The sequence below is a fragment of the Taudactylus pleione genome, unplaced genomic scaffold (assembly GCF_031769625.1).
Source record: "Taudactylus pleione unplaced genomic scaffold, aTauple2 ptg000275l, whole genome shotgun sequence".
Taxonomy (NCBI): domain Eukaryota; kingdom Metazoa; phylum Chordata; class Amphibia; order Anura; family Myobatrachidae; genus Taudactylus; species Taudactylus pleione.
Genome location: NW_028284677.1, coordinates 1,720,265 through 1,864,443, shown reverse-complemented (window position 1 = coordinate 1,864,443; position 144,179 = coordinate 1,720,265). Strand labels below are relative to the sequence as shown.

The 144,179-nt window shown below is 42.4% G+C and overlaps 1 protein-coding gene and 1 pseudogene across 1 annotated transcript; both read right to left on the bottom strand.

Annotated features, from left to right (window-relative positions):
- Nucleotides 1–25,565: 25,565 nt before the first annotated feature.
- On the bottom strand, nucleotides 25,566–26,678 carry LOC148513626 (C-C chemokine receptor type 6 pseudogene; annotated as a pseudogene).
- A 16,622-nt stretch (nucleotides 26,679–43,300) lies between these two features.
- On the bottom strand, nucleotides 43,301–111,956 carry LOC148513625 (C-C chemokine receptor type 6-like). The gene is made up of 2 exons (XM_088481622.1): nucleotides 111,872–111,956; nucleotides 43,301–44,421 (listed from the first exon to the last, which is right to left on the bottom strand). Exon 2 carries the CDS (start codon nucleotides 44,393–44,395, stop codon nucleotides 43,301–43,303), a length of 1,095 nt encoding a protein of 364 aa, XP_088337748.1. The 5' UTR covers nucleotides 44,396–44,421; nucleotides 111,872–111,956.
- Between the last annotated feature and the right edge of the window lie 32,223 nt (nucleotides 111,957–144,179).

The following is a 144,179-nucleotide window of genomic DNA, read 5'->3' as shown; positions in this document are numbered from 1 at the left end:
GTAATGCAGAGTGCATCACAGTGATGACCATATATTGTAGAGTGCATCACAGTGAGGGCCATATAATGCAGAGTGCATCACAGTTAGGGCCACTTAATGTAGAGTGCATCACAGTGAGGGCCATATAATGCAGAATGCGTCACAGTGAGGGCCATATAATACAGAGAGCACAGGTATGAGGGACATATAATGCATAGTACATCACATTTAGGGCCATATAGAGCAGAGAGCATCACAGTGAGGAACATATAATGCAGAGTGCATCACAGTGAGGTCCATATAATGCAAAGTGCATCACAGTGAGGGCTATATAATGCAGAGTGCATCACAGTGAGGGCCATAAAATGCAGAGTGCATCACAGTGAGGGCCATATAATGTAGAGTGCATCACAGCAAGGTCCTTATAATGCACAGTGTGTCAAAGTGAGGTCCATGTTATGCAGAGTGCATCACAGTGATAGCCATATAGTGCAGAGTGCTTCACAGTGAGGTCCATATAATTCAGAGTGCATCACAGTGAGGGCTATATATTGCAGAGTGCGGAACAGTGAGGGCCATATAATACAGAGAGCTCAGATATGAGGGACATATAATGCAGAGTGCATCACAGTGAGGGCCATATAGAGCAGAGAGCATCATAGTGATGCACATATAATGCAGAGTGTGTCACAGTGAGGTCCATATAATGCAGAGTGCATCACAGTGATGGCCATATATTGGAGAGTGCATCAGAGTGAGGGCGATATAACACAGAGTGCATCACAGTGAGGGCCATATAATGCAAAGTGTGTCACAGTGAGGGCCATATAATGTAGAGTGCTTCACAGTGAGGGCAATATAATGCTGTGTGCGTCACAGTGAAGGCCATATAATGCAGAGTGTGTTACAGTGAGGGACATATAATGCAGAGAGTGTCATAGGGAGGGACATATAAGGCAGAGTGTGTCACAGTGAGGGCAATATATTGCTGTGTGCGTCACAGTGATGGCCATATAAAGCAGAGTGTGTTACAGTAAGGGACATATAATGCAGAGAGTGTCATAGGGAGGGACATATAAGGCAGAGTGTGTCACAGTGAGGGCCATAAAATGCAGAGTGCATCACAGTGAGAGCCATATAATGCAGAGTGTATCACAGTGAGGGCCATATATTGCAGAGTGCATCACAGTGAGGGCTATATAATACAGAGTGAATCACAGTGAGGGCCATTTAATGCAGAGTGCATCACAGTGAGGGCCATAAATTGTAGAGTACATCACAGTGAGGGCCATATAATGAAGAGTGCATCACAGTGAGGGCCATATAATGCAGAGTGCATCACAGTGAAAGCGATATAATGCAGAGTGCATCAGACTGCGGGACATATGATGCAGAGTGCGTCACAGAGAGGGCCATATAATGCAGAGTGTGCCAAAGTGAGGGACCTATAATGCAGAGTGCGCCATAATGAGGGCCATATAATGCAGAGTAAATCACATTGAGGGACATATAATGCAGAGAGTTTCATAGTGAGGGACATATAATGCTGAGTTTGCAACGTTAGAGCTATATAATGCAGCGTGCATCACAGTGAGGGCCATATAATGCAGAGTGCTTCACAGTGAGGACTTATAGAGCAGAGTGTGTCACAGTGAAGGCCATGTAATGCAGAGTGCGTCACATTGGGGGCTATATAATGCAGAGTGTGTCATAGAGAGGACATATAATGCAGAATGTCAGAGTGACTGACATATAATGCAGAATGTGTCACAGTGAGGGCAATATAATGTAGAGTGCATCACAGTGAGGGCCATATAATGCAGAGTGTGTCACAGTGAGGGACTTATAATGCAGAGAGCGTCACAGTGAGGGCCATATAGAGGATGGAGGTTCACAGTGAGGGACATTTAATATAGATTGTGTCACAGTGAGGTCCATATAATGTAGAGTGCATCACAGTGATGGCCAAATATTGAAGAGTGCATCACAGTGAGGGCTATATAATGCAGAGTGCATCACAGTGAGGGCCATATAATGCAGAGTGCATCACAGTGATGCCCAAATAATGAAGATTGCATCACAGTGAGGACATATAATGCAGAGAGTGTCATAGAGAGGGACATATAATGCAGAGTGCACACCGTTAGAGCCATATAATGCAGCGTACATCACAGTGAGGGCCATATTATGCAGAATACTTCACAGTGAGGACAGATAATGCAGTGTGTCAAAGTGAGAACATATTTTGAAGAGTGTCACAGTGACTGAAATATAATGCAGAATGTGTCACTGTGAGGGCCATATAATGCAGAGTGAGTCACAGTGAGGGACGTATTATGCAGAGAGCATCACAGTGATGGCCATATAGAGGAGAGAGCATCAGAGTGAGGGACATTTAATACGGAGTGTGTCACAGTGAGGTCCATGTAATGTAGAGTGCATTACAGTGATGACCATATATTGTAGAGTGCATCACAGTGAGGGCCATATAATGCAGAGTGTATTACAGTGAGGGCCATATATTGCAGAGTGCATCACAGTGAGGGCTATATAATACAGAGTGAATCACAGTGAGGGCCATTTAATGCAGAGTGCATCACAGTGAGGGCCATATAATGTAGAGTGCATTACAGTGATGACCATATATTGTAGAGTGCATCACAGTGAGGGCCATATAATGCAGAGTGCATTACAGTGAGGGCCATTTAATGCAGAGTGCATCACAGTGAGGGCCATATAATGCAGAATGCATCACAGTGAGGGCCATATAATACAGAGAGCACAGCTATGAGGGACATATAATGCAGAGTACATCACATTGAGGGCCATATAGAGCAGAGAGCGTCACAGTGAGGGACATATAATGCAGAGTGCATCACAGTGAGGTCTATATAATGCAAAGTACATCACAGTGAGGGGTATATAATGCAGAGTGCATCACAATGAGGACCATAAAATGCAGAGTGCATCACAGTGAGGGCCATATAATGTAGAGTGCATCACAGCGAGGGCCTTATATTGCAAAGTGTTTCAAAGTGATGTCCATGTTATACAGAGTGCATCACAGTGATAGCCATATAGTGCAGAGTGCTTCACAGTGAGGTCCATATAATTCAGAGTGCATCACAGTGAGGGCCATATATTGCAGAGTGCGTAACAGTGAGGGCCATATAATACAGAGAGCGCAGCTATGAGGGATATATAATGCAGAGTGCATCACAGTGAGGGCCATGTAGAGCAGAGAGCATCACAGCGATGCACATATAATGCAGAGTGTGTCACAGTGAGGTCCATATAATGCAGAGTGCTTCACAGTGATGGCCATCTATTGGAGAGTGCATCAGAGTGAGGGCTATATAACACAGAATGTATCACAGTGAGGGACATATAATGCAGAGTGCATCATAGTGAAGACATATAATGCAGAGAGTGTCATAGGGAGGGATATATAATGCAGAGTGTGTCATTGTGAGGGCCATAAAATGCAGAGTGCATCACAGTGAGATCGATATAATGCAGAGTGTGTCACAGTGATGGCCATATAATGCAGATTGCATCACAGTGAGGACATATAGAGCAGAGAGCGTCACAGTGAGGGCTACATAATGCAGAGTGCGTCACAGTGAGGTCTATATAATGCAAAGTGCATCACAGTGAGGGCTATATAATGCAGAGTGCATCACAGTGAGGGCCATAAAATGCAGAGTGCATCACAGTGAGGTCCATATAATGTAGAGTGCATCACAGCGAGGGCCTTATAATGCAGAGTGTGTCAAAGTCAGGTCCATGTTATGCAGAGTGCATCACAGTGATGGCCATATATTGGAGAGTGCATCAGAGTGAGGGCTTTATAACACAGAGTGCATCACAGTGAGGGCCATATAATGCAAAGTGTGTCACAGTGAGGGCCATAAAATGTAGAGTGCGTCACAGTGAGGGCAATATAATGCAGAGTGCGTCACAGTGAAGGCCATATAATGCAGAGTGCATTACAGTGAGGGTCATATAATGCAGAGTGCATCATAGTGAGGGACATATAATGTAGAGAGTGTCATAGGGAGGTACAGATAATGCAGAGTGCGCACAGTGAGAGTAATATAATGCAGAGTTGTCACAGTGAAGGCCATATAATGCAGAGTGCTTCACAGTGAGGGCCATGTAATGCAGAGTGCATCACAGTGAGAGCCATATATCGGAGAGTGTATCAGAATGAGGGCTATGTAACACAGAGTGTGTCACAGTGAGGGCCATATAATGCAGAGTGCATCACAGTGAGGGCAATATAATGCAGAGTGCGTCACAGTGAAGGCCATATAATGCAGAGTGCATCACAGTGAGGGACATATAATGCAGAGTGCGTCACAGTGAGGACATATAGAGCAGAGAGCGTCACAGTGAGGGACACATAATGCAGAGTGCATCCCAGTGAGGTCTATATAATGCAGAGTGCATCAAATTGAGGGCCATATAGTGCAAAGTGCATCACAGTATGGGACTTCTAAAACAGAGAGCGCAGCTGTGAGGGCCATATAATGCTGAGTGCGTCATAGTCTGGGCCATATAGAGCAGAGAGTATGCACAGTGAGGGCCATATAATGCAGAGAGTATCACAGTTAGGAGCGTATAGTACAGAGAGAGCAGCTGTGAGGGACATATAATGCAGAGTGTGTAACAGTGAGGGCCATATAGAGCATAGAGCATCACAGTGAGGGACTCATAATGCAGAGTGTGTCATATTGAGGTCCATATACTGCAGAGTGCATCACAGAGATGGCCATATATTGCAGAGTGCTTTACAGTGACGGTTATATAATGAAGAGTGTGTCAAAGTGTGGGCCATATAATGCAGAGTGCATCATAGTGAGGGTCATATAATGCAGAGTGCATCACAGTGAAGGCCATATAATGCAGAGTGCATCAGACTGAGGGACATATGATGCAAAGTGCGTCACGGAGAGGGCCATATAATGCAGAGTGTGCCACAGTGAGGGACATATAATGCAGAGTGCGCCATAATGAGGGCCATATAATGCAGAGTGCGTCACAGTGAGGGCAATATAATGCAGATTGCATCACAGTGAAGGCCATATAATGCAGAGTGCATCACAGTGAGGGACATATAATGCAGAGTGCGTCACAGTGAGGACATATAGAGCAGAGAGCGTCACAGAGAGGGACACATAATGCAGAGTGCATCCCAGTGAGGTCTATATAATGCAGAGTGCATCACAGTGAGGGCCATATAATGCAAAGTGCATCACAGTATGGGACTTGTAATACAGAGAGCGCAGCTGTGAGGGCCATATAATGCAGAGTGCGTCACAGTCAGGGCCATATAGAGCACAGAGTATGCACAGTGAGGGCCATATAATGCAGATAATATCACAGTTAGGAGCGTATAGTACAGAGAGAGCAGCTGTGAGGGACATATAATGCAGAGTGTGTAACAGTGAGGGCCATATAGAGCATAGAGCATCACAGTGAGGGACTCATAATGCAGAGTGTGTCATATTGAGGTCCATGTACTGCAGAGTGCATCACAGTGATGGCCATATATTGCAGAGTGCATTACAGTGAGGGCTATATAATGAAGAGTGTGTCAAAGTGTGGGCCATATAATGCAGAGTGCATCACAGTGAGGGCCATATAATGTAGAGAGCATCACAGTGAGGGCCATATAGTACAGAGAGTGCCGCTGTGAAGGACATATAATGCAGAGTGCATCACAGTGAGGGTATATAGAGCAGAGAGCATCACAGTGAGGGACATAAAATGCAAAGTGCGTCACAGTGAGGTCTGTATAATGCAGAGTGCATCAGAGGGATGGACATATAGTGCAGAGTGCATCACAGTGAGTGCTATATAATGCAGAGTGCGTCACAGTGAGGGCCATATAATGCAGAGTGTGTCATAGTGAGGGCCATATATTGCAGAGTGCGTAACAGTGAGGGACAAATAGTACAGAGAGTGCAGCTGTAAGGGACATATAATGCAGAGTGCATCACAGTGAGGGTTATATAGTACAGAGAGCGCAGCTGTGATAGACATATAATGCAGAGTGCATCACAGTGAGGGACATATATAGAGCAGAGAGCTCCACAGTGAGGGACATAAAATGCAGAGTGCGTCACAGTGAGGTCCATATAATGCAGAGTGTATCACAGTGATGGCCATATATTGTAGAGTGCATCACAGTGAGGGCTATATTATACAGAGTGCATCACAGTGGGGGCCATTTAATGCAGAGTGCATCACAGTGAGGGCCATATAATGCAGAGGAAGTCACAGTGAGTGCCATATAATGCAGGTTGCATCACAGTGAGGACATATAGAGCAGAGTGCGTCACAGTGAGGGCCATATAATGCAGAGTGCATCTCAATGAGAGACATATAATGCAGAGTGCATCACAGTGAGGGCCATATAATGCAGAGTGCATCACAGTGAGGGCCATATATTGCAGAGTGCATCACAGTAAGGGACTTCTAATACAGAGAGCGCAGCTGTGAGTGCCATATAATGCAGAGTGCGTCACAGTGAGGGCCATATAGAGCAGAGATTGTGCACAGTGAGCGCAATATAATGCCGAGAGTATCGCAGTTAGGACCGTATAGTACAGAGAGAGGAGCTGTGAGGGACATATAATGCAGAGTGCTTCACAGTGAGTGCCATGTAATGCAGAGTGCATCACAGTGAGGGCCATATAATGCAGAATGCGTCACAGTGAGTGCCATATATTGCAGAGTGTGTAACAGTGAGGGACAAATAGTACAGAGAGCGCAGCTGTGAGGGACATATAATGCAGAGTGCGTCACAGTGAGGGCCATATAGTACAGAGAGCGCAGCTGTGAGGGACATATAATGCAGAGTGTATCACAGTGAGGGCCATATATAGAGCAGAGAGCATCACAGAGAGGGACATAACATGCAGAGTGCGTCACAGTGAGGTCCATATAATGCAGAGTTCATCACAGTGATGGCCATATAGTGCAGAGTGCATCACAGTGAGGGCTATATAATGCAGAGTGCATCACAGTGAGGGCCATATAATGCAGAGTGTGTTACAGTGAGAGCTATATATTACAGAGTGTGTCACATTGAGGGCCACATAATGCAGAGTGCATCACAGTGGAGGCCATGTAGAGCATAGAGTGTCAAAGTGAGGGACATATAATGCAGAGTGTGCCACAGTGAGGTCTACATAATGCAGAGTGCATCACAGTGATGGCCATATTTTGCAGAGTGCGTCACAGTGAGAGCTATATAATTCAAATTGCATCACAGTGAGGGCCATATAATGCAGAGTGCATCACAGTGATGGCCATATATTGCAGAGTGCATCACAGTGAGAGCTATATATTACAGAGTGTGTCACATTGAGGGCCACATAACGCAGAGTGCATCACAGTGAGGGCCACATAATGCAGAGTGCGTCACAGTGAGGGACGTATAATGCAGAGTGCATCAGAGTGAGGGCCATATAATGCAGAGTGCATCACAGTGAGGGACAAATAATGCACTGTGCTTCACAGTGAGGGCCATATAATGCAGAGTGCGTCACAGTGAGGGCCATATAATGCAGAGTGCGTCACATTGATGGACATATAAAGCAGAGTGCATCACAGTGAGGGCCATACAGTGTAGAGTGTGCAGCAGTGAGCACCATAAAACTCAGAACAGTGATCAGTGACCCACATATAAGTTATAACACAGATAATATAAACACATTCCTTACACACATACACATAAAGTGAATACACCCCCCACGCACACACACTACATTAATACACCATGACCACCCCCCTAGATGATACTGGCACTTACCTGTCCTGGAAGAAATTGTGTGGTCCCTGCTGGGGCTGGGCTCCATGGCACAGGATAGGAGAGGAAATAGAAGAGCCTGTGAGATGATGACAGAGAATAGACTGGAGACCAAGGGGCAGGGACCCCAGGTTAGGGGGTGTGGTCTTGGGCAGGGAAACGAGTGGGCATGTATGTAGTATAGACAGAAGGGGATGGAGACTCAGGGGGAGGAGATGGTCTCAGGCATAGTGACTGCCTGGTCAGGACAAGGATAAGAAGGAGCCACAGTCCAACTGTCTGAGGCCAGCCGCAGCGCATAGTACTGTAATAATGAGTGTGTGACTCATTATTAGTACTGCCGGCTGCAGGCCCCTAAATTGTTGCAGGACCCAGTGCATTGCACCGCTAAACAGTACTGAGCCTATGGATTCCCCTTAGGCATTCCAAATCCCCTAGGCATTTGCCTAGAATGCCTGTGCCTAGGGTCAGCTCTGAATTCACCCATCAGCAGCCTTTCAGCCCCAACAGCTCCTTTAATAATCAATTTTGTTATAAAAATTTTTCGACTTGACACATAAAGTGACAGATACAGAGACAAGTGTTTGCAAATATTTTACAGACACAGCAAGTGGTACATCTTTGTCAGCCAACAGATATAAATTGGCTTCTGCAAAAAAACTCAGTTCCAAGGGTCTTTGGCAAGTTAGCAGATAAAGAAGGGACATCTGGTGTTGCTACAGACAGACTTTCAACATACATATCTGCAAGTGTGTCCACAGGCTGTTTGGCATCTGATAGGCCCATTCCAAATTTGTGCAGAAAAACATATATATCATGATAGCAGTCAGCCAAAGACTACAAAAGGTAAAAAAAAACAGTTTAGCTAATACAAGACATATGCGTATGCATATGTTACTAAGTTGCCGAAATACACAACAGATGTTTTTAAAACCATGCTTACAAATCAGACCCACTGTCAGTGGGAGCTGCCATGTGTCATGGTCACATTTAAGCCGCACATGCATATGCATGCTCAGGCACTGGGAAATGGCACCTGCTGCGTGTTTTAAAGTAATTACTAATAAAGTTTGGTATTATTAGATTATAATAACTTTAGTATTATGCTGATCAGCCATATTTGTGTGGACAGCCAATCAGATTGCACCATAGTTTATATAAAGTATGCACATTGTAATAATTGTCTTTGCTATTATGAGAGCCACTAGTTTTACCCGCAGGGAGCTGCGGATCATGGCAGAGGTTATGGAGCGGAGTCTAGGGCCCGTGGACCCATTTCTAAGTAATGCACAAAGGCTGCGTGCCTACGCAGGTGTGGTGCAGGCTATGCCGCATTGGATGCTGCTGAAGCTGCTGGAGAGGCACTGGTCTGACCTCTGGTGGCAGACCCCAGACCTCCTGGCCCACTTGCGGGCCATTCATTTGTGATGTAAGTTATTTTGTGGTGTGTATGCCTGTGTGTGTGTGTAAGTATGCATGCATCTGCAATTGCTTAGTGTTTTTTTTATTTTTTTTATTAAGGTCTGCTGCCCTTTTTTTATAATTAAGGCCTACTGCAATTTTATTTTTTTAAGGCCTGCTGCCATTTTGTTGGTTTAAGGTCTGGTGGGTTTTTTCTTTTTTTGGTCTGCCATTTTTTTTTTTTAAATGACTTTTATTTTCCGATGTATCTTAAATTTTTGAGACATTAGGTGTGTGTGGTTTTTTTTACATTCTGCTTGTATTAATAAATATGTAGTCATTTCTTCTAATATTTTGTATTATTAAAATACTCTCTCTCTCTTATATATATAATGTATGTCTATATATATATATATATATATATATATCTATATATATATATACATATACATACATACATCAGGCTTGCCTACCCTCCTGATTTGGCCGGGAACCTCCTGATTTGCGGGTGCCGCTCCCGGCCCCCTGGAAAGCCCTCCCGACATCCCCCCAGAATAAACTTGAAATCCCTGCAGCAGGAACGCCGGTGACACGATTCGTGCTGAATCGCGTCATCGTGGCCCCGTCCCCTGCTTCACAATGCCGAAAATAAAGGCATTGTTGAAGATGGAGCGGGGCCACGATGATGCGATCGCGCGGCCCTGCCCCTGGCTCCGCTCCCAATGTAATGTCAGTGAATGGCCATGCCCCCCCGCTGTTAGCCGACAATCAGCACCCTCCCGGAAGGAGGGAGCAGATTGTCGGCAAGTATGACATATATCTATATATATATACACAGCGAGAGACATATATACACACACACACCTTTTATGGTAAAATATTTCATAAATTGAACTTTGGACAGTAAAAATGTTTAAACATCTTTACTTTTATATAATATCTCATAGGACAACGTCAACAAGCCAGAAGAGGATTCACTCCCCTGCACCTTCTTCCCGCCATTCCTCCCTTAATTTCCATGCACCCTCTTCCCACCATTCCTCCCTTCACTCCCCTGAACCCACTTCCCACCATTCCTCCCCTCACTCCCCTACACCCTCTTCCCAAAATTACTGCCATGCACCCTCTTCTCACCATTCCTCCCATCCATCCCCTTCACCGACTTCAAACCACTCCTCCCCTGGCTCCAACTTATCTGGGAGCTCCAACTGGGCAGCTTCTTCCCAGGTCCCAGTGATGTCCCCAGAAGTACCTGTGGCTGAAGCAGTGTCAGACACGGGCACAGAGGGCCCACAGGGGAATGCAATAGCAGGGGCCTGCTTAAGGGGCATGACCAAAAATTAGGTAGGTGTGGCCATCAATTGAGGAGGAAGTGCAAGCATGGAAGCTGCTGCCTGCACCAGCAAAAGGAGTTATGGCACATGCTGCAACTGTCATGCTGTGCCAGTGAGCCGTTCATGCCGGACAGATACCGCCCCCCCCAATCGCGGCCTGCAAAGCTCTGCCCCCTCACCAAAAGGGGCATGGCCTTTAAGCAGTGAGGACCACCGAGGAATTACCTGAATCCCCGGCAGGCCAGTGCAAGCCTGGACAATTACATTTCCACATGTATGGTGATGGGAGCCATTTCACACTACCTGTTACTGGTAACATTTTATAAAAGGCAGATCAGGCTACAGGTCACTTTGCAAATGTGATTCTTGCCATCAGGTTAAGGGGCCCATTTATCAAAATGTATTTGAAGTAAAATAAGGGAAAACACCCATTTTCGGGGGTTTACCTCAAATACTAAGTATCCCTCGGATGTATTAAGGAGGGACCGCAGGATACCTGCTGTGATCCCACCATTGCCACTGGCAGCTGCCTCCCCCATAGGTTTCTATGGGGGAAGTGATGCTGCCAAATGTACCAATATCTAGAATGCGATGCATTCCAGATATTGGCCCCCGCGGCTAAGGCCATCTAAAGATGACATTAGCCACTGAAGCCTATGGCTTACATCGTGCACTATTAAATGTGCATGTGCAGTCCATGAGACTACGCATGCGCAGCACCTCATTTAGTGGCTGGCCACTCTCCAGAGACATCACAGGGACATGCTCCTTTTGGAGCCCATGTCCCTGCATGTCCCGGATGATACATCCGGCTGAAGAGATCGTTTTTTGCAAAGTGATCAGGGGCGTTACTGGTATGCCCTTATCGCTTTGCAAAAGCAAACAATGATAAATGGGCCCCTAATTCTGCAGATGGTGTATGAAAATACCAGCTGCATTTACAAAAGCAGCACTGTCACATAGCTTGCAGTGCTGGGTTTATCATAGTGACCATGGGTGGGTGATGGTTTCAACAGCTCCGATTGCGTTAGAAAAATTATTATTTTAAAACTCTTTTTATTGTATACATTTCAGATGTGCTGCAGAATAGTTTGGACAGTGCACAGGGGAAGGAGCTCGAAATCCTCAGCACATGCGTGCATATGATGGCCGAATCACTAAGCCACATCAGAAGGACGCTTTAAGGTTCTTTTTTCATTTTTTGTTTTTCAAATTTCAAAATTTGATTAAAAAAAAATAAAAAAAACTTAGAATCAAAACATGTGTTGTGTTTTTATTATATGTTAGCATATTCGAATTTGAAAAAAAATATACACATTGATACATACACTGTAAAAATAACTAACAACAACACATACTGTACATTAGAAAACATTGATGGAGGGAACCTTCCAAACAATCTTCTCCTACCTGTCATTTTTCAAACACAGATATATGTAGTGGCAAATACTGTAGGAGCAGATTCTTTATATATATATATATATATATATATATATATATATATATATTGTGGCAGTATCACCAGAGGTGGCACTGGTGAGCAGCAGATTCTGTGTGAGGCCGGAGAGATCCGCCCACACAGAGAAGAAAAGATTCTCGGAAGTTGTGTAAGGATTACCTTGTGGACTGGTGAGGCAGACCAGTCAGAGAGCCCAGTGAAGCTGAGCAAGCCATTGGGAGGCCAGAAGGCTTGTGTCTGAATCTTGCAGGAGGCAAGGGGGGACCACAAACTCTCTGACTGTGATGAGAAGGCAGTGGAGCTGCAGGCTGAGGAAGCCAAGGCCTAACCTGGAGGATACAGGGAAGGCATAGACACAGACAATGTGTGTGTAGTTGTGTCAGCCAACTAAAGACCAGGCCGGAGCCTGTGTCTAATAGAGCAGGAAGTCCACCTACTGACAACATGAGTGATGTCAGTAGGGCCGCCCACAAATGGCAGGCATTCCTGCAGAAACACCTCCGTTTGCCCAGCCACCCCCCTCCCCGCCTACAAAATGGGGCGAGCTGTCGATCAACATCAACAGCCGCCCCATTTGTTGTGAGCACCGAAGCAAGTGGTTTTTGTGCTCGATCCGGGGCTCGCACACGCCGCGCATGCACACTGGCCCACCATCGACCCACTTGCGAGTGCTATGCACTTGCGAGCGGGCCTGAATATAATGTGTCCATTAGAGGGTTAAAATCTTTTTATTTTATTTTATTTTTGTTTTATACTTTCCTTGATTATATGATTAAACCATATTTATATATTTTTCCTCCTTTAATGCAGAGAATAACAATAGAGTATTATGATGTTACATATAGATGTGCAATAATTCTACATCAAAAACTACTACTTTGCATTCTTAAGAGGTGCCTGTGATTTAATAGGTGATTTAGCAAGTCAGGAGAATTCGTCCCCAGGACAATAGGGGATTCCCAATGATGCAAGGGGTAAACAGGAACTGTCTCCTTGACAACCCTTCCTTACTCCTCCCACCTCGCGATTGTAAGTGAGGGGAGGAGGTTATAGTAACATGCAGCCTATAAAGGCGCAGCAATCAGATAGCTTTTACACTTGGCCCCCTGTTGGAGAAAGCCTGCACGGCGAAACGCACGTCACAGGACACGTGAGTATCAGCAATGTTCAGCTGATCTCCCGGCCGGCTCCTGTATAGCCCTGTTATACCTCGCGGTGACACTGCAATGGATATGTGAGTATCCGCTGTTCCCAGCTGACCCCTGGCTTCCGATACATCTCTGGAGCAATTGCGGTTATACCAACAGATAATACACACGCTTCCCTCTGTCATTTATTAATATGCTTCCTCTGTTCAAACTGCGGTTACTCCGCACAGACAATGCATATATTTTCCCCTGTTGTTGAACTAATCTGCTTCTCCTGTGTTCCCTGTCTCATGAGGGAACGAGCCAGAATTGGTCTGGCTAACATATAGACATAATCTTCTGTCATTCGAGGGGTATTTTTCCCTCCAGTTATACATCTGAGTGTATATATATTTGTCAATTACCCCATGTGTGTGCATTGGGGAAAATTGTATATGCAGGGTCCGGGGCTACAACAATCTGTGGTTAATTTATAAATCTTAAGCAACGGAGGATTAACAAATGAGGAAATCAATGTTAATTACAATTTGTTTGGTATACTAAGCTTGGTAACTTACATCCAGGTATTAATACTATAAACCATGTTATTATAGATATTAATTAATGATGTAAACAAATATCCAAAAAAAAAGGATTATGTATTAATAATCAAGGGTTATGATATCAGACGCCGGTTACTGGACATAGGCCCTGATTCAGAGCCGGACGCTCTGACCAGAGCGCTCGCTCTGAATCAGGGCTCACCTCCATAATTATGGAGCGTCCTCCTGGACGCTCGTATAGCTGTGGGTCACCACCCACAGCCTATACGAGCGTGCAGGATGATGGTCGCGATGGTCTTGACCATCGCGACCATCGCCACTGCGAGCCGAAGCCTGTGGTTGAGTTTCTCAACCGCAAGGCCCGGAGTGACATTTAACAAGAGTGCCCCCACAAAGGAGTGTCTTTCTGTTACCCTACTATATAGGATAACTCTTTCTGAATATATTCAGGCCCAGAGCTGGCAGAAATATCATTGCAAGCTGCCCATACATTGATTGTACAAGAATTATATACCAAATATGATTTTAGACATAAGCCAATCAAACAATAGTCCTTATCATTCTCCCCTAAAGGCATATGACCAATCAAATAATTATTTTACTCCCTAATTGTAAGAAATCCAATCTTATCATTATAGTCATGTAGCAATAAATCATGGGTTTATGAGCTAGACATTAAAAATAAAATTTAACCATTTTACAGACTTCATTGTTCCTTATATTTCTGGTAAATGGCTCACCACATCTTGGCATCTGAGCCAGACAGAGACAGATATAGCCTGCAGCTGGATTTACTTTCTTAAATCTTGCAAAGTAGTATTAAGATAACATTTTAGCAAATTCATTTTATTAAAGGCATAGTTATAAAAATAAATAGCAATGGTTCATTCAGCCTCCATGTTGTTTTCAGCAGCCATATTATGAATACCGTATTGTCGTACCTCTAAATAATCACAAGACGCTATTTTGCGTTACCTGTCACACAATAAATAATTGCATTCCAGCCCAACTGTGTTTCCAAAGCACAAAAAGTTCTTATTGCAACAAAAAGTAAGTTACACGCTTTGATCTATCACAATTAGCGCAAAGACAATTAAATACTAAAGGTACAGCTTGATACATACGCATGCGCCCCGGTCCCAGTAAACAGTCCTCACTCCAGAAGCCTGTGGTCATCCAAGAAGAATGGCTACTGACTGGGCCCAGGACACAGGTTATATACCCTAACAGATCATGATAACAACAATGAAGACAGACAAACATAATTCCATTGGTTCCTATTTTGGTCATTGTAGTACGCTGTAGTTCACTAGGGGTATGTCCCAATTCTCCACAGCCTCTTGAGATTACATTGTCTTTCTTTAATTGGTTTAAACTAGCTAAAGGCACTACATTACAGAGTATACATTCTAACCAATAATTTCCTATAATCCATAACCATCGAACGCAAGATGCAACTCCATCGCTGATAGATTTGAATATCTGGAAATAAACAGGGTGTCAGTATAGCACCAAACATGCCATGTCTACCATGTTGTATACCTTAAATATCATATACATACATTTCACAACATAATTATATGCTACTAAAACCTTTAATATTATGTTTAATGTGAAGAAATCTTTTATGAGTGCGTGTATATTTATGACTATATGTAAGTATGCGTTGTGCGTCTACACGCAGTGTAAAAGGTGCGCTGTGTGCAGGGGTTGTGTACAGCACAACATGCGCTGTGTGTGTGTTTATATTTACAATAGCAACTGTGTATATGTGTGCATGCATTGTGGATACACATGCGATCGTTTAAGTATATGTATATATATATATATATATATGTGTGCAAATGTGCATCAGTGTCATGGATTTATATATATTTATATATTCATATATATGAATATATATGAATATATGAATATATATATGAATATATAAATATATGAATATATTTATATATTCATATATTTATATATTCATATATGTATGAAAAAGGGGGTTAAAGAGACATGCGCCTGATAGTGTAGTAGATTAGTTAAAGTGATAATTGGTGCTCAAAATTAATGTGCGTACCAAAAAAAAAGAACTTTATAGCTTATCTGGTTTCCAATGGTATATGACTCATATAGGGTGAAATGTACGGGATGTCATCTACTGGAACACCTTAAGAGGGGCTCATTCAAGCCCAGAAGAGAAAAGGTGATATAGTGTAGTTTGTTTTTACAGAAGTAGCAAGACAGGACTACAATTAGCTGCGTACCATATTTTGCTGTATATCAAGCATATAGTACGTATATCCAAGATATCTCCCAGTATTCCTCTCTCCTCAGTACTCCTTGGAGGAGTATGCAATACGCATAAGAAATAAAAGAAGAAAAAAATGCTTATCTTTCAAAATGGTACCCAGTTCTCTTAGATATGAGTGTCCAATGTCTAGAGAGCCTGGGTCAAGTGGCCTCTTGATAATCTATTTAGGATAAAACTGCCATAGCACTCATTGGGGGGCATTTTAGTCCTTAGATGCTTTTTCTGTTATCTATAATCTGTATTGAGTGCTGACAATCATTTTCGCCAAGATATTGCCACCAGACTATTACATCTTTGTAGATTATTTAGCAACATATGTTAATTTAAACAACAGAGAGACTCACCACTGTGTTGTATTTTCTTGAGTCTTTCAAATATCCCTTTTCTTTTTCAATAATACAGCAATAAAGGTATACATTTATTCAAGATTGCCACACAAAGGGAATTTCTTATCTTTCTCTAGTCTAGAGGCTTTTTGTTTTATTTTTGTGTCAATCAAATCTAGCTGTGACCCAGGAAATAGTGGATACATGATATTTGTTAAAAGCAGGTCTGAGAGCCTGACTGAGAAAAGCCACCACTTTGTATGTATAGCCCTTGGTGTTAATTACATTTGATGCAAAAAATATCATCTGGAGAGAAAAGAGACCTCAATATTTTTTTAAATTCTTGTGATCATAAAAGTCGCAGCAAATGATTTTTTTATTACAAAGTAAAGGATGATCTACCTTCACTAATAAAGACCTCATTTGTCATCCTTGATGTGCAAATGTCAGAGGATAATCTAGAAAGACAGGTTCTAGACCTATAAAGTTTTCACATGCACCAGTAGGGAAGTTGCCCATAGCAACCAATTAGCATTGAGGAAACATTTATCAAGTACATTCTATAATATGATAAGTAGATTGGTTGCTATGGGAATCTTCTCCACTGGGCCACTTCTCCACTCTTTTCACTGCTTGATGAATCAACCCTTATGGCTGAAAAGTCCTGAAAGAGATATAGATGGTGAGACTTCCAGGTTTTTTTTTAAACACCCAGGTATCTTGTTTTTTTGAAAGCCCTCCAGAGCTATACTTTCTGGAAGTAAATGAGGCAGCAAATTATTACTGCTCTTGGGTCTTCCCTGGTGGGGTTCAGGAGATGAGATGGATTTTTAAGCTGGGGACCATGGTACCACATGGCCTCAATGAATGCAATATAGTCCATTTCTGACTCACTAGTATTTATCTCTTAGAATAAGAATGGTGATCTGTTCCTGGATCTACTATCCACTTTAATTTTGAATTTTATGTTTATTAATTTGATATCTATTTCTTTCATTATATTTTTATCATTATTCTTAGTTATATTTATTTGAATTTGAATACAATTCAAGGGTCTATTAGACATTTTTATTATATAATAGTTTGATATTCTATTCAATACAACACCTTGCACCACACAGTATCATTTATACAGGCACTTCTTTTTCACTGTATCATTTATACAGGCACTTCTTTTTCACATTATCCCTCTACTGGCACATTTACTAACAAACCGAAACATTTTATCTTAGTCTATTCTCTTCTATATGCATTATCTTAACACTCACACCACTAGAACCACTTTTCATGTATGAGCATTTAGAATCACACATATATATTGGATATTATGATCATCACTGGCATAGACACATTCTTATATCCCTTATTCTTTACTACTTAACACTTTTGTTATAATTTTCTAACTCTAAACTTCAACACTTACCAGTCTGTATTTCAACACTTAGTGCACATTTAGTTATCTGTTTTTCTGTAACTGTAATTAATTTTTATTTTATTTTTTCTATGAATTTTTTTTCTTTCTTTATTTAACTAATCAATACTGGTACAGCCTGCCACTTTGGTGTAATTTTTTACGATCACCCAAATATATAATCTTTCTAATCACTATACCTATACTTTAGAACAATCTAAGTCCGCTATTTCTGATAATTATTCTATGTACATGCTACGTGAAGCCAAATTATCAATGACAATGATCTTAATTTTTAATATGGCTTTAGCACACTACTAGCTTCTTCCGTTTTCTCCCTACCTAGACCTATACCATATAGGGATATTGATTCCTGTATATATTATTCTATTTGCAGTGTTTTATCTTTTTATATATTTCTTTATTTATTTTTTTCTATGAACTTTCACTTGTTAAGGCAGGTACTGTTTTGGATTCTGTACCCTTGTTATTATATTCTTCCCCACTCTTCCTCCCCTCATTCATTCATTTATTTGGGATATGTACTGTGTTGGCATACAGCACAGACAACATATGCACTACTGTAGCTCCACGGAGCACAACTTGCAATTGGCTGCAAGGTGATATCAATTACCTAATCCCTCACGTTCAGTGTCAGATCTCCTCACTAGCAGTTTGTACATCTGCACGAGCCTCCGTCCTTAACCCCGCCCCCGCTACTTGATTGGGACACATTGCTCATTGCTGAGCTTGAGGTGATTCCCTGATCCCTGTGCCAATCTAACATCACAGCTTTCTGATTGGATTATCCACCCTAGTAATACTAACAGAGTCAGTGAATCCTTTAGTAGCTGATAGGGATGGGCAGATCAATTCACTGTACTGAGTTGAGCCTCATGGCTCAACTCAGTGAAATGTCTCGAGACAGTGTCTCGAGACACGGCTCTTTAGATAGAGCAGCGCTGGAGCCAGCAGGGGAGCCGGTGACTCAGAGTGAGTCAGGGTTCTCACTGACTCTCTTGAGTCAGTGCACTCCCCAAGCCCTGGCTGTAGCTGCGCGACTCAGTGAGTCGCTGACAGCTCCGCCTCCCGCAGCCCAGCTCAAGCCTCTGCACTGACTCAGGAGAGTCAGTGCACTGCCATGAGCCCTGGCAGTAGCTGCACGACTCAGAGTGAGTCGCTGACAGCTCCGCCACCCACACTGGTGATCTGACACAGTGGAGAAGTATAATCAGGTCAGATCAGCAGTGTAAGGGGGCGGAGCTGTCACTCACTCTGGCTCCCACTGACAGAGAGGCTAGGGGAGGTGACAGAGAGGCTAGGTGGAGCTGGGTGTCTCGACTCACCAAACACTGAGTGACTCGAATCATTCACTCATCTGAATGATTCGAGTCAGTGTGTTGAGACACTCACTCACTAGCTATCTCTAGTAGCTGATTTTTCCGTGATCAAGCCACGTAGGTGAAATGTGAGTCTGTTCCCAGGGTGCCCTGCATGTGTGCAATGTAGGACACCCCTCCACCCAGGTTGTATATGGATTAATTGAACAACTTATTTTGGGATATTTATTGCACTTACCACATGCATTGTTTCTTATGCAGAAAGCGCAGCACTTAACATTCCTCACTGCTCTGCCTTGACTGCATGATTATTTTCTGTTTATCACTGGTAACTGCTTTTTCTACATAATATCAGGAACACTCATAGCTTTAATTTTGCTGTCATTTACTAATAAGAGTGTTGCACTGTATAGCAATTGTTAGGTTTCAGCTTTTCAATAGATAGGAATTATGCTATTTATTATCCCATTCCATATTTTATATATATGTATTGTTCTGTGATGTCAAACCAATATTCATTTATCTCAAATGTACTGTTTCTTGTTGCCATTTTACTGTTGTAGCATGTGTCTCATAAAACTGCCGCCTTTCACAATATAGATACTATGTACTGGATGGATAAATAATATCATCATTTGAAAATATATATATAATATATATATATAAAGCATTACCATAGATACTATGCACTTGATGGATAAGCATTAAAGGTACATGCCTTTCTATACACTCCTATCAGCCTACAGCCCAGTAATTTCCTTCTTTCTTTTGTCCTATGCTATTTAGCAAGACAATAAAGGAGTAGAAACGAATGCCTGTTATTGTTGCTTGATACTATCTGTATTTTCTTGGGGTTACTGTGAAGCACGGGTATCTCACTTACCAGACTCTGCCTGGTGCAAGATGGGAAGCAGCAGAACTCGATGACAGAACGGGTCTCTCACACTCCGAACTTTTCATCCTTCTATTCTATATGGTCTAAATGCTGCTTTAACTATCCTATCCTGAGGATTGATAAGATATTCCGTTGGTCAGTAATGACCTTATCTTCACACTCCTATCACTTCCCACCTGCAGTCCAGTAATTTCCTCTTTTCTTGTCCTATGCTATTTCAGTATGACCACTAAGGAATTGAAATGAATGCCTGCTATAGGGTTGTGGTCTTGACTTTTATTTCAAGGGGTTACTGTGATACACAGGTCTCTCACTTTCCATCCTCTGCCCAAAGGCATAATGGCAAGGAGCAGAACTCTGTGATAGATCGGATTCTCTCACACCCCGGACTTTCATCCTTCTATACTACCTGGTATATATCTATATCAACTGGTCTATCTAAAGGACTGATTCGGGTTACCATTATATATGGAGACATTTTTCCATGTTATCTTATTTAGGCAACATTTCAGTATTTTCCTATAATCCATGAATATTTGATGACCATCCTGTAACTACCTGCGACCTGGGTATATTTTATACATTGTTACGTGTATATTAGTATTGTCTATTTTTGTTTTGTATTGTTTCCCCTATATTTCGCCATCCTTAGGGAATTCCTTCCCCCATACTTTTACTTTACACGTATATCTTTACTTCTCCCACATGATATTTAGTGTTTGTTAGTCCATTTTTTACTTTGATCTAATAAAAGTTATATTTTATATCTGATGATATTCAGCTATTAGAGTGCTCCAGTATAGAGTCTTTGGTTTGGTCTCCCCCCTTTTTGCAACTATTGTCATTTACTCTGAGTAGCACTCTGAGTAGCACCAGCACAATCCCTATATATATATACATACTAGCTTTTAATCCATTCTAACTATAGATTATCTTCTTTCCTTGAATTAAATAGTGATGTTTTGACCTGTGCAGTGAATCTCCCCCTCTCCCCCCTCTTATTTCCCTTGATATGCACTGCTCTTGGGTCTTCCCTGGTGGTGCTCAGGAGATGAGCGTGCTCTACCGCAAGGGGGCCGGAATTGACTAGGAAGTTTACAACCATAGGTAATGTCTCTGATATGCATTGAAAGAGATTATTAGACTTGCTAGACTCTGGTAGGCCTATAGGGCCTAGGTTATACATGAATGATTCTATTGATCATCCACTCATTCTAAAGTTGCTGATAGAATTTAGAATTGCACTCAATATGTTGCTTAAGATGGGCTATATCATAGAATGCTTCACCCAAACTGTGTTTGTTAGCTTGAAACCGAGTAGAGTTGTGGGCCAGTTGGACTTTTATTTCTTGGATGGTTGCAACAAACTTTTCTGCTTGTAATGTTAACAGTGGTTCCATTGTATTCTTGATCACTTTGACAATGTCTGCATTGGAAACAGTTCTTGACATCTGACATTCATGGGTGCCGAGAGGGGGGGGAAAGTGGGTATAGTTTGCTAGAGGGGCTCCCCTCTCTCACAGCAGCTCAGCACAAAGCTTGTGCTGGGCTGCAATGACTGCTCATGGCTGCAGCAGCAGCCGGAGAAGTCTCCTATGGCTGTAGGGGGGAGCGATCACACTGATCGCACCCCCCGCTTAGCACCAGGCTGGAGAGCTTACAGCGCCCTCCTCCCCAGCGTGCAGCGCTGCATAAGTGGGTTTTTATTTGTCAAGGGGGTGTGGCCACGCCTCCCGAGATTAGGCCATGCACCCTCCTTTGCCCAGGCCCGGCTGGGATTTCTACGGCAATACTGACATTCAGGGTCACTTGCAATGGTGTCATCATTCCTGTGGTCATCAGCTGATGATATGTCAGTCTTTTCCTATACCCTCCAGAGAGCAGTGACTTCGGAGTGACACATTTTTTCATTATGACGTTCAAGGAGACAGTAGGTCTGCAAGGATGTCTGACCATTATAAGGTTAGCAATGAACCAATGTGTACAGAGAAAGTGGTTGTAGAGAGATAAGCAATTGTTTGGATTGGATTCCATGGGCACCACCAGGATCTTTCATATTTAATTTGAGTGTAATTACATCCAAATCAGGTGAACGGTGTAGGAATTACAACAGTGTCTATATGTGCCTCCCACTTTTTAAGGGGCCAAAAGTAATGGGACAAACTAAACAATCCTAAATCTAACTTTCACTTTTTAATACTTTGTTGCAAATCCTATGCAGGCAATTACAGCCTGAAGTCTGGAATGCATAGACCTCACCAGACGCTGGGTTTCATCCCTGGTGAAGCTCTGCCAGGCCTCCTCTGCAAATGTCTTCAGTTCCTGCTTGTTCTTGGGGCATTTTCCCTCCAGTTTTGTCTTTATCAAGTGAAATGCATGCTCAATCGGATTCAGGTCAGGGGATTGACTTGGCCATTGCATAACATTCCACTTTTTAACCTTAAAAAACTCTTTGGTTGCTTTTGCAGTATGCTTCGGGTCATTGTTCATCTGCACTGTGAAGCGCCATCCAATGAGTTCTGAAGCATTTGACTGAATATGAGCATATAATTTTGCCTGAAACACTTCAGAATTCATTCTGCTGCTTTTGTCAGCAGTCACATCATCAATAAATACAAGGGAACCAGTTCCATTGGCAGCCATACATGCCTACGCCATGACACTACCAACACCAAGCTTCACTGATGAGGTGGTATGTTTTGGATCATGAGCAGTTCCTTTCCTTCTCCATACTCTTCTCTTCCCATCACTCTGGAACAAGTTGATCTTTGTCTCATCTGTCCATAGGATGTTGTTCCAGAACTGTAATGGCTTTTTAAGATGTTGTTTTGCAAACTCTAACCTGGTCTTCCTGTTTTTGAGGCTCACCAATGGTTTACATCTTCTGGTGAACCCTCTATATTCACTCTTGTGAAGTCTTCTCTTGATTGTTGACTTTGACACATATACACCTACCTCTTGGAGAGTATTCTTGATTTGGCCAACTGTTGTGAAGGGGTTTTTCTTCACCAGGGAAATAATTCTTCTGTCATCCACCACAGTTGTTTTCCGTGGTCTTCCGGGTCTTTTGGTGTTGCTGAGCTCTCCGGTGCATTCTTTATTTTTAAGAATGTTCCAAACAGTTGATTTGGCCACACCTAATGTTTTTGCTATCTCTCGGATGGGTTTGTTTTGATTTTTCAGCCTAATGATGGCTTGCTTCACTGATAGTGACAGCTCCTTGGATCTCATATTGAGAGTCAACAGAAACTGATTCCAAATGCAATGTCACACCTAGAATCAACTCCAGACTTTTTACCTGCTTAATTGATAATGAAATAATGAGGGAATAGCCCACACCTGTCCATGAAATAGCTTTTGAGTTGATAGTCCCATTACTTTTGGCCCACCGTTCACCTGATTTGGATGTAATTACCCTCAAATTAAATCTGAAAGTCTGCAGTTAAAGCACATCTTGTTTGTTTTATTTCAAAGCTATTGTGGTGGTGAATAGAGGCCAAAATATGAAAATTCTGTCAATGTCCCAATATTTATGCACCTGACTGTATATTAGGGTACTTCCTGCAGCAGGAAGTTGCCTGTACAACTTCGCACCTTAGTGGTTTTTCTACTGTGACAGCATCTCAGGCTCTGCTGTGTTCCTTTCCTGGAGTACTCAGTAGGCGACTTCTGGATCCTTTCATGTTCCCTATTGGTAGTGCTATACAGCTTCTCATATCATCTGTGCTGAGTACCATCACTATACAGCATCTCATACCATCTGTGCTGTCTTTCTCCGCTACTAGTATCGCAGTCTCTGGAGTATCATCCTCAGCTCTTTTGCGTCTGGGTGTCCTGTATTTACATCCATCAGATCTCGTAGTCCGTCTTCTCGACTGGATCTTCAGTGACATAATTTCCTACCCAAACCTTATTGCACTGACAGTGTTTTATATAGTCCTCTCAAATGTATCTCTGTGTTTTTTCCAGGTACCTACCCTGAGGGCTGTGACCTGTTCACTTGGTGCAGCGAAACCCACATCCCACTTTGAGGGGTCACTGGTGAATACCATCAGGTGGACTAGACTCCGCGCCTTGAGGTAGAGCTCACCAACAACTGAGAGAGACATATGAAGAGGACATATATATTGCCTTCCCATTTTGTCTCACCCACTCCCCCTAGCCCTCTGGCCGTAGCTCCTGCAGTTGTAGCCAATAGTCTGCTGGGTCTGCCAGGTTCCCAACAGGTAAGAGTGCACAGGCAGCTGGAAGAGAGGACCTGGAAAGTTACAGAACCATGGCAGGAGTCCCAGGTGTCCAGAGAGCAGTTCAGCAGGCTCAGACTAAATCCAAAATGGCTGCCACCTGCAGCCAGAGTACGGCTAGAGGAAAGGCCAGGGCAGCACCAGTAGACCATCCACAGGCAGGAGGATCAGACCCTAAGTCCAGCAGCATGTAAGGAAGTGCCAGGTAGGAGGTGAGTGGAGCTGCAGATAGAGGCAACCAGGTGGCTGCAGTGGGCCAGGGCAATGCAGGTCTCATGGTAAAAATCGAGGCAGCAGCTTCAGGTCAGCTAGAAGGCAGACTCTGAGGGAGTCAGAAATGGCACCAAAGAGGCACTGCAGGTTGGAGGGGAGATGCTGGGCAGCCAGGGAGAGCAGAGAAAGCCCCACCGAAGGTAGATTACAGATGGCTGATTGCAGAGGCACACATCTGCTCCAGTTAGCAGCCCCTCTAATATTGGTGTCTTTCTTTAACTTATGTCATATTGTTTTATATATTTTAAACATTATCAAAAATAGATATTTAATTTAGATTTTTTTTTCTATCAGCAAAAATGTCAGAGCTATCAAGTAAATACATAGCATTTTTATGTAAAACTTTATTTAAGCTTTCAAAAGCAAATTATTGCATATAAAGAAACATTTAAACCAAATATACTAGATATCTTTATAACATGCCATTATAACCACTCTGCAAAACTATCCAGTTCTTTGTTTCAGATATTAAACTAAAAATTTAATTTTAGGTTGCATGTCTGAAAAAAGATTGTTATATTTGCTCAGATGGCCGTAAATGTGCTTGGTAATGTGCTCATTATCAGACATTGTGTCGGATTTCCCCTTGAACTCTCCCCAGCAGCTCCTCGGCAGTCATGTCGTCATGATGTGTTGGAATCGGGCAAATTGTGTAAAATGTCGCTAAGTGTAAGTACCTTTAGAGGATCAACAGCAATGTATACTAAAGGCCAGCCAGGTATGCTGTATCCAAGAACTCAAGTAAGTAATCTTTTCGGACAGGCATGTAATTTGGCTATTTAAGATATATACTTTAAGTTTATTCATGCGCATGTCCAAAGTGAGCAAAACATATTTCGGACTACTTATGTCACAAAGGTCTCCAATCATTCACTGACTGTTTTATTTTTGTTTCAATCTAATCTAGCTATGACCCAGGAAATAGTGGATACATGATATTTGATCTGAGAACCTGACTGAGAAAAGCCACCACTTTGTAAATATAGACCTTGGTGTTATTTACATTTTGAAGCAAAAAATATCATCTGGAGAAAAGGGACCTCAATATTTTTATTTTTGTGATCATAAAAGTCGCAGCAAATGCTTTTTTTATTACATAGTAAAGGATGATCCACCTTCACTAATAAAGACCTCACCTGTCATCATTGATGTGCACATGTCAGAGGAAAATCTAGAAAGATGGGTTCTAGACCTGTAAAGTTTTCGCATGCACCATATATCTTGAATTATTTTCGCAAAATTATTTCGAAATTTGACACCAATAAAAGCATAGATTACTGGATTTAGACAGCAGTGAAAAAAGGCCAGTGCCTTAGTAATAAAAAATGCGTATGAATGTTTCATTTGTTCAGAGCAATTGCCTTTGTCCATCAAATATGCAGCCTTTGTCAAAAGCATCCCAATGTATGGGAGCTGGCAGAACAGAAACACTGCCACAACTGTGACATTCACTAATGTTGCCTTTTTTCTTTTAGAATTTTTGACCTGCAACAGGGTTATAATGATAGATGTATAGCAAAATAGCATAACAAGAAAAGGAATCAGAAACCCTACACAAACCTTAAATATTATAGCTGCAAATTTCCATTTCTGTGCTATTAAACCATCATGGTAACGTGCTTCGCAAGCCATCAGCGCGGATGTATCTTTTCCTACTTTATAACATGCAGTGAATATGTATGCTATGGTAGACAGACAGGCAGATATAATCCATACTGACACACATAACACTCGTTTATAGGCCAGTGCTATGATTCTGAGTCTAAATGACTTAGTAACCTGTACAATGGCAAAATAGCGATCAATGCCTACACATGCTAACAATAACATACTGCAATTGAAATTTATTGCATAGATGCAACTTACCAATTTGCACATAAAATCCTTAAAAATCCAGTTTTGTTTATGATAATATACAGCCCAAAATGGAAGAGTTAAAATTAGTAATATGTCTGCTATTGCCATATTTAATAGATAAACATCTGTCATATTCTTTTCTTTCTTGTAGCGCCTGAAAGTTACAACAACCAGTACGTTTCCAACAAGCCCGAATACAAATATAAAGGAAAATGTAACCGGTCCAAAAATTTTCAAAAATCTTTTGACAGTGTCCATGTTGCAAACTGTTCCTTCATAATCAAGATCAGCTGAATACCCGTAATCTGTTAATGGAGTGGAGCTTTCCATATTTCCTAGTGTGAGTTTACTGAGCCCTAGAATTAAGAAACAGTAGTTAACAATATATACAAATGTGGACACTATTGCATTTATTATCATTCAACGGGAAGGGCTGCAAGTATATTTTAAATGTATCTGTGGGCTAAAACTCAAACATTGCCTTTATATCATCATGCCCACCAAACTGTGCATAGCAAATGTATACTAAACACAGCTTTTTCTCTCTGGTATATCCTAGCATTGTGATTTGTGGGGGCTTCACCAATAAAATTATTAATAACATATTTTATTAAAATGTATAATGTGTAAATATTCCTAGCACCAAAATGTGTTAAACACACTGAAGTGCTCCCAGTTCACATTATGCCACATGGAACCCCCAGTTCACATATGCCACAGTGCCCCTGACACCGGTGAGATAGCTATGTGTGTGGTGGCCTGCAGGGTTTGAGGGCCCACGGGTGACCGATCCAGCTTTAAGCTGGCTCTATAGCGGTCAGTGGGGACTCTCCTCTGTGTAGATAAAATCTCAGTTAAGTCTTGTGTAAATGTGATCATTCAAGAATCACTTTTCAAATCTGGAAGATTTCTTACTGCTGATGTCCTGAAAACTATTTGGACCTATAGATAGCATGCCTATAATTACTCAATTAATTGATACATAATTCAGGCATATAAAAATGGAATAGAATAGAAAAAAATAAAAACTGCAGGGCCATATTCAGAGATGGACGCAGATCACACAGCCGCGGATTCTTTATATGCAGCGTCTGTGCGACAATATAGTAATGCCCCAGGGGGCGTCATGTGTAAATAGGCATTTCCTGCCAGATCATCTGCGAGACCACTGGTCATCTGACTAACCCTCAGGCTACTCAGGATGGATCATTTTCTATAATGCTACCTGTTGCTGTCCCCTAATGCCAGCAGCATGTCAATCAAGCTCTGCTTTTAGTGCATTGCGTGCGATATCACCGCATTTGCACATGCTGCGCAGCTTCCGCGTATGTGCATATCTGAAAACATTGGAGATGTACGTCAACATTGGGTTGACATACATCTCTGAAATAGACATACAGCCAAAAATAACAAAAACTCCCAATATACTGTGCCTACTAATATTGTATTTGTTTTACTCTAAAAGAATGCAAATTATTTTCTAACGTTATATACTAATATTTACAATTTTTGGCTCATGGACCAACTCAGTCCCCACGCCCTCTGGGACATAGACAACTCACCTGGCTGCCTATATATATTATAAGGGCATAGTCATGCCCTTATAAGAAGACTGAATTGAATAAATGGAATTCTCTCATAGGGAATATCTGAGAGGGGTCATGGTATTAAAATATTAAATGTTAATTTAATACAATGACACAATGAGTTGAAAATTTACATGGACTTTTAAAACTAACCCCTGGTGCTGCATGCAAAATTTCAGAACTAAAAAATTGAAAAGTTAGTAATTGGGAGTAATCTAAAGTTTAAACTGCCATTTTTTTCTTCCACTTGCTGTTTCGTCAAAACTAGAGATGAGTGGGTCTGGTTCTCCGAGAACCAGACCCGCCCGAACTTCACGATCTGGGCCGGGATCCAAGTCCGGCTCGGGTTTTTCCTGCCTGACTCTGATCCCAGAGCGAGGCAAAACGTCATCCTCTCGCTGTTGGATTCTCGCAGGTTTTGGAATCTATAAAGGTCCCCAGTGATCAACGCCATTTTCACTCCAACTGTGCAGAGTGTACTGAACAGATGGGTGTATCCTCCAGGGGTGCTCTGTCTGGGATCTGTCCGTCCATCAAGGGCTGCTGTGTCCACCACAGGTGCTCTGTCCATGCTCTGTCTGTCCATCAAGAGCTGCTGTGTCCTCCAGGGGTGATCTAGCCATCTCTAAAGGGGCTGCTGTGTCCTTCAGGGGTGCTCTGTCAGTCTAGAGGTGCTTTGTCTGCCCAAGGGTGCCGAGTGTAAAATAATACAAGCTAATAATATTATTTTAAAAAAAATTGTGCTGTAGCCCAGTGTACTATATTTTTTTCTTTTTTACTGTGATGCTTCCAGTCAGATCGCAGTGTAATAGTCATCATACATGTATTGTGACACTGTAAGTGGTAGTGCAGTGTAATATTCATACATGTATTGTGTGACGCTCTAAGCAGAACCACAGTGTAATATTCAATATTAATAAACATACTGTGACACTGTAAAAAAATTATGACACTTAAGTGGTAGCACAGTGTAATAGTCACAAAAAATATTGTGACACTGTAAGTGGTATCACAGTGTTTTATTCATAAAAAATATTGTGGCACTGTAAGGTGTAGCACAATGTAATATTCATATACATTTTGTGACACTGTAAGTAGAACCACACTGTACTATTCATACACGTAGTGTGACACTGTAAGTGGAACCACAGTGTAATATTACTAAAAGTATTGTGACACTGTAAGTGGTAGTGCAGTGTAATAGTCATACACATATTATGTGACTCTGTAAGTGGAACCACAGTGTAATATTCTTAACCATATTGTGACACTGTAAGTGAAACCGCAGTGTAAAATGCATAAAAAATATTGTGACACTGTAGGTCATTGATACCGCAGTATAATATTTAAATTTGGTACAAATTGACATGTGTGCTGTACCCCACTTTGTTTGTGCTTGATAATATGGATAACGATCATTTGAGAGGAGAGAAGGAACCACATACTAGTGCTAGAGCTGCTGATGATACTAGTCTGTCTACGTCATCTACTAAAGCCGATACCCAAGGGCATTTCAGGAAATCTAAAATCAAAGAAGCAATATTTTATATTGGTAAAGCAAAAACATCAAAGGGAAAGTTAGCTTCAAAAAGACATAAAATTGCCAATATGCCTTTCACCACACATAGTTGTAAGGAAAGGCTAAGGCCTTGGCCTTTATTTATGACTGGTAGTCCAGCCTCTTATGATGATGTAAGCCCTTCTCCCTGTAAACATTTAACATTTTTTTTAAATCTTTAGGGTGCAGGAACCAACTGTGTGCTCAGAAATGTCACAAATCCCTGAGGAGAGTCTAAGTGTGTTGGCAGGTGCCATGTGTGAGCCTGACCTTTCCAATACTGTACTTGAAGAGGAGCCTCCTTCCACCACTTGTGCATCCTCTGCAAATGTGGGGATGAACGGCACAAGTAAACCTGCTGACATGAAAATCATGGATGCTTCTGTGGAAGTGCACCAGAATGAGGATGATGATGTTGATGAAGATATTGTTTGTGTATATCAGGCACCAGTAGAAACAATTGTTATCCATGATAAGGAAAAGCCCATTGTCAAGCCTGGGCATAAGACAAAAAACTCCACTTCTTATGTGTGGAATAATTTCTACCCAAAATAATAGAAATTGAGGATGATAATGTGGAGGAAGGGCAACAGGAGGATGAGGGGGATATTTGTTTCCTATCTTTCGCTAATGTGGATGTTGTTTGTGTAAATCAGCCACCAGTGGCAGCAGTTCTTGCTCAGGATAAAAAGAAAGCCATTGCCATGCATGGGCATAAGACCAGAAAAGCCACGTTTTTGGTGTGGAATTATCTTAACCCAAATCCTGGCAACAGTTGTAAAGGCATCTGTACCATTTGTGAAGCCAAAGTTAGTAGAAGTAGGGATGTTAACCATCTAGGCATCTATTCTTTGTTACATCATTTGCAGCAAGTTCATGCAATCGATTTGACAAAATTATAATCATTTGTAAATTAATAACAAGCAGTTCAGCAGTTTGGACCAGCACATGCAATCTCCACCAATCAACCTCCTCCTTTATGATTGGAGGTAGTCCTTAAAAAAAATTGTTTTGTGGGGGCTCAAACAAACCAAGGACTTCAGCCACAAAAGTGTCAGTTTTGTCGCTAAAGTGTTTGGTTTCTTAAACTGTGCATGTCCTTTTTAATAACACACTTAAGAGTGGGTGGGAGAACCCAAGGACAATTCTATCTTGCACATCTTTTCTTTACATTTTGCACAATTTGGGGCATTTTTATAGTTTTTTTTAACTGCCATCATGTCCGCTGCTGCTGTGTGGTAAAGTTTCATACTGTGTATATATACTATATTTTTTAAACTGCCATGCATTTATGCCACTGCTCTGTTGCTTACTTTAGCCAGCCAGCTTGCTGCAGCCTTTGGCCTATATTGGTGAAAAGTAGTGAAAACAATATTGTGAGCTGTGAGGTGGTTAAAAATGCCTGGAAATGCCTTAAATTATTGCTATTAAGGTTAATGATACTGTATGAACAAAAACAGGTCCACATTATATGATTTTAGCTATTTCTATCATTAAAAAAAATAAAAAATACAGATCCAAAGCCAAAACACGCAAGGGTGGTTTTGCAATACCAAATCCAGATCCAAAATCTTGCAGGATATGTGGATCCAAAACCAAAGCACATTACTAGTCAAAACTGCTTTAGTTTATGAGAGATTTTTGGGAAGGCATAACACAGGGTAGAGGACAAATTAAGACTTGGGGTTTGTTTTGTTAGGTAGCTCTTGTTCCAGTATAAGGCCTTTTGCAGTTACGGTTTTTGAGACAGTTACAGTGTTTTAACTATTAGCCAACTAATGCTCCATTTTAGAGATAGGAATTTTCAATTTGTTGTGCATGTCAAGTTACCATCTATAAGGCGTGTACTTAGAGGCTTCACTTGAAAGCATAAACATGGCCAACCTCTCCTCACACAGAGGATTTGTGCTGTGATTATTAGTGTAATTAGCCCTCTGTAAATTATATAAAATAATTGTGGGGTGTTATGGATCTGTGTGGGGGCACCCTAAGAAGTTTTATAAAACTGGTATAGTTTTTGTAAAAAGTTATTTAGCCATGTGCGCTGTGTGGATTAGGTCTAAAATGAAATGGACGACAGGACTTCTGATGTCACAACCATGTGATCTGCGACAAACGGTGGAGGAGCAAGGATCAGAACCTGGGGCCATAAGTGTACCCTCTCAGGTTAGCTTTACTCATTACGTTTCGAGCACAGTGGTATGCTTTGCTCACCACAGGTTAATATCCCCCCTCTATGTCCACATGGATAGTAAAAGTGGTAGTTGACCGGCCCTGCCGTAGCAGTCACATGGTCATGACGTAAGAAATCCTACTGCTGGAGATTGCTGTGACCGTAAAGGAGAGATCAACACCATCAGGAGAGGTACAGGTCAAGTTATACCGTACACTTACTCGGAATCAGTGTTAGACAAACAATCACGGCTCAGAGTGTGATAAGGTCACAGCTGTGATCTGACTGCTGCTGAAGGAGGTGATTAAAACTCCTGTGTATCAGTGCTTCCCCTTATAATGGCCAATACCAGGCTGCTCTGCAAAGTTATGCATCCTTCCAGTGGCAGGAATGGATGGAGCCAGAACAATAACCCCTTCTCATCTGTAAACAATTTAGCTCTGCTTTACTAATAACTCCTGTCACTGCAACATGCACCTACTATTCACAACATAACCTTCCATCTCACCTGCTGCTCACTGGATCATCCGAACATCACTTGCCTTGTGCTCACTACACCATCCCCACTTCACTTAACTGCTGCTCACTACATCATTTCCACATCACTTACCTGGTGCTCACTACATCATCCCCACATCACTTACCTGCTGCTCACTACAATATCCTCATGTCACTTACCTGCTGCTCACTACATCATCCAGTCACTTACCTGCTGCTCACTACATCACCCAGTCACTTACCTGCTGCTCACTGCATGATCCCCATGACATTTACCTGCTGCTCACAGCATCAAGCCCAAATGTCATTTACTTACTGCACTACAATATCCCCATGTCGCTTACTACATCATCCCTATGTCAATTACCTGCTACTCAATCCATCATCCTCACATCACTTACCTAATACACTACATCATCCCCATGTCAATTATATCACTTACCTACTGTACTAAAAAATACCCCATGTTGCTTACCTTAGCTCATTACATGATCCCCACATCACTTACCTGCTGCTCTCTACATCATCCGCACATAACATATCTGCTGTTCACTACAACATCCTCACAGGGCCGTAGCTAGGGTAGTGCGACCAGTCCATCGTACAGGGCACCACAGGTCAAGGGGGTGCTGTTTGGGCCTGTCAAATTTCTGTTTATTATCATTCTTGCTTGTAGCTTCCTCTTATTTCATCCCCAGCATCTCCTGGCCTCTCCTATCTCTTCCCTGGCCTTTCCTCATGAAGCCATATGGCCCTTTTTTGGGTGCATTATGTACCTTTGAAAAATGAGGGGGGCGCCAATGCTCTTTCTGGCACAGGGCACAAAAAAAGTCTAGTTACGGCTCTGCATCCTCACATCACTTACATGCTGCTCACTAAATCACCCCCATGTCACTTACCTGCTGCTCACTGCATCATCCCCACTTCACTTGCCTGGTGATCACTACATCATTCCTATGTCACTTACCTGCTGCTCACTACATTATCCCCACATCACTTACCTGGTACTCACTACATCATCCCCTCATAACTTACCTACTGCAATACATCTGCCCCAAGTCACTTACCAACTGCTCACTACATACTCCTTATATCAAGTACCCTTGTACCCACTGCCTTGGGCTATGGGAAATGCCCTGGTGCTATTGGTGCCAAGACTGGTTATATATGGGGGCCGCAAGAATTTTTCAGACCTGACTTCCCCAGGAAAACGATCCGTAGTACTATCCCAGGTCTGTCTGGATCTTCTCTATGGTTTCAGCAACCCTGGCTAGCAAGGCAGACCTCACTTTTTTTTTTTCTCTGATTTTGGGAGGCAGGGTGGTCTGTGGGTCTAGCAGGTGGGTGCTAGGCCCGAGGCATAAGAGGGCACTAGACAAACTTAAATCAGGCACTGCTACTAAACCATAGTAACTATAAATATGATATTACTGAAAGTTTTTTCCTATGTCTCACAGCTGCAGAAACTATTATGTGTTTCTGTATCCAAAAAAGACACAGTACAAAAATAAATATATATTTGTTTTTGCACTAACTATTAAAGAGGTCTAGCATGTGAATTAAATACTCAAAATACACTAAATTACAAATGGCATAAAAAAAACACATTAAGACAAAAAAGACAATATAACATCTCTTATGTTTATACTCCAGGGGGTAAATTTACTAAGATTCGAGATTGAAATTTTGGGTGAGTTTAGGCATTTTTTTCAACTTGAAAATTTACTAAAGGCAAACTCAGGTGAGTTTGAGAGAGAGATATCATGAGCAGCCGCTAACTTTAGAGCAGCAGCTGATTGGCTCTAGCTCCTGACTGACTGACCAGCCGACATGGGAACTGTCAGGAGCCGAAGCCAATCAACATCTGCTCCACAGTTAGCTGCTGATGATTGGCTGCTGGCTCCTGACAGTTCACACTGAGCAGTCAGGAGCTGGTTAGCAGTGTATGTGGTCACACACACCACATATTTAATGTATCTGGTCCGGGTTGCATTTTTTTATTTGCCAAGATCCGGAGACCAGCGCCAGGAAGGAGGTATTGTTTTTTTTTTCAGGTACTCCCATTGGATTCTACAAGACAAGGAGACACGACAGCTGGAAGCAGGTATATATGTGTGAGTGAGATAGGTAAGTATTTAATAAAGTTGTACTTTAGACAGTGTATATACTGTTTTTTTAACTATTTATTTTACAGTGAGGGTACAGGTGCTGACCACCTGCTGGCAATTCTAGTTCAACAAGTTCCGAAGGGCAGTCATACTGGCCCCTGTAGTTCCACTGTAAAATACAATAGTTTTGAACTAGTTTCAACATTATTACCCCAGTACCCACAGCCCGGGGGTGTAGGGAAGAGCCCCAGGCTTCAGCCTAAGCCTGGGGTTTTGGGAGAGGGAGGAACCTTTCTTGGGGGGGTCCCCACCTTCCCTGAGATCCCTGGCTTGTGCTGACTGGCTTGGACACACGGTGATAGGGTCTCCTGGCTGTGGCATTATACCATGGTTGGTTAGGGTCTGGTGCTGGTTTTAAATATAGGGGGACCCCTACTTATATTTTCCCCCTATATTTAAAATCAGGACTGGCCTTGCAGCTAGGTGCTGGTTCCTACACATTTTTCCCTGTAATTTTCGGAACTAGGACTGGCTGAGCAGTCCAGGGCTGGTTATGTCTTTTGGGGGACAACCCCATGTCATTTTTTATACAGGTACAACACACAAGCAGCCTTCACATAGCTCACTGATATGTGCAGGCTGCTTGTTCGGGAGAGTTTGGCAGAGAGAAAACACTGCAATCTCTGGTGAGTAATCTCACATAAACCTGCTACTCGGGGGAGAAATCTTGATCTGTTTCACCATCGGAAAACTCACTCTCAGCTAAACTCACTTCTTAGTAAATTTGTGAGTTTCAGGAGTCTCAAATCACTTGAGTTTCGACGATGCTAATCGAGTTTAAAAAAGAAAAAAAAATTGATCAGACTCGAATCTTAGTAAATTTACCCCCTGCGGTCTTTAAATTGGCCCCCTTTAATTGCTATTAGTGTGGAAACTCACCACAGCAGATTTTTTTCTTTTTTAGGTATAATCGATATTGTATTCAAGTAAATATCAACAACAGATTAGATTTTAAAGGACCTAATTTCCAATGTCCTGTTATTGCTGGGTCGGTTAACAGGATCTCCTGGGCTAAATTCGCCTTAGTAAGATCATCAGCACAGGTGCATAAAATGCCATGCCATTTAGCTGTGTACTCAGTTTGTTATGCCACATCCCCAGACAATGAGTGGCTTGCATGTACAACTGTGTTTACTTGTCACCAGTCCGTTGGTTGAAATCTCTCCCTTACACAGAGCCGCTATTCCCAGGTCACCATGCAACATCTGTGTAGGGGCATACCTCGGTGACTAATGGTCAGCAAAAGTGATGTCTCCAGGCAAGTTGTTATCACTGCGGGCACCAAGAAATAGATCCACACTTGCAAAGGAACAAATGGGGTGTCTCTATCCATTTTCACTCCATTTTCTTGGAGTTTTTTCAAATAGTAATTTCAGTCTGGTCCTCCTGACCTATATGTACCCACATTGCTCCATTTTACTGCACAACCATTGGTCCATCATGTCTCACACCCTCAATAGAAGTAATCACTTTCATATGGGTTTATTTTCCTCACCTTTAACCCTTTTATTTTCACACAAATTGCATTGTTCAGCATATATTTCAATATGTATAGATATAAGAAAAATCTCCAGTATTATATTTATAAAATAACATAATATAACAATAATATAAAATGAAAATAAAAACAAAATTCAATAATAATTACATACTAATTCATAATAAAACAAATTCATATATTAGTACAATATAAGAAAAATAAAAAAAATCCCAACCATCTCTCACAGGTTAAGAACCTATGACCTTCCATACCACATTCCATTCCTCTACCCTTACACTATCTTGGTCTGAATGCTTGCTTTTAATCTAAAGGTAAATAAGACAATAAATGTCCTATACATTGTATCATATTACAAAAAGACTTAAGTAAACAGCAGTCTCTCACAGCATTAGAACCTATAACCTTCTATATCACAAATAATCTCTATACCTCTCTACCATCCTGGCTTGAATGTTTACTTTTAATCTAAAATACATCAGCCAATAAATTCCATGCTTAATAATACATATAAAAGTTAATAAAAATACAAATTATATATAATATGGCTCTAATTATGAGTGTTACATGTGTTGGTGATATACTCTCCCTATACAGGTTGAGTCTCCCATATCCAAAATGCTTGGAACCAGAGGTATTTTTGATATAGGAATAGTCCGTATTTTGGAATATTTTCATACCATAATAAAATATCTTGGGAATGGGACCCAGATCTAAACACAGAATGCATTTATGTTCTATATACACACATGGCCTGCTTGTCATTTTATACTATATTTTTAATAATTTTGTGCATCAAATAAAGTTTGTGTACATACATGAAATTAATTTATGTTTCATATACACCTTATGCACAAAGCCTGAAGGTTATTTTATACTGTATTTTAATAATTTTATGCTTTAAACAAAGTTTGTGTAAATTGAACCATCAGAAACCAAAGGTTTCACTTTCTCATTCATGCTAAAAATATTCCATATTTCGGAATATTTGGATATTGGAGATTCAACCTGTATATATATTTTTTTTATATCTCAGTAAACTTTTTTATTTATATTCACCCAAACACAGTGTGCAATTAAATTTAAAGGAGCTTTTTCATTTTTTTTTACTGAAAGTATGTCATAAATACAGAGAAATATAATATAAGCGAAAATGGATAGAGACACCCAGTTTGTTCCTTTACAAGTGTGGATATATTGCTTGGTGCCCCCTGTGGATGACAACTTGCCTGGAGACATCACTTTTGCTGACCGCTAGCCACAGAGGTGAGCCCCTCCACAAATGCTGCATGGTGACACCAGGAATAGCGGCTCTGTGTAAGGGGGAGATTTCAACCACCAGACTGGTGACAAGTAAACACGGTTGTATGTGCAAGCCACTCATTGTCTGGAGATGTGGCATAACAAACTGTGAGTACACAGCTAAACGGCACAGTGTTTTATGCACCTGTGCTAATGATCTTACACAGGTTCAAGGGACTAAGGTGAATTTAAAACTAAACAATAGCTTCAGCACTGTTGGTGGGCTATTAATATAAAACTTAAATATGCAGATTACCCATATACTGTAACTCTAGCTGCAGAATCTCTCTAGGAGCTGGTGAAAGACTCCATATAATTGGACCAATAAGAAACAACAAAGATGGATTCTGCGCTTATTAATTAAAAATTATGTGTGAGATGGCAGAAAAGAATTCAATCAGAAACTCGATCTGAATATATATAAATATATGAATATATATATGAATATATAAATATATGAATATATTTATATATTCATATATTTATATATTCATATATGTATGAAAAAGGGGGTTAAAGAGACATGCGCCTGATAGTGTAGTAGATTAGTTAAAGTGATAATTGGTGCTCAAAATTAATGTGCGTACCAAAAAAAAAGAACTTTATAGCTTATCTGGTTTCCAATGGTATATGACTCATATAGGGTGAAATGTACGGGATGTCATCTACTGGAACACCTTAAGAGGGGCTCATTCAAGCCCAGAAGAGAAAAGGTGATATAGTGTAGTTTGTTTGTACAGAAGTAGCAAGACAGGACTACAATTAGCTGCATACCATATTTTGCTGTATATCAAGCATATAGTACGTATATCCAAGATATCTCCCAGTATTCCTCTCTCCTCAGTACTCCTTGGAGGAGTATGCAATACGCATAAGAAATAAAAGAAGAAAAAAATGCTTATCTTTCAAAATGGTACCCAGTTCTCTTAGATATGAGTGTCCAATGTCTAGAGAGCCTGGGTCAAGTGGCCTCTTGATAATCTATCTAGGATAAAACTGCCATAGCACTCATTGGGGGGCATTTTAGTCCTTAGATGCTTTTTCTGTTATCTATAATCTGTATTGAGTGCTGACAATCATTTTCGCCAAGATATTGCCACCAGACTATTACATCTTTGTAGATTATTTAGCAACATATGTTAATTTAAACAACAGAGAGACTCACCACTGTGTTGTATTTTCTTGAGTCTTTCAAATATCCCTTTTCTTTTTTAATAATACAGCAATAAAGGTATACATTTATTCAAGAGTGCCACACAAAGGGAATTTCTTATCTTTCTCTAGTCTAGAGGCTTTTTGTTTTATTTTTGTGTCAATCAAATCTAGCTGTGACCCAGGAAATAGTGGATACATGATATTTGTTAAAAGCAGGTCTGAGAGCCTGACTGAGAAAAGCCACCACTTTGTATGTATAGCCCTTGGTGTTAATTACATTTGATGCAAAAAATATCATCTGGAGAGAAAAGAGACCTCAATATTTTTTTAAATTCTTGTGATCATAAAAGTCGCAGCAAATGATTTTTTTATTACAAAGTAAAGGATGATCTACCTTCACTAATAAAGACCTCATTTGTCATCCTTGATGTGCAAATGTCAGAGGATAATCTAGAAAGACAGGTTCTAGACCTATAAAGTTTTCACATGCACCAGTAGGGAAGTTGCCCATAGCAACCAATTAGCATTGAGGAAACATTTATCAAGTACATTCTATAATATGATAAGTAGATTGGTTGCTATGGGAATCTTCTCCACTGGGCCACTTCTCCACTCTTTTCACTGCTTGATGAATCAACCCTTATGGCTGAAAAGTCCTGAAAGAGATATAGATGGTGAGACTCCCAGGTTTTTTTTTAAACACCCAGGTATCTTGTTTTTTTGAAAGCCCTCCAGAGCTATACTTTCTGGAAGTAAATGATAGTTATAGTCCATTTCTGACTCACTAGTATTTATCTCTTAGAATAAGAATGGTGATCTGTTCCTGGATCTACTATCCACTTTAATTTTGAATTTTATGTTTATTAATTTGATATCTATTTCTTTCATTATATTTTTATCATTATTCTTAGTTATATTTATTTGAATTCGAATACAATTCAAGGGTCTATTAGACATTTTTATTATATAATAGTTTGATACTCTATTCAATACAACACCTTGCACCACACAGTATCATTTATACAGGCACTTCTTTTTCACTGTATCATTTATACAAGCACTTCTTTTTCACATTATCCCTCTACTGGCACATTTACTAACAAACCGAAACATTTTATCTTAGTCTATTCTCTTCTATATGCATTATCTTAACACTCACACCACTAGAACCACTTTTCATGTATGAGCATTTAGAATCACACATATATATTGGATATTATGATCATCACTGGCATAGACACATTCTTATATACCTTATTCTTTACTACTTAACACTTTTGTTATAATTTTCTAACTCTAAACTTCAACACTTACCAGTCTGTATTTCAACACTTAGTGCACATTTAGTTATCTGTTTTTCTGTAACTGTAATTAATTTTTATTTTATTTTTTCTATGAATTTTTTTTCTTTCTTTATTTAACTAATCAATACTGGTACAGCCTGCCACTTTGGTGTAATTTTTTACGATCACCCAAATATATAATCTTTCTAATCACTATACCTATACTTTAGAACAATCTAAGTCCGCTATTTCTGATAATTATTCTATGTACATGCTACGTGAAGCCAAATTATCAATGACAATGATCTTAATTTTTAATATGGCTTTAGCACACTACTAGCTTCTTCCGTTTTCTCCCTACCTAGACCTATACCATATAGGGATATTGATTCCTGTATATATTATTCTATTTGCAGTGTTTTATCTTTTTATATATTTCTTTATTTATTTTTTTCTATGAACTTTCACTTGTTAAGGCAGGTACTGTTTTGGATTCTGTACCCTTGTTATTATATTCTTCCCCACTCTTCCTCCCCTCATTCATTCATTTATTTGGGATATGTACTGTGTTGGCATACAGCACAGACAACATATGCACTACTGTAGCTCCACGGAGCACAACTTGCAATTGGCTGCAAGGTGATATCAATTACCTAATCCCTCACGTTCAGTGTCAGATCTCCTCACTAGCAGTTTGTACAGCTGCACGAGCCTCCGTCCTTAACCCCGCCCCCGCTACTTGATTGGGACACATTGCTCATTGCTGAGCTTGAGGTGATTCCCTGATCCCTGTGCCAATCTAACATCACAGCTTTCTGATTGGATTATCCACCCTAGTAATACTAACAGAGTCAGTGAATCCTTTAGTAGCTGATAGGGATGGGCAGATCAATTCACTGTACTGAGTTGAGCCTCATGGCTCAACTCAGTGAAATGTCTCGAGACAGTGTCTCGAGACACGGCTCTTTAGATAGAGCAGCGCTGGAGCCAGCAGGGGAGCCGGTGACTCAGAGTGAGTCAGGGTTCTCACTGACTCTCTTGAGTCAGTGCACTCCCCAAGCCCTAGCTGTAGCTGCGCGACTCAGTGAGTCGCTGACAGCTCCGCCTCCCGCAGCCCAGCTCAAGCCTCTGCACTGACTCAGGAGAGTCAGTGCACTGCCATGAGCCCTGGCAGTAGCTGCACGACTCAGAGTGAGTCGCTGACAGCTCCGCCACCCACACTGGTGATCTGACACAGTGGAGAAGTATAATCAGGTCGGATCAGCAGTGTAAGGGGGCGGAGCTGTCACTCACTCTGGCTCCCACTGACAGAGAGGCTAGGGGAGGTGACAGAGATAGTGACAGATAGTGACAGCTCCTTGGATCTCATATTGAGAGTCAACAGAAACTGATTCCAAATGCAATGTCACACCTAGAATCAACTCCAGACCTTTTACCTGCTTAATTGATACTGAAATAATGAGGGAATAGCCCACACCTGTCCATGAAATAGCTTTTGAGTTGATAGTCCCATTACTTTTGGCCCACCGTTCACCTGATTTGGATGTAATTACCCTCAAATTAAATCTGAAAGTCTGCAGTTAAAGCACATCTTGGTTGTTTTATTTCAAAGCTATTGTGGTGGTGAATAGAGGCCAAAATATGAAAATTCTGTCAATGTCCCAATATTTATGCACCTGACTGTATATTAGGGTACTTCCTGCAGCAGGAAGTTGCCTGTACAACTTCGCACCTTAGTGGTTTTTCTACTGTGACAGCGTCTCAGGCTCCGCTGTGTTCCTTTCCTGGAGTACTCAGTAGGTGTCTTCTGGATCCTTTCATGTTCCCTACTGGTAGTGCTATACAGCTTCTCATATCATCTGTGCTGAGTACCATCACTATACAGCATCTCATACCATCTGTGCTGTCTTTCTCCGCTACTAGTATCGCAGTCTCTGGAGTATCATCCTCAGCTCTTTTGCGTCTGGGTGTCCTGTATTTACATCCATCAGATCTCGTAGTCCGTCTTCTCGACTGGATCTTCAGTGACATAATTTCCTACCCAAACCTTATTGCACTGACAGTGTTTTATATAGTCCTCTCAAATGTATCTCTGTGTTTTTTCCAGGTACCTACCCTGAGGGCTGTGACCTGTTCACTTGGTGCAGCGAAACCCACATCCCACTTTGAGGGGTCACTGGTGAATACCATCAGGTGGACTAGACTCCGCGCCTTGAGATAGAGCTCACCAACAACTGAGAGAGACATATGAAGAGGACATATATATTGCCTTCCCATTTTGTCTCACCCACTCCCCCTAGCCCTCTGGCCGTAGCTCCTGCAGTTGTAGCCAATAGTCTGCTGGGTCTGCCTGGTTCCCAACAGGTAAGAGTGCACAGGCAGCTGGAAGAGAGGACCTGGAAAGTTACAGAACCATGGCAGGAGTCCCAGGTGTCCAGAGAGCAGTTCAGCAGGCTCAGACTAAATCCAAAATGGCTGCCACCTGCAGCCAGAGTACGGCTAGAGGAAAGGCCAGGGCAGCACCAGTAGACCATCCACAGGCAGGAGGATCAGACCCTAAGTCCAGCAGCATGTAAGGAAGTGCCAGGTAGGAGGTGAGTGGAGCTGCAGATAGAGGCAACCAGGTGGCTGCAGTGGGCCAGGGCAATGCAGGTCTCATGGTAAAAATCGAGGCAGCAGCTTCAGGTCAGCTAGAAGGCAGACTCTGAGGGAGTCAGAAATGGCACCAAAGAGGCACTGCAGGTTGGAGGGGAGATGCTGGGCAGCCAGGGAGAGCAGAGAAAGCCCCACCGAAGGTAGATTACAGATGGCTGATTGCAGAGGCACACATCTGCTCCAGTTAGCAGCCCCTCTAATATTGGTGTCTTTCTTTAACTTATGTCATATTGTTTTATATATTTTAAACATTATCAAAAATAGATATTTAATTTAGATTTTTTTTTCTATCAGCAAAAATGTCAGAGCTATCAAGTAAATACATAGCATTTTTATGTAAAACTTTATTTAAGCTTTCAAAAGCAAATTATTGCATATAAAGAAACATTTAAACCAAATATACTAGATATCTTTATAACATGCCATTATAACCACTCTGCAAAACTATCCAGTTCTTTGTTTCAGATATTAAACTAAAAATTAAATTTTAGGTTGCATGTCTGAAAAAAGATTGTTATATTTGCTCAGATGGCCGTAAATGTGCTTGGTAATGTGCTCATTATCAGACATTGTGTCGGATTTCCCCTTGAACTCTCCCCAGCAGCTCCTTGGCAGTCATGTCGTCATGATGTGTTGGAATCGGGCAAATTGTGTAAAATGTCGCTAAGTGTAAGTACCTTTAGAGGATCAACAGCAATGTATACTAAAGGCCAGCCAGGTATGCTGTATCCAAGAACTCAAGTAAGTAATCTTTTCGGACAGGCATGTAATTTGGCTATTTAAGATATATACTTTAAGTTTATTCATGCGCATGTCCAAAGTATGAGCAAAACATATTTCGGACTACTTATGTCACAAAGGTCTCCAATCATTCACTGACTGTTTTATTTTTGTTTCAATCTAATCTAGCTATGACCCAGGAAATAGTGGATACATGATATTTGATCTGAGAACCTGACTGAGAAAAGCCACCACTTTGTAAATATAGACCTTGGTGTTATTTACATTTTGAAGCAAAAAATATCATCTGGAGAAAAGGGACCTCAATATTTTTATTTTTGTGATCATAAAAGTCGCAGCAAATGCTTTTTTTATTACATAGTAAAGGATGATCCACCTTCACTAATAAAGACCTCACCTGTCATCCTTGATGTGCACATGTCAGAGGAAAATCTAGAAAGATGGGTTCTAGACCTGTAAAGTTTTCGCATGCACCATATATCTTGAATTATTTTCGCAAAATTATTTCGAAATTTGACACCAATAAAAGCATAGATTACTGGATTTAGACAGCAGTGAAAAAAGGCCAGTGCCTTAGTAATAAAAAATGCGTATGAATGTTTCATTTGTTCAGAGCAATTGCCTTTGTCCATCAAATATGCAGCCTTTGTCAAAAGCATCCCAATGTATGGGAGCTGGCAGAACAGAAACACTGCCACAACTGTGACAATCACTAATGTTGCCTTTTTTCTTTTAGAATTTTTGACCTGCAACAGGGTTATAATGATAGATGTATAGCAAAATAGCATAACAAGAAAAGGAATCAGAAACCCTACACAAACCTCAAATATTATAGCTGCAAATTTCCATTTCTGTGCTATTAAACCATCATGGTAACGTGCTTCGCAAGCCATCAGCGCGGATGTATCTTTTCCTACTTTATAACATGCAGTGAATATGTATGCTATGGTAGACAGACAGGCAGATATAATCCATACTGACACACATAACACTCGTTTATAGGCCAGTGCTATGATTCTGAGTCTAAATGACTTAGTAACCTGTACAATGGCAACATAGCGATCAATGCCTACACATGCTAACAATAACATACTGCAATTGAAATTTATTGCATAGATGCAACTTACCAATTTGCACATAAAATCCTTAAAAATCCAGTTTTGTTTATGATAATATACAGCCCAAAATGGAAGAGTTAAAATTAGTAATATGTCTGCTATTGCCATATTTAATAGATAAACATCTGTCATATTCTTTTCTTTCTTGTAGCGCCTGAAAGTTACAACAACCAGTACGTTTCCAACAAGCCCGAATACAAATATAAAGGAAAATGTAACCGGTCCAAAAATTTTCAAAAATCTTTTGACAGTGTCCATGTTGCAAACTGTTCCTTCATAATCAAGATCAGCTGAATACCCGTAATCTGTTAATGGAGTGGAGCTTTCCATATTTCCTAGTGTGAGTTTACTGAGCCCTAGAATTAAGAAACAGTAGTTAACAATATATACAAATGTGGACACTATTGCATTTATTATCATTCAACGGGAAGGGCTGCAAGTATATTTTAAATGTATCTGTGGGCTAAAACTCAAACATTGCCTTTATATCATCATGCCCACCAAACTGTGCATAGCAAATGTATACTAAACACAGCTTTTCCTCTCTGGTATATCCTAGCATTGTGATTTGTGGGGGCTTCACCAATAAAATTATTAATAACATATTTTATTAAAATGTATAATGTGTAAATATTCATAGCACCAAAATGTGTTAAACACACTGAAGTGCTCCCAGTTCACATTATGCCACATGGAACCCCCAGTTCACATATGCCACAGTGCCCCTGACACCGGTGAGATAGCTATGTGTGTGGTGGCCTGCAGGGTTTGAGGGCCCACGGGTGACCGATCCAGCTTTAAGCTGGCTCTATAGCGGTCAGTGGGGACTCTCCTCTGTGTAGATAAAATCTCAGTTAAGTCTTGTGTAAATGTGATCATTCAAGAATCACTTTTCAAATCTGGAAGATTTCTTACTGCTGATGTCCTGAAAACTATTTGGACCTATAGATAGCATGCCTATAATTACTCAATTAATTGATACATAATTCTGGCATATAAAAATGGAATAGAATAGAAAAAAATTAAAACTGCAGGGCCATATTCAGAGATGGACGCAGATCACACAGCCGCGGATTCTTTATATGCAGCGTCTGTGCGATAATATAGTAATGCCCCAGGGGGCGTCATGTGTAAATAGGCATTTCCTGCCAGATCATCTGCGAGACCACTGGTCATCTGACTAACCCTCAGGCTACTCAGGATGGATCATTTTCTATAATGCTACCTGTTGCTGTCCCCTAATGCCAGCAGCATGTCAATCAAGCTCTGCTTTTAGTGCATTGCGTGCGATATCACCGCATTTGCACATGCTGTGCAGCTTCTGCGTATGTGCATATCTGAAAACATTGGAGATGTACGTCAACATTGGGTTGACATACATCTCTGAAATAGACATACAGCCAAAAATAACAAAAACTCCCAATATACTGTGCCTACTAATATTGTATTTGTTTTACTCTAAAAGAATGCAAATTATTTTCTAACGTTATATACTAATATTTACAATTTTTGGCTCATGGACCAACTCAGTCCCCACGCCCTCTGGGACATAGACAACTCACCTGGCTGCCTATATATATTATAAGGGCATAGTCATGCCCTTATAAGAAGACTGAATTGAATAAATGGAATTCTCTCATAGGGAAATTCTGAGAGGGGTCATGGTATTAAAATATTAAATGTTAATTTAATACAATGACACAATGAGTTGAAAATTTACATGGAATTTCAGAACTAAAAAATTGAAAAGTTAGTAATTGGGAGTAATCTAAAGTTTAAACTACCATTTTTTTCTTCCACTTGCTGTTTCGTCAAAACTAGAGATGAGTGGGTCTGGTTCTCCGAGAACCAGACCCGCCCGAACTTCACGATCTGGGCCGGGATCCAAGTCCGGCTCGGGTTTTCCCTGCCTGACTCTGATCCCAAAGCGAGGCAAAACGTCATCCTCTCGCTGTTGGATTCTCGCAGGTTTTGGAATCTATAAAGGTCCCCAGTGATCAACGCCATTTTCACTCCAACTGTGCAGAGTGTACTGAACAGATGGGTGTATCCTCCAGGGGTGCTCTGTCTGGGATCTGTCCGTCCATCAAGGGCTGCTGTGTCCACCACAGGTGCTCTGTCCATGCTCTGTCTGTCCATCAAGAGCTGCTGTGTCCTCCAGGGGTGATCTAGCCATCTCTAAAGGGGCTGCTGTGTCCTTCAGGGGTGCTCTGTCAGTCTAGAGGTGCTTTGTCTGCCCAAGGGTGCCGAGTGTAAAATAATAAAAGCTAATAATATTATTTTAAAAAAAATTGTGCTGTAGCCCAGTGTACTATATTTTTTTCTTTTTTACTGTGATGCTTCCAGTCAGATCGCAGTGTAATAGTCATCATACATGTATTGTGACACTGTAAGTGGTAGTGCAGTGTAATATTCATACATGTATTGTGTGACGCTCTAAGCGGAACCACAGTGTAATATTCAATATTAATAAACATACTGTGACACTGTAAAAAAAATTATGACACTTAAGTGGTAGCACAGTGTAATAGTCACAAAAAATATTGTGACACTGTAAGTGGTATCACAGTGTTTTATTCATAAAAAATATTGTGGCACTGTAAGGTGTAGCACAATGTAATATTCATATACATTTTGTGACACTGTAAGTGGAACCACACTGTACTATTCATACACGTAGTGTGACACTGTAAGTGGAACCACAGTGTAATATTACTAAAAGTATTGTGACACTGTAAGTGGTAGTGCAGTGTAATATTCATACACATATTATGTGACTCTGTAAGTGGAACCACAGTGTAATATTCTTAACCATATTGTGACACTGTAAGTGAAACCGCAGTGTAAAATGCATAAAAAATATTGTGACACTGTAGGTCATTGATACCGCAGTATAATATTTAAATTTGGTACAAATTGACATGTGTGCTGTACCCCACTTTGTTTGTGCTTGATAATATGGATAACGATCATTTGAGAGGAGAGAAGGAACCACATACTAGTGCTAGAGCTGCTGATGATACTAGTCTGTCTACGTCATCTACTAAAGCCGATACCCAAGGGCATGTCAGGAAATCTAAAATCAAAGAAGCAATCTTTTATATTGGTAAAGCAAAAACATCAAAGGGAAAGTTAGCTTCAAAAAGACATAAAATTGCCAATATGCCTTTCACCACACAAAGTTGTAAGGAAAGGCTAAGGCCTTGGCCTTTATTTATGACTGGTAGTCCAGCCTCTTATGATGATGTAAGCCCTTCTCCCTGTAAACATTTAAATTTTTTTTAAATCTTTAGGGTGCAGGAACCAACTGTGTGCTCAGAAATGTCACAAATCCCTGAGGAGAGTCTAAGTGTGTTGGCAGGTGCCATGTGTGAGCCTGACCTTTCCAATACTGTACTTGAAGAGGAGCCTCCTTCCACCACTTGTGCATCCTCTGCAAATGTGGGGATGAACGGCACAAGTAAACCTGCTGACATGAAAATCATGGATGCTTCTGTGGAAGTGCACCAGAATGAGGATGATGATGTTGATGAAGATATTGTTTGTGTATATCAGGCACCAGTAGAAACAATTGTTATCCATGATAAGGAAAAGCCCATTGTCAAGCCTGGGCATAAGACAAAAAACTCCACTTCTTATGTGTGGAATAATTTCTACCCAAAATAATAGAAATTGAGGATGATAATGTGGAGGAAGGGCAACAGGAGGATGAGGGGGATATTTGTTTCCTATCTTTCGCTAATGTGGATGTTGTTTGTGTAAATCAGCCACCAGTGGCAGCAGTTCTTGCTCAGGATAAAAAGAAAGCCATTGCCATGCATGGGCATAAGACCAGAAAAGCCACGTTTTTGGTGTGGAATTATCTTAACCCAAATCCTGGCAACAGTTGTAAAGGCATCTGTACCATTTGTGAAGCCAAAGTTAGTAGAAGTAGGGATGTTAACCATCTAGGCATCTATTCTTTGTTATATCATTTGCAGCAAGTTCATGCAATCGATTTGACAAAATTATAATCATTTGTAAATTAATAACAAGCAGTTCAGCAGTTTGGACCAGCACATGCAATCTCCACCAATCAACCTCCTCCTTTATGATTGGAGGTAGTCCTTAAAAAAAATTGTTTTGTGGGGGCTCAAACAAACCAAGGACTTCAGCCACAAAAGTGTCAGTTTTGTCGCTAAAGTGTTTGGTTTCTTAAACTGTGCATGTCCTTTTTAATAACACACTTAAGAGTGGGTGGGAGAACCCAAGGACAATTCTATCTTGCACATCTTTTCTTTACATTTTGCACAATTTGGGGCATTTTTATAGTTTTTTTTAACTGCCATCATGTTCGCTGCTGCTGTGTGGTAATGTTTCATACTGTGTATATATACTATATTTTTTAAACTGCCATGCATTTATGCCACTGCTCTGTTGCTTACTTTAGCCAGCCAGCTTGCTGCAGCCTTTGGCCTATATTGGTGAAAAGTAGTGAAAACAATATTGTGAGCTGTGAGGTGGTTAAAAATGCCTGGAAATGCCTTAAATTATTGCTATTAAGGTTAATGATACTGTATGAACAAAAACAGGTCCACATTATATGATTTTAGCTATTTCTATCATTAAAAAAAATAAAAAATACAGATCCAAAGCCAAAACACGCAAGGGTGGTTTTGCAATACCAAATCCAGATCCAAAATCTTGCAGGATATGTGGATCCAAAACCAAAGCACATTACTAGTCAAAACTGCTTTAGTTTATGAGAGATTTTTGGGAAGGCATAACACAGGGTAGAGGACAAATTAAGACTTGGGGTTTGTTTTGTTAGGTAGCTCTTGTTCCAGTATAAGGCCTTTTGCAGTTACGGTTTTTGAGACAGTTACAGTGTTTTAACTATTAGCCAACTAATGCTCCATTTTAGAGATAGGAATTTTCAATTTGTTGTGCATGTCAAGTTACCATCTATAAGGCGTGTACTTAGAGGCTTCACTTGAAAGCATAAACATGGCCAACCTCTCCTCACACAGAGGATTTGTGCTGTGATTATTAGTGTAATTAGCCCTCTGTAAATTATATAAAATAATTGTGGGGTGTTATGGATCTGTGTGGGGGCACCCTAAGAAGTTTTATAAAACTGGTATAGTTTTTGTAAAAAGTTATTTAGCCATGTGCGCTGTGTGGATTAGGTCTAAAATGAAATGGACGACAGGACTTCTGATGTCACAACCATGTGATCTGCGACAAACGGTGGAGGAGCAAGGATCAGAACCTGGGGCCATAAGTGTACCCTCTCAGGTTAGCTTTACTCATCACGTTTCGAGCACAGTGGTATGCTTTGCTCACCACAGGTTAATATCCCCCCTCTATGTCCACATGGATAGTAAAAGTGGTAGTTGACCGGCCCTGCCGTAGCAGTCACATGGTCATGACGTAAGAAATCCTACTGCTGGAGATTGCTGTGACCGTAAAGGAGAGATCAACACCATCAGGAGAGGTACAGGTCAAGTTATACCGTACACTTACTCGGAATCAGTGTTAGACAAACAATCACGGCTCAGAGTGTGATAAGGTCACAGCTGTGATCTGACTGCTGCTGAAGGAGGTGATTAAAACTCCTGTGTATCAGTGCTTCCCCTTATAATGGCCAATACCAGGCTGCTCTGCAAAGTTATGCATCCTTCCAGTGGCAGGAATGGATGGAGCCTGAACAATAACCCCTTCTCATCTGTAAACAATTTAGCTCTGCTTTACTAATAACTCCTGTCACTGCAACATGCACCTACTATTCACAACATAACCTTCCATCTCACCTGCTGCTCACTGCATCATCCGAACATCACTTGCCTTGTGCTCACTACACCATCCCCACTTCACTTAACTGCTGCTCACTACATCATCTCCACATCACTTACCTGGTGCTCACTACATCATCCCCACATCACTTACCTGCTGCTCACTACAATATCCTCATGTCACTTACCTGCTGCTCACTACATCATCCAGTCACTTACCTGCTGCTCACTACATCACCCAGTCACTTACCTGCTGCTCACTGAATGATCCCCATGACATTTACCTGCTGCTCACAGCATCAAGCCCAAATGTCATTTACTTACTGCACTACAATATCCCCATGTCGCTTACTACATCATCCCTATGTCAATTACCTGCTACTCAATCCATCATCCTCACATCACTTACCTAATACACTACATCATCCCCATGTCAATTATATCACTTACCTACTGCACTAAAAAATCCCCCATGTTGCTTACCTTAGCTCATTACATGATCCCCACATCACTTACCTGCTGCTCTCTACATCATCCGCACATAACATATCTGCTGTTCACTACAACATCCTCACAGGGCCGTAGCTAGGGTAGTGCGACCAGTCCATCGTACAGGGCACCACAGGTCAAGGGGGCGCTGTTTGGGCCTGTCAAATTTCTGTTTATTATCATTCTTGCTTGTAGCTTCCTCTTATTTCATCCCCAGCATCTCCTGGCCTCTCCTATCTCTTCCCTGGCCTTTCCTCATGAAGCCATGGCCCTTTTTGGGTGCATTATGTACCTTTGAAAAATGAGGGGGGCGCCAATGCTCTTTCTGGCACAGGGCACAAAAAAAGTCTAGTTACGGCTCTGCATCCTCACATCACTTACATGCTGCTCACTAAATCATCCCCATGTCACTTACCTGCTGCTCACTGCATCATCCCCACTTCACTTGCCTGGTGATCACTACATCATTCCTATGTCACTTACCTGCTGCTCACTACATTATCCCCACATCACTTACCTGGTACTCACTACATCATCCCCTCATAACTTACCTACTGCAATACATCTGCCCCAAGTCACTTACCAACTGCTCACTACATACTCCCTATATCAAGTACCCTTGTACCCACTGCCTTGGGCTATGGGAAATGCCCTGGTGCTATTGGTGCCAAGACTGGTTATATATGGGGGCCGCAAGAATTTTTCAGACCTGACTTCCCCAGGAAAACCATCCGTAGTACTATCCCAGGTCTGTCTGGATCTTCTCTATGGTTTCAGCAACCCTGGCTGGCAAGGCAGACCTCACTTTTTTTTTTTCTCTGATTTTGGGAGGCAGGGTGGTCTGTGGGTCTAGCAGGTGGGTGCTAGGCCCGAGGCATAAGAGGGAACTAGACAAACTTAAATCAGGCACTGCTACTAAACCATAGTAACTATAAATATGATATTACTGAAAGTTTTTTCCTATGTCTCACAGCTGCAGAAACTATTATGTGTTTCTGTATCCAAAAAAGACACAGTACAAAAATAAATATATATTTGTTTTTGCACTAACTATTAAAGAGGTCTAGCATGTGAATTAAATACTCAAAATACACTAAATTACAAATGGCATAAAAAAAACACATTAAGACAAAAAAGACAATATAACATCTCTTATGTTTATACTCCAGGGGGTAAATTTACTAAGATTCGAGATTGAAATTTTGGGTGAGTTTAGGCATTTTTTTCTACTTGAAAATTTACTAAAGGCAAACTCAGGTGAGTTTGAGAGAGAGATATCATGAGCAGCCGCTAACTTTAGAGCAGCAGCTGATTGGCTCTAGCTCCTGACTGACTGACCAGCCGACATGGGAACTGTCAGGAGCCGAAGCCAATCAACATCTGCTCCACAGTTAGCTGCTGATGATTGGCTGCTGGCTCCTGACAGTTCACACTGAGCAGTCAGGAGCTGGTTAGCGGTGTATGTGGTCACACACACCGCATATTTAATGTATCTGGTCCGGGTTGCATTTTTTTATTTGCCAAGATCCGGAGACCAGCGCCAGGAAGGAGGTATTGTTTTTTTTTTCAGGTACTCCCATTGGATTCTACAAGACAAGGAGACACGACAGCTGGAAGCAGGTATATATGTGTGAGTGAGATAGGTAAGTATTTAATAAAGTTGTACTTTAGACAGTGTATATACTGTTTTTTTAACTATTTATTTTACAGTGAGGGTACAGGTGCTGACCACCTGCTGGCAATTCTAGTTCAACAAGTTCCAAAGGGCAGTCATACTGGCCCCTGTAGTTCCACTGTAAAATACAATAGTTTTGGACTAGTTTCAACATTATTACCCCAGTACCCACAGCCCGGGGGTGTAGGGAAGAGCCCCAGGCTTCAGCCTAAGCCTGGGGTTTTGGGAGAGGGAGGAACCTTTCCTGAGATCCCTGGCTTGTGCTGACTGGCTTGGACACACGGTGGAAGGGTCTCCTGGCTGTGGCATTATACCATGGTTGGTTAGGGTCTGGTGCTGGTTTTAAATATAGGGGGACCCCTACTTATATTTTCCCCCTATATTTAAAATCAGGACTGGCCTTGCAGCTAGGTGCTGGTTCCTACACATTTTTCCCTGTAATTTTCGGAACTAGGACTGGCTGAGCAGTCCAGGGCTGGTTATGTCTTTTGGGGGACAACCCTATGTCATTTTTTATACAGGTACAACACACAAGCAGCCTTCACATAGCTCACTGATATGTGCAGGCTGCTTGTTCGGGAGAGTTTGGCAGAGAGAAAACACTGCAATCTCTGGTGAGTAATCTCACATAAACCTGCTACTCGGGGGAGAAATCTTGATCTGTTTCACCATCGGAAAACTCACTCTCAGCTAATCTCACTTCTTAGTAAATTTGTGAGTTTCAGGAGTCTCAAATCTCTTGAGTTTCGACGATGCTAATCGAGTTTAAAAAAGAAAAAAAAATTGATCAGACTCGAATCTTAGTAAATTTACCCCCTGCGGTCTTTAAATTGGCCCCCTTTAATTGCTATTAGTGTGGAAACTCACCACAGCAGATTTTTTTCTTTTTTAGGTATAATCGATATTGTATTCAAGTAAATATCAACAACAGATTAGATTTTAAAGGACCTAATTTCCAATGTCCTGTTATTGCTGGGTCGGTTAACAGGATCTCCTGGGCTAAATTCGCCTTAGTAAGATCATTAGCACAGGTGCATAAAATGCCATGCCATTTAGCTGTGTACTCAGTTTGTTATGCCACATCCCCAGACAATGAGTGGCTTGCATGTACAACTGTGTTTACTTGTCACCAGTCCGTTGGTTGAAATCTCTCCCTTACACAGAGCCGCTATTCCCAGGTCACCATGCAACATCTGTGTAGGGGCATACCTCGGTGACTAATGGTCAGCAAAAGTGATGTCTCCAGGCAAGTTGTTATCACTGCGGGCACCAAGAAATAGATCCACACTTGCAAAGGAACAAATGGGGTGTCTCTATCCATTTTCACTCCATTTTCTTGGAGTTTTTTCAAATAGTAATTTCAGTCTGGTCCTCCTGACCTATATGTACCCACATTGCTCCATTTTACTGCACAACCATTGGTCCATCATGTCTCACACCCTCAATAGAAGTAATCACTTTCATATGGGTTTATTTTCCTCACCTTTAACCCTTTTATTTTCACACAAATTGCATTGTTCAGCATATATTTCAATATGTATAGATATAAGAAAAATCTCCAGTATTATATTTATAAAATAACATAATATAACAATAATATAAAATGAAAATAAAAACAAAATTCAATAATAATTACATACTAATTCATAATAAAACAAATTCATATATTAGTACAATATAAGAAAAATAAAAAAAATCCCAACCATCTCTCACAGGTTAAGAACCTATGACCTTCCATACCACATTCCATTCCTCTACCCTTACACTATCTTGGTCTGAATGCTTGCTTTTAATCTAAAGGTAAATAAGACAATAAATGTCCTATACATTGTATCATATTACAAAAAGACTTAAGTAAACAGCAGTCTCTCACAGCATTAGAACCTATAACCTTCTATATCACAAATAATCTCTATACCTCTCTACCATCCTGGCTTGAATGTTTACTTTTAATCTAAAATACATCAGCCAATAAATTCCATGCTTAATAATACATATAAAAGTTAATAAAAATACAAATTATATATAATATGGCTCTAATTATGAGTGTTACATGTGTTGGTGATATACTCTCCCTATACAGGTTGAGTCTCCCATATCCAAAATGCTTGGAACCAGAGGTATTTTTGATATAGGAATAGTCCGTATTTTGGAATATTTTCATACCATAATAAAATATCTTGGGAATGGGACCCAGATCTAAACACAGAATGCATTTATGTTCTATATACACACATGGCCTGCTTGTCATTTTATACTATATTTTTAATAATTTTGTGCATCAAATAAAGTTTGTGTACATACATGAAATTAATTTATGTTTCATATACACCTTATGCACAAAGCCTGAAGGTTATTTTATACTGTATTTTAATAATTTTATGCTTTAAACAAAGTTTGTGTAAATTGAACCATCAGAAACCAAAGGTTTCACTTTCTCATTCATGCTAAAAATATTCCATATTTCGGAATATTTGGATATTGGAGATTCAACCTGTATATATATTTTTTTTATATCTCAGTAAACTTTTTTATTTATATTCACCCAAACACAGTGTGCAATTAAATTTAAAGGAGCTTTTTCATTTTTTTTTACTGAAAGTATGTCATAAATACAGAGAAATATAATATAAGCGAAAATGGATAGAGACACCCAGTTTGTTCCTTTACAAGTGTGGATATATTGCTTGGTGCCCCCTGTGGATGACAACTAGCCTGGAGACATCACTTTTACTGACCGCTAGCCACAGAGGTGTGCCCCTCCACAAATGCTGCATGGTGACACCAGGAATAGCGGCTCTGTGTAAGGGGGAGATTTCAACCACCAGACTGGTGACAAGTAAACACGGTTGTATGTGCAAGCCACTCATTGTCTGGAGATGTGGCATAACAAACTGTGAGTACACAGCTAAACGGCACAGTGTTTTATGCACCTGTGCTAATGATCTTACACAGGTTCAAGGGACTAAGGTGAATTTAAAACTAAACAATAGCTTCAGCACTGTTGGTGGGCTATTAATATACAACTTAAATATGCAGATTACCCATATACTGTAACTCTAGCTGCAGAATCTCTCTAGGAGCTGGTGAAAGACTCCATATAATTGGACCAATAAGAAACAACAAAGATGGATTCTGCGCTTATTAATTAAAAATTATGTGTGAGATGGCAGAAAAGAATTCAATCAGAAACTCGATCTTGAAAAGGTGAATTTAGCCCAGGGCTAGCTAAACGGCTGTTAACCGGGCTAGCAATAACAGGACTTTGGAAATTTGCTCCTTTAAAAACTAATCTGTTGTTTACAGATCTTTACTTGGATACAATATCGATTACACCCAAAAAATGAAAAATCTGCTGTGGTGAGCTTTCACACTAATAGCCATTAAAGGGGACCAATTTAAAGACCCCTTCAGTATAAACATAAGAGAAGTTATATTTTCCTTTTTGTTTTAATGTTTTTTTATGCCATTTTATTGTGATTTTGTTTTATAGGAATATACCAGGGGTTCCCAAACACAGTCCTCAAGGCACACTAACAGTCCAGGTTTTAAGGATAGCCATACTTGAGCACAGGCACCATAATTAGTACCTCAGTTATTTTGATTAAACCATCTGTGCTTTAGCATGGATATCACCAAAACCAGGACTGTTAGTGTGCCTTGAGGACCGAGGTTGGGAATCACTGGAATATACACTGATATAATATCAACTGGTTGCAACATTTTTACTGTTACATTGTGCAATAAATAACTTTATACTAGTAATATAGAGTATTTGAGTGTTTAATTCACATGCCATACCTTTTTAATAATTAGCGCAAAAACTAATATATGTTTATAAGAGGCTACTAGACCTTTAAACATATCATAAGGGCACAGCCACCTCCCAGGTGAAGACACCAGAAGCCCTGATGGGTTGGCACCCACCAGGTGAAAAAAACACCAAAGCCCTGGCCTGTTGGCATCCGCCAGGTGAACACACCAAAGCCCTGGTGGGTTGGCGCCCATCAGGCAAAGATGTAAGAAGTCCTAGTGGGTGGTGGCCATGGAAAAGAGCTGACACAGGCTGCCACCCACTAGGCGAAGACGCCAAAGCCCTGGCGGGTTGGCACCCACTAGGCAAAGACACCAGAAGTTCTAGTGGGTGGCAGCCTTGAAAAAGAACTGTCACAGGCTGCCACCCACTAGATGAAGAGGCTGAAGCCCTAGCAGGTTGGCACCTACCAGGTGAAAACAACAAAGCCCTGGTGGGTTGGTGCCAGCCAAGTGAAGATGCTGGTAGTCCTAGTGGGGGGCAGCCACGAAAAAGAGCTGACACAGGCTGCCATCCACTAGGTGAAGACACCAAAGCCTGTGGCAGGTTGGTGCTCACCAGGCAAAAACACTGAAGCCCTAGCGGGTTGGCACCCGCCAAGCGAAGATGCCGGAAGTCCCAGTGGGCATCAGCCATGAAAAAGAGCTGACACAGGCTGCCGCCCACTAGGTGAAGATGTCAAAGCCCTGGCAGGTTGGCACCCACCAGGCAAGATCCCCGAAGCCCTGGTGGGTTGGTGCCTGCTACGCGAAGACGCCGGAAGTCATAGTGGGCAGCGGCCATGAAAAAGAGCTGACAGGCTGCCATCCACTAGGTGAAGATGCTGAAGCCCAGGCAAATTTGCCAGAAGTCCTAGCATGGCCCCACCCCCAGTACTGGTGACCCAGTATTGGTTGTGCTAAATACAGGGGACAAACAATGTAGCATATTAAGCACAACCAGCACCAGGCTTTTCAGAACCAGTCCTGGTTGCCAAAATATGGGGGGCAAATGATGTAGGGGTCCCCCGTATTTAGCGCAACCAGCACTGGGCTCTTAACTGGCCCTGGTTCTGGAAATACAGAGGGAAAAATTGTGTAGGACCCCCCTGTATTTACCAGAACCAGCACCAGACCCTTTCTAGTGGGGGGGGGGGTGATGCACAGCCAGGGGAGCATTTTCCCCAGCCCACCAGCCAAAGCATCACCCCTGGGGGCTATCCCCAGCATGCCTTTCTGTCTGCCCCATCCACAATGCCCTGTCTTTTCCCCCCATCCACCATACTCTGATCTCATCACTGGACAGAGCTTTCATATTCTTTTCTCACTGCCTGCATGCTCATATCCAGTCTTCATTGCCTTGTACCCCATAACATTACAGTAAAGTTGATAGGCAGAGGATGTGGTGTGAGGGAAAAGCAAGAGGCCACAGGTTGTGGTGTGAGGGAAAAACAGATACAGTATTTATTAGAGATGTGAACGGAGCCGTGTTTTGGTTTTGGTTTTGGATCACTATCTACCTCGTGTTTGGGCCCCCACAAAACAAGCTTCCAATGTGCAGTGGAAATTGGTGGAAATGATCCAAGCTACCAATGCATAGTGTGCATTGCCGGCAATGATCTCCATACAGAAACTGGCTTTACAATATAGGTAAGATGGATCAGATGTCATCATCATCATCATCCACTTCAGTGTGTACATCCTCTTCACACAATATTAATTCAGCCCCACTGGAATCCACCATTACATGCGCCTCTGTATTGTTGAGTGAATTGCTGGTAAAGGTCTTCCTCGTGGAACTTGAAATTCATTTTAATGAACATCATCTTCTCCACATTTTTGTGAAATGCCAATCGCTGACAAGGTTCCCGACTGTGCTAGTAACTCTTTCAGAGTACACACTGGAGGGTGGGCAACTTAAATAAAGCAAAGCCAGTTTGTATAATGGCCTCCAAATTGCCTCATTTTCCTGCCAGTAGTAAAACAGACATTCTGACATGCCTATTTGGATGTTATCCCTAAAATAGTCATCAACCATCCTCTGAATGGTGACATATCAAAGGAAGTCACAGTAGACATGTCAGTAATTGTAGGCAGTTCTTTCAGACCCGACCAGATGTGATCATGTTTTGCTGAATGATTTGCATGACCACCAGCAGTGGGTCTCTTACTAAAATTTAGTTTTTTCCTAGCAGCCTCAGAAACTGAAGGAGGAGATGATGCCGTGTCACATACTGCTTCAGCTACCAAGTTTTTCACCAACAGCTCTTTGCTGGTTTATGTCCATTGGAAACAATGACACAATGTATGACTTAAACCTAGGATCAAGTATGGTCACTAAAATGTAGTGATCGGATTTCAAGAGATTGACAACCCTTGGGTCCTGGTGAAGTGAATCAAGGGCTTGATCAACAAGTCCGACATACTTAGCAGAATTGCTCCAGTTCAGCTCCTCCTTCAGTTTCTCCAGCTGTTTGTGCAAAAGTCTGATAAAGGGAATGACCTGACTCAAGCTGGCAGTGTCTGAACTAACTTCACATGTGACAAGTTCAAAGGGTTTGAGAACCTTGCACAACATGGAAATTTTTCTCCACTGTGCTTGAATAAGGTCCATTCTCTATGTCATTCCAACTAGTTACTACATTTTGCTTTAGCTGATGGTAGGGCAAATTCAACAGTACTTGCTGATGCTGCAATCTTCGACATGCAGTTGCAGAATGTTGAAAATATACCAAAATTTTTTTGGGCACTGAGAGCACATCCTGTATGCCCATATTACTATTATTTAAAAAAAAATGTTGCACCACCAAATTAATTGTGTGAGTAAAACACAGGATGTGCTGGAATTTGCCCAGATGTAATGCTCTCACAATATTGGTGGCATTGTCAGAAATCACAAATTCCGAGGAGAGTGCAAGCGGGGTAAGCCATTTTGCAATGATATGATTGAGTTTTCTTAAGAGGTTTTCTGCAGTATGCCTCTTAGTGAAACCGGTGATGCACAGAGTAGCTGGCCTCTGACTGTGCTGCCATTGTTAGATGCTGCTGCTACTGTTGCTGTTTGCACCATTGTAGGCAATACACCTATCCAGTGGGCTGTCACAGTCATGTAATATTTAGTCTGCCCTGTCCCACTTGTCCGCATATCAGTAGTCAAGTGGACAGTGGGTACAATGGCATTTTGGAGAACATTAATAAGGTTTTTTTTAATGTCCTTGTAGAGACTGGGAATTGCTGTTCTAGCAAAGTGGAATCTAGAAGGGTCCTGGTAGCAGGGACACAGGACCTCAATTAATTGTCTAAAACCCACTGCATTAATGGCCGATACTGGAAGCACATCTAATACCAGCATAGCTGTTATGGCATCAGTAATCTGCTGTGCAACTGGGTGACTGCTGTCATACTTGCTCCCCCTTGCAAAGGATTGTTTGACAGTCAATTGTTTTGTTAAATTACTATAAGTAGTCTTCCTCCTGGTCCCCTTCTAGGATGAAGATCCACTCACAGCAGCAACAGCAGCAGCAGCAACAGGTGTAGCAGTCAAGGATCCTTCTAAGGAATCATAGATAGGAGATGAGCCAGTCATTCTTCTTCAGAAATTGGATGCAGGACTACTTCTGTTGAAGATTGAGGATGTTGAAGATGCAGGTCATGGTGGTGGAGATCGCAGGCACTTGGATGTAACATAGAGGAGGGAGCAGTTAGTTTACACTGGACTGCTCTTTGTTACATTTTTTAAATCTAAACTGTCTACATTTTGCAAACACTTTTGATGAATGCACTGCAAGTGACGCAAGTGGGAGGAGGTTCCTAGATGGTTAAGGTCCTTACGTCTACTCACGCTTGCTTTGCAAACAGTACATATGGCTTGACAGTTATCTGGATTTGGGTGGAAATAGTTCCACACATGAGAGGTGGATTTTTTGTCTTTTGCCCGGCATGACAATAGGCAACTACTGTTGCCTGATTGCACAAACAACATCCTCCTCAGCATCAACATCCTCATCATCCTTATTAGTGGCAGCACCAATTACTACAGGAATATCATCCTCATCTCCCTGGTGCAATTCCACAGAAGCATCCTTGAGTTCTATGTCAGCAATATGTTGACTGCTCTTCCCCACATTTACAGAGTGCACACAAATGTTGGATGGAGGATCCTCTTTAAGTACACTATTTGAAAGGTCAGGCTCACACATGGCAACCACGGACACACTTGCACTCTCTTCGAGGATTTGCGATTTTTCAGAGCACACAGTTACTTCCGGTATCTTACTCGTCTTAACAATTTTTTTTTTCTATACATGATATTGAAGGCCTTGTATCATCATCATGACTGCTGCCAGCAGCTAGAAGACTGGTATGTGGTTCCTGCTCTCCTGTCATGTGATTGTCCTCCATACTGTCACCAAGCAATTATAGCACAGTTAAGTTGCAGCTAACGCACACGACCACACACAAAGCAACAACTATTTTTAAAACTGGGCAACAGCACCCCTAAATAAGACAGCAGCCCCTTGAGAAATTACACAGGCAGCACCACTGTGCAGCTATGTTGCTGATAAGTGTGGCTAATGCGCACACACACACACAGAAAAAAAACACTTTTAGTAATTTTTTTTGTTGCACTTGTGGGGGGGAGAGCACCCCTGAACAAGGCAGCAGCCTCTTGATTAACAACACAGGCAGCCTTCTTGGTGCAGCTACATTATTGATAAGTGTGGCAAATTGCACATACACACAGAAAAAAAACACTTTTATTATTTTATTTCTTTACACTGGTGGGGAGAGTACCTCTGAATGAGGCAGCAGTCCCTTTATAAACAACACAGGCAGCATGCATGTGCAGCTATGTTGCTGATAAGTTAGGCTAATGTGCACACACACACAGAAAGAAAAACACTTTTATTATTATTATTATTTATTTTTTTTACACTGGGAGGAGAGCAGCCTTAAATAAGGCAGCAGCCCCTTGATAAATGACACAGGCAGCACACCTGCACAGCTGCATTGCTAATAAGTGTAGCTAATATGCACACACACAAGAAAAATAAACACTTTTATTATTTTATTTTTTTTCTTACAAAGGGAGGAGATCACCCCTGAACATGGCAACAGCCCCTTGATAAACAACACAGACAGCATGCCTGCACAGCTATGTTGCTGATAAGTGAGGCTAATGCACACACATGCACAGAAAAAAAAACAATTTTATTATTTTATTTTTACACTGGGGGGAGTGCACTCCTGAACGAGACAGCAGCCCCTTGATAAACAACACAGGCAGCATGTCTGCGCAGCTATGTTGCTGATAAGTGTGGCTAACATACACACACACACAGAAAAAAAACACTTTTATAATTTTTTTGCATATTGGGAGAGTACCCTTGAACAAGGCAGCAGCCCCTTGATTAACAACACAGACAACATGCTTGATGCAGCTACATTGTTGATAAGTGTGGCTAAAGTGCACACACACAGAGAAAAAACACTTTTATTTTTATTTTTTTCACACTGGGGGTGAAGAGCACCCCAGATGGACAGAGCACCCCCTGAATAACACAGCAGCACCTCTTTATGGACTACAGTGACACAGGAGCCACTGAATCCCCCCTCTTCTTCTGTCTGCAGCACAGCTCCTATAGACAACAACACAATCCTTATGGACAACAGTACAGCACAACCCAGCCAGCCCCTATGGACAACAGCAGCCACCCCCTATGGACAACAGCAGCCAGCCCCTATAGACAACAACAGCAGCCAGTACTCTTCCACACAAACTAAAAAAAGCAATGAAACTCCAACCATTAAGGCTGAATCCTTATTGGCCTTGTTCCTGTATGCCATCACACTCTTTTGTTAACTGCAGATTCAGCACACTCTGCTGTCACTCACAAAATGGTGGAACTACTAATTCACAGATTTGTGTGCTCACTGGAATACACACATGTTTTCTATACACTACACTCAGGGCTTAAAGTGGTCGTGGAGAGGTGGTGGATCAATTCTCCCCTGCCTGTGCTAGGCAGAGCTACCCTGAAAGGCCAAAATAACTGTGAAAACTGTTTTTTACTAGCGATGAGTGGGTTCAGATATCAGAGAACTGCACACACCCTAACTTAGCGATCCAAGCCAAGATCCGAGTTGGCTCTGGTTTTCCCGCCAGACTCGTGTCTCAAAGTGAGCCAAAACTTCATCATCCTGCTATCAGATTCTCACGGGTTTTGGATTGTATAAAAGTGCCCCGTGATCACCACCAGTTTTATTCCCACTATGGAGAGTGAAGAGGAAGGAGAGGGCTGTGATTGCTGTGCTGTGCATAGGGGCTGGCTACTGTTGTCACTTATCAGGGACTGGCTGCTTAATGTCCATATAGTCTGGCTGTTGTCCAGTCCATAGTAGCTGGCTGGCTGTTGTCCATAAGGGATAGCTGGCTGTACTGCTGTGTTGTCCAGGGGGTTCTCTTTCCATCAAGGGGTGCTCTTCACCCCCAGTGTGAAAAAAATTAAGTGTTTGTTTTTTCTTTGTGTGTGTGTGTGCGTTAGCCACACATATTATCAGCAATGTAGCTACACAGGGGTGCTTCCTGTGTCATTTATCAAGGGGCTGCTGCCTCATTCAGGGGTGCTCTCCCCCCAAGTCCCTCCCAAAAATAAAATAAATAAATAAAAGTGTCTATTTTTTTCCTTGTGTGTGTGCATTAGCCACATGTATTATCAGCAATGTAGCAGTACAGGGGTGCTGCCTGAGTCATTTATCAAGGGGCTGCTGTCTCATTAAGAGGTGCTGTTCCCCAGTTTTAAAAATATATATATATTTTGTATGGTTGTTTGCATTAGCTGCAACTTAGCTGCGCTATAATTGCTTGGTGACACTGCTGTAAGACTGCAGTGAGTATGGAGGATAGTCACATGAAAGAAGAGCAGGATCTACATACCAGTCTTGTAGCTGCTGACAGTAATCATGATGATGATGATGCAAGGCCGTCAATGTAATCTATGAAGGCCAATACCCCAGGGTTTAAGTCAGGCCATGTAAAATCAACCATTACCCTGTTAAATAAAAAAAAATCTGAAGCTAAATCAGCTTTAAAGAAACAAAAAATTGGTAATATGCCATTCACTACATGAAGTGGCAAGGAAAGGATACGGCCTTGGCCTTTATTTATGATTGGTGGTTCTAGTTGTGATAATTTAAGCCCTTCTGCTTGTAGGAGAGGTAAAAAAAATTTAAATTGTCTCCAAAAAGTCACAGATCCCTGAGGAGAGTCCAAATGTGTCCACAGTTGCCATGTATGAGCCTGACCTTTGTAATACTATACTTGAAGGGGATCCTTCTTCCACTATTTGTGTGATCTCTGCAAATGTGGGGATGAGCAGCACAAGTCAACATGCTGATGTAGAGATCAAGGATGCTTCTGTGGGATTGCACCAGGAGGATGAGGAGGATATTTACATAGTTGGTGATAACAACAAGGATGATGAGGATGTTGATGATGATGAGCATGTTGATGGTGAGGATGTTTGCAAAAACTGTAAATCAGGCAACAGTTGTTGCCCAAGGTGGGAAAAATACCATTGTTGCCATGCCTGGGCAAAAGACCAAAAAATCCACTTCTCGTGTGGAATTATTTCCAACCAAATCCAGACAACCTTTGCCAAGCCATTTGTAACCATTGCCATGTAACAGTAAGTAGAGGTTAGGACCTTAACCATCTAGGAAACTCCAAAAAAACAAACAAACAAACAAACAAACAAAAAACCAAACAACAATCAGTCCAGTGTCACCTAGCTGTTTCCTTCTATCTGGATCCAAGCACTTGCAATCTCTACCACCAACACCTGCATCATCCTCAACATCCTCATTTGTGATCGGAAGTAGTTCTGCATCCAATTTCATAAGAATAACTGACTCCTCTCCTATCCATGATTCCTCAGAAGGATTCTTGAGTGCTATGCCTGCTGCTGCTGTTGCTGTGAGTGGATCTTTATGCCAGAAGGGGACCAGGATGAAGACTACTTATAGTTTAACCAAACAATTGACTGTCAAACAATCCTTTGCAATGGTGAACAAGTATGACAGCAGACACCCATTTGCACAGTGGATTACTGATGCCATAATAGCTATGCTGGTATTATATGTACACCCAGTATCCACCATTATTGCAGTGGGATTTAGACAGTAAATGGAGGTCCTGTGTCCCCACTACCAGGTCTCTTCTAGATTCCACTTCTCTAGAAAAACAAAAACCTTATTAATGTCCTCCAAAATGCCATTGTGCCCACTATCCATTTAACCACAGATATGTGGACAAGTGGGACAGGGCAAACTAAAGATTACATGACTATGACAGCCCATTGGGTAGGTGTATTGCCTCCAACAGTGCAAACAGCAGCAGCAGCAGCAGCATCTAACAAATGCCAGCTCATTCAGAAGCAGGCTACTCTGTGTATCACTGGATTCACTAAGAGGCATACCACTTAGAGCCTTTGCCAAATTGCAAAATGGCTTACCCCACTTGGACTCTCCTCAGGATTTGTGATTTCTTACAATGCCAACAATATTATGCTAGCATTACATGTGGGCAAATTTGAACACTTTTTTAAATGAGAGGGGCATGTAGTATATGCTCTCGTGGGCCGAAAGATTTCTGCCCATTTTTGACATTCAGCAACTGCGTGTCAAAGATTGCAGAACCAACAAGAACTGTTGAATTTACCCTGCTATCAGCTGAAGCAAAAGGTAGTAACTAGGTGGAAATCTACCCTTTATATGCTTAGGCATATAAATGACATAGGGAGAGGAGCAGGAATGCACCCTAGTCAGTGGAGAATCATTTCTGTGTTGTGCAAGGTTCTCAAACCCTTTGAACTTGCCACATGTGAAGTAAGTTCAGACACTGCCAGTCAGACTTTTGCAAAAGCAGCTGGAAAAACTGAAGGAGGAGCTGAAAAGGAGTGATTCTGCTAAGTATGTCAGACTTGTAGATCAAGCACTTTATTCGCTTTGCCAGGATCCTAGAGTTGTCAATCTATTGAAATCAGATCACTATATTTTGGCAACCATACTTGATCCTAGGTTTACGTAATACCTTGTGTCTTTCTTTCCAATGGACATAAATCTGAAAAGATGCAAAGAGCTGTTGGTGAAAAAATTGTCAGCTCAAGCGGCACGTGACATGGCATAATCTACTCCTTCAGTTTCTGCAGCTGCCAGGAAAAATCTACATTTTCCTAAGAGACCCACTGCTGGTGGTGATACAGATCACTCAGCAAAGATTATTGACATCTGGTTTGGTCTGAAAGAACTGCCTACAATGAGTGACAAGTCTATCGTGACTTTGTCTGATACAGTCACCATTTCTGAATGATTATTTTAGGGATAGCATCCAAATACTAGGCATTTCAGTTAGTCAATTTCACTACTGGCAGGAAAAAGAGGCAATTTGGAGTCCCTTACACAAACTGGCTTTGCTTTACTTCAGTTGCGCACCCTCCAGTGTGTACTCTGAAAGAGTTTTCAGTGCAGCTGGGAACCTTGTCAGTGATCGGTGTTGGAGATTATTTCCCTAGAATGTGGAAAAGATGATGTCAATTAAAATTAAAGTTCCACGAGGAAGACCTTTACCAGCAATTATTTAAAAAAAACTACAGAATTGTTTGTAATGGTGAATTCCAGCAGGGATGAATTAATATTGTGTAAAGAAGAGGATGTATACACTGATGGGGATGACGATGATGACATCTGATCATCTTACCTATGTTGTAAAGCCAGTTTGTGTATGTGTTCATTGCCACTGCGCATTGGCAGCTTGTTTTGTGGGAGGTCCAAACAAGCCAATCATCTCAGCCACAATTGGCAGTCCCTGTCGCTGAAGTGATTGGTTTTTTAAACTGTGAATGACCTTTTTCATATATGCAACATAAGGGTGGGTTGGAGGGCCCAAGGACAATTTCATCTTGCACCTCTTTTCTTTGCATTATGTGCTGTTTTTGGCATTGCTGCCTGACATTTTTATTTTTATGGTTTATGAATGTCCAGAAATTGTAATGGCCCCTTTGATTTTTTTTTACATAAAATTCTGAACCACCAAATTGATGGGGTGGCCATCTGGCTGATATCACCTCTGCTAGAACAGGATCAGTGCATCCTCCTTTTTCTACCTTGCTGATGCATTGCTCAGGTGTCGGTGATAGCGTTCACATGTGTTTCCACCAGTTCTGCTGTGAGTCTCCTGTTCAAGTTGAGTATTCAGCTCCCCACTCTGCATTGATTTGCTCCTGCCATTTGTGTCATCCAGGTGGCACGGTGCACACTTCAGTCACTTGTTTTTTGTGTCATCCAGGTGGCACAAGCCGCACCTCAGCACCCAGTGTTTGCAATCCAGTGTGCTTCTGCTTGTGTTACCCTTGTGGTGCAAGCTACACTGCAGTGTCAAGTCTACGCAAGTCAGCATACTGCTGCTTGTGTGAAGCTGGCAGTGCAAGCCACACTGCAGTATCAAGTGTATGCAAGCCAGTGTACAACCTGGTGGCACAAGTTGCACAACAATGACATTCAACCAAGGGTTCTCAGCCCTCAAGGCCGCTACATGGCCCAAAGGCTGCATCCTGCTGCATGGCCCAAAGGCCACCTGTCATCACTCCTCACCAGCCCTCAAGGCTGTAATGGCCACAACTTGCCAGGAGTTCCAGCCCTCAAGGACTGTTGCAGGACTGTTGCATAGCTCTGTATTCCACTACTACTCAGCCAGAAGGTTACATCAACAATTACTGTAACTATCAACTATCAATTCTTACTTCAGCCAGTGGCTGCACCAAGTATCAAGTATCAACTCTTCTTACTTCAGCCAGTGGCTGCACCATTTATCAAGTATCAACTCTTCTTACTTCAGCCAGTGGCTGCACCAATTATCAAGTATCAACTCTTCTTACTTTAGCCAGTAGCTATGCCAATTATCAAGTATCAACTCTTCTTACCTCAGCCAGTGGCTGCACCAATTATCAAGTATCAACTCTAATTACTTTAGCCAGTGGCTGTACCAATTTTCAAGTATTAACTCTTCCTATTTCAGCCAGTGGCTGCACCAAATATCAAGTATCAACTATTCTTACTTCAGCCAGTGGCTGCACCAATTATCAAGTATCAACTATTCTTACTTCAGCCAGTGGCTGCACCAATTATCAAGTATCAACTATTCTTACTTCAGCCAGTGGCTGCACCAATTAGCAACTATCAATTCCTCCTTCAGTCAGTGACTGTATCAATTATGAACCATCAATTCTTCAATCCACAAGGGGTACCCCAACCATCATATTTGCACAGTCCTCAACTCTATTTATCACTCAGTTTTGAGCCAGCTAGCTGAATGCAACCTTTTGGCCCTTAACTAGATGAAAACAATCTATATTGTGAGCTGTGTGGTGGTCAAAATTGACTGGAAATGAGTGGAAATAAATGTTATTGAGGTTAATAAAACTGTAGAAACAAAAACAGGCCCATTTTATTTGATTTGAGCAGTTTTTATGAGTTTTTAAGAAAAAATCCAGGTCCAAAACCAAAAAACAAAACATGGAAGGGAGGTTTTGGTAAAACCAATCCAGATCCAAAGCCAGAGGAGATACAGATCCAAAACCAAAACACCGGGGTCGGCGCACATCTCTATTTTTTACACACACTCACTGTTGTGTATAGGAAACTTTAACATGAATGGCTGGGGCCAACTAGGGGGAGATGTACTAAGCTCTGAAAAGTGATAAAGTGGAGAGTGATAAACTGTCAGCCACTCAGCTCCCAACTGTGAAACCATAGGCTGTGTTTAAAAAATGACAGTTGGGAGCTGATTGGCTGGTGGTTTATCACTCTCCAATTTATCACTTTTCAGAACTTAGTACATCTGGCCCCTAGTGTGAAATACATTTTAGATGATTTTTATCTCTCCTTCCATCTCCTTCCATCAGCTGAGATTACAATGTTAGGTCACTTTCAAAGAAAAACAAAAGTTCTATATCATCAGTGTAACTCTTAAATATTTTTCTGCTACTCATCTGTGCCATCCCCCCTGCATCTCACCAGCTTTATCTCCCCTGTGTCCCTCCTATGCCACCCCCTGCAGTCTCTTCAGAATCATTTTCCTGTGTTTCACAAGCACCATACCTGTGTCTTATCTCCAACACCATCTCCCTTTGTCTCTCCAACTTACAGCCTTGTGTCCTTCCAGAAACTCCCTGCCCTGTGTCCCCCACCATCAGCTCTATGCCCCTGTGTCCCCCACCATCAGCTCCATGCCCCTGTGTCTCCTTCCACCAGCAGCTTATTCCCCCCATATCCCTCTAGTAGCACCTCCCTGCCCCCAAGCAGCATACCCCACCTCCCTGTGTCCCTCTAGCAGTAGACCACCTTCGTGCCTGCCCTGGCCCATGCTCCTCTTCACGGTCCCTCAGTGCACTATGCAGTGGCTGTGATGGCATGATGTTGCATACAGTATGCCACAAAAGGAGCTGGGACCACTCACTTTGTGGACACAGGCCCACAAGATGAGTGGAAGTTGGAGAAGGAGGAGGAACATGGAGCAGGAAACTGAGGAGTGGGAGGCAGCCACCACTAGACAGATTGAAACTCTGTCTGTGGGACCTATGTGGAGACATGGGGGAGGCAGAACTAGTTCCACCTACCATTAGATGTGATAGAATCCAGTTACACCCCATTATAGCCCACTTTAACCCCTGACTACATTACTTTTAACCATGAACCCCCTGCCTGCACACACTACATACACGACCATTACTAACCTTGCACCCACCCCCTGCACACACTAACCACCACACTACACTACCATTGGTAACCCTGCAGCCCCTCCCCACACACACTACCTACATCCTAAAACAGCAAGGAACTACATCTCCAATAAGCCCCCTCCTCCTCCCAGCAATGTCCTCCAAACATGACGAACAGAAGGGGGGCTGAAAGCAAGGTCGAACTGGGCCGCTGGGGAATCGGAAAAAGTTCCCGTTGGGGCCCACTGTTTCAGAGCTTTGCCCTCTAGCACAGGAGATCAGGGCCTAGCCCTGGTCACCAGCCATTATGTACAATGCATCTGTTTGCCGGGCAGTTATCAGAGTCTGGTTCTCCAGCACATGCAGGGGTGGGGGTTTCCAAGTACTTAGAAACCCCCCTGACTGACCAATCCCCTCATTACTGGCTGCATTGGGGCAGAGCCTAATAATGTAATCTGCATGCTCCCATTAACAACCTGCACATGCAGAAGTGTGTATGTGTATTGCTTTACTGTGTATACTGTATATGTGTATGTATGTGTTAGTGTAATGTGTATATATGTTTATGTGTTAGTGTAGTGTGTATATATTTGTATGTTCAGAGGCATCTTAAGAGAGGAGGGGGAACATGTGCATTCCCCATCCGGGGCCCCCTCCTCTCTCCCCGGCAGATGGCCGCATCACTGCAGCAGTAAACTCTGGGCACTGGAGTGTGCCCAAAGTCTACTGTGCATGCGCAGGTCACAGCCGCATCATTTTCCTGCTATTTCACTAGTGCACATGTGCACAATGCCGGAAAAATAGCTGCAGCGGCCATTTTTTAGGTGTTTGTCCAACTCTACAACCCAAGGTGGGACTTTGGAGGGGTAAGCATTAAAACATACAGTATGGGTGCATGGTGTGTGGTGTGGGCCCCCCTGACCCAGGGGGCCCATGTGCACCGCACACCCTGCACATATTATATATACGCCCTTGTGTATGTCTGTATATAAGTGTTTGTGTGTATATACTCTATGTGTAAGTGTTATTGTATATACAGTTAGTGTGTATAATGTGGCATTCCTCAACTCAAAAAGGGGGCGTGGCTTTACTGGCAGGAGGTGTGTCCTCGAGAAAGGGGCAGGGCCTCGTGGGCCGAACCCCGGTCCATGTTTATCACTGGGGTGGTGGGTGGTGCCAGAGGTGTGGAGTGCTGGCTCTCTCACTGTGACAGGAGCCGAGTGCTTGGTGTGAGCCCTCGCACCCCCCTTGTGATGCCAATGTGTGTATATAAAGATATATATATATATATTAGGGATGTGCAGGCTCGGTTCTACTCTGTTCCGTTTGGTTTTTTTTACCGAATCTTATTGGCTATACAAAACTCGTGACAGCTGATACCCAATAAAGATTCGGTAAAAAAAACCAAACGGAACCGAGTAGAACCGAGCCTGCACATCCCTAATATATATATATTTATATATATATATATATGTATATATATATATATATATATATATATTGTGATTGAAGCACTGGAGAAGTGTGGAATTGCTTCTATATATGTCCCAGATTCCTGTCTTATGTCTTTTAAAACCCCCAGGAGAAGTCTGTTAGGAAAGCAGACTAGTAATGTTGGCTTCTCTGAAAAGCCAAAATTGGTCCTGGGGTGTGGATGTGAGGAGAAGGAGGGCTCCATCCACAGGCCACTCCAGGTCTTGGGCCTTTTAGCTTGGTAGCAGGCTCATCAGGGCTTTCACCTGGAAGTGGCTAATATATGCTGGGTCTAGTTAGGGCTGAGTGTCTCACACCTGGGCGAGCAGGACGACTAGCCTTTCAGAGACACTTGGTTAGATACTCCTGTAAGTACTGTGCATGATGTTGATGGTGAGGGCAATAGGTCCTACCATTATTATAGAGAGGGAATCTACTGTGTAGTGAGTGCCCAGACGGGCTAGGACTTATGTTTATGTTTTATTTATGTTTACGAATTTGGCACATTAAAGACTGGCTCCGACTAGCTTGCACAAGAACCCCGGACTGGTGTATTGTTTCCTGGCTGCTGTGTGTGTGAAAGAGGCAGTCCATCTACCCCAGGAGAGGGACCCCTATCCCAACCCTATCACAATTGGTGGAGAATGTGGGCAAATACAAACTGAAGTTGCAGCAAGAGGAAAAATTTTCATTTAAAATTTAAAGGGACAGACACCAATTTGTCAGTGTGGATGTAAAAGTGGGTCCTTTGAAGTCCATAGAGCTGGTGTCCGCAGATGCTTAGGGAAGCCAGATTCTGCTTCCAACCTACACCCCAGGACAAAATGGAGGACATTATTAAAGCCTTGTTCCAAGCTATGGCAGCTCAGCAAGAAGCTACCAGGGCTCAGCAGGAAATGAACAAAATGCAGCAGGAATCCACCAGGATGCAACTGTTGGCCTTGGAGACCACCCAGAGGCAACAACAGGTCACCATCGAGGAAACCCGCCAGGCCTTTGTGGAAAACTGCCAGGCTTTAGTGGAAAACAGCCAGGCCATAAAAGAGGTGGTACAACACCTAGTAGCCCGGTCTGGCGATGCATCCACTGACCATCCAACCACACTCGCTCCATACACGCCAGTCACTTTTTACAGAAGATGACCCCAAGTGATGACGTGGAGGCGTATCTCACGGCATTTGAGAGAACCGCAGACAGAGAGAGTTGGCCCATGGAACAGTAGGCAAGTCTTGTGGCACCCTTCCTGTCTAGGGAATCGCAAAAGGCCTATTATGATCTGTGCCTGGCTGATGCAAAGGACTATGTAAAGTTAAAATGGGAGATCCTAACCCACTTGGGAGTCACCTTATTTGTTCGGGCCCAATTATTCCACCGCTGCAAGTTCCAAGTGGACAAGCCTCCACATTCACAGATGCATGACCTCATCCAAAATGGCTACAGCCCAAGACGCTGACAGGACCACAGATCATGGAAAGAGTCGTGATGGACCCATATCTACGATTGCTACCTGCATCTCTGCACAAATGGGTGAGCCATGCAGACCCTAAATCTGCAGACCAGTTAGTCAAACTGATGGAGAGGTACGTGGTGGCTGAGGAGCTGTTGAGTCTGCCCCACTGAACTCCCTCTGACACTGGTAAGACTGTTCCAGGGGAGAAGGGTGCTGGGCATTGGAATGTACCTGATACTGAGGGTGTAGAACCTGCAGACAGGCCAGCCAGGTCAGGAAGGTTCCTAACCCGCAAAAGACTAGATAATCATGTGATTCAGTGTTTCTGATGTGGTGGCTTTAGTCATATTGCAGCTAATTGTTCACTTACCTCTGAACCTATGCAATGTGATACTGCTCATGTCCACCGCAGGGTGTCTTTCTTTGCACAGTCAGCCTGTACTGCTGACTGGCAAGCTGAGTGTCAGAACCCGAACTGTATGCCAAGTTTCCGTTAATGTCTCTGGAGTATCCTTCCGGGCTGCTGGCCTGTATCACATGGAATATACAGAGAGTTAAAGTGATTCTCTATTCCTTGGGCGTTGACTGCTTGCTGGGGTCTGTGATTACTTGGTTTTCCAAACCTGGTTCTTTCTGGGTCACATGCTTTAACACTTCCAATGGATTTCATGCATCTGGTATAAAAGTCTGTTACTAACTGAGCATTGTTGTCTGTGCAACGTTACCTTCAGGTTTTTCCTTGGACTCCTGCCAGATCCTCGCTGTACCTGATATATGCTGTGGACTCTCTTTGCTCGGTTCTGCTCCGGATTTTAGGCTGCACTACACAGCCCAGCGCTGCTATTGAACTCTGCTGCAATACTAAATCTAACCCTGCTAGTAGTCTCCGCTGTACTACTAGCCCAGCTTTGCTGCCGTTTCATGGTCTCTCCGTATTCATCTTTAACAAACAGTTGTCAACTGCATCATAAAAGCTGACTTCACTCCAGACTTCAGTCTCGTCTCAGGGCTCAACCCTGCACCTTTGCACCCTGGACCTCCGTCACGTCTTGGGGCTCAACCCCATACCGGATTTCCATTGCACCTCAGGGCTCAACCCTGCACCTCTCCCCACCGGACCTCCGTCACGTCTTGGGGCTCAACCCCATACCAGATTTCCATTGCACCTTGGAGCTCAACCCCAGCACCTTTTCTTACCAGATCTCCCTTGCACCTTGGGGCTCAACTCCATACCATATTTTAGTCATGTCTTGGGGCTCAACCCCACACCGCTCCATACAGGATTTTCAGTCATGTCTCGGGGCTCAAACCTGCACTGCTTCATGCCAAATCTCTGTCACATATTGGGGCTCAACCCCATAATGGATCTTCATCACATTATGGAGTTCAACTCCACACCTGTTAGTTTGTATGATATGAACTTTGTGTTATATGAACTTTAGTTCTTGCGTGGCTATCCTGACACCTGCTTGTTGTGATAATCTGAACCTTGCTTTACGGAGACTTTATGTTTGAATATCTAGAACTTTTCAGCAGTCTTGTCTTTGAATAAATCCTGTTTACTTTTAACATTGCGTGCCGGTGCTATTTCATGAGAAGGTCATTCCTTAAACCCCCTCAGTTTGTACTACCTGTTAAGCCTGTTTCTCTTCAGGTGTCCCAAGAGTCTGTAGCTGTTACACTGAGACAGATAAGCACATGTATGTACTCACTGTAGAGGGCAACCGAGTAGAGGCACTGTTAGATTCTGGTAGCCTGGTGACACTTATGAAAGCTGAGCTGGTGAACCCCTTGAAACATAAGGGGAAAACTGTTGGTATGACCTGCATACATGGGGATACTCTGTATTATATTACTGCATAAGTGAACATTGAGACACCATGTGGTCCCGCTATAGTCTCTGTGGGTTTTGTACATGGCTTAATATATGATGCGATATTGGGGAGAGACTTTGCTCACTTCTGGAAGTTGTGGGAAAGCCGAGTTTGCACAGAGGTAAATCACCCTGACCTATTTGATAAGGTTACTGGTGTAGTAGCAAAGGAAGTGTCTTCAGAGTCAGAGATGTTCCCTTTTTCTAGTATGATTGGCGAACTAGAGAATGCAGAGCGTGATGGTGGCTCGCCAAGTGATGTGCCTTCCACTGAGCTGGGAAGTGTTGTTGAGCCAGTTGATCATTTGCCTGATTCAGAGGTCAGAAGAGAGGTCTTTGCCATGGAGCAGTTAAATGACCCTACTCTGGTAAAAGCCAAGGAGAATGTCAAGGTGATCAATGGTAAACCCATAGACCCCGATAGTCCTTTGTAATATCCTCACATGGCAGTATGTCAGGATTTGTTGTATCAGGTGACTAAAAAGGGGGAAGATATTGTGGAACAATTAATAGTTCCCAAAGCTTACAGAAGAACAGTGTTGGATCTGGCCCATGGCCATATAACGGCAGGCCACCCCTGTTCCTCACAAGAGCGGTAACACACCGGATGTGATGCAATCACTAAGGGCAGAAGTCACAGGGAATGAGGCAGATGAAAATGAAAAGCTTATCTTATTTCATATATATGGAGGATAAGGTCAGGTGGGGTGCATATATATGAAATAAGATAAGCTTTTCATTTTTACAAAACTTTGTATTTATCTCTACTTTTTATTATTTTTATAGTATATATTTTTTTTTTAACTAGTGTCATTCATGTCTTTCCATTCATGTTTTTATGTTGGTTGTTTCTATTAAATTTGTATTTTTATAATTACTGTTTTATGGTCTAGATCTATTTGTTAGACGTATTTATTGCTCTGTTTATTTAATCAGTGATTTTTGCACATTCTCTGCACCTCAAAGCACTTTAAGCTGTTCTGACCTAACCACACACATATATTGTGATAAGGCCGGGATAAGGGTCCCTCTCCTGGGGTCAACGGACTCCCTCTCTACACACCCAGCAGCCAGGAAAACAATACACCAGTGCAAGGTTCTCGTGTAAGCTGGTTGGTGCCAGACTTTATTGTGCCAGAAAAATATAACAAACATAAACAAAAGTCCTAGCCCGTCTGGCCACTAACTAAAGCGTAGGTACCCTCACTACCAGAACGGTAGGGCCTACTGCCCTCACCGTCAATAACAGCACAAGCACAGTACTTACTGGGTTATCATACAGTCTCTCTGGACATGCTAGCCTGCATGCCTACTTCCCCAGGTGTGAGACACCCAGCCACAAACAAACCTATATTATATTAGCCACTTCCAGGTGCAAGCCGTGATGAGCCTGCTACCAGGCCGAAAGTCCGAAGACCTGGAGTGGCCTGTGGATGGAGCCCTCCCTCTCCTCACATCCACACCCCCAGGACCCAATCCAGCTTTTATCGAAAGCCGACACTCAAACCTGTTTGTAAAACAGACTTCTCCTGGGGGCTAAAACACATAGGACAGGAACCTGGGACACAGACAGAAGCCATTCCACACTTCTCCAGTGCCTCTATTACATATTCCCCCCTTTGTTTCGACCTGTGGGGTGGAACAACTGCAGCCCCCAAACACGTGACAAAGCATCTGCATTGGCCAGCTGGCTACCTCGCCTGTGTTCTACTGTGAACTTAAAGGTTTGTAATGCCAGGAACCACCTCGTTATTGCTTTCCTTGTTCTCTGACATCCACTTTAAAGGGACATGGTCAGTGATCAATCTGAACTTCCTTCCCACCAAGTAGTACCTGAGAGTTTCTAACGCCGACTTTATGGCCAACGCTTCTTTCTCGACTGTAGCATAGTTTCTTTCATGTACATTTAATTTTCGGCTTATGAAAAAAATTGGGTGTTCTTCACCCTCTTTGCTTTGGGACAGGATTGCTCCTGTGCCTACCTCTGACGCATCAGTTTGCACAACAAACTCTCTGTCAAAATCAGGGGTCACCAGAACTGGTTGGGTACACAATGCTGTTTTTAATGCCTGAAAAGCCTTCTCAGCTTCAGGACTCCACTCTACCATGACTTTCTGTTTGCCTTTGGTAAGGTCAGTCAGTGGGACTGCAATGGTGGCAAAATTGGGTATAAACCTCCTATAATACCCAGTAATCCCTAAGAAGGATCTCACCTGCTTCTTATCCAGGGGTCTTGGCCAGTTTTGTATTGCCTCAATTTTATTAAGCTGTGGCTTTATCAAACCTCTGCCAATGGTGTATACAAGATATTTTACCTCTTCCATCCCTAGACAACATTTTTTGGGGATGGCTGTCAGACCTGCCTTATAGATGTAGTCTAATACTGCTTGTACTCTGGGCAAGTGAGACTGCCAATCAGGACTATGAATAATGATATCATCTAGGTAAGCAGCAGCATACTGTCTATGGGGCCTTAGAATCCTATCCATCATTCTTTGAAAAATAGCAGGTGCCCCATGTAACCAAAAGGGCAACATCTTGTATTGAAACAACCCTTCTGGTGCAGAAAAAGCTGTCTTTTCTTTGGCATTCTCCATTAATGGCACTTGCCAATACCCTTTGGTTAAGTCAAGAGTGGTTAAATATCTGGCTGTTCCTAGCCTTTCAATTAGTTCATCCACCCTAGGCATTGGTTAGGCATCAAACTTTGACACACTGTTCAGTTTCCAGAAGTTATTGCAGAAATGCACACTCCCGTCGAGCTTTGGAATAAGCACGATGGGGCTTGACCACTCACTATATGACTCTTCAATTACACCCAATTCTAACATTTTGTTTTAATTCTTTAGATACCGACACCCTTTGGGCTTCTGGTAATCTATAGGGCTTTAGGTTAACCTTAACCCCTGTGTCAGTGATTATGTCATGTTTACTGACAATGGTTTTTCCTGGTATGTCAGAAAACGACACCCTATTTCTGATAAGAAATTACTTAACTTCCTGCTGTTGAACTGCTGACAGGGTTTTTGTTACTGTCACTTCAGGAACCAAGGGCCCTGGGTTTACTGGTGGGGTTCGGATGGCTGACAGAGCTGCTCTATCCTTCCATGGTTTTATAAGATTTACTTGGTATATCTGTTCTGACTTTCTTTTCCCTGGCTGGTAAACTGTATAATTAACCTGCCCCACTTTTTCTAAAATTTCAAAGGGCCCTTGCCACTTAGCCAGAAGTTTACTTTCTATTGTGGGAACCAATACCAACACTCTGTCCCCTGGAGCAAAGACGCGTAACCAAGCATTGTGGTTGTATACCCTCTGCTATGCCTGTTGGGCCTGTTCCAATTGCTCTCTCACTATCGGCACCACAGTAGGAATTATTTCTTGCATTTGAGAAACATGTTCAATAATGGTTTTATATGGACTGGGCTGCCCCTCCCATGTCTCTTTGGCAATGTCTAGTAACCACCTTGGGTGTCTCCCATACAACAAGTCGAAAGGTAAAAACCCGGTGGAGGATTGAGGAACTTCTCTTATGGCTAACAACAAATAAGGCAGCAAATAATCCCAAGCTCTACCATCTTTGTCGACTACTTTCCTTATCATATGTTTTAATGTCTTGTTAAATCTCTCCACCAATGCATTGGTTTGGGGGTGATAGACAAAGGTTCTTAACTGTTCAATTTTGAACAGGTGGCATAACTCTTTCATGACTTTAGACATAAATGGGGTGCCTTGGTCAGTCAAAATTTCCTTAGGTATTCCCAACCTTCTAAAGACATGGACTAACTCTCTAGCAATGGACTTGGTTGACGTATTGTGCAACGGTATTGTTTCCGGGTACCTGGCAGCATAGTCCAGTATCACCAGAATATATTGATGGCCCCGGGCAGACTTCATTAAGGGTCCGACCAAGTCCATAGCTATTCTTCCAAATGGCACCTCAATAATGGGTAACGGGACTAGTGGACTTTTAAAATGTGGTCTAGGAGCATGATACTGACATTCAGGGCAGGACGCACAATAGTCAGATACCTCTTTATGGACCCCGGGCCAGAAAAAATGCTGCAAAATTAGCTCAGTGGTTTTCTCTACCCCTAGGTGGCCTGCCGTTATATGACCATGGGCCAGATCTAACACTGTCCTTCTATATGCTTTGGGAACTATTAATTGTTCCACAATATCATCCCCTTTCTTAGTCATCTGATACAAAAAATCCTGACATACTGCCATGTGAGGATATGACAAAGGACTATCGGGGTCTATGGGTTTACCATTGATCACTTTGACATTTTCCTTGGCTTTTACTATGATCATTTAACTGCTTCACGGCAAAGACCTCTCTTCTGACTTCTAAATCAGGCAGATGATCAACTAGCTCAACAACACTTCCCACCTCAGTGGGAGGCACATCACTTATCGAGCCACCATAATACTCTGCATTCTCTAGTTTGCCAATCATACTAGAAAAAGGGAACATCTCCGGGTCTGAAGAAACTTCCTTTGCTACTACATCAGTAACTTTCTCAAATGGGTCAGGGTGATTTACCTCTGTGCAAAATCGGCTTACCCACAACTTCCAGAAGTGAGCAAAGTCTCTCCCCAAATATTGCATCATATATTAAGCCATGTACCAAACCCATGTATACTATCACGGAACCACATGGTGTTTCGATGTTCACTTCTGCAGTAACATAATACAGAGTATCCCAATGTATGCAGGTCACACCAACCGTTTTCCCCTTACACTTCAAGGGATTCACCGTTCAGCTTTCATAAGTGTATCCAGACTACCAGAATCTAGCAGAGCCTCTACTCGGTTGCCTTCTACAGTGAGTACACACATGTGATTATCTGTCTCAGCCTGCCGATCAGCAGTACAGGCTGGCTGTGCAAAGAAAGACACCCTGCAGTTGACATGAGCAGTATCACATTGCATAGGTTCAGTGGTAAGTGAACAATTAGCCGCAATATGACTTAAGCCTTAATATCTAGTCTTTTATGGGGTAGGAACCTTCCTGACCTGGCTGGCCCATCTCCAGGTTCCACACCCCAGTCTTGCATACATTCCACCGCCCATCACCCTTCTACCCTGGAACAGTCTTACCAGTATCAATGGGAGTTCACCAATGTGCCATTGGGGCTTGGTGGGGCACACTCATCATCTTCTCAGCCACCACGTACCTCTCCACCAGTTCAACTAACTGGTCTGCGGTGTTAGGGTCTGCATGGCTCACCCACTTGCGTAGAGTTGCAGGTAGCAATCACAAATACCGGTCCATCATGACTCTTTCCACGATCTTTGGTCCTGTCAGTGTCTCGGCTGTAGCCATTTGGTGGTTAGATGGACGAGGTAATGCTTCTGTGATCGTGGAGGCTTTTTCATTTGGAACTTGCAGCGGTGGACTCTTTGGGCATGAACAAATATGGTGAAATCCAAGCGAGTTTGGATCTCCCGTTTTAACTTTACATAGTTCTTTGCATCAGCCAGGCACAGATCATAGTAGGCCTTTTGCAGTTCTCCAGACAGGAAGGGTGCCACAAGACTTGCCCACTGTTCCTTGGGCCAACTCTCCCTTCCTGCAGTTCTCTCAAATGCCATGAGATACGCCTCCACGTCATCACCCGGGGTCATCTTCTGTAGAAAGTGACTGACGCGGATGGAGCGAGTATGGGTTGGAGGGTCAGTGCAAGCATCTCCAGACCGGGCTATTAGGTGTTGTACTACCTCTTTTAAGGCCCGGTGGGTATCCTCGAGGGTTACTTGTTGTTGTCTCTGGGCTGACTCCAAGGCCTACAGTTGCACATTGGTGGATTCCTGCTGAGCTCTGGTAGCTTCCTGCTGAAGTCTGTTCATTTCCTGCTGAGCAGCCATAGCTTGGAGCAAGGCCTTAACAATGTCCTCCATGTTGTCCTTAGGTGCGGGTTGGAAGCTGAATCTGGCTTTTCTAAGCATCTGCTGATGCCACCTTCATGGATTTCACAGAACACAAGTTGATACAACACACAACAAATTGGTGTCTGTCACTTTAAATTTTAAACGTAGGGCTTTTCCTCTTGCTGCAATTTTCGGTGCGCATTGCCCGCATTCTCCACCAAATGTGATAAGGATGAGAAAGTGGTCCCTCTCCTGGGGCAAGCAGACTCCCTCTCTACACACCCATCAACCAGGAAAACAGTATACCAGTCCGAGGTTCTCATGTAAGCTGGTTGGAACCAGACTTTATTGTGCCAGAAAAATATAACAAAACATAAACAAATGGGGGGCGTGGCCTGACTGAGGACAGGAGTGGACACGTTCTCTGTGAACTCCCGATGTTAAGGAGTTTTAGTGCCTCATCCTCCACTAACTTCAGCCTCGGAACACCCTGAGGCAGCTCCTACTACACCCCAGCCTACCTGACCCTGCTCCTGTGAGGTGAGCTCCGAAGGTGATTGTGATCTGGTGCTGAGGCCTATTCCCAGAGCTGAAGCCATGGCCTCACAAGGCAGCTGTTGGAGGTTGCCGTCACCTATGCTCTGCTTGTGCCCACTATGCTGTCCCTCTGCTGCCTCTCTCTAATGGCAGATGAACCGCTTGTGTCCCTGCACCTGCTCACCCCACTGTACTCTGCACTCTGGAGATGGCCGTTCAGTGGGTGGTGCACATGTAGCAGTCGCCACTGTGGGACCTTGCGGATTTCCAGGAGGTATCTCCCCTGCAACTTGTGCCCCTTGAACACTTGGGAAGGACCTAGCCCTATCCCTCTGAGGGTGCTGCGGCCTTCCCATCCTCATAAGACCCTGGTCTAGATTTCAGTGCTGGGCCCGCTGGTACCAAGGCTGCCACCGGCCGGAGCTGGACGCTTCCACGGTCACAGCCTCAACACTGCTTGACTGGAGAGGAGGGCTGATTGAATAGCCTGCATTATCAGATGACCCCAGGATAACACAGCAAAAGGAGTATCACAGGAGAATGCCATGTTAACTCCTCTTCTATCCCTGTATCAACCCATCACTTTATACTGCTGGGGAGAGCTTGACCCTGGGAGTGGGTCAATATCAATATCAGATATATGATTTGTGCTGTAATACCTGTGATTGTTATCTGGGTCTGTGGCTCCTGAATCCTGGCTTTACTAAATCTATATCTTGTGCACATATCAAGATACCGCAGCTGTAGGAGGCCGTAACAAGTGACCTGTCAGCTGGTCCAGGGTTGCTACTCTGCCTCTGATATCCTTATTAATGTGGTGGTCTTCACAGTGAGTAACAGAGCTCCAACAGACGCCATTTTGGTTCATTTGTGCAAACATATAATCATACAAATCAGTTGCTTATATAGTTCTTGCTCTCTATATCTGACTGTTCTCCAGAAACTCTGTCCGGCTACTGACGAGTCGCCGCAAGTTGTAGCTCATTATGTCTCCTTGATAAAAATTTTCGTGAATTTTTTTACATGCAGATCTAATTATTCCTTCTCATATGTAACCACTGATTACAATCTGAACCTCGCAAGTACCAGTATACATTCGAAACTCCAAGTTTGGTGGCACCACTTTATTGAATCAAGTCATCATGGCTCCGAAAAAAGTAAAGGCGACCAAATCGACTCCTCCCATTCACTTTTTTGGATCCTCTTCTACCTCTACCAAAAGCCGTCCTCAACAATCACCACCTGAGCCAATTACTTCTCCAAAACCCCTGGCTAAACAAGTAGGTAGCCCTCCTGTGTCTTCCCAGGACGATCTGGACACTTTGGATGGTCTGGTTACCCTATGATCTATCCATACTATGTTAACATCATTTAAGGTGGACTTAACTTCAGAATTAAAATCTACTCTACAATCACTAAGAGCTGATATAAATGAAATTGGAGACCGTACCGACCATTTGGAATCTAAAATGGAAGAATTGGTGGCTTCACATAACCCCTACAAGAAGAATTAGCTTCTGTGCAAGACAAAGTAACTGATCTGGAAGACCATTCCAGACACAACAACATTAAGATAAGAGGCATTCCGGATTCTGTTACAAATGCTGATTTATACGAATATGCTACGGACCTTTTCCAGAAACTTGTTCCTAACGCCACACACTCTGATCTTTTGATCGACAGAATCCATAGACTACCAAAATCCAAAAAAGCTCCAGCCCAATCACCTAAAGACACCCTCCTTAGAGTACATTTGTTCCATATTAAGGAACGTATACTTAAGGCTGCTCTCCCTTCCTCTTCCACAGTCGAATGTCTGGACAATCTCCAACTCCAGCGACTCTTGCAAAAAGACCCCTTTTTCTCCCGATCACACTAGCATTGCATAAAGAAAATATTCAGTATAGATGGGGATTCCCGACTAAACTGATTGTAACAAGGAATGGTTCTTATACAGTAATACATTCCCCAGAAGAGGGGCCAGCTATCCTTCAAAATTGGGGTGTTACTGTCAATAATCCTGCTAACTCAACTCTCAAGAATGGTCCACAGTGCCGGGGTGATCCTTTGAGGTGTAGTATGACTACTGTTACTGGATGTCGTTCTATCATCCTACGATACATTTAGAAATCTGCCATTAGATATGTTTTTTTCTGTTTGCTATATTTTTCTTACCTATACTTCATATGTGTATCAGGTTTACGGTTATCTGATGACCTATATTTAGAGTTTATCACTCAATTTATTTACATTTGATTATGTATTTAATATTTTTGTGGTTATTATGCAAATCGAGCAGATATTGTAGTAATTTTATTGTGTTATTAGTAGGCTGATAAATAGTTCATTGGATGGGAGGTAGGGGATGTCCAGATAGGCTTCCCTTTATATTGGGAGTTGATCTCTTCTCTACCGCCTTATGTTATTTTAGTGGTTACATTATATTGTTTTTTCTATATACTATTTGATAAGTGGTATTAAAGTTAATTATTTTATTAATATTATAATAGAAGGAATTATTTGTAATGAGGGGCACTGGGAGGTCCTCTCTTTGAGCCTTCTCCCTCATACTTCCAATTTTTTTGTCATGTTCTATTTTAATGACAGAAACTTTAGCTCCTCTATGGATGCTATTTCGGTTTGTTATTCTTTGTTGTTTTTGTGATTATTATTTTATTTTTATTATGCATACAATCTATGTATTACCTATTGTTGTGTAGGTCTATCTGTAGATATTTCACACTGCACATATCCGATTCTTCTCCATTGTCAATTTTTTAAGTGTCAATGTTAAAGGTCTTAACTCACCTCATAAGAGACGTCTTGTATTAAAATATTTCTCAGACCAGAAGGCCGATATAGTGGCAATTCAAGAATCACATTTCGCATTACACTACACTCCCCAGTTTATTAATAAAGCTTATCCGATCTGTTATACTTCTTGTGGTCCATTTAAGAGAAATGGGGTTGCCATTCTTTTGAGCAAATCCTGTCCTTTCAAATTAGAAAGTAAATGGGTGGATTGTGGTGGAAGATATATTATCTTGGTGGGGAAGATAGGTACTAAATATATTACTTTAGTATCGATATATGCTCCTAATACAAGACAACCTAGCTTCCTTAAAAAGTTCTTACTTAAATTACAGGAGACTAAAAAAGGTGCTCTATTTATTATGGGTGACTTTAATCTTGCTCCCGATCCTAAATTAGATAAATCCTCTTCTCTAGATAAGTAATCTCTTAAAGTGGGTTGTTCTCTAGCTCATTCTTTTTCACACCTATTAGCCGAATTTGACCTCTATGACGTTTGGCGAATAAAACACCCAGGAACATGCGATTATACCTTTTACTCTGCAGTCCACAAATCATACTCTAGAATAGACCTGCTCTTGACTGATAAATGGTCTCTTCAGTTCATTCCTCAGATTGATATTTTACCAATTACTTGGTCCGATCATGCCCTCCTGATATGGTCTTGGACCCCCTTTTCCACGTCTCCCACCTTTAGACCCTGGCATCTACAAGAATATATTTTGTTAGATGATATTGGCTCGCAAGTTATGACTGACACATTGACCTCTTATATAGAATCGAATGCCCCCAAAGATACCTCGGCCACAAATCATTGGTGTGCACTCAAAGCAGTTATGAGAGGAGCTGCTATACAAGCCGCAGTTAAGATTCGGAAAACTAATCAAGAAGTGTACCTTGCATACCAATCTGATCTTTTAAAATTAGAAACACAACATAAACAAAACCCAAAGGACTCTTTTATTCTCTCTGCCCTAATAGAGGCCAGGAAGAAATTAAATAATTTACACCTCTCTCAAATTCAACGTGCAATCACTAAATTTAACCAGAAGTTTTACTCTCTTGGAAATAGAGCTAATAGACTGCTTGCTCATAAACTTAGAGGGAAAAATGCCATCAATAGAATTAAAAGTTTATCTAGTCCCAACGGAACCTTTATATCAAATCCTAAAGATATTGCCCAACAATTCGCTTTATATTATGAAAAACTTTATAATCTTTCTCAAGATACCCAAATACCACAATGCTCTGAATCTGTGATCAATACGTTTTTAGATTCAGTTAACCTTCCGTGTCTTTCCTCTCAAGAAGCAGATGCGTTGTGTGTCCCCTGGAGTGAAAGCAAAGTATTAAGAGCGGTTAAATCTGGCCCAGACGTGTTCATTAACAACTTCTACACACATTTTCAAACTCTATTAACTCCTATTTGGGTAAATCTATATAACGATGTCTCTATTCATCCATTTCCTAAAGAAATGCTAGAAGCCCAAATCATTTCTATTTTGAAGCCTGGCAAGGATCTGACACATTGCCCAAACTACAGACCAATAGCTTTATTAAATTCAGATATTAAATTATATGCAAAAATAATTGCTAATAGGTTGAATCCTATTTTTCCTAATTTAGTTTCTCTAGATCAAGCAGGTTTTGTTTTAGGAAGACAAGTGCCAGAAAATACCAGGAGAGTTTTTCCCCTTCTGGAAGCCCAAGCAGCTTGTTCTGTGCCTATGGTTTTATTGTCTTTAGACGCGGAAAAAGCCTTTGACAGTTGGCTTTTCATGTCTCGAGTTCTTGCCAGGTTTGGCTTTTCTGGTTTGTTTTTGAAAGCTATTTTGAACCTTTACACTGTACCTTCAGCCCGAATATACAGTAATGGGTTTCTTTCCAATAGTTTTAATATCACTAATGGGACTAGACAGGGGTGTCCCCTTTCATCTTTAATATTCGCATTAGCTATGGAACCCCTTGCAGAAAAAATTAGATCCTCCCCCTCCTTAGTAGGTTTTAATACCGGTCATAAACAGCATAAGATATGTCTCTTTGCTGATGACGTCCTTTTGTTTATCACAAAACCAGATATTTCTCTACCTGTCCTCCATAATATCCTTCAATAATATTCAGCATCTCCATACTATAAACTAAATACCACAAAGTCAGAAGCGCTAGCACTCAACCTTGACCCAGCTTCTCCAATTAGACTTCAGAATCTATACCCCTATGCATGGCAGACGTCTTCTATTAAATATTTGGGGAACAATAGTCCTTCAAACCTTCAGAATGCGATAGTGTGTAATTATCAACCTTTGCTAGAACATTTCTCCGCACTTACCAAAGTGTGGGTCAATTATGAAATTTCTTGGATGGGCCGCCTCTCATCTGCAAAAATGATGCTCCTCCCAAAAATTCTGTACTTATTTAGAGCCATTCCATATTTGGTTCTATTGAACATATTAAACAAATTTTATGCAGTTTTGTCTCTATTTATTTGGAAAGGTAAACGCCCTCGCATAGCTAGATTCCATTTATTCAGGTCCAAATCTAGAGGGGGACTTGCGGCTCCTAACCTTCAATATTATCAGAACGCCTGTCTCTTGGATCAGATGAAAGACTGGTTAGCACCCCCACCGATTAAACCATGGTTATCTACTGAAGATTCTTTGTGTCAAACTTTCCCTTTACAAGATATTATGTGGATTAAAACTGCTGATAGACCTTCTAAATCTCTTATCCCAAAGAGCGTTTATGACACCCTTATAGTCTGGGACAAATTGATCTCACATGGGGAATTCTCTCTTCCCTCATCTCATATTTCTATCCTAGCTCTCTCAAAGCTGATCCACGACCTTTCATTAACTCTCTGGCATGAACAAGGTATTACAACTGTTAGAGATCTTTATACTGATCATCAATTTAAATCCTTTCAACAATTACAAGCTCAATATGACATTCCTAAGAATTACTTTTTTACATTTTTACAGGTGAGGCACTGGGTATTCTCTAAATCTGGCCCAAATCATCTCCTCCCATCCCACCTCCTTATATACTTTCTAAACTATCTACTACAGGCCATAAGAGTGGCATCTCTATGTGGTATAGTACGCTTCTGACTCTTCTTCTCAAAACTTTCTATTCAATCCAAATGGGAATCAGACCTTAATTTATCTCTGACTGAAGAAGACTGGTCTATTTTATTCATGAACATCTTCAAAATGTCTAAATGTTTGAATCACTCTGAAATGCTCTATAAATTAATACATGGTTTATATTACACTCCGACCACATTGCATAAAATCTGGCTGATTCCTCTAAATTATGTTGGAGAAAATGCGGATTGGAGGGCACTGTATTACATATTTTTTGGACTTGCCCTAATATACTTTCCTTATGGTCAGAAATATTCCAATTAATTACCCAGGTAACTATGGAGACACTTCTTCAGTCGCCAGAAATCGCACTTTTACATCATTTTCCCCCTACAATACAACTACAAAAATAAATATGTTATCGGTCATATTCTGATTGCTATGGCACAGTTTTGGAAGAGACCTGATCCCCAATCATTCTCTATACTAATTTCTAAAATTCAAAGAAGTTTCAAAATGGAAACCTTTGGACTTAAATATTCCACATCATCCTTGTCCCCACTGATAAAATTGCGTCCTTGGTCTGACTTTATTGACTCAGCCTCCCATATGACCTCCATTGTCAGTTGGTTAAACATTGTTTTACTAAGACACATGGGAGATCAATATGGATGACCTCACATCTATTTCTTTAAATAATGGTTGTATGTAAAAAATTTTGTTTTATTTCTATTTCTATTTCAATTTTGTTTTTTATGTAATATTTATATTATTTATATGCTATTTTGCTATTTAGTTTTGTTCAGTTTAGTCTATTTTAATTTTTTCTTTATTATTTTATATATAAAAATTCTAAAATGTATGTGGTTTTTGTAACAATGATTGTAAACTATTGTCTATTAATGTTTTTTCTTATGTATATTGGAAATTTGTACTATTAATAAAAAACTAGTTGATTTGAAAACATAAACAAAAGTCCTAGCCTGTCTGGGCACTAACTAAACAGTAGGTACCCTCACTACCAGAATGGTAGGGCCTACTGCCCTCACAGTCAATAACAGCACATGCACAGTACTTACTGGGTTATCATACAGTGTCTCTGGACATGCTAGCCTTCCCCAGGTGTGAGACACTCAGCCACAAACAAACCCAGCTTATATTAGCCACTTCCAGGTGCAAGCCCTGATGAGTCTGCTACCAGGCTGAAAGGCCCAAGACCTGGAGTGGCCTGTGGATGGAGCCCTCCCTCTCCTCACATCCACACCCCCAGGACCCAATCCGGGTTTTATTGAAAGCCGACACTCAAACCTGTTTGTAAAACAGACTTCTCCTGGGGGCTAAAACACATAGGACAGAAACCTGGGACACACATAGAAGCCATTCCACACTTCTCCAGTGCTTCTATTACAATATATATATATATATATATATATATATATATATACAGTATATATACTGTATTATATATATATGTGTGTGTGCATTTTTAATAGACACACACACACACATATAGAAACTCCCTCCAAATCTTTGTTTGCCCCTGACAGAAGTCAGGTGTCTCCCCTGCCACCTTCTCTTATTGCAAGGACAGAGGCTCCTCCTTGACCCATATAAGCCCCCATGCCTTCTCTCTTATCAGCATAACTCCAGGGATAGCAGAAAGGGGTAGTGTACTGTTTACTAGGGAGCAATTTCTGGGGTTTAGTGACTGATAGGTAGACAGAGTAGTGTAAGGGTAATCAAAGTCCCACTATATTACTAGTAATCCATGCTGTACCTAATACTCACTGGCTAACTCACTTTGTGATAATATCTGTATCCCCTTCCCTATTATACAGTTTATTACAGAAGTACAGGCCACCACCCACTATATAATATCCAATAAAATGATTGCTGGCACTTAACTTTGCGGACCCATATTTTATCAGAGTATGTACATCTGCCCTGGTTCCTTAAATGATTCACAGTCTTCTATATTTCACTGAATGACTTATGAAGTTTGTTTTATCTATACTGCTGCATATTATAGTGCTATACCCCCTACTTTTTATTTTTTCACACTGCAGTAATGATACCTAATCTCCCCACTCTACAACGCATTACAAGCCTATGAATATTTCACTGCAGTTCACATTTAAGCTATTTATTAAATACTCTTTCATACAAACATCCAGCATAGTAACTACTATAGCCACCATAGAGGCATTCCATTGTCCCAAACTGTTTATGTTTGGTGGTGCAATAAGAAGAGCCTCTCAACAATGTTGGGTGCATTCTTCTATTCAGATATAATTTATACGTTCAGAGAAATTGTACTTTAATTGGTATTCTGTTTAGTTTACGTTTTAGTGTATGCAAAATGTCTAATACACTTATTGATGCATTTGTTTTATATATATGAGTAATGACCCTTCTCTTTCATCATCACAATTGGACCGAGTTGCAGTGCTATTTTCTCTTTTTCTGATAATCATCCTTTGGATTTATAATTACTTTTGCAACTACTGCAGTTGTTAGTTACAAATACACTTTAGCACTAGTTTATTTTGATTTACTAGTCCACATGCTTCTTAAATGCCACTCAGACCCTCCAAGTTCTTCTTTTATGCCATCAGAATCCCCACATTTACCCATCATATGCCATTAGAATCCTCCATGTGCCTCTTATATGAAGATATGGGGAAGGAAAAAGAGGGAAAAGGTATTCACCGCACCGATCCTTAGTTGATCTTCATAAATAGGATGTTAAAGGTATGCTATGGCCACATCTGATGCGTGTTGTGGTGTTGTGATACCACTAATAATGCTGGGTGGTGGTGCTACCCTGAGTTAATAAGTAGGAATGAGAAAAAAGGTGGTATCGGTTCACAAAGAACTTCAAACAAAGAACTTGATAGAGGTGCACTCTAATAGCTAAAATATCATAAATAAAATATAACTTTTATTAATACCTGCAAAAGATAAAGTATAAAAGGACTTACACAGATATCAAGATATCTGACAAAAAGAGTGATAAGAGTGGGTAGAAAAATCTTGGTTGTAATAACTCAGATAAGGTAGGCGAAATATAGAAAAACATATAGGCTAAGAGGTCATGGGGAAGGGAGAAGGGTAAGTGAAAGAGTATTGTGTATAAAAAGGAGGACTTTATTCCAAAGTGCTTGATTTTTCTGCATCCCTAAAAACAATGGAAGAATGTCACATTTGAATGATGACAATGCCCCAGGTCAGTTGGGACCACATGCTTACTACGTTGTGCTGGTGACAGGTATGTCCTCTGCAGTGTGCAAGCATGAACTTCTTGGAAATAAGCTGAAGCTAAAGCTTTCAAGGCAGAATCATAGGGAAGCATCATAGGGAAGTTATTGATGGGATGTCTCTCTGCCACAGCAAAGTTAGTTTTTCCCATTATGTGTAGTTAAAGTTTTGATAATTTCATGGTAAATAAAGCTAGTTTTATATTGAAAATGTTCACTCAGGTGTAATGTGGTGATGAGCGGATCAGAGGCCGAAGATGAGAGATTGATAGGGGGTAGTGAAGAAATGTAATGGCGAACCTGTAGAAACATGAAAAAGAGGTGTTGAGGGAGGTTATTTCTCTCTCGCAGGGTTGAAAACTGTTCTATATTGCTATCTGGATCAAACACTTTGGTGGCAAAATTAAGTCCTTTGTCTCTATATATGAAAATATGTATTAGATAGAGAAGGGGTAAAAGAAGGGTTGACCCAAATGGGAGTATAGGGGGATACTAAAGGGCTTCTTTGGAATTGTTTATTGAGTAAAGTCCATGACCACTATGTGTCATGGAACATGATATGGTTACGCACTTGTAGGGAGATTACCGATTATTTAGAGCGGAGGAGTGTGCTGGGGGAAAATGGGACAAACAGCACTTTATCAAGGAGGAGGTCTGTATATGATGAACCATCTAGAAGCCAATCAGCAATATATCTGAGAAAAATTGAAATAGAGTAAAAAATCAGGAACTCCAAGACCACCCATTTTATGAGTTGCTTGCATTCTGGCCAAGGCAATTTTTGGTTGGACTGCCACATAAAGCATATTATAATTTTGTTGATGTATTTGAGATCATGTTTGTTTAAACAGATTGGGAGCATTTGCATGAGTAAAAAAAAATTTGGAAAAGTTATGTTTTTGAGTACGGCTATTCGTCCCATAAGCGAGAGGGGGAGAAGTTTCCAGTTGTCCAGCATAGTAGCTATTTTATAAATGTCAGGGGAGAAGTTTAAGTCATGCAAATTATAGAGGTGAGAGATATGTAAACCCCCAAATTGGTGATCATCAAGGTGGTTATATGAAAGGATGATGCAATTGTGACACTGGAAAGTTGAGGTTGAGTGTCTCCCATAGGCATCAATCCAGACTTGGAAACATTGACCTTATATCCAGAAACTGGTCCAAATGATGTTATAATTTTCATCACTTCTGGAATAGAGGATACAGGATCTGCGAGGAACAGGAGCATATCGTCCATGAAAAACGTGACCTTAAGTTCAATGTTTCCAATTGATATGACTCGAAAGGAGGGTGTGGAAGGTAGTGCAATAGCCAGAGGCTATAGAACAATAGCAAATATGAGGGGGAGAGGAGACAACCCTGCCTGGTGCTCTTTTAGTTAATTAAAGGAAGGGATAGAAAGCCATTACATGAGACATGAGTTTGAGGGCAAGAATAAAGTAATTTCAAAGTTTTGATAAATATTCTGGGAAGCAGAATCTTAATAGGGTTGAGAATAAATGTTGCCATGGAATAAAATTGAAGGCTTTCTCCATGTCTAGGAAGATGATTAGCTTGAAAGTCAGTAGGGGGGAGGGGGAAGAAGCAGAGATTACTGATATAACTGTCATGACATTTAGTACTGAATAGCACCCCCAAATAAAACCTGTTTGGTCTGAGTGGATGACGGAGGGGTAAGAATAACCTTAAACAATCTGCTCAAGGGCATTTCTAGAGAGGAGGGGGCACATGTGCAGTTTCCATCACGGGCCCCCTCCTCTCCATCTGGCAGCCAGCTGTGCACTGAGAGGTGCGTGGCCCATGCCGCACTTATAGACTCTGGGCACTAGAGCCCAGGGAGGATAGGTCCTTTCCAGGTTTTTGGAGCAATTATAAAACATCTGAGTTAAAGAAGGTGGGAAGGGAGTTAGAGGATATAATGAAGTTAAATACTGATACTAGTGTCTCACCCAGCCTGGGGAGTAATATTTTATAAAAGTCAACACTCAGACCATCAGGACCAGGGGAACTTTTGTCGGTTGTAGGTGTTGGATTGCTTTACAAACTTTGGCCCTGATTCAGACCCGCTCGCTGCCGCAGGTAGATCTCAGTGTCTGTGGGCATTTTTTTTTCTCCTGCCACTTGCAAAGCTGTGGGAGACCTCCCACAGCTTGTGTGAGCGACCTGGAGACCGTCGTTATTATTGTGACCATTGGCCTTGCGACAAGACCCTGTGGTAGGGTCTAGGCTGCTGTAAGGCCGAGTAGACTTCCTGCTCTAATAGAGCAGGAAGTCCACTACTGACATCAGTAGTTATGTCAGTAGATCCTCCCACAAACGCCAGGCGTTCCTAAGGGAATGCCTGCATTTGTGCAGCCACCCTCCCCTACCCGCCTACAAAACGGGGCAAGCTGTCACTCACCATTGACAGCCACCCCATCTTGTAGTGGGCCCCATAGCAACTGAAGTCAGTCACTCGGCAAGGCTCACGCATGCGCACCCTGGACATGGTGCATTCACAGTGGCCAAACATCGAGCCGCTTGTGCACTCGCGAGCGGCTCTGAATCAGGCCCTTTGTCTAAAGTGAGAGGGGAAAGTAAAGATTGGGCCAACTCAGAGGAGATGTGGCAGGGTGTCCCAGAAAGTAGATGAGGCAGAAGGAAGAGAGGAAGAAGATAGGTAAATTGATGTGGGGGAGGTAGTGGATGATGGTATGTGAAAATTTGAGTATAAAGTGCTGAAAAATGTATGCCTTTCTTCTACTATTTCAGCAATTGATGTGGTCAGAGCGCCAGGGGATGTACGCAAAGGATGGACCACCATGGGCAGACAAGTCCCAATTAGTAAATTAGATAGCAGGCAGCCTGTTTTGTTGCCAAATCTATGAAAACTATGCTGGACAGAAAATATATACCTATCCCCCATGGATTGTATGAATTTGTCAAAATAGGTTTTCACAGCCAAATACAATTTTTTTTTGTGGGTAGAGGGAAGGAGTTTACCTTGCTGATAGGCTTCTTACTATTATATTTTATTTGTTTACCAACATCACCCATTCACATGTATTGTTATTTGTGAGCATTGATTACTGGTTTGTTCAGCCACAAACCAGTATATGCTCATATTGGCATTTGTCCCAATATAATTGTAATTTTTCTGCAACAATACCCCTGAAACACATACTCAGGATTATTGAGCCACTGCACAAATGATGCTCACAATTACAATCTGCTGAATATAGTATGGTTTTAAGTGTGCAAAACTTAATATGCTCATAATGTCATTTGGTGTATCAATATCTATGACCATTGAGATACTCATACATACTCTGATAATTACATATCATTACTGAAGCCATTGCATAACCTCTGCTTACAAATGCAAGTCCTTGAATATAGTACTGTTGTAGTAAGTATGATCAACATGTTCTATATTCCATAGACAAAAAACCTTATGGTTTCACAAGTCCCATTAAGGCTGCTTAGACATGATCTGAAAATTCACAAAACCTATTGATTTTCTGCCACTCAAACTTCAAAAAGCAATGAAATCACGATCATTAAGGCTGACACCTTATTTTTCAAAATATCATTCTCTGTCTATGCATGTACACTTTCTTCCCCTATATGCCTCCCTGCTGCTATATAGAACATGTTGATCATACTTACTACAACAGTACTATATTCAAGGACTTGCATTTGTAAGCATAGGTTATGCAATCCAGTAATTCCTGAGTATGTGTTTAAGGGGTATTGTTGCAGAAAAATTACAATTATATTGGGACAAATGCCAAAATGAGCATATAAATTTGTGGCTGAACAAACCACTAGAGGTAGTAGTGTGTAATCAATACCCACAAATAACAATACATGTGAATGGGTGATGTTGGTAAACAAATAAAATATAATAGTAAGAAATAGTCTGAGCTCTTACAAGTCACTGAGTGCTGCTATCAGCCTAGGCATTGGAGGCTTAAAAGCAGAAGAGAGATCTTCCAATCTCCTTCAACTTCTGGTCGGCGGCGGAAACCGACACTGTGTGCATGTCCAGTGTCAACTTTCGCTGGAGAAGTCTTTCACAAATGAGAAACATTTTTTCAAAATGCCGGAGATCAGGTAAAGTGGATACTGCTAGTGATGTCCTTGCAAGTTCCCCTTAGTACATAGCAGGGATATTTTCATTATAAATGAAAATTTTCACCTCAATAGGGATTCTTAATAGTTGTGGCAGTTCTGTTATTATCAATACATAGGCCCCTTAACCACTGATCTATTAGTATAACAGCTCTTACACTTTGACTGGCCCCAATAGCAAATACCAACTTGATGAAGTAATAGGTGGGTTAGTGGGTGCCTAAATCCTAGAAGGGCTTCTGGAAACTAAGAACTGAAAATATCTTTAATCATAAATCTGAAGCACACTCTCATAGGAGCAACACCACTTTTAATAAGTGAACCAGTGTTCCTTTTGATACTTGACACATATCAGGGTGAGCAAAGATAGACTGGAGCTTTAATGTGGCCCTGGTATTCCCTTTGTTCATGTCTACAGGGGGATTGGCCTCACAGGTCTAACATTCTGCTGACATTCACAAAACTATTTATTGACGTCTCAAGAAATGCTTTTATTTTTTTCAATTGCATGAGAGTCAGTGAATCCCTTATACTCTGTGGCTATTTTAAATGATTATATTCCCAATTTCTGGACTACTTGCCATGCTCAACTTCGTCCAATGCTTAGGTATGATGGAGGCAGCAGCATTCAGCGACTTATAAGCACTCAGGACCTCATTCAGAGTCGGTCGTTGCAGCCGCACGGTCGTACGACCAAGGACCGCAAAATCCGATCGTACGGCAGGGCGATCGTAAACAAAGTGACGCCCATTCGTTAGCACTGCACCTCCTCTAGCTACCGACTGATCTGAACAAATGATCGAGTCAATCGTAGTCAGGCGCTGTCAGTCGCTGTATGCTAATTATGTTCTGATGTTTGCGGCCGTATGTGCTGTTTTGATGGTCACATGTCATGTTTACATGGACTATCGATCAGCTTGTTATTAGCTTGTTGTCAATTATCTAATTAAGTGTTTAACTCTTGCTGTTCTTTAAAACGAGGTTTTTCTCATGTGTCAATAAACTTTATTGTTCATTTAGTGTTTGTTTTCTCCGTTCTTATTTTTTCACACAATCTTAAAAACAAAGTAAGGTGTATTAACTGTGAATGTCCGTTTGCTAATTGTGTTAACTTTATAAATGCATGTGCATTTTGCATTAGGATCATTTGCACTCTTATATTTGCAATTGCACACTGCCTGTTGTAGCCAATCAAATGTGACGTTATTTTTCGGCACACATGATTAAAAGAATGGCCAATAGTGTTGTTTTTGATGAAAGTGTAAATATTTTAGCCAATCATATTTTTTCTACCCCATGTATATTTCATGTTTTCTGTAAAAATGCCAATTGCCATCATGAGAGCCGCAGCGTTTACCAGGAGAGAGCTGCTTGTCCTGGTCAACATAATGGACAGGCGGATCACCCAGGCTGTGCCGCCCATTACAAATAGAGCAAAACGGGCCGCCTAGGCGGAGGTGAGGCGAGCCCTCTGATCAGCGGGCTTTCGACAAAATATTGCTCAATTAGAGCGTCGCTGGTCGGACCTGGGCCGCCGGTCGCCAGCGCTCCTCTGGAATTTGCGTTTGCAAATACGCAGACGTAAGTATGCGTTTGTTTAAAAGTATTAATTAGTGGACTGTTAAAAATGTATGTTCCTTTGCCAATTATTTTAGTCAATGTTAAAAAACCCTCCTGTATGTTGTCCCTATTGTACAGAATGTATACTTGTATTGTTGAACCGAAATTCAAAACTTTATGTTCGTGTTTTTATGTTTACATTTTAGAAGCTCAGCAGAGACAGAGAAGGGCACGGCGTCTCCAAAGACAAGCTTCAAACCAGCAGCCCTCACCTGCATCTCCTAACCCAGCCCTCCATCCCCACCACCATACTCCCCCAGTAACCCTCCCTCCCTGTTCCAATCCTCCCCAAGTCAGCCTCACTCCCCTGCCCACTCATCCCAAATGTTCCAAATATCCCCTCCTTGTGATCTTTCCACCTCCATTTCCCCTTCCACCATTCCCCCCACTCCCGAATATTCACCCTCACTCGAAGCTTCACCGGCACCATCTGTTGCTGTGTCTGATCACTCTCAGGGTATGTTTTTTTTTTTTTTGCGGTGTTGTTGTTAGCCATGTATTTGTTTAATTTTTTTTTTTTTTTAATTTGCTGGATGGGGTTTAACATCATTGCACAGTAATGCTGTTTCTCAGACTTACAACCTTATGTTTATTGTCTGGCCATTTTTTTGTTTTGTGGTCCTCAAAAAAAATTTTTTTTTTTTAATTTAAATTTTTTTTGGAGTTTGAGGAACTAATGATAAAATTTGGATTAGTATGTTACAATGTCCAAAAACCTGTCACCAAACTTGTTAAGGTGCTAGGAACCAGACTACCCTTGTTGATGTTGTGTACACTGTGTTTAAAATGTACTAATGTACTTAGGCAAAGTGATGTTTTTTATAGGCCATAAAAAAATTTTTTTTTTTGTTTATCAACAACATTCTAGAAGTGAATACGTGCATTGTGTTTTAAGGATATGGCCATCATGACTTAAGAATACACCTCCCATTATTTGTAACATCATCATAGTGGATTTTGGATTATGCCACATAGTTAGGGTTTAAAATTTTTTGATCAACAGAAAACTAGAAACCTATTAATAATGTTGTGTGTCTGATACTTTCAAACACACCGTAACATCAGTGTGTTTAAACACTTATTGGTACATTGAATAATGTGTAATGTTCAAATGTTTCTAATTGTAATGAAGTATTTATTCCGCATTTTTAACAATTTTTCAACAGAACTAAACCACATCCTGAGGGATATTTGTGAGGAGCTGCACGAGACATTGGGCTACTTATTGTAGGCCTACTGCTGCCTCCAAAGAATAGTGGGGCATTTGGAGGATGTGTAGTTTTTTTATGTTTTCTTTGTTACATTTTTATGACATTTCTAAAATAAAAAATTAAAGTTGTGTTATTTCCAACATTTGTCCTCTTTTTTGCCACACATTAAAGGGTGTAAAAGGGAAGAACTTAAAACATGTATTAGTAAACCTTCCGAAAATTTGCAGTAATGTTATTTATTTTACAATTATGGTTTGGCATACATTATACACCTCAAAATGGCTTACAAATGTTTAAAACAAACAAGCAACAACATTTTTGCATCATTTAAAACATTTATTACATAACAAACATGTTGCCAACAGCCTTTTAATGGTAAAAAAAACATAACAGATTCACATATATCAAATGTCCTCACAGTTTGGGCAAGTTAAACATCTGGCTTAGTCAAACCTAAACAAGTATAGTAAAAAACTAACAGATTTTGGAATGGAAAACATATCAATTACTAAAACAAAAGGCAAATTAACTAAACATATTGGGGATATCCGTGCAAAATGTGTTAGTAGTCCAAAAACATACAGGATATTGCCAATGGGTTCCATTTTTCATCCATGTTTTGGAAAGTGTTGTGATTTTGTTGGTCGGAAAAGAAAACAAAAGAAAAAGGGCCACATTAAAATACATTTTGCAAAATTGTATTTTCTTTTCCAGAAAATGTAAATATGCATACCTAAAAAAATGTGAAGCAACATCATCGTGTCTGGCCCCCCCCGACAGCATCATAACACCTTCCTCTGGGGGGGGCATCCTCTGGCAAGGCCTCCTCTGGCTGCATGGGTACTCGACTCCTTATTGCAATGTTGTGTAAAATCCCACACAGGACCACAATGTGAGAAACCATATCCGGCGAGTACATGAGTGCACCACCAGAGTGATGGAAACACCGGAACCGACCCTTTAAAAGGCCGATACAGCGCTCCACAACCTGCCTGGTGGCAGTAAACACAGCATTATAGTGAGTTTGGGGCCCTGGTGTGGGAGTCAAATAAAGAGTCAGCAGCCATGGCATGCAAGGATATCCACTGTCACCTGATGGAAACGGGACACCAAAAGATATACATTTACCATGAGAACCTGTTTACACTATTACTAGAAAGACATACTGGATTTTTACTTACCAAGAATACACGCGTCACCAGCTTGCTGTGTGCTTAATTTGCATCATGGCTGCAGCCTGGGAATTTAGCATTCAGGGAGAGGATCTGGAGGGAGGCATCACATAGCACCATTACATTTAGGGAATGGTAATGTTTGCGGTTCCTATATATTTGTTCCCTGCATGCAGGGGGATGAAGTGCTATGTGAGTACCATCCACTACCCCTATGACGTGTGTAAAGCCTGCAATTTCAAAAAACTTCTGCTTTACCACATCAAGGGCTTCCGTATCCAAAGGCATACTAATAAAATATGCTAGATGATTGAAAAATGCATCTATCACACGCCTCAGGATCCGTGAAAATGAGGGCTGGGAGAGGCCACCCACCAGCCCCACAGTGGTTTGGAAGGAGCCTGAGGTGCAGAAATGTAACACCGCCAACAACTGTGTAAGTGGTGAGATTGCTGTAGGAATGTTAATCTGACTTTCTAGATCATTCTTTATTATTGAAAGAGTGTCTAGGATAATATTAGGAGGCAGGCGATAAGTGGTAACAACCACATCATCAGGCATTGCAAAAAGGGTGACACGTATTCTAAATTTCTTGGCCCTTGCATGCCTCCTATGCCTACGCCCAGGAGGAGGCTGAGGAAGGTTGGTGGGTGTCAATTTGGCCACTATTAGCTGTCCAACATCGCTCTGTAAAGTTACATTTATATTTTTAATTTGTTCTCCAGAGTGTATTTTGAAATTTTGTGCAAAAATACTTAGCTTTATAATAATGGGGCATATTCTTACAGGGTCAGGCAGTGCCATCTTCAGAAATCACTGCATGTGCATTTGTTGTTTGTTTTAAAAATGAGAGGGAAAAATAAAAATAAAACATTTTTTAAGGACAAACCAATATTACTACTTTTAGTGTTAAAACCATGCTTAATGTTAATGTTCTAGCAAATATGAATTGTTGTGAAATGTACCAAATTATAATTTAAAAATAGAACAATAAACAATATTCCCCAAAAATTTGGTTTTAAAGCATAGATTAAACAAAAAAAAGTGTATGTTTGAAAAAATAGACACTTACCTGATTCCAGACCAAAAAGGAGTGTTAAACACCTTAAAGAAATATTTAAAATAAAAATTAAATTAAAAAACATACAAAAACGAAGATTCTGATTGATGATCCAAAAATAAAAAAAACAAAATGCAGTAGGCTGGCACACTTACTTGATTCCTCAAATAACGTTGGATTTAGGAAGACAAAAGGCCGGCCAACCAAAAAAAAAAAACCACCCAAACAAGCCCAAAAACTAATGGTGTTTTTCAAACTCCAAAGCAATCAAATTTTACTTAAAAAAACAAACAAAAACAAAACACACCAAATAAAAAAGGAACACAAAAACCAACACCACACAAAAACAAACACAAAAACAAAACACCACACAAAAACAAACACACAAAAAAACACAACAAAAAAACAAACACAAAAAAACACACAAAAAAACACACAAAAACAAACACAAAAACAAAACACCACACAAAAACAAACACACAAAAAAACACAACAAAAAAACAAACACATACACAACAAAAACACAAAAACAAACACACAAAAATAAAATAAAAAACCCACAACCAAAATAAATGAATACCAAATAAATATACAACACACAAGCACCTCTCAATCAACTTCAAGCAAACACCTCACAAACTACACACACAAGCACCTCGCAATCAAATTCAAACTATCCAACACCTCCTGCACCACCAAACACTCCAACTACAACCCACAAGTAAGGGAACATTTGGCTTTGCCTTAAATAAAGAAACCAAACACCAATTATTGAAACATGCAGGAAAGGTGTGCAATTGTAGTTAGGGAAATAAGGATGCACGGGTAACCAATCCAGGGATGCGCTCACATCTAGCCCAACCCACGCAGTGATTACGGAATACAGGAAAGGTGTGCATTTGTAGTTAGAGAAATAAGGATGCACGGGTAACCAATCCAGGGATGTGCTCACATCTAGCCCAACCCACGCAGTGATTACGGAATGCAGGAAAGGTGTGCATTTGTAGTTAGGGAAATAAGGATGCACGGGTAACCAATCCAGGGATGCGATCACATCTATAAAGAAGTCTGCAGAAGCAATATTCTTCATGCTCTCTCACAGGTTAGCAGAATGGCAAGCGAGGAGCATGGTGAGCAGAGGCCAACTGAACCAGGTAAGTTCCAATCACATTTTTTACACAACACAAGAACTGGTCATATTTCCCATACAATTGTTAAAAAATGTTACTATTTTTAAAAATTTTGAAAGTGCTGGGAATCAAAGTCCAGCAGTAGAGGAGGAGGAGGTGGGCCCAAGCAGGCCAAGGCCAAGAAACCCTCCATTTTCACGGATCGAGTTTGAGACATTGGTGACCATGACAATGGAGAACCTAGTCAATGCACCCAGAAATAAGCCAAAGACAGGATTTGGGAGGAGATATCCAGGGCTGTTCATGCTGTGGGGACAACCTACAGAACACAGAAAGTCGTAAAAAAACGGTAAGAAAATTATATTGTGAGTGTACTGAAGGCCAAAGCTTGATCTTATTTCTAAAAAATAACACTTAATTTTTCAAAAATAACATTGACAGCTGGACGGATTTCAAATACCAACTGAAGAGGAAGCTACGGAGTAGGGTGGACCATGCTGCGGGGACAGGTGGTGGTCCCAACCCTGAGGAGCTGGCCTTGACAAGGTTGGAGACGTTGGCTCAGGGATGTGTGACAGAAGAGGAGATTGTCGGCGTGTCCACTATGGACACTGACATGGCTGACTTCAATGCTCCACATGTGCAAGAAGGTAATTTAATTTTGTAAGGCAAAAAGTATAAAGCTGAAACGTCTTTGATTTTTTTTGTGGGGAAAAACAAATAACATTTTTAATTTTATATTCCAGACTCAGAGGAGGTAGTGCCTGCTCCTGAGGTCAGGTCTGAGTCCAGCACAGATGGGGACTCTGCAGGGGAGGATCCAAGTACTCCATCTGGGGACCCTGTGGAGTCTACTCCAGGGCAAACATCAGACCGAGCAGTGCCTCTCCTCACCAGGTTGGTCTCCCAAACTCAGGAGAACACATGTGTTCTTCTGAGGATGGAGACCACTCTGGTGAGGGTGGCGGTGGCCCTGGAGACCATTGCTGGGGCCCTAGATCATTTGGCCAATACCCAGGAGCAGGCCAACCCACCTGCCATGTTGGAGCGAGACTCCCTTCCTCCCAGCACCACCTCTGGCAGCCCAACAGCCACCCCCGCAAGTATGGAGAGCCCTATGCCTAGGCCAGAGGAAATCCCATCTACCTCTAGCCAGGCCAGTCGGCGTGTTACACGCCAGTCGGCTGTCCGTGGCATACCTCTTCCTCCGAGCCAGCCCAAATGATGCAAGTAGCCCTGGATATCTCCTCCCTCACCTGTTGTCCAGTCCCCATATTTCTGGTCACCAATGTCTCAAGCTCTTTTTTTTTTTTAAACCCAAAATTTATTTTTTTATTTTAATTTCTTTATTTTAATTATATACAAATGTTGCCTAAACAATTATTCTTGACATTGTGATGAAAGGCAAATTTCAGAAAAATAAAAAAATTTCAACCCAAAAATGTCTATCTTTAACTATATCAATGTATACAAGGTTTAAACAGTATGGTATCTGAATAGGCTGCTACGCAAAACACAATGCTAGATGTTTTAAAAACTGTTTGAGAAAAAAAGTGTTTAAAAAGCACAAAAAATTTTTTTTGTTACTAATTCACTAATGTACACGCAAGTGAAATGAGTTACAAGGTAATTAGCAGTGTTAATAGTTACAATGCAGCAATCTTAGCTGCTTGGTTTGTGTGGTTCAAAATCGAAACATCGCAGGGAACATCAGATTAACGATTGTACTGTTGTGGCTTACGGATGCTTCATGCCTACCTTAGCCTGGACGATCAGCCTGTTTGTAGAGTGATGTTTTCATGCATCTGCAATTCTTGGTCGTACGAAGCAGGTAATTTATGCACTCCCCTAAAACGCCTGGAAACGCTGAAGAACGCCTCCGTTTCCAGACCACCACCCCTGTATACTCCCACAAAAGGCCTTTCCTGTCAATCAAATTTAGCAACCCACTTCCGTGTCGGAAGCCCTATGACCGACAGTATTTGTGATCGGTAGAGCTCGTACACACATGCGCACTGCTAGCCGTGCGCAGGCGCAGAAAGAAAAACATCGTATGCATACAACCGTGCGGCCGCAACGACCGACTCTGAATGAGGTCCTCAGTCTTTATTTTATTTATCTTTCTATATTCACTAGAAATTTGGTTAAAATTGTGACCTTTTATTTGTATCTTATAATATGTGTTGCTGGTGGCTTTCCACCCTATAATTAAATGGATATACAGAACACAATATATTCTTTGTGCTCACCAAGAAAATTTGACCAAACTGTGACCTATTAATGTATCTTACAACAACTGTTACCTGAGATTTCTTTCGAGTGGATACATTATATATATATATATATATTCTGCTCGCTCATATTGCATATATGTTGAATTGTTTTAGACTTGTGCATCTAAGTAAGTCTAAGTAAGCATCATATTACAGTGGCTGACAATCTCTGTATTTGAACTAATTTCTCTGTGGTGTAATTGAATAAGTTGTATAGAGAATACCCAGTGGAATGTGTTATTAATCACTCTATTGGATTTACTATAAGGAACAAGTGAAAATTTGACGATTATCTCAAAAATATTATTTTCAGGCTGAACTGGTGTTTTTTAACTGTCTCATTTGTTGTCTTATCCTATGACATCCCTCACATACAGTATTTTCACCCACACCATGTCTAGTGTATTAGCATGTTATTTTTAATCCAGAAGACTGTGAATTCTGGAATCTGAACTCTGGATAATAATTAGCTCAAATTCAATCCTATCAGTCTTATATGTATATTTGTCCTAGTAAGTCCAAACATAAAATATAATTTTTTTAAACTAAAGTGATTATTAGTGTGCCCCAATAGAAGTACTTTTCAGTTTGCTACAGGATTATAAAAATAACAACCTCTTGCACTTTGAATCAAACCCGTTCCTGTTTTGGAAAATGGCTAAGGCAGTGCAAGATAATTTCCTACACCTCTGAGACCAACAAAATATACTCTATCCAATATTTGTCTCTCCAATCATCTTTATCTGAAGCCTATCAGCAAGGTAAACTCCTTCCCTCTACCCACTATAAAAATTAGTATTTGACTGCGAAAACCTATTTTGACGAATTCATACAATCCATGGGGGATAGGTATATATTTTATGTCCAGCATAGTTTTCATAGATTTGGCAACAAAACAGGCTGCCTGCTATCTAATTTACTAATTGGGACTTGTCTGCCCATGGTGGTCCATCCTTTGCGTACATCCTCTGACGCTCTGATCACATCAAGTGCTGAAATAGTAGAAGAAAGGCATACATTTTTCAGCACTTTATACTCAACTTTTCACATACCATCATCCACTACCTCCCCCACATCAACTTACCTATCTTCTTCCTCTCTTCTTTCTGCCTCATCTACTTTCTGGGACACCCTGCCACATCTCCTCTGAATTAGCAATCTTTACTTTCCCCTCTCACTTTAGACAAAGGGCCTGATTCAGAGCCACTCACAAGTGCACAGTGCTCGCAAGCGGCTAGATGTTTGTCCACTGTGCATGCGCCACGTCCGGCGTGTGCATGCGCAATCCCTGCCGAGCGACTGAACTTCAGTCACTACGGGGCTCGCTACAAGATGGGGTGGCTGTCAATAGTGAGTGACAGCTCACCCCGTTTTGTAGGCGGGTAGGAGGGGTGGCTGCACAAATGCAGGCATTCCCTTAGGAATGTCTGGCATTTGTGGGAGGACCTACTGACATCACTACTGATGTCAGTAGTGGACTTCCTGGTCTATTAGAGCAGGAAGTCTACTCGGCCTTGCTGCAGCCTAGACCCTGCCACAGGGTCTTGTCGCAAGGCCAATGGTCGTGATAATCGCGATGGTCTCTGGGTCGCTCGCACAAGCTGTGGGAGGTCTCCCACAGCTTTGCAAGTGGCAGGAGAAAAAAAATAATGCCCACAGACCCTGCTAGGTGCCTGCGGCAGCGATTGGGTCTTAATCAGGGCCAAAGTTTGAAAAGCAATCCAACACCTACAACCGACAAAATTTCCCCTGGTCCTGATGGTCTGAGTGTTGACTTTTATAAAATATTACTCCCCAGGCTAGGTGAGACACTAGTATCAGTATTTAACTCCATTATATCCTCTAACTCCCTTCCCACCTACTTTAACTCAGATGTTTTATAATTGCTTACAAAACCTGGAAAGGACCTATCCTCCCCGGACTCTAGTGCCCAGAGCCTATATATATATTCCATAGACAAAAAACCTTATGGTTTCACATGTCCCATTGAGGCTGCTTATACATGATCTGAAAATTCACAAAACCTATTAATTTTCTGCCACCCAAACTTCAAAAAGCAATGAAATTACGATCACTAAGGCTGATGCCTTAGTGGACGTGTTCCTTGCGCAATACAGATATGGTATGCCATCACTCCCTGTGGGTAACTGCAGATTCAGCACTCTCACAGAATGAGATTGCTGTCACTCACAAAATGGTTGAGCTGCTAATTCACAGAATTGTGTGCTCATTGGAATACACACTTGCAGTCTATGCAACTGAGGTCAAAGAAGAAAATAGAGATATGCAGATGGGATAAAAGTGGTGTGGATGGGGGGAGGAGACACAGCAGCATGGATAGGTGAGACACAAAGGTGTGTAGAGGAGGGAAGGTTAAGCAGTAAAGAGGGGGGGTAGAAAAAGTAATGCAGATGGGTGGAAAACAGTGGTGCACTTGGGATGAAACAGAGTGGCATGGTATGGCGGGACAGCGTCATGGACATGGGAAGACAGAGCAGTGCAGATGTGTAAAGACAGATTGGTGCGGATAAGGGAATACAGATTAGCACAAATAGGAGAACACACAACAGTAGGAATTGGGGAAGACAGATTAGTGTGGATGGGTAGGAAGACAGAGTAGTGCGGGTGGGGGGAGGAGAGAGAGTTGCACAGTTGGGGGGGGACAGAGTGGTGCAGATGGAGGAAGAAAGAGTGCCACAGAGGAAAGGAAGACAGCGGCATGGCTTAGGTGAAGGCAGTTGTGCAGAAGAAAAAAGAGTGGCATGGATGCAGGGCGGTGCAGATGGAGAAAGACAGATTGGTGCTGATGAGAGAACACATACTACCATAGGTCGGAGACCACACAGCAGTAGAGATTGGGGAAGACAGATTGGTGTGGATGGGGAGGAAGACAGAGTGGTTCAAGTGGTGGGGGGAGACAGAGTTGCACAGTTAGGGGACCAGAGTAGTTCAGATGGAGGAAGAAAGAGTGCCACAGATGAAAGAAAGACAGCAACCTGGCTGTGGAGAAGGCAGGGTGGTGCAGCTGGGGAAAAACATTGGTGTGGATGAGGGAACACAGACTATCACAGTTGGTAAACCACACAGCAGTAGGGATTGGGGAATATATAGCAGCATGGAGGCATGAAGGGGAAGAAAGTGTAAATGCATAGACAGAGTATGATAGTTTTAGAAATAAGGGAGCTGAGCATGTATTCTAAATGAGATAAATGTATGCAGTGAGAAGGATGCTGGAAGCCAGTGAGATTGTTTTGCTGGTCAAATGGGAAGATTGTGGGCACTGAGTGGGATGTGAGAGCCACATAACTGCTCAAACCTCAGTTGCATAGACTGCATGTGTGTATTCCAATGAGCACACAATTCTGTGAACTAGCAGCCCCACCATTTTGTGAGTGACAGCAATCTCATTCTGTGAGAGTGCTGAATCTGCAGTTAACCACAGGGTGTGATGGCATACCATATCTGTATTGTGCAAGGAACATGTCCATTGAGGCATCAGCCTTAATGATCATAATTTTTTTTTTTTTTTACATGGCTTCCACTCCCCCAGGCATCTTCAGCTGGAGGGCGATGGCCTTTAAGCTCTTTTTCATGGTCGTCGCCAATCCAGGGCTTCTGCGGTGTGGTCTATATTCTGTCTTCAGCAGCTCTTCTCTGCTACCTCCGCACCACCGACTGAGTGCACGGCAACTCGTGCTGGCAATATTTAAGCCAGCCGAGGGTGTCGGGGCAATGACATCACGAGCCGTGATTGGTTCGCGGTGGCCATCTTTGAATTTCAAAAATGGTGCTGAGGCACCATTTTTGAAAAGGGCACGCTCGGTTCTCACCATTGAATTCAATAGTGAGAGCTGCTCATTGGCTGAGAGGCGGAAGGCTCACCTCTCTCAGCCAATGAGCACTTCGCACTGGGATTTCTGGACTGAAATCCCACAGTGGAGCTGTCATTCGGGTAGTAGTGTCCTTAGATGACACTACTAATGTCCATGGGTTCGAGTAATTTGGTTTTTTTTTTGCCAAGACCCAGGATTTGCCTACTTTGGAACAAAGAGGACAGATCTATGCATAGGAGGAGGTGAGTATGGATTTTTTATTACAGATACACCTTTGGATTACCTACTGGAGAAGAGGACAGATTGGTTTCAGGGATACTAGGTGAGTATGTGAGATAGTGTGTGCATATGTGAGTGTGTGTATGTTTTAATAAAATTATACTTTTCTACATTGTGTGTGATGTGTTTTTTAATATTGCTTTTGTTGTGGAACTACAGCTACCAGCATGCCCGTAATGCCCTGCATGCTGATACTTGTGGTTCTCCAAGTACCAGCATGCAGGGGAGGCTTGCTGGGAACTATAGTTCCACAGCAAAAGCCAATATTTATATTTTCAAATGCACCACACTTTACATAATCAACCCAGCACCCACTGTCCAGGGGTGCAGGGGATAGCCATGGGCTATCAGCCTGGGCCTGGGGTGCCTTGAGGAGGGGGACCCCTTTATTGGGGGGTCCCCAACTCCCCAGGATCCCAGGCCTAGGCTGACTAGTGGTCAGGCGTGTTGCTGTGGCTGGGGGGCCTGTTGAAAGGGCTCCCCTGGCTGTGGCATCACCCCCCCACTAGAAGGAGTCCGATGCTACTTCTGGGAAATACAGGGGGGCCCTATGCATTTTCCCCCTGCATTTCCAGAACCAGAACTGGCTCAGAGCCCTGTGCTGGTTGCGCTAAATACGGGGGACCCCTACGTCATTTGTCCCCAATATTTTGGCAACCAGGACCGGTTCTGAAAAGCCTGGTGCTGGTTGTGCATAACACGGGAGACCCCCTATATCGTTTGTCCCCTGTATTTAGCACAACCAGTACTGGGGCTCCAAAGCCCGGTGCTGATTGTTTTCTGGGGGGCGGGGCCACGCCATTTTATTTTTATTAAACACAGAAGCAGGTATATCATGGATCTACCTGATCCGAGCCTGCATTCTGTGTGCTGCTACCCTCCCCAGGGTCCTAGCAACTGCCCCACTGCCATCCACACTGCCGCCTGCACCGCCGCCGCTAAAGCCCGCTACTGTCCCTGGGTTCTGGCTGCAGCTAATGCCTGCTACCCCCCACACCTTTCTGCCAGCTCCCACTGCAGCTAACACCAGCTTCTTTCCCTCCAAGCCCACCAGTGGCGGGCTGGGCCGGGGGTCAGGGTGCCATGTGCCCCCCGGGCCGCAGCATCATGCGGGCCGCGGTGCAGACTGTGTGTGTAGCGCTGACTGGACGGAGTTCGGTCAGCGCTACACAGCACAAACACACAGCCACCGAAGCCGGCAGCTGTGTGTTTGCTGTAATCAGCAGCTGCTGAGAGACTCAGACTGTCAGACTCTCATCAGCTGCTGCTGCTCCCACTGTGGGAGCCATCTTCTGGCTCCCGCAGTGGGTAATGGGAGAGACATCGTCATGACGTCTCTCCCATAATGCAAAGCGGCTGGAGGAGCTGATAGCGTCGGGACCAGGAGCGGGAGTTTCAGGTAAGTGATTTTTTGAATTTTTTTTAATTAAGTCTCTCTCTACTGGGGGGGACTATTGGGGGCACTACCAGGGGGGGGATTACTATAGGGGCACTACCTGGGGGGATTACTATGGGGGCACTACCAGGGGGGATTACTACTAGGGGCACAACCGGGGGGGATTACTATGGGGGCACTACCAGGGGGGATTACTATGGGGGCACTACCAGGGGGGAATTACTATGGGGGCACTACCAGGGGGGGATTACTATGGGGGCACTACCATGGGGGTGGATTACTACTGGGGGCACTACAAGGGGGGGGACTACTACTACTGGGGGAACTACAAGGGGGGGACTACTACTACTGGGGGAACTACAAGGGGGGACTACTACTACTGGGGGAACTACAAGGGGGGACTACTACTACTGGGGGCACTACAAGGGGGGGCTACTACTGGGGGCACTACAAAGGGGGGGACTACTACTACTGGGGGCACTACAAAGAGGGGCTATTACTACTGGGGGCACTACAAAGGGGGGGACTACTACTGGGGGAACTACAAGGGGGGGACTACTACTACTGGTGGCACTACAAGGGGGGGACTACTACTACTGGGGGCACCACAAAGGGGGGGACTACTACTACTCGGGGCACTACAAGGGGGGGACTACTACTACTGGGGGCACTACAAGGGGGGACTACTACTGCTGGGGGCACTACAAGGGGGGGACTACTACTGGGGGCACTACAAGGGGGGGACTACTACTACTGGGGGCACTACAAGGGGGGACTACTACTACTGGGGGCACTACAAGGTGGGACTACTACTGGGGGCACTACAAGGGGGGGAATACTACTACTGGGGCACTACAAGAGGGTACTACTACTACATGGGGCACTACAAAGGGGGGGGACTATTACTACTGGGGGCGCTACAAAGGGGGGGACTACTACTGGGGGAACTACAAGGGGGGGGCTACTACTACTGGGGGCACTACAAGGGGGGACTACTACTACTGGGGGCACTACAAGGGGGGACTACTACTACTGGGGGCACTACAAGGGGGGGACTACTACTGGGGGCACTACAAGGGGGGGACTACTATTACTGGGGGCACTACAAGAGGGTACTACTACTACTGGGTGTACTACTACTACTGGGGGCACCACAAGGGGGGAACTACTACTAGGGCCACTATAAGGGGAGGGGACTACTACTAGGGGCACTGCATAGGGGGGAGGGGACTAATACTAGGGGCACTACATAGTGGGAGGGGACTACCACTGGGGGCACTGCATCGATGGACCACTGCTGGGGGCTCCATATAAAGGGCAATACTGGGGGTACTGCATAAGGGGGAGACTACAACTGGGGCCACTATTTAAGGGGCATTGCATAAGGGTTACCACTATTGGGGGCACTGGATGGGGGGTGGACTGCTACTGGGGGCACTATATAAGGGGCACTGCATAGGGGCTACTATATAAGGGGCTTACTACTGGGGGCACAAGGGGCACTGCACAGGGGGGACCACCACTGGGGGCACTATATAAGGGGCTTACTACTGGAGGCACAAGGGGCACTGCATAGGGGGGATCACTACTGGGGGCACTACTGGAGGCCTGCATAAGGGTGTTCTCTCCTGCGGCACACGGGGCACTGCATATGGGCACTACGACAGGGGGCTGCCCCTAATCTTTATTTTTACCTTACATTAATCCCATATGGACCCGTCTCCTCCCTGAAACACTTGAGGGGGGGCGGCGCCGTAGCACGCACGTTCTTTGGGCCCCCTGGCTACATGCTGCTCCTCTGCCAGGGCAGCCTGCATGCATTTGCCCCAGGCTAAAAGTTGCCAGCCAGCCCCTGAAGCCCCCCACCGCTAATGCCCGCAAATGATGTCCATCTGTGTGGCCAAGTGAAGCCACAGTTATTACACCTGCTGGAGGCTCCTACTGTGACTGCGCAACAAGTTGAAAAGTCCTATCTCTACAATGATGCATTCTTGAGGTAATAGTTTAAAAATTGTAACTTTTTGATTTACCCGAACCCCAAAAGCACATACCCTGGCACAATAGCTACCTAATAAAACAAACCCCAAGTCTAAATTCCACCCCTGCCCTGTTTTGCCTTCCCAAAATACCCCAATAGACTACAGCAGAAAAGTGTTCCTAATTGAGAAAGCCAGAAAAAAGTGACAGTTGGAGCTTTATATTACTCCCAAATCCTTTTTTATGTTTTTGCCCTGAAATTTGGCATGCAGCACAGTGCGACAGTTCTACCTGGCCATGCCAAATTTCAGATCCATACCTCTAATAGCTTTTGAGGTGTAGCCCCTTAAACACTATGTCCCCCCGCTCCAGAATTCTCTATGGGGAAATCATTTTTTTAGATACAGCCTTAATATAAGGGCATGACTCTGTCCTCATAATTTGTGTAGACCACATTCATCCATAAATGCCTTTATTTTATATGTACAGACAGTCAGGATCCTAATTGATTGTCCACTCAATTATTTGTCATTGCAGGCAATATTTTTATACTGTCGATAATTGTTTTTACTCTTTTTTTCCTTCACATCTACCCAGGGGCATCTTAAGAGAGGAGGGGGCCCATGTGCACTCACCATGCGGGGCCCCCTCCTCTCCCTGGTGGCTGGCAGCCAACTGACATGGCTGGCCAGCCACCAGAGCCTTAGTAGACTCCAGGCACTAGAGGGTGCCCGGAGTCTACTGCGCATGCGCAGAACGCAAGAAAGTGGCCACCACGGCCATTTTTCCGGTATTCTGCGCAGAACACTGGGAAAATGGCTGCGGCAGCCATTTTCCAGTGTTCTGAGCTGCGCTGAGACCTGACGCTGGACCACGGACAGGTAACTTTAAATAAAAAAATGGGTGCACCACTGTATCTACCACATATTTCACTCTTTTCTCTCTTCTCTCTCATTTCATTATGTTTAGTGTATATATATATATATATATATATATATATTTATATATTTTAACAACTGTTTAATGGGATATTGGACTCCTTGATTTTGAGGTTATTGAGCTATATCTAGCCAAGACATCCCATTTGAATTTCTATGTTGTATGTGTGTCTTGTTATGGTGAGTCCAACAATAAAATTAATTGTTTTTATATATACTTTCATTCCTTAGTTTTCCCCTCAAGAAGTACTTTCTTCATTTTTCCTTCTACCATAAATTATATACTTCTGGGAGACCTTTTTTCATAATAAGGATGTTACATGTACTGTATTGTGCATGAAACCTACTTATATAGACTTTATTATCTCGTGCTGGGACCAGCTCCTCTCCTCTTCCTCAAGCCTCTATAAGCTGAAGATAGGACAAACTAATGGGGTTAACTCAAAAGTTTGTACATAGGGGTCATCTGTGCTAATTAACACTCTGCTGAATAAATCTTGCATTGTACATAGTAACAATACACACAAATATGCAGAAACTGCAGTTTCTACAAAATTTTATGAAAAACAAGCTATATAAGGGTGCAAAGTTCATATAATAATTACTGATACTTTAATGAGAACCTGGTTTAAATCTCAGTATTGGCTTGGCTCTGTTGGTCAACTGTACTCTAGACAACTGTATATACAATGTTGTGTAAAATGAAATAAGCAGTGAAATTATGTTTTAATGTAAAATAGGTAATAGTTTCTTATGTTCACTACAAAGCTGCCTAGATTGAGGGAGTTCCAAAATCTAGGTAGTCTTTAAATTCAGCTTCCTTGCAGTACTAAGTGAAGCAAACAGATGTAAGGTGTCAAAAGGGATACGTTCAGGATCCCGACAGCAGGGATTCTGACACTCATAATGCCGACACCAGAATCCTGACACTTATTGGAGGGTTAGGGTTAGGCACTAGGGGGAGGGTTAGGCACTAAGGGGGAGGGTTAGGTTTAGGGTGTGGGAATGGAGAGGTTAGGTTTAGGCACTAAGGGGGAGGTTAGGTTTAGATTTAGGAACTAGGGAAGGAGGGTTAGGGGTTAGGTTAGTATACTTAATTACAGCCATCGGATGGTAACTTGGTCAGACCTCACACCGATGTCAGACCTCACACACACAAGTGGTAAATCCAAGATGTGTATTAGCGTTTCCAATGTTTATATGTTGACTTGTTTTGGATGCATCACATTAAAGTTGCATCACACTTTTTGCTTCATTCAATGCATTTAAAATGCAATGATGTGACCTCCAATGACCTCCTCAATTGCTTTATGCTGTGAATAGGAAATTACTATCTTTCCATCTATGAAAATCAATTCTCACAAATAAAACCCACTAATATTTACACCAGAAAAAGCAAAAAATATGAAAACCTTTAGTTTAATTTTGCTTCCCAGGATAAACAATAACATACAGTATGTCCCTTGAAATGAGCCACAGATAGAGCAATAATGTGATGTCTGCTATTGGTTCTCCAAACTTTTTCTGATGGGAAATATCTTATATGCATTTATGCCTTCTTAATGTGTAAGCATAACCTTTTAGTATGAGTATATTTTCTTCCATGGTTATCTGATTATTACTGTATATTCGGAGGTAATATGCACAAAATGTTTTTTTTGTCACCATAGAGAGCACTACAGTGTGTTATCTGTTATGCAATTTGTGCTATTAGGTCACCCTATTATTTTCCTCATATATTACTAATTTCATGCTACTACTTTATTACATGACTGTTTATTGCTATAATCATATTGACTACATGTGTTAGAATCCCTGTAATATTTAATAAACATATAAATGTATGTCCCTTTAATTTACTACAATATTCTTTAATCTGATGAAAATTTGGTTTCTGAAGTCTAGAAGGAACTACACCAATCGGTTAGAAACATTACCCTGAAAGTAAGACTTCTGCTATCAAATGTTTCTTCTTAAAATCAATGGTAAAATAGCTTCACCTCATCCAAAGATCAATACCAGTATCTGCTGTGACAACAATTTACTTTAGGGGTATCTGGAAGACAAAAGAGACACTAGTAAAAATCAACAGTTTTATTAGATGAATTCACTCCCTTGCATCAGAAAGAATCCAGTTTGCTACCATTCACCACATACTGCCATTCATTCAGGTCTAGACAGTGAAGGAACAATGAAGAGTGTGCCTACCAATGTAATAATTATTGTTACATAAATTAACCAAACTGCAAATTGTGCATACTGAAAATTGTGAAAAATAAAGCTTACCTGATGATTCTGATAATTGTTTTTCTGAGCATGGAAAATGTGTAGTGAAGACCTGTGCATGCTGAGAAAAAGCCTCTACTCTACTCTTTGTGAATAGTACAGTGACCTGGGAAGCTAGATCGGCATGGCTGGACTATGGGACTTGGTAATGTATTGTTCCACCACTGAGTGTATCATCATCAAGTGTAAATTATTCTCCTACACAAGAAAGATAAGTTTTCAAGTTGATTGCCATGTATTTGCTCCAGATGTATCCATATGCTAGATATCAATTGCTACGTGTGTTCATGGGATCAAATGATAAACACATTTTCTTCCCAATGCCATTTGTATCATTGTATACAATTTGCTATAAAATACTTTGTATAGTTATTGTGTAATTATTGGTGTAGCTAATTGGTGATATCTTCAGTTTTTAGGTAAGTGGAAAGATTTGTCCAGAACAAATTACTGTGCCCAACAACATAATTTTGGGTCAGGATGGCTACCTGAAAGCCCAAACTAGGCTCCATTGCAGAGATATAATCCTCCATGTATGCCCAGAATAATGGGACCTCCAGAGCACCTAGATGTGCATTGTCAGTCCCTTCTTACAGGAGGACCTCATAGGACATGGTCTATACTGGTGATAGTTATGTCTCTGCACTTGTGATTTAGGGGTAGATGTTTTAAATCTTGGAGAGATATAAAGTACCAACCAATCAACTTCTGTCATTTTCAAATTCAGCCTGTTAAATGGCAGTTAGAAGCTGATTGGTAGGTACTTCAGCATTGCAGATCCGAGTGATGCATCCTAAGACATTTAATTTTCTGCGACACTATAAGCCATCTGAGTAAACTTGAGGTTACTCAGATGGGCCCTTGCAGCTCTGTTGCCTAGACCAGAAAGTCTGTGTCAATAGACACAGACCCATTCCTTAGCACTCCCATAAAATGGGGGTGACATGACCCCATTTTCTGGGAATGGAAGGCCAGCACCATCCACATGTATGATATGATACACTCTGCAAGTGGGCATACTCTCAACTGAGCATCAGTGACCATATGCCTCCGCAACCACAACATAATTACAAGCAGCGCATCTGGATTCAATGTCCTCGGCTTCCTAGATTCCTGGTCGCGGACGTGATGTTATCACATTGTGACGTTGTTAACTAATGCCGCGCTACTGTCAGCTGTCAGATGAGTGGAGAGAGGATAGAAACCTGCGCGGCTGGGTACTGTGAAAGTAGAAGAGGAGGAGCCTGGCTGCTGATATGGAGAGGAACAGACAGAGGGAACTGAAGATGGCACATTATTTTAAATACAGAAGCAGGGGGATGCCACTGCTGGGATCACAGGGGGGGCACACTTCTGGGAACATAGAGGGGAGGGGGGTGCACGCTGCTGGGAGTGGAAACAGAGGGGGTGCACACTGCTGGGATCAAAGAATGGGGCACACTGCTGGAATCACAGAGGGGGGCACACTGCTGGGAACACAGAGGGTCTGTGCTGTGAGGTGAGAAGGGTGGGGAGAGGGTCTGTGCTGTGAAGGCAGGTGGTTTGTGCTTCGAGGGGAGAAGGGTGGGGAGGGTGGTCTGTGCTGTGAGGGGAGAAGGGTGGGGAGAGGAATATGTGCTGTGAAGACAGGGTGGTCTGTGCTGTGAGGGGAGAAGGGTGGCGAGAGGGGTCTGTGCTGTGAAGGCAGGGTAGTATGTGCTATGAGGGAAGAAGGGTGGGAAGAGGGGTCTGTGTTGTGAAGGCAGGGTAGTTTGTGCTGTGAGGGGAGAAAGCTGGGGAGAGGGGTCTGTGCTGTGAGGGGAGAAGGCTGGGGAGAGTGGTCTGTGCTGTAAGGGCAGGGGGGGTCTGTGCTGTGAGGGAAGAAGGATGGGGAGAGGGGTATGTGCTGTGAGGGCAGCGTGGTCTGTGCTGTGAGGGGAGATGGGTGGGGAGAGGGGCCTGTGCTGTGAAGGCAGGGTGGTTTGTACTGTGAGGTGAGAAGGCTGGAGAGAGGGGTCTGTGCTGTGAGGGGAAAAGGCTGGGGAGAGGGGTCTGTGCTGTGAGCGCATGGGGGGTCTGTGCTGTGAGGTGAGAAGGCTGGGGAGAGGGGTGCTGTGAGACAGAAAGTGAAGGAGGCAGTATGTTGTTCTGTGAGGGTGCAGTATGTGGTCCTGTGAGGTGGGCAGTGAAGGGACCAGGCCTCCTTCAAGTTCTGAGCAGAGGTTAGGGTGACTGATAAGGGAGCCTGGGATTCTCTGTATCTACAACAATCTGAACCTGTGTGCATACACACATATATTTATGAAAGGGACTCCATGGATGTTAATAAAAAATCAAGTACATTGTACATACATAACCAACGTTTCAAGGCCGTGGTGGACCTTTCTACAGGGGCATGAATCAGGAATTAAAATATAGTGCTATGGATTGTTTGAGGGAAGGAAGGCCCTAAACCGGTATCTTGCCTAGGGCTCCATTAGGTCTAAATCAGGCTCTGCCCAGGTGTTTCTCCTATGAAGCTTAACTTTGCAAACAAGAAGGGGATGGGCTCCTTTTCCAACATAGGGGAAATTTATCAAGTGTCAATTTGGTAAAATTTTATGTTTTATGGTCATTTACAAGCCAACAGATTTATCAATGCAAAATCATTAAAAAAATTACAGTAAAACTACTGTTTCAAATCAGACTGACTGCAAAATCACCACCACATTAAAAAATTCAAATCACTCCACCTAGGGATGCCAGAGGCAATGCTGAGTAGCATTGGCCTCTTCTAGTGCTCCTGGTTGGTGGGTGCAAGGATAAAAAAAGGAAATATGTGCCACCATTATAATAAAAAAAGATCATGATGTGCCTCTTGCATCTAAAATGTCATCTCTCATAATATCTCATAACTACTGTACATATTCTCACTGCGGTTAAAAAAAACAAAGAAAAAAGTGTTCCAACAATGGGCACTAATGGACTATTCTCATATAAGATCATCTTACTAAGGAATCTCAATTATGGTGACCCTTGATGGAAAACAATACAAATTAACCTTTAATTCATCTTTTCAAATATTGTAGCCAGCAAAATATAAAGTGCAAAATGTGTTAAAGTACTCTTATGTGAAACAATACTAACATTTAACTAAAATATTGTGTCCACTCTTATTCCTATATTGTTACTATTATGTCCAATATTTACTATGACAGGATGCTCATATATAAATTGGTGTATTGATAATATCACTCCTCCTATATGTTCAGGTGATTATTTTAGATTCATCCAGATTGGTGGTACTTATATCCTAGTTTCCCTTGAGATACCACAAACACATTCACTGCTGTCAATTACTATCTGGACAAATTCTCCTTCATAGTATTAAAATCATCTCCCCATATTCATGGGACTGGTTATTGGATACCACTACAATTTAAATCAGTGAGGATTAATAATCCTTAATCCAATCATCCCACATCTGTATGTTAGTTGAAACACATAGGTTCCATTTCTCATTGTGTGTTAATCCATGTGTTTCATAGTATATCTCATTACAGGGAAGACTTCCTATCTTTCATATAGGATTAATCATCTAACATCAGTGGTTTCTTCTTCCGAATGTGTCCCAAGCTATATAGACCTAATAGCTGTTTGTCAGAAGGTGTATCTCATTCATATACAATGTCTCTAATCACTTCTGCCACTCAGTTCTAGCATGTGGATTTCATTCATCACAATATAGTTTTTTCACCCCTTCAAGTACAGTTCTCCACTGATATATAATTTGGTAATCCGGTAAAGGGTGTAATATACCCAAACTCGGGTTTACAAACTGTCTGTTAACCACCACAATCTGTGGTTAACCTCATTTATTGTTCATAGATATCAGACTGATTGTGATATAGAATCCTCATTAGCTGTAATAGCACCAGAGTTCTGCATACTGTTTATTCTCTAGACACATACTAGAAACATTGTGGTTAGTATTACTAGGGCACATATTAGAAACACTGTAGCAGTATTTTTAAGTATCAGAGCTCTTTCACATAATACATCAGTTCTCATTGTGAGCTCCTTATCCGCATTGTGTTTTTATTCACTGTCATATGCATCCATGTCACCTTATTAATCTCTGTATATGGAGGCCATAGAGTGGACAACAATAAGTAAAATCACCAGACATGCTAACCCGCATGCGCGGTGTCCCCTAATGTACGTTTCACTATCGCTTCATCATAGGATCAACCCGACATATGCCTATATCCTCATTAACCACAAATCGGTGTACTTACATGTCAGTGACACATCTTGCAGCCAATCAATGAAGCCTGTCAGTTTCCTTATTGGTTTGATCGCTGTTGTACTATTTCTTTACAGGGGAGTCTCTGCAGTTACTTTGAATGATAGACTCTTTGGGGGTCATTCAGACCCACTCGCGAGCGGCAGTCCGCTCGCAAGTGGGTCGATGTTCCCCACTGCGCATGCGCACGACGGAGGGAGCTCCGTCGTGCGCATGCGCAGGACCCGGCGAGCGAAGGACTTTCCATCGCTCCGGGTCTCACACCAAAGAGGGCGTGCTGTCGATGTTGATTGACAGCATGCCCCCTTTGGTGGGCATTCCGGGGGCGTGCCTGCCAGATGGAGGCGTTCCTATGGGAACGCCTACCATCTGAAGCCAGCCCCAATGACATCACTAGTGATGTCAGTGGGAGTGATTTTGGCTCTGATAGAGCCAAAATCACTCCTGGCCTTGTGGTTGAGAAACCCGACCACAGGGTTTCTCTCGCAAGTCCGATGGTCACGATGGTCAAGACCATCATGACCATCTTGTTGGACGCTCGTATATGCTGTGGGTGGTGACCCACAGCTATACGAGCGTCCAGGAGGATGCTCCATTTTAATGGAGGTGGGCCCTGATTCAGAGCGAGCGCTCTGGTCAGAGCGTCCGGCTCTGAATCAGGGCCTTTATCCAATTGGCTCTCCCTGTCAGCCTCCTCTTTGGTTCATGGCTCTATAGGTAGAATTAGGCATATTGAAATCTATGAGAAAACAATAAGTAATATAGATAAATAATACCTTTCATCCTACCTCATTTAATTAATTACTTATTATACTCTTGTCAGTTTCCTCATTAATTCTAGTATAAACTGTGTTTAGCATATTGCATTTTATAAAAATACTCTTAACTAGAAACCATAAAGATGGCGTCTGAAACCGGATATGACGTTGTGAATAACACGTGTCACTTCCGGTGACCATCCTGCGTGGACCGCATGTGGAATGCGGAAGTCATCAGGAAGTGGGAAAGAATCAGATTAACATCAGGGGTATTTAAACCCCCAACATCAAGAGGTATGTCATCCTTTCTTGAAAAAGGTTTTGAACCGAAACGCGTTGCACGGAGGACATACCAGCGGACTGCCACTACCCCTGAACCTGTGGGACCTTTTGCTTTATTCCAGCTAGCCCACCACAGCACCGCTGAGGGGTGAGAAAACATTATCCAGTGACGGTTCTTGATTGCACTGTGTCACTTTATTACATTGAGATCCCAGCTGGGAATATATTGCACCACGTCACTTTGATATACAGTTCAACAGGATTTGTGTTCAATATTCATATGTACTGTGTCACTTTTTTGCATTGAAATTCCAGTTGGGAATACATTGCACCATGTCACTTTAACTTATTATTTTAAGGAGATTTGTTTTATGTTTTACAAATTGTTTGTGAAAAAGGACCTTTTTCTCTTTTTATTCCAATAAAATTTCAATATTATTCACTTTTATGCCATACATCCTTCCTATTTTAGCGCTGGTATTCACACCCATAATATGTGATGGATTATTGTTAGGAAAAGATTTTTATATTTATATGTTCAAGAGACCGCACTACATATTTTAATTATACATGTTTGAATGATCTTCAAATATTATATTAATTTGTCTAGTTATGACAATGTTTTCAAAATAGATATTATTTATCTCACAAGTGTTATTATTATCAACCACCAGTTATAAATTATTATTTATTAAGGTGAAATGTACTTTATTATTTTCATTATGCATATAAAATAGGTGATGGGCTACTCCAATCACTATGTTTACACATATTTAGTGGATATGTGGATACACTTATTCATTTATAATTTATATGACAATTTTTTGGTTGTCACTATTTTAGTATTATATATTTTTTTCACATATTATTTACTACTTATTATTCACATTATATCATAACACTTATTAACATTAATCACATGAGATATGAATAATTCACATTAATAAATAATAATTTATAACTGGTGGTTGATAATAATAGCACTTGTGAGATAAATAATATCTATTTTGAAAACATTGTGATTATAACTATTGAAATGAATATAATATTTGAAGATCATTCAAATAAGTATAATTAAAATATGTACATGATTAGGGGTTTATTTTCAATATTTCAATATTGTACATTCCAATAGTGGGGTCTCTTGATACATATCAATATAAAAATCTTTCATAACAATAACCAATGCTGGAAAGAGTTATTTATAACCATCAAATTGGACTATAATGTACCTTTTGCAAGTATCTGTTTTTCTTATAAAATGCAATATGCTAAACACAGTTTATACTAGAATTAATGAGGAAACTGACACTAGTATAAGAGTAATTAATTAAATGAGATAGGATGAAAGGTATTATTTATCTATATTACTTATCATTTTCTCATAGATTTCAATATGTCTAATTCTACCTATAGAGTCAGGAACCAATGAGGAGGCTGACAGGGAGAGCCGATTGGATAAAGAGTCTGTCATTCAAAGTAACTGCAGAGAATCCCCTGTAAAGAAATAGTACGACAATCCAACCAATAAGGAAGCTGGCAGGCTTCATTGATTGGCTGCGAGATGTGTTACTGACATGTAAGCACACCGATTGGTGGCTAATGAGGTTCTGTGCAACCCGTATGTCGGAAGTGATAGCGAAATGTACGTTAGGGGACACCGCGCATGCGGGATAGTGTGTCCGATGATTTTACTTATTGTTGTCGACTCTATGGCCTCCATATACAGAGATTAATAATGTGATATGGATGCCTATCACAGTGAATAAACACAATGAGGATAAGGAGCTCACAATGAGAACTGATGTATTATGTGAAAGAGCTCTGATACTTAAAAATACTGCTACAGTGTTTCTAATGTGTGCCCTAGTACTAACAACAATGTTTCTAGAATGTGTCTAGAGCAGTGGTTCCCAAACTGTGCACAGTGGCACCCTGGGGTGCCTTGGGACACTTGCAGGGGTACCTCCGGTTGGAGGTCCAGCACCAAATCAAATAATTTATGGTCAATGTAATGTAAATATGTGGACAAACAGAAGCGTAATCCTGTGAACCACCACATAATTGAATCTAAGGATAACAGGTAAGCACAATTTACTTCACTTTACTACATTTTTTCTGAATTTTTCAAAAAACTTTTGATTTAGGGGTGTTGTGCTGATACTTTGGGGTGCTGTGATTCAAAAAAGTTTGGGAACCACTGGTCTAGTGATTAAACAGTATGGAGAACTCTGGTGCTATTACAACTAATGAGGATTCTAAATCACAGTCTGATATCTATGAACAATAAATGAGGTTAACCACAGATTGTGGAGGTTAATCGACAGTTCGTAAACCAGAGTTTGGGTATATTACACCCTTTACCAGATTACCAAATTATATATCAGTGGAGAACTGTACTTGAAGGGGTGAATAAACTATATTGTGATGAATGAAATCCACATGCTAGAACTGAGTGGCAGAAGTGATTAGAGACATTGTATATGATTGAGATACACTTTGTGACAAACAGTGATTAGATCTTTATAGCTTGGGACACATTCGGAAGAAGGAACCACTGATGTTAGATGATTAATTCTATATGAAAGATAGGAAGTCATCCCTGTAACGAGATATACTTAATCCAATCATCCCACATCTGTATGTTATTTGAAACACATACTGTACTGTAGGTTCCATTTCTCATTATGTGTTAATCCCACATCTGTATGTTATTTGTACTTTAAAATTGAGAAATGGAACCTACAGAATGTGTTTCAAATAACATACAGATGTGGGATGATTGGATTAAGGAATATTAATCCTCACTAATGTAAATTGTAGTGGTATCCAATAACCAGTACCATTAATATGGGGAGACGATTTTAATACTATGAAGGAGAATTTGTCCAGATAGTAATTGACAACAGAGAATGTGTTTGTGGTATCTCTAGGGAAACTAGGATACAACCAATCTGGATGAATCTAAAATTATAATCACCTGAACATATAGGGGGAGTGATATTATCAATACACACATTTATATATGAGTAACCTGTCATAGTGAATATTGGACATAATAGTAACAATATTTTAGTTAAATGTTAGTATTGTTTCACATTTGAGCACTTTAACACATCTTGCACTTAATATTTTGCTGGCTACAATATTTAAAAGATGACCTTAAAGGTTCATTTTTACTGTTTTCATATCTTCTTGGGGCACCACAATTGAGATTCCTTAGGGGGATGATCTTATATGTGAATAGTCCATGAGTGCCCTTTGTTGGAACACTTTTTTCTTTCTTTTTGTATGTATATAACGATTTATCTTGGGTTCACCTCCCTCTAGTAATGACAATATATTAGAACTAATAATCAATTGGGGAAGGACATAACTATATTACAAGTTTCTGTGCGGACAACTCTAAGTCCTTTAGTTATGTTTTAATATAAACTCATATAGAGCCAGTCTATTCGAAAGCGGTATGAAATAGCGCTGGCCCTCTGGCCGGCAGTTCGAATCCCAGCAGTGGCTGGCCGACAGAAGCAGAGATCCCTGCAGCGGAAGCCCAACTGTGCTGGAAATCATGATTGTCCGTAGGTAAGTAAAAACTAACTTAACCTAACCCCCTAACCCTAACCCTCCTTAGGGGTGCCTAACCCTAACCTCCCCCCCAAGTGCCTAAACCTAATCCCCCCTCTAGGTGCCTAACCCTAACCCCCCCTTCCCCGCTGCCTAAACCTAAGTCCCCCGGGGAAGTGCCTAACCCTAAGTCCCCCTGGGGGTGCCTAACCCTAACCCTCCCTCCCCCTAGCCTAACCCTAACCCTCCTGGGGGGTGCCTAACCCTAAGTCCTCCCTTGGTGCCCTAAACCTAACCCTCCCCCTACAGCTGTCCGCTTACGGCGCCCGGCATCCCTTTGATCGGGATGCCGGGCGCCGGTCTCCCGGTGTCGGGAAAATGACAGGCGTCTAGATATAGACACCTGTCATTTAACCCTCACCGGGATTAAGCAGTCGGGAAGCCTGCTGTCAGGATTAAGACAGCCGGTTTCCTGATTGCATCCCGTCTATTCCGTTGCACTTTAAAATCAACTGATTGTTATTAGAAACAATCTACGTTTATTTAAGAGTACTGTGCTATATTATTTTAAAATTGTATTCTTCCATTTTTAATAAACTTTCAAAATCTACTCTTAAAGGGGCAATTTAATTGTTTTCACTTTCGGCTCTGACTGATGGACGCCCCACAGAGAAATTCAATTGTTGCTCCGTTAGGGCGTAATAGCTGCCAGTGTCAGCATTTGTGCTCGCACTCTCCTGAGGTGGCAGCAGAAATGTACAATAAGTCTGTTGCGAATGCTGCCCATCCACTAGCAGACTTGTCCCTAAAAGATGAAAGATCAAAAAATCTTCACAAATCATTAATCAATTCCTGATGATCGCTATCGTTCATGTGCACGAACGATTTGTGAACGATTGCACAAAGACTATAGACCAACGATTTTCAAAGCAGTTGTTACTGAAAGTGGGCTGAAATATTTATTTAAATCTATATATATTGGTCGTTGGTCATTCCAGCTTTGAAAACGTGCACCGATGCATGAATGATTGAACAATAACGATGTCCAATAATGACTAATTGACGGGCAAAGCAGGACGACGCAAACGACTGTTGGGATCACGCATTGCTGGTCATTTAGGGCATTTTACTGCACGATTTGCGGATGATTTCCAAATGATTGAACGATAATGATGGACGTTATCGCTCAATCGCTAGGTTTAATCGCCTAGTGGATGGGTAGCTTTATGCACCCAAACTGTTCAGGAAAAATCTTAATATTTCACTAGAGCACACTGCACCCTAGTATAGTAAACCAATTGCATTTCTCTATATGCATTTGCATATCTATGATAAATTGGTGTTTATCTTTTGTGACTGATATCTATTGTATTCACATACAGTATATGTGGTAGCATGGAACTAAAGTGTCTTAACTACTGTAGCATTTATCAACAGAAGTCTTTTGTACGGACTGCTTTGTAGGTGGCACACGACAAATAATAATCTCTGATATCTATAGGTGTGTGCAAGGTCTTAATAAGGAGTGTGTGGACCACAAACACAATTTTTAATTAATTTTCTTTTTTTTTTACTGTCTATCAGTGTCTATGCCAAATGGGTTCCAGACTATAGACAGACAGTAATTAGTTAGACAATGTCTAGATAGACACCAGATGTTAGACAGTTAATAGTTAGACAAGGATAAAAGTTCGACACAGACAAAAGTCAGGCACACTAAAGTTAGACATGTAAAAAATTCGACAGGTACAAAAGATCAACAGGGTCAAAAGTTCGACATGAAAAAGATCAACACAAAAATGGTCGACACATTTTTTTTTAGGATTAGGGTTAGGTTTAGGATTAGGGTTAGGCACTTACTGGAGGGTTAGGGTTAGGCATTTACCCCCATGGTTAGGGTTAGGCACTTACTCATATGGTAAGGGTTAGGCACCAGGAGGGAGGGTTAGGCACCAAGGGGAGGGTTAGGGTGAAGATTAGGGCTAAAAAACAAACAAAAAAAATTGTTGACCATTTTTGTGTCGACCATTTTCATGTTGAACTTTTGACCCTGTCGACCTTTTGTACCTGTCGAACTTTTTACATGTCTAACTTTAATGTGTCTGACTTTTGTTTGTGTCTAACTTTTTACCCTGTCTAACTATTGACTGTCTAACATCTGGGGGTAAATTTACTGAAGTGAGAGTTTTTAGAATTGAGCTTTAAAAGTGATGTTGCCCATAGCAACCAATCAGATTCTAATTAACATTTAACTAGCACCTTCTAGAATATAATAGCTAGAATCTGATTGGCTGCTATGGGCAACATCACTTTTAAAACTCACTTCTAAAAACTCTCACTTTAGTAAATTTACCCCCTGTGGGTAAATTTACTAAGTTGAGAGTTTAGGAGAGTTTGCAAACTCTGGAGAGTTTGGGAATTTTTCCCCACTCTCAAATTTACTAATGTCAAACTCGGGAGAGAGATCTCCTTTGCTACGGGTAAATACTGGAGAATTTACCAAGCAGAGAGTTTGTAAACTCTCATGAGATGGGAAAACTCTCCTGTAAAAACTCATGAAAAAAATACACCTGCCTGTAATCTGAGAGTTTGGCAGAAACATACACAGATCTCTGTGATCCATATATGTTTCTGCCTGTAAATTTAGAAAAAAAAATAATATCCAAAAAAAAATGACATAGGGGCCCTTCTCTTAAAGATTAACCAGCCCCAGGCTTGCCAGCCTGTCCTGGTTTCTGAGATTATGAGGAACAAAATGTGTAGGGTTCCCATGTAATTTAGAAACAAACACCAGGCTGCAGGGCTAGTCCTGATTTTAAATATAGGGGGGTAAATTGCGTAGGGTCCCCCCTATATTTAAAACCAGCACCAGACCCAAAACGGCCGGGCTGTAATGCCAAAGCCTGGAGACCCTTTCACCAGGGCTCCGGGTCCAAAACATTAGCAGCCCAAGCCGGTCAGGCCAAGCCGGGGATCTCAGGGGAGGTGGGGACCCCCCAAAAAAGGGTCCCCCCCTCTTCCTTAACCCCAGGCTTGGTCTGAAGTCTGGGGCTCTTCCCCACACCCATGGAGTGTTGGGTACGGGGGTAATAAAGTGGGGAAATTTAAGTAAACTAATGTATTTTACAGTGGAACTACAGGTGCCAGCATGCTGCCCTTTGGCACTTGTTGAATTACAAGTGCCAGCAGATGGGCAGCACCTGTACCCCCTCTGACAAAACACACACCTAGATGGGCAGCACATGTACCCCCAAAGACAAAACACACACCGTGCAAAGTATAACTTTATTACACACACCTACCCATTCACACATACTTACCTATACCAGATGTATCTGTCCCCTTCTCCAGTAGAATCTGGAATGACTGGCCTTGCAAAAAAGATTTCATATTCACCGATATCCTGGCGCTGGTCTCCGCAGTAATCCATGGACTTTATAAAACAAAAAAACGAGTTTCCCGATCCACGCACTGGGTATCAGTATGTGTGTTGCCACACATACTGATACCTCCCAAAAGCCAGCTGATGGGACTGCATGGGGTTGCATGTCCTGCCAGCCAATCAGTGGCCATGCTGACTGTAGAGCAGCCACTGATTGGCTCCAGCTACTGACAGTTTCCATGTTTTTTTGTTTTCAAAATGCCATGGATTACTGCGGAGACCAGCGACAGGATATAGGTGCATATGAAATCTTTTTTGCAGGGCCAGTCAATACAGAATCTACTGGAGAAGGGGACCGAAACATCTGGTATAGGTAAGTATGGGTGAATGGGTAGGTGTGTGTAATAAAGTTATACTTTGCATGGTGTGTGTGTTTTGTCTTTCTTTAACTATTTATTTTACAGTGGGGGTACAGGTGCTACCCGTCTGCTGGCACCTGGCCAAAGGGCAGCATGCTGGCACCTGTAGTTCCACTGTAAAATACAATAGTTTACTTGAATTTCCCCACTTTATTACAAGAGTAGATTATTCAGCGCTAAACCAATCTGAGCCTGTATAATGTACTAATAGTGCTGGATGGCTTGAGATATGTCGCTAAGTCCTGGGACGTATTTGATATAATGATTGTCAGCAAACTCTTGTACCAAGTTCAAAATAATGCTTTACTTGGATAATCACATAAAATACATGTAATGATTAAAGAGCAATTATTTAATGTCCAAATATACACTTAGAATAATGAAAACATATGGAAAACATATTAATAAATAAGATTGATATTCTTAATGTGAAAGTGCTTGCTGGCACTTGTCTAACAAAGAGTCAATGATTATGTAAGCACAGTTTACTTGCTGTACTGAGACCCTTCTAAGTATGAGAGTTCAATGCTTGTGAGTGGGGGAGAGAGATTGGCGGCGTCCCACTATCTATTCCAGTTGGTGCAGTTCTGATATGAATAATATAGCTGGAGTGAAGTGGTTAATGTGGGCTTGAAGTGGTTAATGTGGGCTGATGTTGATGGATGAGGGTGTCTTCGGTGCAGGATGGAGGAGAACCACTTAGGCTAGGGAGCAGTGTCTCTGGACTGGAGTGGTGCAGACTGTGGGTGGAGCACATAGTATGTCTAATGAAAGACTGTACCCTGCACTCCAGTTCTGAAGCCTTGCAGACCCCTGTCTGGGGAGGGGAACCACTGGATGCGACTGTTCCCGATCTTGTCCCACTTCCCCCTCCACTAACAGAGACTTACCTGTTGACCTGGCGCTGTGTGTGGCCGGATCCCTCCTCCTCCTGCCTGTGCTGCGTGTCTTCTGCCTGGTGGGTATGGGTGTTCATCTCTGACCTCCTTTTTCTCAGGTACTTCCTGGTTTCTATTTCTTCCTGGTCATGTGTGACTTGCCGGTCACGTGGTGCAGCTCAGTGTGGCTTGGTGCAGGTCTCAGTAACAGTGTCTCTTGTGCGGTGATGAACAGGGATAAGAGTCAAATAGTGACTTGTGTCTCTCCAATGCATTTTGACCACTTTGTGGTCTTCCTCTGGGAGTAGTAATGGTTGATGTTAGGTGAGAGGGGTTTTCAATGTCACTTTATTACCCCCGTATCCAATGCTCCAGGGGTGCGGGGAAGAGCCCCAGTCATCAGACCAAGCCTGGGGTTAAGGGAGAGGTGGACCCCTTTTTTGGGGGGTCCCCACCTCCCCTGAGTTCCCCGGCTTGGCCTGACCAGCTTGGGCTGCTAATGCTTTGGACCCGGAGCCCCGCTGAAAGGGTCTCCGAGCTGTGGCATTACAGCCCGGCCGTTTTGGGTCTGGTGCTGGTTTTAAATATAGGGTGGACCCTACGCAATTTTTCCCCCCTATATTTAAAATCAGGACTGGCCTTGCAGCCTGGTGTTTGTTTCTAAATTACATGGGAACCCTTCACATTTTGTTCCCCATAATCTTAGAAACCAGGACAGGTTGGCAAGCCTGGGGCTGGTTAAGCATTAGGGGAAAGGGCACTATGTAATTTTTTTCAAAAACACTTTTAACCCATTTTTTAACAGGTACAACACAAGCAGCTTACACATATCTCAGTCAAATGTGCAGGCTGCTTGCTCGGGAGAGTTTTGCAGATCTCAAGTGAGTAATCTCCTGCAAAACCTGCTACTTGGGGGAGACATCTCCTGCAAAACCTGCTACTCAGCAGAGAAATCTTGTTCAGCTTCACCATCGGCCATCTCACTCTCAGGTAAACTCTCTTCTTAATAATTTGAGAGTCTCAGGAGCTTCAAATCACCCAAGTTTAGGTGAAACTAATTGAGTGAAAAAAGGCAAACTCTCCCAGACTCAATTCTTAGTAAATTTACCCCCTGGTGTCTATCTAGACATTGTCTAACTGATTACTGTCTATCTCTTATACCACACCCATGCCAAACAACCCCTATACCAATGTGCAGAAAATACTTTGCTAGAATATCAGATTTGTATAATGCAAAACATGCACTATTATGTTTTCATTTTTATTACCATTATAATTTATTATACATTAAAATCTTTCTCTAGCTCAGAGTTTCCCAACTCTGCCTTTACAGTACACGTTTTAAGGAATTGATGCATGAGCACCAGTGAATTAGTTAGTACCTCAGTCAATTTGATTTAAGCATCTGGATTCAAGCATGGATATCCTGAAAACCTGGACTGCAATGGCAGAGTTTGGAAACCTCTGCTCTGGCCTATATACACATTTTATTAGTTCCAATAATCCTTTCTTTCCTTTCCACAAGCTTACATACATTTATTTTCAACCTTACATTTTAACTTAAGGAGATGAATAAAATTACTGTATAGCAGTGCAGGTTGATTGAAATCCCGCAAAAAATAATATGACTATTACATATACAGTAGTGTGTAGTCTCATTCTCTATAATAACACAAAGAGATGGCTTAAATTGAATAATTTAATAACAAATAAAACATAAACATATATCTACATAATGTACATTGGACTCCAGCATGTATCAGTATAAAATACTAACAAGTATTAAGCAAACAAGCTTATGCAATGACTTCCTCAAGTTACAATACTCCTCTAATAAGGTAAATAAGGTAGGCACATACAGCTGAAAGCATCCCACGTGTTAGGTAACAGCTGATAAATTGCAAAGCATTATAATGAACTATAAATATTCCCCGTATGGTAGTATGTTAACTGACTCAGGGCCTGATTTACAGATGTACACTAACCCAATGGTTAGCGCACATGTCCAATGTTTGTGAGTCTGCGCATATGCTGGACCCATTATGCGCATGTGCAGAATGGGTTCTTAGAGGGGGGCAAATTGCGCGTGGTGACCGGAGCTGTTCTCCAAAATGGTGGGGACTGTGTTGCCCCCATTTCAGAGGGGTGCCAAGCCTAGAGTCTACATTAGCAAATGGCGGTCACCAAAGCAGCAACCATCATGACCAATGGTTACAATCATGGGCCTCTATGGATGCTGCACTCGGATCACAAATACAATGATAGAGGTGTTTATTTCCTATTGACAACTCATTGTTGCATTTATCTTTTGTTGGACGCTATTCCACACCCGCTTCCTTATGGGTGTGCAATACCATCCATATCTGACTCAGGCCCTCAGTCTTTGGGTGTCTTGGAGGGTATTCCAATAGACTGAATGATATCAGGCAAGTCTTTCTCTATTGGGGACCTCCACTGCTCAATAAGCAAGTTGTCCCAGAAAGGAATCAGTTTACTTTCTAATCCAAAGTTCTATTGGCACAGGTCACATGTGCAGAAGTCCAGTGCAGATAAAGAGGGTTGTCCTATGACTTTTACATATCGATGCACTGAGGTGTTGTGCTGGTCCCTGTCCTCTTCAGAAGTTGACGATGGAAATTGGGATACTGTGCTCATTGTGTGTGGCTTCAAGTAGTGCTGCTGTTTCTGGAAAGGTGTCCTATCTTCTGTAGGCAATATTATCAATTGGGGAAGATACAATGCTGCAGTGTAGAATACAGTGTGTGTGATGTTGGGGACAATATAGTAGGTGTTGTGGTTATATAAAGTAAATTAATCACTGCAAAAATGTGAGTGGTAAACAATATTTATTGATTTACATGATTTAGAGTCTTATTCAGGTAGATTCCTATAGGGATTACCTTTAACTTGTATATCTGTCATGGACAGGTATACTCCCACTATTGAAGAGGACCCTCAGTTTTGTGATGGGTAAGGTAGTTATTTAGGAAACCCCTTTGCATAGCTTAAGCTATGCTCCTCTATTGTGGCCAGTAGTCACTAATGAGGTGACTGGTGGTCACCATTTTGACTAATGGTTACTGTGTTACTGTTTGACTTATATGTGACATGTGGTCACTAATGTGGTGTTCTGGCAGATCATATGTCCTTTTAAATGTTCTGGAATATATACCTGTTTGTGGAAACAGTATATGTGGCAGCGACCTACTATGTGTGATCCCAAATACCGGTAAGTGATGTGGGGGTGGTCTTCCTTTGGCAAGCTACTGGGTTATGGCAATGCTGCACTTGTGTCCAGGTCTACTCAGCTTCCGTATATGTGGGAGGAGATCAGGTTTTGCATGATGTTGCCTCATGATATGCGTGATGTCTGTATCTCTCTCCAGGCTGGAGAGAGGATACACTTTTCTGTTCTGTGTGGCGGAACATTCACCCATCAGTCCAACAGGTTTCAGCAATCTTGTATTTTTCAAGCATACAAAATAGTAAAAAACAATTCTATGTGTAGGATTTGACAAAAAATATTTGCACTTAAAATGCATTTTTTGTAAATGTTCACTGTTTTGATTAAAATGCTTACTATGTGTAGGAAGAATAGGGTAGCCAACCTACTAGACAACCTTCCACATTAAATTATTATTTCACACAAGATGGAGCAGATATAGATTAGATCACCCCCATCTGTGGGAATAGTTTTTTGGTGTACTATTTCAGTTATTGTCTGGTGATTACCAGAAAATGTACACCTATTCTTTAGAATCTAAACAGTGTGCTCCTCAGCTGCTGCTTTCTCCACAACAAAAAATCAATTCAACCCAATGCTTCAAAAAAACTGTGACAATTTTTTTTTAGTGTGACATATGACAGCGCTGCTGTTTTTATGTTAAGCCTGAACCATCTTATACTTGCTCAAAGTTTTCAAATTCTCTTTCACAGAAACACTGGCCTTCATTCAGAGGCGGCCGTACGGTCTACGACCACACGGCTGCCTCGATGTTTGGCCTGTGCGCATGCGCACGAGGGAGCCGGCTCCCTCGTGAGCATGCGTGAGACCCACTACGACCGACAGCGCTGGTCGTGGCGGGTCTCTTTCCAAAGGGGGTGAGCTGTCGATGTTGATTGACAGCTCGCCCCGTTTGGAAGGCGGGCCGGGGGGGTGGCAGCCCAAATGGAGGTGTTCCCATGGGAACGCCTACCATTTGGGGGAGGCCCCACTGACATCACTAGTGATGTCAGTGGAGAGCTTCCGGCTCTGACAGAGCCAGAAGCTCTCCGGGGCTTACGACAAGTGAGACCCTACCCTAGGGTCTTGTCGTAAGCCCCGATGGTCGCGATGGTCTCTGACCATCACGACCATCACCCGAGCGGTCGTTAGAGCTGTGGGTGTTAACCCACAGCCTAACGACCGAAAAGAGGTGGGCGGTCAGGATGCAAGCGGCCGCCCAGTTTCTGAGCGACCGCTTGCATCCTCCGACCGCCTCTGAATGAGGCCCACTATTCTTCCATTTTGCGCATTCCACAGAATAAAAGGTATCTATCTCTGGGATTTTGTTACAGACTTTCTAAAATCCTTTCAGCACATACAGAAGGAAAATATCTTGCTAGATTTTAAAAACAAAAGTTCAGATGTTATAGAGAAAACAAATGTCCTGATGTGTAATAACCAAGTCTCTCTTTATTCAATTAAAAACACATAAAAAAATATGTTCTGTCTACTTTTAATCCCTTTTTGATCGAGCAGGCTACTAATGTCCGTGGGCTCGGGTAGTTCATTTTTTTTGCCAATACCCAGATTTACCTACTTTGGAACAAAGAGGACAGATCTACGCATAGGAGGAGGTGAGTATGGATTTTTTATTACAGGTACATCTTTGGATAACCTACTGGAGAAGAGGACAGATTGGCTTCAGGGATAGTAGGTGAGTATGTGAAGTACTGTGTGTATGTGTGAGTACATGTGTGTGTGCATGTATGTTTTAATAAAATTATACTTTTCTATGGTGTGTGTTGTGTGTTTTTTAATATTGCTTTTGTTGTGGAACTACAGCTACCAGCATGCCCGTAATGCCCCGCATGCTGGTACTTGTGGTTCTCCAAGTACCAGCATGCAGAGTAGGCTTGCTGGGAACTGTAGTTACACAGCAAAAGCCAATATTTATATTTTTAAATTCACCACATTTTACATAATCAACCCAGCACCCACCACCCAGTGGTGCTGGGGATAGCCCCAGGCTATCAGCCTGGTGTGCCCTAAGGAGGGGACCCCTTTATTGGGGGATCCCCAACTCCCCAGGGATCCCCAGCCTCGGCTAACTAGCAGTCAGGGGTGATGCTGCGGCTGGGGGACCCGGTGAAAAGGCTCCCCTGGCTGTGTCATCACCCCCCACTGGAAGGCATCCAGTGCTGGTTCTGGGAAATACAAGGGGGCCTTATGCATTTTTTCCCCCTGTATTTCCAGAAACAGGACTGGCCCAGAGCCCTGTGCTGGTTACGGTAAATATGGAGGACCCCTATGTCATTTGTCCCCAGTATTTTGGCAACCAGGACAGGTTCTGAAAAGCCTGGTGCTGGTTGTGCTTAATACAGGGGACCCATACATCATTTGTCCCCTGTATTTAGCACAACCAGTACTGGGGTTCCAAAGCCCAGTGCTGGTTGTTTTGTGGGGGGTGGGGCCACACCAATTTTTTTTAAGCACAGGCAGTCAGTCCTGGTTGTGTTTAAATGCAGGGGACAAATTATATAGGGGTCCCCTGTAATTAAGCACATCCAGCACCGGGCTAGTCAGAACCAGCCTGGTTGCCAAAATACAGGGGACAAATGACATAGGGGTCCCCCGTAAGTTGTGCAACCAGCACAGGGCTTTGATCTGGTCCTGGTTCTTGAAATACAGGGGAAAAAATGCATAGGGCTCCCCTGTATTTCCCAGAACCAGCACCGGACTCCTTCTAGCAGGGGGGTGATGCCACAGCCAGGGGAGCCCTTTCACTGGGACCCCCAGCCGCAGCATCATCCCTGACTGCTAGTCAGCCCATGCTGGGAATCCCTGGGGAGTTGGGAACCCCCAATAAAGGGGTTCCCCTCCTCAGGGCACTCCAGGTCCAGGCTAATAGCCTGGGGCTACCCCCAGCACCCCTGGGTGGTGGGTGCCAGGTTGATTGTGTGATGTGGTGAATTTTAAAGAATATTTTCTTTCACAGGTGAATTATAGATCACAGCATGCCTCCCTGCATTAGGGCCCACTGCCACCTGTAGTCCACCTATAAAAAAAATATTAAAATAACACAACACACTTTAATATTGAAATATTTTATTTTACAGGTATTCACCTGGGGGACAGAGGCCTTTAATCTCTTATATATGGCAGCCACCACCCCAGGGCTACAGCATCTTCACCTGGCGGGCGCCAACCCGCCAGGGCTTAGGTGTCTTCGCCTATTGGGTGGCATCCTGTGTTAGCTCTTTTTTCGTGGCTGCCTCCCACTAGGACTTCTGGTGTCTTCACCTGGGTGGCGCCAACCAGCCAGGGGTTCGGCATCTTCACTTGGCGAGCACCAACCCTCTAGGGTTTCACCGTATTTGCCTGTTGGGCACCAACCCGCCAGGGCTTCGACATCTTCACCTAGTGGGCGACAGCCTGTGTCAGCTCTTCTTCATGGCTGCTGCCCACTAGGACTCATGGCGTCTTCATCTGGTGGGCACCAACCCACAAGGGCTTTGGTGTCTTTGCCTAGTGGGCGGCAGCCTGTGTTTGCTCTTTTTTGTGGCTACCTCCCGCTAGGACTTCTGGTGTCTTATCCTGGTGGGCACCAACCTGCCAGGGCTTCAGCATCTTCACCTGGCGGGCGCCAACCCACCAGGGCTTTGACATCTTCACCTAGTGGGCGACAGCCTGTGTCAGCTCTTTTTCATGGCTGCCACCCACTATGACTTATGGCATCTTCATCTGTTGGGCACCACCCTACAAAGGCTTCGGCGTCTTCGCCTGGTGGGCACCAACCCATTAGGGTTTCAGCATCTTTGCCTGGCGGGCACCAACCACATCTTTGGTGGCCGCTTTGAGCCAATAAGGGCTCACAATGTCATCATTGGCGGCACCCAGCAGCTGCAGTACTGGCGCCTGTTCAGGTATCGGTGGCGGGCCTGGACCCGAGAGGATCCAGTCCCCGCCAGCCATTCTGCTGAGTACAGCAGCAGCGCCCATTTCAAAAACGGCACCTCAGTGCTTGGCTCACGGCGGCCATCTTTGACTTTCAAAAATGGTGCTGAGGCACCATTTTTGAAATGGGCGCCACTGCCATATTCAGCGGAATGGCTGGTGGGGATGGATCCTCTCGAATCCAGGCCCAAAGCCAACACCCTCACAGCTGCCAGACCCTCCGCCGCTGCTGTGTCACACACACACACAAGGGTAGGGGAGTACAGGGTGTCACACACAGGGGTAAGGGGTACAGGGTGTCACACACAGGGGCAGGGGTATACAGGGTGTCACACACACAGGGGCAGGGAGTTACAGGGTGTCACACACACAGGGGGAGGGGGTTACAGTATGTCACACACACAGGGGTACAGGGTGTCACACACACAGGGGTTGGGGGTACAGGGAGTTAAACACACAGAAGTAGGTGTGTACAGGGTGTCACACACACACATACAGGGGCAGGGGCATACAGGGTGTCACACACACAGGGGCAGGGAGTTACAGGGTGTCACACACACACACAGGGGTAGGGGGTACAGGGTGTCAAACACACAGAAGTAGGTGGGTACAGGGTGTTTCACACACACACACAGGGATAGGGGGTATAGGGTGTCTCACACACACACATAGGTGTAGGGGGTACAGGGTGTCACACACACACACACACAGGGGTAGGGGGTACAGGGTGCCACACACACTGGGGTAGAGGGTACAGGGTGTCACATACACACACACAGGGGTAGGGGAGTACAGGATGTCACACACACAATGGTAGGGGGGTACAGGGTGTCACACACACAGGGGTAGGGGGGTATAGGGTGTCATACACACACAGGGGTAGGGGGTACAGGGTGTCACACTCACACAGGGGTAGGGGGTACAGGGTGTCACACACAAACAGGGGTAGGGAGGTACAGGGTGTCACACACATACAGCGGTAGGGGGATAGAGGGTGTCACACACATAGGGGTAGGGGGGTACAGGGTGTCACACACACACACAGGGGTAGGGGGTACAGGGTGTCACACACACACACAGGGGTAGGGGGTACAGGGTGTCACACACACACAGGGGTAAGGGGGTATAGGGTGTCACATACACACACACACAGGGGTAGGGGGTACAGGGTGTCACACACACTGGGGTAGAGGGTACAGGGTGTCACATACACACACACAGGGGTAGGGGAGTACAGGATGTCACACACACAATGGTAGGGGGGTACAGGGTGTCACACACACAGGGGTAGGGGGGTACAGGGTGTCACACACACACAGGGGTAAGGGGGTACAGGGTGTCACATACACACACACACAGGGGTAGGGGGTACAGGGTGTCACACACACTGGGGTAGAGGGTACAGGGTGTCACATACACACACACAGGGGTAGGGGAGTACAGGATGTCACACACACAATGGTAGGGGGGTACAGGGTGTCACACACACAGGGGTAGGGGGGTATAGGGTGTCATACACACACAGGGGTAGGGGGTACAGGGTGTCACACTCACACAGGGGTAGGGGGTACAGGGTGTCACACACAAACAGGGGTAGGGAGGTACAGGGTGTCACACACATACAGCGGTAGGGGGATACAGGGTGTCACACACATAGGGGTAGGGGGGTACAGGGTGTCACACACACACAGGGGTAGGGGGTACAGGGTGTCACACACACACACAGGGGTAGGGGGTACAGGGTGTCACACACACACAGGGGTAAGGGGGTACAGGGTGTCACATACACACACACAGGGGTAGGGGGTACAGGGTGTCACACACACTGGGGTAGAGGGCACAGGGTGTCACATACACACACACAGGGGTAGGGGAGTACAGGGTGTCACACACACAATGGTAGGGGGGTACAGGGTGTCACACACACAGTGGTAGGGGGTACAGGGTGTCATACACACACAGGGGTAGGGGGTACATGGTGTCACACTCACACAGGGGTAGGGGGTACAGGGTGTCACACACAAACAGGGGTATGGGGGTACAGGGTGTCACACACATACAGGGGTAGGGGCGTACAGAGTGTCACACACATAGGGGTAGGGGGTACAGGGTGTCACATACACACACAGGGGTAAGGGGTACAAGGTGTCTCACACACACACAGGGGTAGGAGGTACAGGGTGTCACACACACAGGTGTAGGGGGTACAGGGTGTCAAACACAGGGGTAGGGGGTACATGGTGTCACACACACACAGGGGTAGGGGGGTACAGGGTGTCACACACACACAGGGGTAAGGGGGTACAGGGTGTCACATACACACACACAGGGGTAGGGGGTACAGGGTGTCACACACAGGGGTAGGGGGTACAGGGTGACACACAGGGGCAGGGGGTACAGGGTGTCTCACACACACACAGGGGTAGGGGGGTACAGGGTGTCACACACACACAGGGGTAAGGGGGGTACAGGATGTCACATACTCACACACAGGGGTAGGGGGTACAGGGTGTCACACACACTGGGGTAGAGGGTACAGGGTGTCACATACACACACACAGGGGTAGGGGAGTACAGGGTGTCACACACACAATGGTAGGGGTGTACAGGGTGTCACACACACAGGGGTAGGGGGTACAGGTTGTCATACACACAGGGGTAGGGGGTACATGGTGTCACACTCACACAGGGGTAGGGGGTAGAGGGTGTCACACATAAACAGGGGTATGGGGGTACAGGGTGTCACACACATACAGGGTTAGGGGGGTACAGAGTGTCACACACATAGGAGTAGGGGGTACAGGGTGTCACATACACACACAGGGGTAGGGGGTACAAGGTGTCACACACACACAGGGGTAGGAGGTACAGGGTGTCACACACACAGGTGTAGGGGGTACAGGGTGTCAAACACAGGGGTAGAGGGTACAGGGTGTCACACAGACACAGGAGTAGGGGGTACAGGGTGAAACACACACAGGGGTAGGGGGTACAGGGCATCCCGGGTAGTCACTGCTCTGTGCTATGATTCACCTCAGAGTGAACTGCCGGGTGTCAGTGGGGGAAGGCCCGCTACACAGACCCATGGTGCCGCCCAGCCGGTAATGTCTGAAGTATGAGGCTGGGGGCTCGGCCGAGTTATCAGAGGACACCCCGGGGAACTGTGTGAGCGGGAGGCCATGCTCTGCTTCCCCCCCACAGGGTGGCTCAGATCTCCAGCATCACCTGCTCTCTCCCCGAATAAAGGGTCCTATGTGAGTGGCACTCCAGTCTCACTCAGCGGGGGGTGCTGGGCTCCTGTGGCCCCTGGTGGGGTGCAGTGGGGCCCTTTTTTCAGCTCTCTGGCCCATGAAACCTGGCCCTGTATAGTCCCGGAGTCTCTGCTGTCATCACCGGGCACCTCCCGGAGTTCTAATCATTCCCGCGCTGACAAGCCGTGCCTGATTCAAATGTCACACTGCAAGCCACGCCCCCATGTTCACCGTCATATCTGATGTAGGTGGGTCTCTTCCACGAAGGGTAAATAGTTACTACCCAACAGGAACGGAGTGTCAGTTCTGGGGACAAGGAGCCTCCATCACCTCTCTGTCCGTGCCCCACACACATGGGTGAGTGTATGCCCCATTACCCGCACCAGTAGCAGCAGTAGTAACAGGAAAAATCAGCATCAGGGGAGGGAGCATCTATTCAGGCTAAACGGCAGCCATCTTTGTACACATATGTGAACTTACAGTACATACACTCCCTGCTGGAGGCTCCTACTGCAGCTGCGCAACAAGTTGAAATGTCCAATCTCTACAATGGTGCATTCTTGAGGTAATAGTTTAAATTCTGTAACTTTCTAATTTACCTGTACCCTGGCACAATAGCTACCTAATAAAACAAACCCCAATTTGTAATTCCACCCCTACCCTGAGTTTTGCCTTCCCAAAAATCCCCTATAGAGAATAGCAGAAAAATTGTCATAACTGAGAATGTCTGAAAAATGTGACAGTTGGAGATTTAGATTGCTCCTAAATCCTCAATTTTTATGTTTATGCCCTGAAATTTGGCATGCAGCACCCAGTGACAGTTCTACCTGGACATACCAAATTTCAGATACGTACCTTTAATAGCTTTTAAGGTGTAGCCCCTTGAACACCCTGCCCCCCCTCTGGAATTCTCTATGGAGAAATAAGTTTTTTTAGATGCAGCCTTAATATAACATATATATGTATATATATATATATATATATATATATATATATATATATATATATATGTTATATGTTGTTTATCAATAATCTGCTGTTCATTTGAACCTTTTAAACCTGATTATGTGTGTCTTTATGTAAATACGACATGTCTTCAATGATTGAATGTAGGAACCCAGTGTTGACAAAGTTCTAACTTATTACACATTGTCTGGTGGTTATATATATATCAGACAATAAGTATTAAGGGGTCCTATTGTCTGAAAAAGCCCCCCCTAAAATGGGTGCCTCTGTTTTTATGGATGCCAGGTTTGAGGGAGACCTTTCACACACCCAGACTCCATGATTTTTCCATAGTGCAGGGGGTTTTGTCTGGTGATCACACTGATCCCCAGCTATTCATTTCTATGAAGGCATAGGCAAACGCATGGGGGGGGGGGGGTTACCATCTGCCTGGAAACCTCCCTCCCAAGCCCACACCATTACCACAATAGAAATAGTAATATAATAGAATTCTACTAGTGCTGTATGTTCTTGGAATGGTGCCCACATCTAAAATAAAAGCTTTCAGCTCAGGCAGGATGGACCTACTGCCGCATCTATTGGCTTACTGTGATCACTGGTCCTGTATGCTGGAATTATGACACACAATACACTTTGTATGTAACATATTAAAGCTGGATAAGTGCTAATTATGCCTTCTTCATGGACTGGCCACACTCACTCTAAAATCGAGCATTTGGAAACCCCCCTCTAGAAATCCTGCGTTTGCCACTGGAAGAGCACAGTTTTGAAAGAAGGGACATCACACTTTACCAGCAGCAAAGCACTTAAAAATCAGCTAGTTAATTAACAATTAGTTAAGTAGTACATATTTTGAGCACAGCTACTAATCTAAGCAAGTATTACATGATCATCTCTAACCCTTCAGAGACAGGTCTCATTTTTTTCTCAATGGTGAGACAAAATAATGAATTTCCACTTGGGATGTTTTCACAGCAAATTGGGAGCTACAGCTACATGCAGAGCTAATTTGTTATAGGGAAAATATACTGGACAAAATGATTTGCAAATGAGAACAAAACAAACACAAACCGATCATTAATGCAATACATTAATTTACAAACACAATTTTGCAGTATTACAATCATCTCATAATAAATATATAAATAGAATAAGAGAAATCAAGATCTTATGCAAGTACCACAATAAAAAATATGTATAAATTATTACAGTACCTGATACGAAGTTATGCTTCTTAATGTCTGATATGTTACTTGTATGAAAAGAGACAGGAAACCACCTGTCAATTTGCTGAAATATTGTTTCCTTAGAGCAAGTGCTCTACTAAATGTATAACCATTTATGGCAGTACGTTTTAATTCTCATTTTGTATGCTAGCAGTTAACATGCAATATAGCAGATATACAGGTGCCCACACCAAATGTGGTTTACTTATAGATTAAAATAGTTCCAGATCTGAAAGCAAACTGTTATTCTACAACTTCATAAACTCAATTATTATCAAACTGCACATATTTAAAAAGAAATGCTTTACACAATTATGTTTTATAAATGTTTACAACATTTCACAAAAGTAATTAATGTGCCTATGGAACCATACAATTTAATATCTGCTCCTTTCTTAATGCATGTAATCACACTAACTTTCAGTGGCAATGTTTACAGTATATGTTCTGTCTGATGTTACTGTATTCATCAGAGATCCCACTGCTATGTTTTGATAGAATTTATTCTGTTTACTCATTGATGTGAATTAAATAATTTGAAGCAAATCCTGACAGCATTCAAAGTTTGAAGGGCCTGTCATGTGTCCTGGCCCTACAAAAGTTCTTCACCAAACATACAGTACTCCAAAGGGTAAATTTACTAAACATCTATTTTAATTGATTTTATTCGATAAAAAATTTATCAACATTGGACTTCCGGTTCTGGTGCTGATGTGAGCATGGGCTGCAGTGCAAAGCTGTGCTGTACCGGCTGCCCAATACCCGCATAAGCGCTGGTCTCTGGTGACCAGACACCGGTATGTGTCCCAAGTGTACCTATGACTACCCTGCCATGGATGGAGAGGTTTTTTTCACTATCTATACCTGCTAAGAGCCAGAAGTCCTGGGCAGAGTCCTGGGAGATGCGACTCCAAGATGGACACTGCAGCAGCTGCATGGTACCCACAGCCAGGGGTGCCAAGAGGGGGAGTGGGTACTAATTACTTGGGCCTGGGCTTAATGGAGGGGCCCGGTGGGGGCCCGGGTCCAGCACCTCTCCCCCTCCCTCTTATGTCACAGCACGCTGCTGTGTGCTGGGCTGCACTGGGAGACTGCTTGTGGTTGCTAAAGCAGCAGCCGGAGCAGTCTCCTATGCCTATGGGGGGAGCAATCCTCTTTGCAGCACTGCAATTTTTTTTTCTAAGGGGGCATGGCCATGCCTCCCATGATTAGGCCATGGTCACTGTCACCTGGGCCTGGCGTGGGTGACGGCGGCCCTGCCCACAGCAGCTGCAGCTGACCAGGAGCTTGGAGAAGACTCTGAGGAAACTGAATGGCTAGCACCTCCTTCACAACCACAACCACTTATTACAGGTACAAGGGACCCCCTGAAAAAGCAGGCTTCCCAGTTTGCTCAAACTATGCAGCAGGTGAAGTCTCAAATATAGAACCAGGAAACTGATATGGCAGTCCTAGATAATAAAGGATATTTCAGGATATTAGAGAGGAACAGTCGCTCTCTTCTCATTTACAGAAGGACAATTATAAAATTTGGAATAAGTTGATCTTGAAAACTGCTCCCTGTGGAACTATCTGCACTTCAGAGGTTTGCCAGAATCTGTGAAGGGCCCTGCTCTTTAACACTTTTGAATGTCATTGTGTTGAAATTGATAGATATTGGTGATGCCTAGTTATCTTGTGAGCCCACAGAACTGGCAAAATCAGAAATCAGAATAAAGAGTGCCTCCGTGTGTTGATTTTAAGATGTTTAAATTGCGTGCATAAGGAAGCTACTTGGTCGACATCTAAACATAAAAGTGATCTGTTTTGGAATGAGACTATACTGCTGATTTTTCAGAACTATTCCATTGATGTTACTAAGGCCCGCAAGGCTCATTTTGGAATGCCAGATATTTGCTTTGTTATATCCAACAAGGCTAAGACTGTGCTTCAGTGAATTTTGTTACAGTGGAGGATGCAAAAGTGTATCTTTGCAAGTTCCAATCTACATGTACGACTTTGGTCCTGGCCTTGGTCACCTTGGCTACCTGATCTTCTGGTAAACTTTCATTTTTTATTGTAGCTGTAACCTATATATTACCCTCTGGACTTTGGGCTTCCATATGCACAACAGACTCTTTTGGAAACCTGCTCCAACTTTCCAACACATATGCTGCCTTGTCATTGTATTGTTAGATGCTGCCTCTCCTTCATTATATTTGTATGCTTTATCACTCTTTTCTTAATGTCTTTCAATCTATATATATTTATGCTCCTGTACTGTTTATTTAATTTCACATGTTTTATACCCACAGTTGAGTAGTGGTTGGCTCCTAGTGTAAATGTTCTCTATTGTTGCGTCTGATTTTATTATATTACTTCTGGAAGAGGCATTGGATCTGCAAACAGATTCCACCATTCCCACTGGTGGACTCTTGTCCCCTAGTGAGATATGCATCCTCTTTTTGTTGTTACATGATATGCCCAGCTAGTTTTTTGCTGATAGCATGCCATTCCAGGCCTCTATGTCGTGCCATGGAAGGTTACGTGATGGCTGTACAGTGGCACACCGTGGTTTACAACAATAATTGTTAAGCCATGACATGTAATACACTGTTTAACCTCTGGGTGGTGTGTGCTCTACTCATGAAATTTGTACTACTGAATACCACACTGTTAAAGTGGATGGCCCCGTAATGTGTTCAATACAATGTCTACTGTATAGCAGAAATGCCAAGTGGTGGGATGTTGAGAGAAATGTTTTGAGTTCAGTAGAGTTCTTTAACATAACTGAAATTCAGTTGCTCTGTCTTTATGTAATGCTTAGTGTGCATCAATGTAAGCTATGGCTGCTTTATTGGGACTCGGCACAGTAATATGCATCTAGGGTCACTTTTAGTATCAGGAACATTGCAGCACAGTAATAGAGATGTAGCCACATACATCTATCCCCAATGCACTACAAGTTGCTCCACACATAGTGCAGGAATGCTGTGTGACTCGATAGCGCCGAGCATCTTTTTGTGCACTTTTTTACCTTCAAATGCATCTTATTGGCACAAGCAGCTTCTTCTTATTAAAATGATATGCAGCATGCCTATGTTCTTTGAGCAGGTGCGGGTGTATCTGCAAGCAAATCACTATGTTACAGTGTTACAGTTGCTGATACTGTAACTTAGCATTTTGCGTGCAGATATACCCGCACTCACTCACTCACAGAACATAGGCATACTGCATATAATTTTAATGAGCATAAGCTTCTTGTGCTATCAGTTTACATCACTGTGTGATTCAAATGAATTTGAAGGTAAAAAGTTGCATAAAGACGCTCATGCTACCTAGTCATGCCATATTAGTACTGTAGTGTACATGTAAACACATTCATCATGTCTCAGTAAAAGCTGTGCATGCCTGTGACCTCTGTCTGAGCCTTTGAGATAAATATATATATATATATATATATATTTTAAAGTACAGGACTCACACACATGCTGTACTGTAATTATTTAGTACTTTATTACACATTCTTCCATAGCCCTGATTCCTTGACCAAAATGCTGTACTATAGTGTACTGAATCACAGCTTCTGTCAGTCAATCATCGGGCGGTGACACAGAAAATGCATTGTAAATCTGATGCATGTGCTGTGTAGTTTAGGAAAAATGACACCTAGTGGACAAAAAGTTGTATTACACTATATGACTTTTTTCCAGTGCTACACTATGTTCCGTTATGAAACATTCTGTGTGGCATGACTCAAGGCGTACTGTATGGTGCAAGATGCATGGCACACTACCTGGCTATTTGGCACAACAAACTAGCTGGGCACATCTGTACTTTGTTGTTATATATTTGTTTTAGTTTTCATTTTTTATTTTCCTAAATTACTTTTGTGTCTATATTTTCCTTTTGTATTACCTTGCTACATCCCTTTTCCTCCTTCATTCATCAGGTATGAATGCACATTATGTTTTTGTTGTCATTTATGATATGTTATGGTTCGCTATGTTATATCTGACCAACCTTGAATATATAATATCTTTTTCTTTGAAGTTTTGCTCTTGGAATATCGGTGGGGTTAAACCCCATAGGAAACACACACATATACTTACTTATATTTGCAAATTACATATCGATTTGGCCCTATTACAGAAAACCCACCTCACACCTCAGGAAACTGTACATTTGGCCATACTTAATAGAGTGGTTTTGGCTTCTTCTACTTTAACTTCTAAGGCTAGGGGTGTTATAATACTCTTAAATTAAAGTCTCCCTTATACAGTTCATTCTACACAGTCGGACCTCAAAGGCTATGTCTTGATAGATGTGACAATTAACTCTCTCCACTATGTGGTGTTTAACATTAATGCCCAACTGTTTACTCTAAATTGTTATTCTAACAGTTTCTTACTAATTTGACAACTTATGCTTCCTCTTCCCGGATCATAGGTGGGGATTTTAACTTAACTTTTTCTGCTGATAAGTAACCCCCAGGTAAGAAGAGGCACACCCCCTCCATAGGTTGGGTGTCCTCATTTTTCTCGACAGTTACAGCTTTCTGATGTTTGGAGGGTTCACCATCTGACAGATTGGGAATTTACATGTCTTTCTGCTGTGCATGGTACTTTATCACAAATTGATTACTTATTGCTACTGTATCTACTCATTTACTCACCCGAGTTACTGAATAAGCCATAGAACCTATCTGTGTTTTAGTTTACTGATTAGTATGGTTTGTTATCGCCCCTAGGTTTGATCATGGCTCTAACTATCAATGGAGTGTTCCCAAATATTTGGCTAACTCCTTAAAATGTAGACATATAGTGGAATATGCAAGTAAGTTCTAACTTGGCCCATGTGCAGCAGAACTAAGGGTGTGCACCGGCCACTTTTTGTGTTTTGTGTTTTGGTTTTGGATCTGGTTCTTTATTCGTGTTTTGGATCTGGATTGGTTTTGCCAAAACCACCTTTCCAGGTTTTGGTTTTGGATCTGTATTTTTTTGGGAAAAAAGCATAAAAACAGCTAAAATCACAGAATTTTTATTTTTTTTGTTCCTACACTATTATAACCTCAATAACATTTATTTCTACTCATTTCCAGTCTATTCTGAACACCTCACAATATTGTTTTTAAGCCAAAAGGTTGCACTGAGGTAGCTGGATAACTATGCTAAGTGACACAAGTGGACGGCACAAACACGTGGCTCATCTAGGAGTGGCACTGCTGTGGCAGACAGGATGGCAGTTTGAACAACTATGCCCCAAACAGTACATAATGCAAAGAAAAAAAATTGGTGCAAGATGGAATTGTCCTTGGGCCCTCACACCCACCCTTATGTTGTATAAATAGGACATGCACACTTTAACAAACCAATCATTTCAGCACCAGGGTCTGCCACACAACTGTGGCTGAAAGGTTTGGTTCGTTTGGGTCACCACAAAAGAAGCTGGCAATTAATCTGTCCCTGCACAAACTGGTTCTACAGAGGCAAGATGTCATCCTCATCCTCATCCACCAATTCCCCACCCTCTTCAGTGTTGTGTACATCCTCATCCTCACAGAGTATTAATTCGTCTCCACTGGAATCCACCACCACAGGTCCCTCTGTACTTTCTGGAGGCTGGTCTTCCCAGAAGAATTGATAGTTCATTTTGATGAACATCATCGTCTCCACATTTTGTGGAAGCAAACCTCCTACACCTTTTGCTGACAAAGTTCCTGGCTGCACTAAAATCTCTTTCAGAGTACACACTGGAGGGGGGTCAATTTAGGTAAAATAGAGCCAGTTTGTATAGGGTCCTCCAAATTGCCTCTTTTTCCTGCCAGTACA

Coding starts and splice junctions, on each gene's coding strand:
- LOC148513625 (XM_088481622.1), bottom strand. CDS start 44,395: ATGGAAAGCTCCACTCCATTAACAGATTACGGGTATTCAGCTGATCTT.